This window comes from Aulonocara stuartgranti, assembly GCF_965226115.1.
Source record: "Aulonocara stuartgranti genome assembly, chromosome: 7".
In the NCBI taxonomy this organism is placed as follows: domain Eukaryota; kingdom Metazoa; phylum Chordata; class Actinopteri; order Cichliformes; family Cichlidae; genus Aulonocara; species Aulonocara stuartgranti.
In genome coordinates this window covers 60,027,467-60,152,581 of record NC_138945.1, presented here as the reverse complement: position 1 = coordinate 60,152,581, position 125,115 = coordinate 60,027,467, and the positions used below count along the sequence as shown (strand labels likewise).

General features: G+C 40.1%; 6 protein-coding genes and 2 long non-coding RNA genes across 27 annotated transcripts; 6 read left to right on the top strand and 2 right to left on the bottom strand.

Moving 5' to 3' along the window:
- The first annotated feature begins 4,320 nt into the window (after positions 1-4,320).
- On the top strand, positions 4,321-28,479 carry LOC309710727 (ankyrin repeat and protein kinase domain-containing protein 1-like). 8 transcript variants are annotated; one of them, XM_082540447.1, is made up of 14 exons: positions 4,321-4,431; positions 19,353-19,532; positions 19,623-19,947; positions 20,028-20,176; positions 20,275-20,324; positions 20,583-20,738; positions 20,877-20,959; positions 21,069-21,135; positions 21,229-21,275; positions 21,586-21,652; positions 21,825-21,865; positions 22,222-22,270; positions 22,360-22,605; positions 28,147-28,479. In XM_082540447.1, exons 2-14 carry the CDS (start codon positions 19,378-19,380, stop codon positions 28,152-28,154), a joined length of 1,443 nt encoding a protein of 480 aa, XP_082396573.1. In that variant the 5' UTR covers positions 4,321-4,431; positions 19,353-19,377; the 3' UTR covers positions 28,155-28,479. The 8 variants fall into 8 exon arrangements, with proteins under 8 accessions (XP_082396573.1, XP_082396578.1, XP_082396579.1 ...); XM_082540453.1 differs by lacking the exon at positions 28,147-28,479 and adding an exon at positions 22,687-24,205 and having other exon boundaries at positions 4,322-4,431; positions 19,629-19,947; positions 22,225-22,270; positions 22,363-22,605; XM_082540450.1 differs by lacking the exon at positions 28,147-28,479 and adding an exon at positions 22,687-24,205 and having other exon boundaries at positions 4,322-4,431; positions 19,629-19,947.
- Positions 16,583-18,485, top strand: LOC309710960. The gene is made up of 3 exons (XR_014277835.1): positions 16,583-16,930; positions 17,026-17,095; positions 17,704-18,485. It is a non-coding gene; the product is annotated as an uncharacterized lncRNA (long non-coding RNA).
- A 945-nt stretch (positions 28,480-29,424) lies between the features above and the next one.
- On the top strand, positions 29,425-36,140 carry LOC309710726 (inosine-5'-monophosphate dehydrogenase 1a-like). Of its 2 annotated transcripts, XM_082540444.1 has the most exons (17): positions 29,425-29,641; positions 29,778-30,268; positions 30,938-31,036; positions 32,050-32,098; positions 32,739-32,840; positions 32,956-33,030; positions 33,166-33,372; positions 33,554-33,641; positions 33,731-33,930; positions 34,131-34,221; positions 34,319-34,414; positions 34,513-34,656; positions 34,754-34,895; positions 34,972-35,115; positions 35,201-35,284; positions 35,525-35,541; positions 35,653-36,140. In XM_082540444.1, the coding sequence occupies exons 2-17, from the start codon at positions 30,033-30,035 to the stop codon at positions 35,754-35,756; spliced, it is 1,878 nt and encodes a 625-aa protein (XP_082396570.1). In that variant the 5' UTR covers positions 29,425-29,641; positions 29,778-30,032; the 3' UTR covers positions 35,757-36,140. The 2 variants fall into 2 exon arrangements, with proteins under 2 accessions (XP_082396570.1, XP_082396571.1); XM_082540445.1 differs by lacking the exons at positions 29,425-29,641; positions 29,778-30,268 and adding an exon at positions 32,509-32,576 and having other exon boundaries at positions 30,984-31,036.
- Positions 36,141-36,587: 447 nt separating this feature from the next.
- On the bottom strand, positions 36,588-42,879 carry prrt4a (proline rich transmembrane protein 4a; the record flags this gene model as incomplete). Of its 2 annotated transcripts, XM_082540443.1 has the most annotated exons (3): positions 36,588-39,892; positions 41,590-41,748; positions 42,778-42,879. In XM_082540443.1, 2 exons carry the CDS (start codon positions 41,603-41,605, stop codon positions 37,818-37,820), a joined length of 2,091 nt encoding a protein of 696 aa, XP_082396569.1. In that variant the 3' UTR covers positions 36,588-37,817. The 2 variants fall into 2 exon arrangements, with proteins under 2 accessions (XP_082396569.1, XP_082396568.1); XM_082540442.1 differs by lacking the exon at positions 42,778-42,879 and having other exon boundaries at positions 41,590-42,352.
- A 2,632-nt stretch (positions 42,880-45,511) lies between these two features.
- Positions 45,512-53,295, top strand: LOC309710728 (transmembrane protein 53). Of its 5 annotated transcripts, XM_082540458.1 has the most exons (5): positions 45,512-45,752; positions 46,665-46,732; positions 46,810-49,642; positions 50,551-50,797; positions 50,884-52,407. In XM_082540458.1, the coding sequence occupies exons 3-5, from the start codon at positions 49,406-49,408 to the stop codon at positions 51,243-51,245; spliced, it is 846 nt and encodes a 281-aa protein (XP_082396584.1). In that variant the 5' UTR covers positions 45,512-45,752; positions 46,665-46,732; positions 46,810-49,405; the 3' UTR covers positions 51,246-52,407. The 5 variants fall into 5 exon arrangements, with proteins under 5 accessions (XP_082396584.1, XP_082396581.1, XP_082396582.1 ...); XM_082540455.1 differs by lacking the exon at positions 46,665-46,732 and having other exon boundaries at positions 49,346-49,642; XM_082540456.1 differs by having other exon boundaries at positions 46,665-49,642.
- Positions 53,296-56,178: 2,883 nt separating this feature from the next.
- Positions 56,179-68,725, top strand: rbm28 (RNA binding motif protein 28). The gene is made up of 20 exons (XM_082542148.1): positions 56,179-56,512; positions 56,651-56,803; positions 56,885-56,985; positions 57,070-57,145; positions 57,258-57,350; positions 57,462-57,533; positions 57,623-57,716; positions 57,813-58,036; positions 58,122-58,188; positions 58,305-58,414; positions 58,515-58,588; positions 59,042-59,177; positions 61,510-61,574; positions 61,707-61,865; positions 62,006-62,155; positions 62,341-62,415; positions 62,526-62,655; positions 62,875-63,013; positions 63,191-63,308; positions 68,275-68,725. The coding sequence occupies exons 1-20, from the start codon at positions 56,395-56,397 to the stop codon at positions 68,407-68,409; spliced, it is 2,289 nt and encodes a 762-aa protein (XP_082398274.1). The 5' UTR covers positions 56,179-56,394; the 3' UTR covers positions 68,410-68,725.
- A 303-nt stretch (positions 68,726-69,028) lies between these two features.
- On the bottom strand, positions 69,029-70,867 carry lepa (leptin a). Its single transcript, XM_082542839.1, has 3 exons — positions 70,841-70,867; positions 70,070-70,270; positions 69,029-69,977 (listed from the first exon to the last, which is right to left on the bottom strand). The coding sequence occupies exons 2-3, from the start codon at positions 70,217-70,219 to the stop codon at positions 69,642-69,644; spliced, it is 486 nt and encodes a 161-aa protein (XP_082398965.1). The 5' UTR covers positions 70,220-70,270; positions 70,841-70,867; the 3' UTR covers positions 69,029-69,641.
- A 13,617-nt stretch (positions 70,868-84,484) lies between these two features.
- LOC309710865 lies at positions 84,485-115,697 on the top strand. Of its 7 annotated transcripts, none has more exons than XR_014277818.1 (5): positions 84,485-84,644; positions 85,261-85,341; positions 85,510-85,625; positions 114,917-115,001; positions 115,181-115,697. It is a non-coding gene; the product is annotated as an uncharacterized lncRNA (long non-coding RNA). The 7 variants fall into 7 exon arrangements; XR_014277819.1 differs by having other exon boundaries at positions 114,864-114,997; XR_014277820.1 differs by having other exon boundaries at positions 114,864-115,001.
- The last annotated feature ends 9,418 nt before the right edge of the window (positions 115,698-125,115 follow it).

Here is a 125,115-nt window from a genome sequence, read left to right as displayed (position 1 = left end):
TTTCATTCTACTCTAAAACTAATGCTCATTAGAAGCAAGCACTGTCTATGCACATACATGCATCTAGTAAAAGATATCCCAGAGTTTAGTTCTATATTTATAAAACAAACCAAGAAGATGAAGCCCTGCACATTTCTCCTCCTAGCCATAACATTTTATAGATTTAATTCAGTCAATCTATTGGATCTGTCTGACTTTGCCGTTTCTGATGTGACTTGTTTGTTGTGCTGTCTGTGGAAATAATTTACAGCATTGCCAGTAATTACTGCAGCAGATAATCACCTAACCACCTAAAATATTAATACACAGAGAGCCAGGAAGCATGATCAATATTAATATTTCGGCTCACGCCACACAAGAGCATGCAGACACACACATAGCTGCTAAACTCCCATTAATAAATAAGATGGGTTCACAGCATGAATGCAAATGTCACAGATTTTGTGAACTGAGCTCTGAAATGAGATATAGGAAAATTTCAAATATCAGAGTTAAGACACGTTAGTCCATATGTTTGATCAGCTTTACAGTCATCAATAAATATTTTTCAAAGAAAATGCCAAAAGAGCAAGTGGTATACATGTCAAGGTGAGCTTATTTTGGTAAGCTTGTGGGGAGTAGATCTAAAAGGTGAGAAGACTGTGGATGTAGGACATCAAGGACAAATGTGAGAGAGGCTGTGAAACTGGGATGGCAGCAAAGCTTTTTGTGCCTGTCATTTATGACAGCAGGAACACTTATAATGGAACACCTTCTATGCTAATGCATACTTGCAGCAAAATAGCGTAAAATGTGGAGTCAAAGGACACAAATTCTCTGCTTCAGATCTGATGATGCCTGAAGTTATGTCCCCAAAGCCCCAAATCCCATTTTGATGGAAACCATCATCAGGGTAATTATATTTCTTGCAGTATATCGCCATGATGATGCTAAAAGCTTACTTTGACTTTTCCATGGCTAATTTGTTTCATCTTCTTTTCAAATCCTCATGTTTTGCCCCTTCCATCCTTTGCCTGTCCATCATATTTTGCACTTTCCTCCTGCCCTCGTCCTTTTTTACGACCACCTCTCTTTCAAGTGGACTGCATGGCCTATTGCCATAGTAACAGACAGCCATGACAGGTGGAGATAGCAGGTAGTGCAGCGATGCATGACTCCCCCTGGGACTGCAGAATGCCAACACTATAGAATGAAAATGAGCAGAACAGACTCTTTTATAAGAAGTCACCCTCCATACAGATTTTACGGTCATTCATTGGTGGTTATCATAGGATGAACACATGCAGCAAAGCTGCAGCGCCATTGTTTCACAGTTAGGCTGGACAGAGGACCAAATGGAGTTTACTGGATTTTTAGCTTATGTTATGTATTTCTATTGCATCACTCTCTATGGCCAGATCTGAACCACGTGAACCAAGCCAGTCTGTTTCATGCCAATAAAAGACTGGGTTCAACACTAACAAGATCCTAGAAATCCCATGGGTTGCAGCAAAACTGTTCGCTCTATAATATGAAATTGATTTGATTCAGTGTTGTATACTGGCAGTGTTCACATGCTGACCTTGCACAAAACAGAAAACACTTCAGTTTAGCAACTTATCTGCTTGCACTGAAGGCATAAACCTTAGGTCGTTGCTCGCGGGCTTAATCATAGGACACATATATATACTAAATTAAACTGTCTCCAACATCCAGAGGCACCACAATCAACACCGCACCCTCACATCTGCAGTGTGTGAGCCATTTCTCCCACACTTGACCAGTGCAGTAGTGGAACACGTGGAGGACAAAAGCGAGAGTTTTCTCACTTGGGTGGAAAATACACACATTTCTTTAGTGAGCTATGCCTCTCACAAGGAAGTTATCAAATGATAAAAGGACCGTAGATGGTAGTAAAGGGGAGGGGCAAACAAGCAGCGTCCTTTTTAATGAGATGGCAGTGGCAGCATGGGCACGCGCCATGAGGAGAATGGTGAGAGAAAGCATGCCAGTGAAAGAAAGAGAAAACAGCAAAAGGAATAAAGAATAGACAGTGGTGTCAGTCCCGTACTCCTCTGAGACTCACCATAAGCAAACACACGGCTGATTCAGGGATGAGTTGGACAGCCATATTTGGATCCTCCTATAGATTTGTGCGCAAAGGGAATGCCTCCAATTTCCTAAAGGGACCTGCTTCGATGTCCTCTTAATCTGAGTCTTCACTCACAAAGTAAGCTCACACTGTCCAAATGAAGATCTGAAGACCTTTGATTGGTTCCCTCACTTTGTGTCCTTATAACCACCCCCCCTGTGCTGCAGACAGTCTCTTCAATTGCAATTCTGTGGTCTCTGGAGACTGGAGTCTCTCCAGTCTCTCTCTCTCTCTCTCTCGCTCTGACTCTTCAGTCTGTGCGGTCCTCCTTCTTCCAGTTCTTTGATCTGAGAGCAGAGTAGAGCAGACCCCAACTCCTCCTTTCACATTTAAAACACTCCCCGTGAATCCCACACCCACCTCCCCCAAAACCGTTATTTGGAGGTTTGCGTCTTGCTAAATACTACTCTCCCCTCTGTTGCTGCCCTCTTCCTACCTTTTTCAGTGTACTATCTATCAACACAAAGCACATCCAGCCATGCACGTGGGGCTTCAGTGCAGCTGTTTTCTCCCGAGGCTGTCCCGTTGCTGCTCCAGGGGATGTAACCTGCTGGCATAAGTGATGCTCCCCAGTCTATAGCACTCTTCCACTGTGATGGAAAAACAGACGTTCACTTCAGCTCTCGGATCCAGCGCAGAGGGCTGCCCTTTACATTAATCCCCAGCCTCATATGTCATCAGCATGAGACAAGGGCAAAGAAGGATGCAAAAGAAGGAGGATGTTATAGACAGTCTCTACAAGGGTAGAGAATGAAGGAAAATGCAGATAGGAGGAGAGATGTAGCGTAGAGAGCAGCCCCTGGTGAGAGAGGTCCTCACTGAGATGAGTGTAAATGAAGGTGGGTGGGGAAGAGGGAGGGGAGTGAGGGATGGAAATGCAGAGAGCAGGAACAGACCGCGCCTATCGACGCCGGCTGAAACAGCAAGGCAGCATGGGATGCGAGTGAATACTCCTCAGCTCTCTTAAAAAAACGGGGGAGTGTACACGACTGAATATGCAAACCAGACATAGAGCCGTAGTGTCATGTTCACAAGCACCATTGCTCCAGATGCAGAACAATGGTTTGTTTTGCACCTTTACAGGACTGTGTTTGACATTAATAATAGCCATGAATAAAACATCTTCATCTGGCTTTGGCTTTGTCTGCAGAGAAGATGAAAAAGAGAGGCAGAGAGAGCTTATTAGAAGAAGGTCATAAATCATGTAATCATTCAACTGATGAGCTCAAGATTTAGCTTCAGCACAGCTTCAGATATTATGATTCTGATTATGTCTCCATTGTGAGTTGCTTGTTTTACTGGGTGTTTTGCAGATGGATGCATCTATTTTTAATTGCTAATTAATTAACTGTTAATTTATATAAATAACATCATGATTAAATTTTTGAACTAAGAACTTTTTTTTTTTAACAATAGTAATCCCAAATCTTTACGAATAGTTAACTTTATTATAATAGTAGATACTTAATACCATTTAATTATTTAAACTTACTAAAATGACCTGGATTTTTACACAACATTTTAACTTGTGTAAAAATGTTGCACAATAGCAACATGTATTTGTTATTCTTGAATGAATTGTAGAAAAAGTCCTTGTAAATGGTCAGGGAGAAGACCTAATGTCCTAAGAAGTCTGAAAGCTCTTCAAGTCTGGCTCCTTGGAAGCAAAATATAAAGAAATATAAAGGCTTTTGCACAGTATTGTATCTCACTAAACTTTACTTACTTCTTCATATCGTATAGAAAGCACCATAAACGCACCTCAAATACTCGGTCAGAGGACTGATCGATTCTTGCCATATTTGGAATCTCTGATACTCTGCATTTTCACACTGGGAAAAAAGAGGGTATCTTTGGACTACTTCTTTGCAGGAAACTGAGGTATGCAACACTTAAAATAGGAACTGAAAGCTTAAGCAGTTCCCGTTTGTATTCAATGCCAGAAAAGGAAAGTTTGTAATGATGGAAACTTTAATCTAATACTTAATACTTAAACACTTTTTATTTCGGTGGTTTGAAGCCTTAAAGGTCATGATTTCTTTACGTGTAAAGACGTGCATGCGTTTTTGTTTTGTTTTTGGCGAAAGAAAGCATTTTTTCAGCAAAATATTGTCTCTCAAAAAAGTTATAAGCAACTGTTCATACCAGTAATACTGTCAATGCTCGCTCATTATGTTTCGTGTAAGCCCCGCCCCTTCACTACAGTTCGGGGCGTGCCAGGATATGAAAATGAAAGTTTGTTTTTTTCGTTTTTACCAGGGCTTTGGCTTTTCTTAGATCTGCGTGTGGAGCAGCTTGAGGTGAGTAGCAGCCAGCGTTTTACTTTTCATCCTCTTTCCTCACAGATGCTTTAACTCCAAATCAAACGATAGCTCCAGTTTGCAATGAAAAGTTTTTCAGAACATTTTTTTTTAACTTGTTCACAACAGGAAGAGCATTTCTCATTGCTCATTAATATTGGTGTCATTTCATTCCAAGCATTTTTTTTTTCAAACGTACGTTTGAAAAAAAAGTACGTTTGAGAAAAAAAAAAGGCCATTTTGGAAAACGACTGCCTACAGTTTAGAAGTTGGAACAAGTTTTAGTTGCGTTTGTTTTTGTGGTCTTTTTGCTAACATGATTTCACTGTCGTCATTTGCGGAATAGACACACTAATTATCAACGATGTAAATGGGTACTGTAAAAGATAAAGCGGAAGGGAATTAAAACAATTTGTGGAGGGGACAGCGGTCTGTCAGAGAAGTAGGAAGAGGAACACACAGAAGATTGCCGAGGGTAGAAGCAGCCCCCCCCCCCTCCCGCTTCTTCTTCCTAGTGCCTAGTGATTATCACCGTTATAGTCTGTAGAGTACATCTTTTTTTGTACTCACAGTCTATTTACATACTTTAGTTTTGTGCTTTTCTGTGTAATTGTTATTTTCTTTTACATTTACGGTGTGCTTTAAATGCTACAGTAGACATTTAAAGTAAGTGACAAGATGCAGAAAACTTGAAGAGATGAGGATTATACTTCTAGATACCTCTCGTATCTTGATAAAACATTTAAACATTGTTATCAATTTGGTTTACACAATTAACACAATTAATTTTGTCTTTTTTGGAGTATTTACGAAAAAAAGTCATTTTGACAAATGAATGAAAGGTTTGGAAGAACTGAGTGTACACTGTTAGCCTTTGCAGTAATTTCCATAGCGTAGTACTGCAAAATCAACAGTAAAAACTCTAAAGGATGTTAGCAGTTTAGTACTGTAATTTGCATGTCATTGTGAGAAAATTCAATGAGATTACATTATTTTTATAGTACTCACTGTACTCATGGAAACAGCTGTAAAATACAGCAAATGTAACAATTGGTGATGTTACTGAAATTATACTATTACACCATCTGGATTTCTGTTCTTTTCTACTGTAGATCTAAGAGTCATTACTTAAAACCTCATTCAGAGTGTATAAAATGCAATTCATTGTGAGAGTATATAAACTACAATATACAGCATTATTTTTAACTTAAGGAGTAAGTTGCAGCTACACTAAAATGGAATTTCTTGAATTGAACCTCATATTATAATAAATGTATTTGTTTATTCAAACAATGTGAAATGTTATTACATTCCACTTGTATCAAACAACCAGTCTCACTCTTACAAAAAAGAATATTCAAGTATATTATAAGTATATTTTAAAAACTAGAAAACAAGCAAGTATACCTTTCGTTTACTTTGTATGTATTTTCTTGATTTTTTTAGACCAAATTACATTTAAGCATACTTTAAGTACAGTTAGAAGTATACAGAAAAGTATAAGTACACTTATTCTATACCTGTAGTATAGTATTGCTAGTAGTATACTATGTAGTATGTAGTTTACCTGAAGTATACCTGAAGTACAAATAAATACCCAGCATGCATTGCAGTGCTTTAACTGTGAAATTAAAACTATGAAACAAATGATTGATGTTTTAAAACAAGAATCTGTCAAAGATTGTTGTGTAATGTCTTTTACCTTTTGAACAGAGTAAGTGGGGTAAAAAATGAAATTGTTCAAACCGTGAGTGAAAAGTGTCAATAGCGAATAAACCTCAACTCTCCAATCATTTTCTTACCTGTTTACAATATAGTTCCGGTACTTGAGCTATGAGTGTAGTTCTCTGCAGAGGAAGCCTTCTGATAGTTGGAGCTGTTATCTGACTGTTTGAGGAATGAAGGGCTTTATTACATGTGAAAAAAATAAGTTTCAACTGCCTTTTAGTTACTGTTTCAATCAGAAGTATCTCAAATATAAACTAAAAAGTAAATTAATAGTATACTTGTAACGTAAGTATTGTGCTAGAATAGAGTATATTTTAAGTATACTCTTATAGACTGGAAAGGACATTATAGTACATTTATGGTGAACAAAAAGTACATCTAAAAGTTAATTTCAAGTATACTTTTATGTACTAAAACGGGGGCCAATATAGTCCCAAGAAGCATTAGTAGTATACGTACTAGGTAACGTATACTTGGGAAATATACTTGAAGTATACTTCATGATATGAACTTAAAGTATACTTATTTTTTGTATGGCTAGAAACAAAGACTAATTGTTACATTTAGAGTAATGTTTAAAAATGACTTCATGTATCAGGGTGTTGCTTTTTTCTCTTCTTATTCTTTCTCATACTGGAACTTCGTTTGTTTTGTATAAGGTGGTACTTTTTAAGACACCTCTAGTGAACTAACCAAAAGTCTCTGAATATGCTCTGGTGGTCATTTTACACAAGTTCAGGTGTCACATCCATGAAACCTAGACCACTAACCAGCATCAGTCCTACAACTTCACTCTCAAAATTGATAAATTCTGGGACAAGCAGAAACTGTATTTTTAGCGGTGCATTTTATGGCAGGCCAGATTGCTATTAAATGCACTCTCCTAAAGAAATAATTCCTTTGTAGCACCACTTGGTTCAAAAGAGATGTCCTGGATATACATGATAATGTAACACGGGTGTTTATGTTTGTTCATGTTTAGCGCGTTGGGTTGTGTTTTTAAAGCGATTGTTACGTTTTTAAAGCGTTTTTATGCGACAGGTGTGTGTAGCACTTGTTACACATCTCAATGGGAGAGTGATAGCCAACACCACACCTTCACCTGACGTACAATGTGACGCATTAGAAGTAGTCAGAGGTAATTGGATGGAGTTCAGTCAGGTTAAATGCACCGTTGATTGGAATTATAACTGAAGATAGTATGCTATTTGTGACAACTCTGCTAGACTCCAAATTTCTCGTCCATGCGGGAGTATCGCAAAAGTAAATGAAACATCTAAACTTAACACTTTTTCCCTAAAACTGACTGACATGGGACACATTAAAGTTGGATTGACACCAGCTAATCAGTCTGAAGGTAAGTGTTTTTTTCACTTATTCGAGAGAAGTCAGAAATGCGTTCTTATTACTGTTTGTTTTGACTTTTAAGCTACCCTGCCAGGATATTTTCATTCAAGTGCTAAAACAAAATGTCAATAGTTATGACTGTGAAGACTCAAAAGACTAGTTAGTTAATAGTTGTCGATGGATTTATGAGACTTGATAAAAACTACAGAGGTTGCGCCCAAATGCTTAAAGCTGATAGCTGGTCGGTGTTTTCAGGTGTGCTTGTACTACCTGTACGGTGCGGGGTGCTGACTTAGTCAGGCTAAACCAGTTTAAGCGTCAAGATAATTGGTCTTTGAACTTTTTACAACTATGTGTATTTGTAAATTTTGTGGCTTCCGTGCACACAAATTTATATTGTTCAGTTTGCATGTTAAAAGCCACAAACATGTAGGTAACTATAGGTTTTCTTGTGTAGCTGAGAACTGTCCTGCCACTTTCAGAACATTTTCTGCCTTTCATTCACATATGCCTAGGAATCACAGAACAAGAAGGGAGACCACTGAGGAGAACTTCTGTAAGTTCACTGGTTACCTCAGCTGTCAAGTTCCTGGATGTCGGTATTCTGCAGGGTTCATCTTTTAGTGAGGACATATTTGTTGAAATAGCCATATAAAGTAGCTTTTCCAATGATCTCTCTTTTTTCAGATGGCAACAGACCTTAAACGTGCATCTTGTGAAAGGTTGCTAAGATCATTGTGGACATTATTCACTACTAAGAAGCATCAAATCTAGAGTTGAACATGTTAATCGAGATAATACAACACATAGACTTCGTCAAACAAAGAGAACCAGGAATGAGGAAGACTGCAGTCCCAACAGTAATGCAACCTCACCTAAAAAAGTTAGATGCCTTGTGGATAGCTATGGCTGTATTCATTGGCAGCCAGTTGAACTTCCTGAGGGGGAAACGTCAGCTTTTTAGAGGAAAAGAAAGACATCGTGTTAACAATTTTTAATTCACAAGTACCTGGAGCTGTGGAGAGACCTGATGTGGATGACTTCATGTGCCTCACATATATTTCTCTTTTTTTTTTTTTTTTTTTTTTTTTCTTTTAAATGACATCAGAAACAGCAGTATGCGACATTACGTGATGGCAGAGCTTCAGTTCATCCTTTGTCATTTTTTTTTTTTTTTTTTTTTTTTAATAAATAGGACAGGGGGAATGAATGAGAGAGAGAGGGGGAGAGAAAGAAAGAAAACCCAAGGGGAGAAGAGACGGTGAGAAGGGGGGGGAAGAGAGACAAAAAAAAAAAAAAAACTCCTGGGTCACCTGTATGGAGAAAAAACAAACAAACAAACAAACAAACAAACAAACAGAGGAGACAGCAAACAACAAAGAGCAACATAATAATAGAGAAAACAAAGCACCATCACAATAAACTAGCTAGTCATAGATATCAGTATTTACTAAGTAATAAACGATATTGTGCAGCACGCAAGATAGACAGCGCACAGTGTGCTTTGAGGCAGCAGCCAAGAAAGCTTTAGTCCGCGTCTGTGAATACCCATGTGTGCATACCTGTGTGGATCAGCATGCTTGCATTCCAAAGGTTTCTCCATGTAATGATCTGCTAGGGAGTGTGGGGGGGCCACAGCCCCATCCTCCAGGGTGTGAAGCGGGTATGGAGGAGATCAAAACTCCAGACATCCAGAGGCCCCCAGAACACAAGAGACCATGGAAGACCAACAGAGGGGCAGCCGCGCCACTGTTCCAGTAAGAGCTGAGGAGAGTCCCAGATGAGGGCTCACTCAGCAGCCGCGGAGCAGAAGCCAGGGGGGGTTGCAGTGACGCGCCCGTGAGCTCCGCCGGCCCCCAGCTGCGCCTGAGTGACCGAGCCCTAGGCCGAGAGGCCGGGGGCACCCCACCTCCAAAGGGGCCCGAGCGAGCCCCAGGCCCCAGGCCCCGACAAGCGGCCGCCAAGGAGTGAGCCGGTGTGTACCCGGACGCCCACCCCCAGACACAAAGAACCACCAACACACCGACACCTGAGGGAGTCCGCCACCGGCAGGGGAAGTGGTGGTGGGTGGAGATAGGCCTCCAAACCTTGGAGGGCCTGAGGTGTCCCCAGAGAGGTGGCGTCTGATACCCAACCTGACATATAGACACAGACATACAGGCACACACAGACACAAACATCCATTCCCACCCTCATGCTCTCATATGCACTCACTCCACACTCAACCAACGTGGAGACAGACATAAAGAGACGCTGTACACACAATCACACTCCCCAAGCGTACTCTACAAACCGGGTCTAGGTACCCTTGCCCCTGGAGGGGGGAATTGCACCCAGACCCAGGTGGTGTTACCCTTTTCCCTGCGGTGGGGAGAGGCAGACCACCCCGACTCCGCAGCAGCAGGGAGGCCCCACACCCCAGACCGCAGTCGGACGGCCAACTCCTCCTACTAGCCCCCCCGCTCCAGCAGGCCGCAGAGAATGGGGGTGGGAGAAGACTCCAAACCTCCCTCCACCCGCTCATTGTAGTGTTGATGCATATGTGTTCTAAGGTGCAATTAAAACCCAGGAGGGCATGGAGCTACCTGCCAAGGAGCAGCAGGTAAGCGCATGGTCCCTCCTGCTAGCCCTCAATGACTAAGTGTATTTAAAATTGAGAGGTGGGCAACGACGTCAGGGGTGAGGTATACACCCTGATGGTGATTTGGACTCCGTGATTGTGCCCACCCCCAAGATCCTATATGTATGTGTAATGAGAGTGTGAATAATGTGAATGTCTAAGTTGTGGGATAAAATTGAGGCAGAGGCAGCCAGAAGGGGACAGGGGGGGGGGTAGCCTCCTCTGCACCCTGGTGACATACCCCCACTCCAAGGCCCTGCATGTGTGGGTGGTTGTGGAGGAGCGGGAAGAGGGAGGCAGCTGGAGATGGGGAGGGAAGGAAGGGAGGGGCAGGTAACCCCTCCCTGGGGCCAGCTCCCCCGCTGACCCCAGTAGGCACTCCCACCCTCCGCGACCCGCCAGGGAAGGGGGGCCCAGGCCCATCAGACCGGGGCCCAGTGCAGTAGCGCCCCCCGACTCCACAGAGCCCTGGACAGTCCACCCAACCCCACCACAGAGAAAACTGCACCCACCCCACCAACCACACATCTTCCAGACTACATAAGACGGTAAACGCCCAGGCTGAGATCTTCCTCCACCTCTCCTGTATCTCCCCCTCCTGCAGAGAGTTCCTGAGAGAAGAAAGCTCCTGCCAGATGTGACCATCCCCCCCACCAGTTGAAGAGCCCCCCAGGCGGCTCGATGCACCGGCGGCACCCTGCTCCAGGGCCGGGCCCCCATGCACCCACCCGCCCACAACCCCGGCAACACACCAACCAGGACCCGAGCCCCCGAGGCCCGGCCCGGGCCCCCGCCCAGAGACGGAGCACCCCCAGAACCTCACGCCCATCCCGGACCCACCCAGGGGCAGCCAGGTTGCCAGGTCAGTAACCCACGTCCGTCAGCACAGACCCTCCCCTAGCCCCGCTGCACGCAGCCGCGAGGAAACAGTCACCTGAGAGCCAACAGAGCCCTCAACCGGACGTGACCGCTACCCCGGGTTGAGCCCCCCAAGGAAGATGCCTCCGGGGAACCCCCCGACGCCCTAAGCCTGTCCCTACCCCCTCACCAATCACAACAGTGAAGGCGGGACCAAACTATGACCCCCCACCCCCACTAGGTGATGGAGCTGATAAAAGGGGCCCAGAGCAATTGATCTGATGTGGTGGCAGAGGCTGTGTCAAGACTAATGTAATCTAATAGATAATTTCTATATTGGTTAGAATTAAGATTATTTTTATTTTTCCAGTTCATGAGGACTGTTTTCTTGGCTATGCATAGGGCAGTGAAGATCATATGGGCTATATTCTTTTCTGAAGTGACATTATCTAAGCTGCCCAACAAACACACTAAGGGGGAAGTTGGAATGTTACATTTCAGACATTTTGATAAGTCTTCACATATCTCGCGCCAAAACTTTTGCACTGGTGGACAGAACCAAAGAGCGTGGATGTAATTGTCTGGTGTATTGCCTTGACAGTGTGAGCAGTTGTTGGAAGATGTAAAGCCCATCTTAAACATCCGATGACCTGTATAGTGCACTCTATGAAGTATTTTGTATTGTATTAATTGCAGACTGGGATTTTTAATTAATTTAAAAGTTTTTAAGCAAATCTGAGACCAGAAGTTTTGGTCTAGGTTGACTGATAAATCTGCTTCCCACTTTGCAGTAGGAAGGGATATTGATTCATCTAATTTAGAAAGTGTTCTGTATATTTTAGATAATAATTTGGGGGATTTAAGAGTAAGAAAATGTGCCGCACTTAGTGGTGTTTGTAATTCAACTTGACTGAGGTTAAATTTCTTTTTTACTATGGATTTAATTTGTTGATATTCTAAAAACCTTGTCTTGTTGATCCCATATTGTTCAACTAGTCTGTCAAATGGAATAAATTCTGTTCCCTCTAATATATGTTCTAAGTATTTAATTCCTTTACAACTCCATTCTGGGAAATTAATCATATTATTGTTTTGTAATATGTCAGGGTTATTCCAGATAGGTGTACGTTTGCATGGGATTAATGAAGACTCCGTTATTTTTAGAAACTCCCACCATGCTGTTAGAGAAAAGCTGATGTTGATACTTTTAAAGCATTCATGTCTTTTGATGTTTGAGCTAATAAATGGTAGGTCTGAAATCTCTAGATCCTTGCATAGTGCCTGTTCAACATCTAGCCAGGGCTCAACTAAGAAGGTATGTTTTAACCATTCTGAGATGAACTGAAGCCTGTTGGCTAAGAAGTATTGGTGAAAATTAGGCAGATCTAATCCTCCTCTATCCTTGGTTCTTTGTAGCGTTTTTAAGCTAATACGCGGGGGTTTATCTTTCCAAAGGAATTTGGAAATATATGAATCCAGAGATCTGAACCAATCTTGTGATGGTTTGTTAGGGATCATCAAAAATAAGTAATTTATTTTTGGCAAGATCATCATTTTTATAGTGGCGACCCTTCCCATGAGTGATATGGGTAAAGATTTCCATCTAGTCAGATCGCCTTCTACTTTCTTTAGAAGTGGGATGTGGTTTAGTTTAGTTAAGTCTGAAAGCTTAGGAGAGACATTAATACCTAAATATTTAATATTTCCGGATTGCAGTGGGGCAGAGGAAGAATTATGGAAGGAGCAGTTAATGGGGAGAACTGTAGATTTTGGCCAGTTAATTGAATAATCTGAAACTCTTGAAAACCAGTTTATTAAAGTAATTACCTCAGAGAGGTTGGTTTGTGTGTTTTGCAGAAAAAGCAACACATCATCCGCATAGAGACTGATTTTATGTTCTATGTTCTTACATTTTATGCCCTTAATTGTTGTAGCCTGTCTAAATGCTGCTGCTAGAGGTTCGATAAAAATTGCAAAAAGTGAGGGGGAGAGTGGGCATCCCTGTCTGGTGCCCCTCAGGAGATAGAAGCTGGAGGATGTCTGGTCATTTGTTCTGATACGAGCCGTTGGGGAATTGTATAATATTCTTATCCAGTTTATGAAAGAGTTTCCAAAACCAAATTTGTGTAAAGTTGCGAATAAAAATTTCCAATTAACTCTGTCAAATGCTTTTTCTGCATCTAGAGATAATATTATGGCTTCGATGTTTTTATCGTATGAGTAGTCTATTAAATTAAGTAATCTACGAGTGTTTGTTGAGGAGTGCCGACCCTTTATGAAACCAGTTTGGTCAGGATGAATTAAGAGGGGGGTCATTTTCTCTAATCTCTTTGAGAGAGCTTTGCAGATTATTTTAAGGTCTACATTTAAAAGAGAAATTGGACGATAGCTTGAGGGAAATAAAGGGTCTTTGCCTGGTTTTAGCAGGAGACTAATGTTGGCAGAATTCATATTTGGTGGTAGTCTGCCATTTTCCTCGATTTCCTGCAACATGCTGTGGAATACTGGTGCCAAAATTGTCCAGAATTCTTTGTAGAATTCTGCAGGGAAGCCGTCTGGACCTGGAGCCTTATTATTGGGCATACTTATCAGGGCTTCCTGGAGTTCACTTGGCGTCAGTGGCGAATCCAATTCCATTGCTTGACTGTCTAGTAATTTTGGAAGAGTTACGTTGTCAAGAAACAGATCAATTTCATTTTTAGATGGGTTTATTTGTGGTGAGTATAAAGTTTCATAGAAATCCCTAAAAATGTTGTTTATTCTTCCAGGATCATATATTGTGTTCCCCGATAAATCTTTAGCAGCACATATAGTTGTTTTTTCTTTATTTATTTTTAGCTGGTTAGCTAGAAATCGACCTGATTTGTTACTGTGTTCAAAATTCTGCAAGCGAAGTCTTTGTATAAGGAATTGTGTTTTTTTATTAATAATTTCATTTAATTCTAGTTTTGTTTTGCATATTTTGTTCAATGTTTCCTGATCTTGGTCGCACGCGTAGGCTTCTTCTAGTGATTTGATGTTTTTTTCTAATTCCTGAATATTTTTGTTTTCTTCTTTCTTTTTGTGTGATGAGAAAGAAATTATTTTACCTCTCATCACAGCTTTCCCTGCTTCCCATAGAACAGAAGCAGATATTCCGGGAGTGTCATTAAAGTCTAAATATGAAGTCCATTCCTTTTTAAAGTATTTAATAAAGTCTTCATCTTTAAGTAGTGATATATTAAATCTCCAGTTTTTACTTGGCGTAGTATTATTCTTGTGCATTAGTGTTAAAGATACAGGAGCATGATCGCTGACAGCTATAGGATGAATCTCAGTGTCTGAAATGTCACACAGCAGTGAGCTGCTGACCAAAAAATAATCCAGACGAGAGTAAGAGTGATGAACATGCGAGAAAAAAGTATATTCCTTACTGGTGGGGTGAAGAGAGCGCCATGCATCGCAAAGACCAAAGTCGTTCATATACTGTTTGATTATATTTGTGGACTGCCAATTACGCTGAGTTCCTGTTGTGTTGAGCCTATCCATTTCTTCATTTAGTCCAAGGTTGAGGTCACCGCCAAGAATGAGTGTGCAATCAAGGTGTTCAGAGAGTGCACTAAAAAAACCGTGGAAGAATGAGGGTTCATCAACATTTGGACCATATATACTAACAATACATAGTTTTTTGTTCAATATTGATAGTTTAATAATTAGAAATCTACCCTCTGGATCTATAACTGTATCGAGTACTGTAAAATTAACATTTTTATGTATTAAAATTGCTACTCCCCGTTGTCTAGAATTATAACCGGCTGCAAACGCGTTAGGAAACTCAGGTGTTTTAAGTTCGTTTAAACCTGTGACAGGTTTGTGAGTTTCTTGTAATAAAACAACATCTGCCTGTAGTTTTTTAAGCTGGTTAAATATTTTTAACCTCTTTCCTCTGGTGCCAGCTCCATTTACATTCCATGTGACAAACCTCAGCATGCCCTTAATTGTGCGTGTATGTTTAATGATGTATGCTGGGTGTTTCGTTTAGACAAGTGGAGAGAATATGGAAACATCCCTTGTTTGTAAATAGAAAGAGAAAAAGAAGTGTGGTGAGAGACTCCATAAGTCTGACTATGTGTGTGAATATTCACTAATATGAACAAGCGTGGCTTGCTTATGTGTCCTGCAAGTCTGTGCGTGCTGTGAGGCTGTTGTGAATGTGCTGCCGTTGAGCTGATGTGTTTGCGTGATCGTGTTGTGAAAATATGGAGAAATAGAGGGTGTTGTTTGTAGGTGAGTGGGGAAGTAGGTGATCACAGCAGTGAAAGACAAGAGAAAGAAAGAAACCACATGAACTGTGAGCGACAACAAAAAAAAGGAAACGAAACGGAAACATTCCAATTAAAGCAATGACGGAGGGTGACGGTATTATATCTGCTATGACATCCTACTGATATTACTAGGTTAAACACATTTTAAAGGAGAAAGTGTGAATGAATAAGAAAAGAGTGTAGCGGGTTCTTATCTGGAGTGCAGTCAGTATAACCACGGTGTGGTGCCGGGGTCGCGGTACAGCTGTCCGTCCACGTAGAGCCGGTCCACAGCGATGACAGCACGGGAGCCTTTCTGGATAAAGCTACGTCGAACTGGGAACAGGACCTTGCGTCGTTCCAGGATCTCTTTGGGGAACTGGTCGTTCACGCTGAAGTCCGTTCCTTTCAGCTCTCTGCCGCGACTCTTCACCTGTTCCTTTTGTTTGAATTGGCTGAATTTGGCCACAATAGGCCGTGGTCTCCCGGTCCGCGACCTCACGCCCCCCAAGCGATGTACTCTATCGAAGTCGATGTTCTTTACGGTGTCCTCCGGCAGCTTCAGGTGGATTTTAATGAAGCTTTTCACCGTTGCCTCTGCGTCCTCTCCGGCAGTTTCTGGAATACCAGAAAACACAAGATTATCTCTCATGCTACGGGCTTGTAAATCGATAACGGACTCTTTTATTTTTTTATTTTCAATGTTTAGCTGGGTCACGTTATCGGTGAGAGATTTAACCGACTCCCGTAGCGTGGCATTTTCAGCGGCAAGCGTTTCCACCTGCCGCTGGCTGAATTCCAGGGATTCTCTCAGAGATTTAAATTCCCGGTGTAAGATCTCCACCAGGGACAGCCTCGCATCGAAACTGGACAATCGCTTGTCGATGGACTCCAGGATTTCTGCGATGTCTTTGCCGGCAGGCGATGTTGTACCGGGGGAGTCTGCCTGGCGACTTCTCTTCGATGACGGCGTCTCGATTTTGGCCGGGGAAGATGCACTCTGGGCCTTATGCATTACTAAATCTTGAAAACAGCGGTCGATGTAATCTTGGAGAGCGTCTAAACTCTCCCCGTTGTCCTCCAGGGTGTTAGAGATGATAAAACAGATGTTGTTAGTTATATGACAATTGATTAGTATATTTGGAAAATATTTGGAAATACTGAAGCTTGGAAAACCTTTGTTAAACTCTATGCTACCATTTGCTTTTTCTCCGCCAAAATCTCCGGCGTCTGACGTCACCTACAACATCACTTCCGTCACTTACCTCTCCTTCCGTCACTTACCCTCTCCTTCCGTAGCCAAATCAGGCTCACATATATTTCTCAGCGGCAGCTTATCAACAGTTGTCCCTCACTTTCAGTAGCTGAAATCCAGGAGCAGTGGCCATTCTTGTTTACTCAGAAAGGTCTTTCGAACCACTTTCACAAACTCACAGGTATTGATATCAGTGAGCGCTTAAGTCAGGCCCTCATAACCAAAGGCAGAAGGATTGTTAACTATTTCTCCACCCAGAAGCTCAGATTGAACCTTGGAATAAGGACACTCATCCAGCAGATAGAAAGTGAGGAAGTTTTGACCAACAACAAGGTTGGCACAGCAGCCATACTTGTCATGATGAAGTATTAAAAGGAAAATGAAGACTCCCTCTTTGTCTTAGCAGATGTAAGCTTTTTTCATACAGCTCTAGGTTTAATGCTGTTGCTTGCTGTCCTGTTTTTTTTCCGTTACATAAAATGTCTTGGTCTTTTATCTGGCAGGAAACATCTACCAGTATGTCCCTTGTAGCAGAGAGCAACCTGCCAGGCACTCCAAGGCTGATTATGCTTGGTAAGAAGTCATTTATGAAATAGAGCTGATTAGACCATATTACAATTTCTGTTTGGCACAGGAGCTTTTCGTGGACACAGGTATCCAGTCTCTGTTTATTTAGCTCACATTTATGTAATTTCCTTTATAAACCAAGGTTGTTGGACATGCGTCTCGGTGAATCCAGCAAAGTAACAATATCAAATTTCACATTACATATTACTGATCAACATGGTAGTCTAGCTACACTAACAGCAGAAATACTGAAGTCAATATTGTAAAGTTTAACAGCAGCACAAACTATAAACTCCAAAATAACCATACAGTTGATGGAACTCCAGTAATTTAATTGGGCTGACTCTTTGTTAGGTGTGTTTAATGTGCAGAATAATTCCCAATTATGTACAATTATAATATGGTAAAACGGACTAGGCCATCAGACTGCTGAACACGTCATAGACACCTCACCTTCACTTACCAGAACTTCAACATTCAACAGTCACAACTTTCCTCCAGCGGCTTACTGAATTTGAGTGGAAAACTTCAAATTAGGTAACTGTTGTTGCCATTTATAGTTAATTTCTTGTATAATTTAAGTGAACAATGTGTTGCTACCTGTGTCTCCACAGACGATCCATGGCCCATGCTTTCTGGAAATCTACACGAGGCGAACAACAATGAAGACAAGCTCTTTCGTCATCTTGCAACAGTTTTGATTTTTTTTTTCCTTCTTTTACCCATTTGTTAAAATTTATTTCAGCTACTTACACTTTTATTGTCACACGTATTGGCTCACCCTACAAATCAATGACCTCAGTCCACAAAGCAAGGTCAGGGTTCAGTGCAGGTCAGTCAAGTTCCCTCACATCACACATGCTCATCCATGTCCTTGTGGACCCTGCTTTGTACATTGATTTGGTGGTGTGAGCCAGTATTTTGGACAAAGTGTATATAGAGGCAGAAGTGTGGGGCTTGATGTTCTATTCATTTCAATTTAGTTTATTTGTATGGTGGCAACAAAATGATTGCCAAGGCACTTCACAGTGTAGGTTTAAGACCCTACAAAATATAACTAAGAAAACTCATCACTTGAGCATATGTCGTCTGTTATGAAATGGATATGACATAATATCGTTATTGTTTGTACAACCATCTGAGAAAATACATGGGTTAGATGGTTTAGTAAAAACAAGTGCTTCCTCAATCAAAATATGTTTTCAGTTCTTTTCAGTTTTTGATTTTGGAAATGTGTATTTCTGCAGAGGAAAATCAGACCTGAAATAAAAAGTGATGTAAAGCACATGAATTATATTTTGTCTGTGTGTGTGTGTGTGTGTGTGTGTGTCTGTGTGTGTGTGTGTGTGTGTGTGTGTGTATGACACAAATATATTAATTGGCAGCCAGTTGAGGGGGAAATGCCAGCTTCCTATATCTATATATCTATATCTATATCTATGTATATATATATATATATATATATATATATATATATATATATATATATATACATATGCATTTTTTATTTTTTTTAAACAGTCTCTTACAATATGTTACTGTTTCCTGAAATTACGGTAAATTACGACCTGTTAAACAGTAAATGACTGCCTGTAGGAACACGGTATCCTCTAGATGTATATTTTTGGTACTGATGTGATGATGCGTGATAACGGTAAGTTACTGGTAAATATATTGCAGTTTATTACCTTGCAGCGTGCTTACAGTGACATACCGGGAATAAACAGTATGTCACTGTACCGTTTATACCAATACACCAATACCAATTTCTGTGATAAGAAATACCAATTTCTTATCACAGTATGATGTTACTTTGTTGACATAATTTACGACATAACGGTATCTCACTGGCATCACTGTCGCCAGTGAGATACCGTAAAAAAGGCTACAGTGCGTTACCATAATTTGTCCAAGAGTATTATACCACAACAGCAAAAAACGGTATCATCCTGCAGAACGGTAACCTACCGTAACACGGCGTCATGGTATGACGCTGGCAACAGTGACGCCAGTATGTTGCCTTAAAGTGGAGATGAAAAGTCTAACAGTGTAGTCTAGTTTTTTTTTCTTTCTAGCTTCTGCAAATTCAGAATACACAATTTCAAAAATGTTGTGAGAAGTGCACCAGTATTATTAGAAAGTGGAAAATGTGTGTCAGTGTCTTGCTTCCAGCTGCTTTCATGTTAGTGCAACAACAAAGACTTCTAAGGTGTTGTAAAAATACTCATAAAAGTTTCTCTGTGTCATTTTATTATGTTTTAAGGTTTTGTACCTGAGTTCAGCAGGTGATGGAACTGCAGAGACCTGACATTGAATCAGTTGGAAACGAAAGCTTGGAGAACTGGCAGTTAATTGACTCTGGTGGATTTGGTCAAGTCTTCAAGGCTAGACACAAGAAGTGGAGGTGTGACGTGGCCATTAAGCTACTTCAACATGCTGCTGGGTAAAATTAGAACAGAACTATTTCTTAATTTTTATACTTCCAAGTACATGAACTAGTCCTTTCCTAAAGCCTTTTGCATTTTCCTTCCAGCACTAGGGACATAGAACTGTGTGAGGAGGCAAATCATATGGCCAAAGTCTCCTTACACAGTTCTGTGCTGAGGCTTTATGGAATATATAGGGGATGTCCACCAAATGGAGGGCAGAACATTCAGTTGGGAATTGTTATGGAGCTCATGGATAGAGGATCTGTTCAGACCCTGCTGGAGACTTTGTCAGGTCCACCACCATGGCCTCTGGCCTTCCGCTTGGCCTACGAAATCGCTCAAGGAATGAACTTCCTCCATGAGAAGAACATTTTGCACCATGACCTAAAGCCAAGCAATGTACTGCTGGATGGTGACCTTCATGCCAAGGTAAAGTGCTATCCACTCAACTCATTAGTTTATACTGATGTAATTGTGTTATTTTATTTTTTTCCTTGATTATTTTGCAGCTGGCAGATTTTGGTCTGTCCAGGGTTTCCACCAGTGCTCTGATGAGCTCTGAAGAAATGTCCACAGTGAAAGGAGGCACATGTCAGTACATGCCTCCAGAGTCTTTTGATCCATCATATAAGCCTGTTCGTAAATTCGACATATACAGGTAAACATTAAAAGAATAGTTGTGGGGATTTATGTATGATTATAGATTTTACCTTAAACACATTGTGTTAATTCCTTCTCTTTCTTTATCTTGTAAAGCTATGGTATTCTTCTGTGGTCTATTATTTGCGGGAAAAAGCCTTTTCCAGGTACAATGAATGGATTTCAGTTACTTATCATTTTCCATATATTTGTCTTTGTTTGTATGTTTGTTTTTCCTTATAAGTTTCCAGTTTATTGGTCAAATATTTGCCCTTCTTTTAAAAAAAAAAAAAAAAATTTCATTTATATTTTATGTTTTACATTTAATATAACTATTATCAATACAATGTGAGGCACTTCCATAAAAACATTCTCTCGTTTGTGCTCATGTTTTTTAATGAAAGTCTTTATTGTATTTCACACAGATGCTACTCTAGCTCTTTTGGCACTGAAGATCCCAAAGGGGGACAGACCTCCCTGTAAAGAAATAGACCAGACAAAGGCAGAAGGGCTGAGAGAGCTGGTTGGCCTCATGAAGAGGTGCTGGGATGGAGATCCATCCCAGAGGCCAGACTTTGGAGGTATGTGTTCACTACCTGTATTAAACACTCTGTATTAAACAGACCATTTTTATATGTGCACGAAACCACTAACAATTAATGAACTCTCTACTTTTCGTACATTATGCCTTTTAAACATGGACCATGGTTTTGTTTCAGAGTGTGATGACATCACTAAGGATGTGTTCTCAAAGCACAGGGCGGGGATTCACCAGGCAGTCGGACAAGTCATGAAAAAATTGGTGCAACTCAACTTATAATTTCAGAAATGAACTAATAAAGTAGTCAACAATTTCAATTTTGGAGGGAGCACTTTTATCAGACTTCTTTGGGTACTGTTTACTTTCCTAGGATTCACAACATGGTAATCAATATCCTGACACATGTGGTCCACTCGGTGTTAATCATGAGATGCCAGGTAGATTCTTCAGTACGGTTTGTCACTTTATTCTCAGACTTATTCCTTTCTTATTAACAATGAACATCATACAGATATTTCTCTTTTTTTCAGGACAGTCAGAGTCAAATGATAAAGTTGATGGAAGAACTGAAATGCAGGTATTTAATATGCACTCACAAATCTACCTCTCACAAAGTGAAAAGAAATGTTATCAAGTCTTTCTCAAGTGTTTCTTGATCATTTTAATTACACTTTGCATCATTAGACAGAATGAATGATCTTATTAGTTGATTTTCACATTATGCCACATGTCACTTGGACACAAGTAGGAAGGATTCACAATCACAATGTACTGTAAAAATAGATATTAGTGTAAAGCTTTAGTTCAAGAGTAAAACTTGATAATAGCAATTAATGGTGAAGACTTTTATCAGACTTCTCTGCGTTCTGTTTATCTCTCTGGTCTAGAATATGCAACTTGGTCATCAAGATTCCAACATGTCACGTCCATCTGGTTTCACTGCTGAGATGCCAGGTTTGTCACTTATGTTTATTCTAGGGTTTAACGCAGATTAGGGTTAGGGTTAATGCGTTAATGCGGATAAATCCCTTTTTAACGCGTTAACGCTGACAGCCCTAGTTTATTCTCATACACATTTCTTTCTTATTAACAAGAAACATCAGACATATATATTTTTCTTTTTCAGGACCGCCAGCATCAAATGATACTGTGGACATCCCATTGCAGGTATTTTTTATTTGGACTTTGTCCTTTGCCTCTCAGTTCTCAGGGTGACTTCATTTAATCAAGTCTCATTTTGATCAGAAGATACTTGAGAACAACAAAACCAACTTAAACATTTGTACGTAAATATTGTTATGTATAAATACATGTAATAAATTTTGTGCTAAAGAGGATGGATGTTTCCAATTTTTACCTCCCTCAGAAACAAAGTAGGCAAACCAAAAGCTGTGTCAAATTAAAAAGATAAAACATAAAAAAAATCATCCTAAACAATCAAAAGGATTCACAGTCAAATCAGATGTTTGTGTGCTGATATGGTTAAAAAAAGAGACTACATAAATTTTCTTTTCTTTTGGCAGCAGAATAATGTGAGCAGTTCTGCTAGAAACCTGACTGAAAATGAAAAAGGTGTGTATTATATATTATTTCACAGTCAAATTCACAATTTTTATTTCATGATTTTTAAATACATGCTTTCTTTTTTCTTCATTTATAAGCAGCAGACTTTGTTGATAAAAACAGGGCAACGTTAATCCAAGAAGTTTCTGAAGTGCTGGCGATAGCAGAAGAGCTTGGAAACCTGGTCCATCCTGAAGCCTATTCAAATATTCAAGCTAAACTGACAAGTCAAGCTAAAATGAGGGAGCTCTTTCAAAGAACACTGCGTTCAGGAGGGTGGAGGGTCAAAGCAGCCTTCTTTGATGCCCTTAAAAAAAATCATCCAGAACTAGTGGAGAGGCTTGGTATGATTTGCTCTTATTAAAAAGGTCAAATATGGTTTAACATGTATAACAAGTTAATAGTTTCTCCTTTATTTTCTGTAGGTGGCTAGTTCAAAGGAAGAGAAAGAGGAAAGAAGGAAGAAAAAGAAGAGACAATGGTGTCAATCCTATAATCATCCCATTTATTAGGGATGAGTTGGACAGCCTTATCAGGATCCTTTGTACAGATTTGTATACAAAGTGAATGACACCGGTTTCCTAGACAGACTGTCTTTGTTGTCCTGTTACTAAGAATCTTCACTCTAAAAGAAAGAGGGATGTGAGAGACAAATAAAAATCCAGCAAGCAAAAACACGCCACACCTATTAACACCAGCTGAAACAGCAAGCTATCATGGGATATGAGTGAATACTCCTCAGTTTACTTAAAGAAAGGGGTTTGCTTAATGCGTGACACAGATCATTGTCCTATTGTGCTTTGCAAGCACTAGTTCTTTGTGCTTTCAAAGGATTGTGTTGGACGTTAATAGTCTGCATTAAAAAAACATTTTAATTGGGCTTTTTAATATTTTACTGTTAAACCTTCTTACAAGGACCTGTATTTTATCAACATGTTTAGACATAAAAACTAAAATTGATATGTATTTGCCTACTCAGTGGAATTGCTTATTTTGTACTCTATACACAGATGTTCTGCTGATTTTACTTTAAATGATCATCTGTCTCTCTGTTAATGATAATAAACTCGTGCTACCCATCAACCTCCTAGTAGATGTACATGTTCCAGGTCCGATTCACAAGATTTTGGAAAATTTGACCTCTGACCTTGACATCACATTCAAAGTTACTTAGATTTGAACTTTTGGTTGGTGAAATTATAGTATGAATGAGAAAACTTGACCTCTGACCTTGACATCGAGGTCACTGAAATTAGAACTCTTCCAAGATTTTTAGTAGCTGCAACTATAGTTTGAATTTCAAAATATTATGCCACCTCATTTTTGAGTTATTGCATTCAGAAAACTTGGGTCACCACGCCATCCGCCAGGGGAGTATTGACAATACCCATCACAGGAGTGTGTGAGGGTGCAGCTCAAGCGTGAAGGAGTCTTTACATCAACTACATGAACATTTCTGACTCGCACTGGAATAAATTGGCCGTGGATAAATCAATGAAATGTTTAAAACCAGTTGCATGGATCATAGTGTTAAAAGGGCAAAAGGGCTCTGCGTCAACCAGCAGAGCACTGAAAATCCCTTATTAGTCATTAAATCTTTGGAGCAGCATATGATTTATGTGACAGTGCAATGATCTTGTTTTTACTAGAAACAAACAAGCTGTGAAGAAGTTATAAACTTGACTCTCTTAGTCAAAAGCATAAAACTCCAAAGTAAAGTCCTGAAGTAAAACAGTTTTTTATTACATGGAAATGATTGGCCAGCTGAAAAATGTTGAAAATTCAATCAACTAGTGGGAATTTTTAAATTAATGGCTCCAGTAGGATAGACATGCAAATCCTGGCACTTATATCCACTTTGGAAAGATTGTTTCAGTTTTCTGATCCACTACAGTGCTTCACGTTGTTACACCAAAACTACCAAAAATAAATGTATCTATATAAGTGACTGCCTATGACTGTTTTTCTGTCTTTCTTTTATTTTTTCTTTATTAGCAAGTGTATTTTTGCATTCATAATCTCTGTTTCGTAAGCCTGAAACTCCTTGCAGTACAGAACTGCTGGTCCAACATACAGTTAAATTATAAGATTGTAAGATAAATGATTGCTTAGAATAACTTTCATTGCCACTAAGTTAGAGCTCAGTTAGTGTCATGTCATTTTGAAAGGGAAGTGTAATTAGGGGCAATAAATTTCATGGTATTACTCGAGCTGGATAATTCTGATGTATTGTGACTTACGACTTAACCCATTTGCATAGACTGGGTTGCAATTTTTTTACTTTGCACATATTGTCGGTCACTGAAACATGTTTGAATAACCATTCCTTTGTTAAATCAAAGCTTAAGGCACTGGCTCAGAATGGGTGTCCTTTTCATTTTTGCAGTTAATTGTAACAAAAAGTAATTAGCCATTAATGACACTCTGGATGCCCCTGTAGTTATCAGTAGGGTTCCAGTAAAAAAAAAAAAAGATTTTAAAAAAATCTGTAATTTCTAAATTTATAATATTTATAATTCTTTTCAGGTAGAGACATCAGTAAGTTTAGAAATGAACACCACACAATGCCAAGTGTATTTCACCAGTGATAATTACTGTGAATCATTGTATGTATGAGCAGTGAAATTAAGAAATTTACTGTGTTTTAAGAATGTAGCTTTCATTAAATCCACAAAAACAATAGATTCCACACTTTCTGACTGTACTTTGAACTGATGCATAATTAATATTATTACAAAAGGCCAGAAGTTGCCTATATTTTTTAAAGGTCTTGATGCATGCTCGATCATCCAGGTAAGGAAATTTTTCATTTTAAGATCTAGCAACCCTGTGCCTCACTCAGAATCACACAACTCAGTCATGACAAATGTGTAGCCGGGATTGCCAGAGGTACAATCTTTGTGAGAACACTTTTGACAGACAACACATAGAAGCCATACATTTTTGAGTCAGCTATTGGTGTATGTCGAAACAAATCATTTTGCAACAAGCAAACACATTTATATTACCTTCAGTTTTTAATAAGCATCTATTTATTTAACTCACTAACATTGTGTGAGCTTTCAATACAAAAACACCCCACCACCACCAACATGAAAATTTACTCTGACTCACAAAACCTACAAAATACTTCCTCTATTTAAAGGCTTGTGTGTTTTCCACAAACTGACCATTGCAAAATGGGAAGCTTGCCAGGTTAAATGGTGAACTGTTAACAGAATCCCACAGTGCTGTGTAATGTGCCAGACAATCCCGGTCTGCAAAAGCTTTTTTCTGTTTAATTTTCGTTTGAAAGAAATAAGTTCACAGTTTCCTTTTTCTCCATTGTTTTTATTTCCTTTCTTTTTCCACATGGTGGCACTAAGTCATCTATACAGAATTAATTAACGGTGCTGTAAAGTTAGAGCGGACTATACCATTATGCTTCTTTTGTAAGGAGTGACAGTGGTATCGAGAGGCTTCTCTCTTTTTTGGAAATTAAGGTTCAGTCAGGAAGTTTAGTTATCACTTTAATTACTGCAGACAAAAACACATTTTCCTTCCAAGCTGCCAACCTCGCCCCGCCCCATCCTCCCTCTTGCTCAGTAAGTAAAGATGGGAAAGTGAAAGCTAGAAAGTCCATAGCTTTGCCACAGCTTTGGTTTGAACTTTCAAATCTGGAAGTGGAACATCTTGACAAAAAGGTGAGTAGCCGCAAGCATTTTAATACATTTTTCGTTTTTTAAAACATAAGCCATTTTCCCTTTAAAAACCCCCGCACGTAGGAACATGACAAAGAAAATGACGCATGATTGTCTACAACTTGAGGAAGTTTGGGTTGCATTTGTATTTGTGGTCTCAGAAGAGCGAGTATGAGTAATCTAAAAGATATTTAGAGACCGTGATCTCTGAAATCGGAAAAGATTTCAAACTGTTTGTGAACATGGAGGACCCTGCACAGAACCGCGGTTGCACAGACGTTCATGTTAAAATGCAGACAAGACAAGAATATATAACTTATGAATAATCTATGCAAAAGTTGTGAACATGGAGGAGTCTGCACGATAAACACGAGGGCAACGTTAAAAAAGGGTGCAAGAGTGACGTTAGGTCAACGTCACACTTCAACGTTGATTCAATGACATCGCCTGATATTGACTCAACATTGTTTCAATGTTTCCTTGCTATCTGGGCAGCCTGCCAGTGAAAGAGGAAGCAGTAGATGTAGCTTGCTCTGGTTCGTTCCCTGCTAAAAAAAAAACGCATGGAAGAAAATGCCCAGGGATTTGCATCAGTTTGTTAGTGTACTGATAGTCTAGTTAGTTTGCTCATCTTTGATAATCTGTGCTTGTAACTGAGCCCTTACGGTTCCCTTTGATACATAATAACAGTTTTATCAGACGTCCTGCGCACTTTATACCTCTCTGTTCTGGGATTCCAACACGTTCTCACTCCCAAAGCGTAACATTTTACGCTAGGTGACAAATCGTCACCATATTACGTTTTCGGCTACCCACCACGTTCCTAAATGACGACCTCGGAAAAAAGAGGAAATATGAGAACCGCCTGGACTCCATCTACACATGTTCACTACGCATTAGCAGTCAGTGTACTGTTTGTTTGTCACTCGTGTTTTATTCTGTATTCTTTGCTTAATGGTCGTTGGATTAATATTTCTAAACAGCCAAATATTTGTGCATGTCTTTCTACTCTTTTTTAAAAACGTATCATGGTACTGCTGTAGTTATTGAGTATAAACTAAAAGTATGTCTGTGAAGGTTCTCAGTCATCCAGGTCATCTAGTCAAAGGAGTTTGCAAAGAAAAGCGTCTGGACTTCTTTAAGTTGCTTGAAGACGTTTCACCTCTCATCCGAGAAGCTTTTCAGTTCTAAGGTCAAATGGTGGAGAGTCCCAGATATAAACCTAGTGGGAGTATCCCCCCACAGAGGGACAAAAGGACCCCCTGATGATCCTCTAATCGCCTGAGCCAAGGTGTGAAACTGGGTGTGGGTCCCAATCAGCCAGCGTTTCGGGTGAGTTCATTGTGAAACCTGAGGTGGCCACACCTTATGCTGTGGCCCCACCTTATTTGCATAAGGTGGTGGTGGGGGGGGGCACCTTATGCGAATAAGGTGGGGCCGCGGGGCCGCTATTCGCAGGTTTTCACAATGAACTCACCCGAAACTCTGGCTGATTGGGACCCACACCCAGTTTCACACCTTGGCTCAGGCGATTAGAGGATCATCAGGGGGTCCTTTTGTCCCTCTGTGGGGGGTCACTCCCACTAGGTTTATATCTGGGACTCTCCACCATTTGACCTTAGAACTGAAGAAGCTTCTCGGATGAGAGGTGAAACGTCTTCAAGCAACTTAAAGAAGTCCAGACGCTTTTCTTTGCAAGCTCCTTTGACAACTAAAAGTATGTTTTATTTCCCTTTGCCAACAGAATTATATCAGCAGTTTTGCTACAAAAATGAATGAACATGAAAAAGGTGTGTATTATTTATTATTTCACAGTCACGTTCACAATTTTTATTCTATGATTTTTAAATACATGCTTTCATTTTCTTCATTTACAAGCAGCAGACTTTGTTGATAGAAACAGGGCACAGTTAATCCAAGAAGTTTCTGAAGTGCTGGCGATAGCAGAAGAGCTTGGAGACCTGGTCCATCCTGAAGCCTATTCAAATATTCGAGCTAAACCGGCAAGTCAAGATAAAATGAGGGAGCTCTTTGAAAGAACACTGCGTTCAGGAGGGGTGAAGGTCAAAGCAGCCTTCTTTGATGCCCTTGAAAAACATCATCCAGAACTAGTGGAGAAGCTTGGTATGATTTGCTCTTATTAAAAAGGTCAAATATGGTTTAACATGTATAACAAGTTAATAGTTTCTCTTTTATTTTCTATAGATGGCTAGTTCCAAAGCAGCTTTTGCATTCCTGCATCTTTTGGACAGAAGCGTCAAAGACCTTTCCTGCCCTTTTAAAACCAAACTTGAATCTTTTGTGAAAAATATGTACTGGTATTATATTTGATACATGAATTTTTTTGAGTTTTTGAAACCTCATTAGTGTGTTTTTTTCCCCCTAAAGACCTAAATAGACTGCACCCAAAATTTCTAAACTAACTGCTAAAAAAATGACAGAATTAGCAAATATGATACAATTTAAAATCAAATGTGCCAATTTCTTCTTATTGTTTTATAATTTGTCAATAAACAGTCCCGTTTTTTTTAAAAACCAGTATTCTCTGGGAGTTATTTCATGGTTCAGGCTTTGGATAGTTAATATAGAAATATCTTATATGCATATGTTTTGGTCCATATATCATTTATTGACATTTTGTTAAACCATACTAATTTAAGAACAAGTCATGAATATGAGGCTTAATAAAAATCTCTGTGCAAAATAAGTTTTGCTTCTTAGCTTTTCAACATTTCTGTTGCATTCATTATACATTGGAGGGTTTGTTTTTTCCTTTATCTGGTGGGAGAATGGGAGCAACTGCGAGATAATGAGAGACTTGCAGTAGATAGATAGATAGAGAGAGAGAGAGAGAGATTCTAAGAGGCTTTTCTAGTTCAATCCCCCTGTAACTGTCACAAGCAGTCAGTCAGTCAGTCACCTGTAGATGATGTTACTGAAAGCACTGTAGGTAGCAAAGTTCCTACTGTTTCTCAATGAACAGTCCAAACAGTTTAACGATTTAAGATTAAAAAGCTCCCACAGCAGCCAGAACAGACATTTCAAAGATGTTGATCTGCTAAATTTTATTAATTAAAACGTCATAATATAAGAAAGTATTTATAGAACTCTGTTGTTATACTGCCATGATAAATAATAGTGCCACGGTATACAAGCCACTCCTAAATTTAAGTGTGACAAACTAATTAGACAGCATTACGTCTTTAAAAGTTATTCTCTGTCTCATTTCTCAAAGACAGGAAGTTTGTACGTATCCTGGGGTTCGACCTTGTCTCATTCACAGCTCTGTCTACACACACACACACGAACACAGACCGTCACAACATGGTAATCTCCTGTGAGGAAAGTGTTTTCAAGTGTCATCTTGACCCATCCTTCTCTTCCTCGGTACTACTACCTACACTCCACCCAACACCCATCTCACCCCACCCCATTCTGCATTAATGCTCCCAATCCTCTTTGTGGGAGAGTGACGTCTGCTGTCAGAAACAGAGTTAAGCTCAGCAGGCATCAGGAGAATAGAGTAGAGAGAAGCTCCCAGCCGTAGGGATAACCAAGCAAGTTTGGACCTCCAGGGGGATGAATCTCTGCTGCCTACGCAAGGCTTGACTCTCCTCCCCGGGGGCTGCTTGTTCCTTTTGCTGGGGAGAATACAGGAGATCTAAATTTGCTGTGCCACGATAGCGACCTTCATCAACAGGTGGGCAAAAAAAGACTATCCACTGTCTGAGGGCCTTAATGGCCTCCATGGATAAGTGATAACTAACCGGAATACAAACTCAGCCTTGGACAATTTATTTAGGATCTTTTGTTGCTGTTTCTTCTATTTCCTACAGGTTTGTCATCTGCAAGTCTCGAGCGGCACGATAGCTTACTCCCATATCAGGTGTGTCTGAAAGGTGTTTGTGTGAACATGCACTCAAAGCATTGACTGCGTTAGAGTGTGTCTCCCGGGGTTTGCTGAGGCCACTGTTTACTTGCAGCGTGAAGGTGTGATTGTATTTGTGTGTATGAAACAAGTCACAAGTGCTTAAAGAGTGCGTGATAGGTGGTCGGGCACCGTGGAGGTCAGAGCCCTGGATTTCATAGAGATGGAAGGTCATGCTTATGACCGCTTTGGAGATGGAGAAAGGGACAGCTACCTCATTGACTACCGAAGGATTGTTGGAGACATGGAACCAGCACGGCCACGGCCCTCAAACAGAGATGGGGAGCAACCTCACCCGTATGGGGGATATGCCCACCCTGTGCTACATGGACATGGATATGAGACAGCAGCCCAGCGATACAGCGCTACGCGTATTCAAGCTGGGTATGAACCAGAGAGGTCAGTGTCACACTCTCTTAGCAATCTTCGCACGCTGCAACATCACAAGCTTCTATGTGCAGATGTGATATATGAAGCCGTATAACTTGTAAACATTACACTTCCAGTAGCAACTGAGCTGTTTTCACTTTCTAGTTGCATTGGCTGTGCTCATTACAAGCTCATTTATCAGCTACCTGGGCAGCCTACCAAATCCTCTTACCTACTGTACTGCCGTCATAGGTGTATAGAAGGAGTTTCCATTGACAAGGACGGATTCTCTATTGCTTGCGTTTCCTGTCTTCTCTCCAACATTTGTAATAGGATCTAGTTACAGTATGTTTGTAAGTAACAGAGACAGATGAGCCACATGCTTTTTGAAATGGATTCAGAATTTAACTGCTGACTAACCAACCATACCTTTATTTTTAGTAAAAATACACTTTCTCCTAATTTAGGTGCACCTTTTTCAATCAGCTAAAGTGATGGACAGAATAATAAAATATTCACTTAAGTGTATAAAATCTGCAACAAGAACAAATTATTGTAAATTTAAAGCTATATATATGTCTATAATGCTGTTGTCTTTTCATTGGGATACACCAGTATTTCGCTCAGTATTTAGATGTGGTGGTGGCTAACTCATATTCTCAGCTCCACGATGAGTGTGTGTGTGTTTTTAAATTTCAGCATGGCTGACTACTTGATCAGCGGGGGTACGGGTTACGTTCCTGAGGATGGACTCACAGCACAACAACTTTTTGCTATCGGTGACGGACTTACGTACAAGTAAGAAATGCTAAATTTAAAATGAAAAAAACAAAACCCCCAAAACAACCCTCACACACACAAACACATTCATGGCATTGCTTACATGCTGACACAGATCCACATGCACCTAAAGAAACACACATATACACTGTTATGTCATATCTTCCATTAAATCTTTATTAATATCAGCAATGACACATCTGCTCAGGTTTTATTTGGGGGATTATTACGCATAATACTACTTTCAAGGATGAGTCTTGAGTGGTGCTACAGACATTAAAAGCAGTGTCTGTCAGAGAGTGTGTGTGTGTGTGTGTGTGTGTGTGTGTGTGTGTGTGTGTGTGTGTGTGTGTCCTGCACATATCAGTGCTTTAATGGCTGTCAGGGTAGTTTCCTTAATGGGGCTATGTGTAGGGTTTATCAGTGTGCAGAGGATAAATGCAGAACGTTTCAGTGTGCTGCTGACAGATTATTTCTGCTTACTGTCAGCTAATAAAATAAAATAAAATGTTGCCGTGTAGGAGTGACTGCAAAACATATAGTTCACATACACAACTATAAGAGGTAGCTTTACAAGTGTTTTGCTGGTCAGTCAATGTCACTATTAACATTAAATGCTGCTTACCAGTCGCCACAGTGAGGCTGGTTTTGTTTTTTCAGTTAAGTCTTTGTGTGTTTCCTCATGGCAAAAAGTGGTCCTGGCGACACCTGCAATAGCAGGAAGCACTAAAAAGGTGGTGTTGAGTTTGTCAGCACGGTAGCATCGCAACAGTGGAAGATGCACACACAAAACTTTACAGGTGAGTAGCTGAGATCAAAATGAGCGCCGAGTTTGAAGATAGGTGGCATCCAACCCATGAGTGCTAACAACTCATGTGATGATGTAGTGATCAGTGAGAGCTGAGATCAAATCGACGCGCTGACCAGTGCAATGACTGATGTGACCCCACTGAAAAGTGATTTCTAATTTAGTTTGTGCAGTACTTCATAGTCGTCATGATCTTATCTCTCTGTCACCTCTCCCCTTTCAGTGACTTCTTGATCCTCCCCGGTTTCATAGATTTCACTTCTGATGAGGTGGTAAGTGTCATCATACTGTCTAATATATTAAACATAGCCTACTGCTCAAACTTTCTCAGTGTACTGCTCATGTGATGTGATGTAGTTGGGATTAGGGTTCTTCAACATGGGTTATGTCACAACACTAGTTGCTATAATCCCTGTGAGGTTGCTGCTTTGGTGAATGGCAACACAGGAATAGTTTCCTTTGAAAACTGCCACGAGCAAAGTGAGCTAAGTGTGCTTCAAACACAGTGTCCTTTAACTCATTATATTTTATATTGCTGTTATTAAGGTGCTGCTGTAATCAGTCCCTAACTCTTTGTTGTGTTGCTTAGTTAAAGGTGCATGAGCACGGGGTTGTTTATTTGACTTGCACTGTGTTCATCTTTTTGAACTCTGCTGGAACATTAAATTAATTTCATGACTAGATCACATGGGTTATTGCTGGAGAGCAGGTGTTCGAGGAAGCCACCTGGGTCCTTTAAACACTCACCCGGTTAGTACAGCAACTCCACTTCTGATGCGTCCAAACTGGCTCACTGCAGGGCAAATGAGCCAGTTAAGAAATACTTATTTAATTTGCTAAAACGCTTGTTGTAGACCTCAGTGTTGCAGTATAAGGTGATAAATTTGTTTCCAAATGCATTGAACTTTTAAGGATCTAACTTCAGCCCTGACACGAAAGATTACCCTGAAGACGCCTCTCATTTCATCTCCTATGGATACAGTCACGGAGTCATCCATGGCCATCGCCATGGCAGTGAGTACAAACACTGCAGAGTGTTATATACATCACACTTAGTAGCTGAGTAGGTACTGCTCAAATGATGCTTTTCTTCACTTACTTACTCCTGTCTCTAAATGGTTGGTTTCAGCTGATGGGAGGGATTGGAATAATTCATCATAACTCCACTGCTGAGTTCCAGGCCAATGAGGTGCGCAAAGTGAAGGTGAGACAGAAAAAGTCACTGCACACATGTGCTCTAATTAGATTGATGAAATCATTTTTGATCTATGAAGCCCCTAACAGCCATCTGATATGGAAATTAAATCCCACTCGACATTCGTGTTTCTGTTTTTGCTAGAAATTTGAGCAGGGCTTTATTACAGATCCAGTGGTAATGAGTCCCCGTCACACAGTAGGCGATGTGTTCGAGGCCAAGTTACGCCATGGTTTCTCTGGGATCCCGATTACAGAGACTGGCAAGATGGGCAGCAAGCTGGTCGGCATAGTTACCTCCAGGGATATCGATTTTCTTTCTGAGAAGGACCATGACCAACCGCTTGAAGAAGTGAGTGTATTAATGTTGTGGACGATTCTGCAAGAATTTGTATATTTTTGAGAACATAATCTGGTAAACGGTAAATGGACTGATTCTTATATAACACTTTTCTACTCTCCCGGAGTACTCAAAGTAAGAATTATAATATCAAACGAGTGTGTGTGTGGTCACAGTTTATTTTCTGATGCAGGCAATGACAAAAAGAGAAGATCTAGTTGTTGCACCAGCTGGAGTCACACTAAAAGAAGCTAACGATATACTGCAACGTAGCAAAAAAGGTAAAACTTTAAAGAGTAACTCTGCCGTATAGGTAGCAATCATAATTGTGACTGTAGCATATTTGGCCTTTCCTTTCTCATTCTCCCAGGTAAGCTCCCCATAGTTAATGACAACGATGAGCTCGTCGCCATTATCGCTAGGACTGACTTGAAGAAGAACAGGGATTATCCTCTGGCTTCCAAGGACTCTCGTAAACAGCTGCTGTGTGGAGCCGCCATCGGTACCAGGGAGGACGACAAATACAGACTGGACCTCCTCGTGCAGGCTGGAGTCGATGTTGTTGTCCTGGTAAGTTTTGATTGTATTGTAATTAAACTTTTGTTTGATCTGTTATTTGATTCTAATTTTTTATTGGATCACATATAGTCAGCTAAGTCATTGGTCTCATAATAATCACCGGATGAATGAAACTACAGAGTTGGTATGAGTGTTTGACCGATCTTAAGTCATTTTCCCATAATTTTGTTTTATTATTATTATTGTTACAGGACTCTTCTCAAGGAAACTCAGTCTATCAGATTAACACGATAAACTACATCAAGCATAAATATCCCGAACTACAAGTGGTTGGAGGAAATGGTGAGCACCATTTCTTTACTCGGGACTGTCTTCTTGAATTCATCTTCTACATTTGTGCCTTTCTTTGTCACTTTTCTGTGCCTCTGTCTCTCTCTAGTGGTGACAGCTGCTCAGGCCAAAAACCTCATAGATGCCGGTGTGGATGCCCTGAGGGTGGGAATGGGGTGCGGCTCTATCTGTATCACACAGGAAGGTACGATCATACTTAATCATGGGACATAAAAATGTATGAATTTCACTGTATTGAGGATACTTTGCTCCCAACCATCACATTGTGGTCTTGTTTCTCAGTAATGGCCTGTGGACGGCCCCAGGGCACATCAGTGTACAAGGTCGCGGAGTATGCCAGACGTTTTGGAGTGCCGGTAATCGCTGATGGAGGCATTCAAACTGTTGGACATGTGGTAAAAGCTCTTGCCCTGGGAGCATCTACGGGTAAAAGAAAGAAATTTTCTCTCATTTTCTGGAGGCATTAAATTTGTGTGTATACTTGGATTAGTCACTGAACAATTCAGTCTTTTTCCTTCCTCAGTAATGATGGGATCATTGCTGGCGGCAACTACTGAAGCTCCAGGAGAATATTTCTTTTCCGACGGTGTGCGCCTGAAAAAGTACAGAGGAATGGGCTCCTTAGATGCCATGGAGAAAAATAACAGCCAGAAACGCTACTTTAGGTGAGATTTTTACTGGAAAACACTTAATCTGGAAAACTTACCTTGTTAATCATGTGAATTATGTTTGTGTGCCCAGTGAGGGAGATAAGGTAAAGGTAGCTCAAGGTGTTTCGGGGTCAGTACAAGACAAAGGCTCCATTCATAAGTTTGTTCCTTACCTCATTGCTGGCATCCAACATGGCTGTCAGGACATAGGAGCCAAAAGTTTGTCCATTTTACGGTAAGTGTCAAACTGTGCGTCTGTTTAGTGTGAGATTTGTTACGTGAAGGCTTTCGCCAAGTATCCTCCTGTGATCTGTCTCCAGGTCAATGATGTATTCTGGAGAACTGAAGTTTGAGAAGAGGACCATGTCGGCTCAGATGGAAGGTGGCGTCCACGGGCTTCACTCGTAAGTCTGACGTTTGACTGTTTGTTTAAGGTGACCTTTACCCCTCCGCTGCAACCCCTTCTTTCTCCATGTATGTCTTTTTCTTTTCCTGTTTCTGTTGTCTAAACATTTTAATACCAGTGACAGTATGTGAACATGCTGTTGTTAGATATACTTCATTGTTAAGTGTCCATTAATTTACCTTCAACAGTATAAAACTCTCTTATCTTTTTCTCTTTATTACTCATGCTATCATATTAGATATTCTTTTGTGCCATGTAAGTAATCATTACCTCCATCTTCTCCTTTCTTAAAAAAAACCCATCTTCATTTATTTTTCTAACTGTAAAGTTTATGCTTTCCCTCTTTTTTTTCTATTCCACATGTAGTCATGAGAAGCGGTTTTACTGAAACAGGTGGAAGAGGAAACACCCGATCGGGACCCAACGTCCCGACCCCAGCAGCTATGAGCAGATGCACCGGGCGCATGTGATCAGAATGCAACGCATGAAGCTCCTGTGACTTCTACACTCTAAAGTTTAAACAAAACTATTCTGTGACCTTCTGTTCATTGGTGTCCCAGCTCTGACCCCAAAACAACTCTCTTAAAGTTCAAAGAGCCTAAAAGGATCGAGCCAAAGAACAGAGTTTTAGAGGATGGTCACAAACTCTTAATCTGTTGTTCTCCCTCTCAGGTCAAGGTGTAGAGGGAATCCTGTTATTACCTATTCTGTTGTTCCCTTTCAACAAACTTGTCATGATATATCTGCCGAGCTTGATAGAGAGGAGTACAGCCATATATTTCCTTGCTCATTTACTACTTTTACTACCCCTCCCCCCCCTTTTTTTTGTGGGAAATCAAGTAAATAACAGCACACAGAGCTTTAATCACATACTTTTAGTTCTCTTTCTCTCATATATATAACAATAACAAGTGAAGTGTGCTAATAAACACAGAAGAGTAAAATTCTCATAATGTTTTTAGTGCACAGCTTTGTCACTCAAGTCATTTCTTTGATGCGTGTCGGTGAGCTCTGTGCTGCTCTGTCATAGAAGGGACAAGAAAAGCATCAGCCTTAATTTATAAACGAGCACTCCAAATAGGGAGTGCCTTCAAAAAGCAATTTACACTCTCACCTGGAACTTTACTCTTATTTTAATGTTATTGCTTGATTTAAAGGAGAGTATTCACTGTTTTCTTTCATCATTCTCATTTTTATTGTCACTATGCAACCAAAGCTCCACTTAGCTTTATAGTACATGCTGTATTCTCCAAAAATGCTATTTTGCAAAAGGTTATCATTAATAACACAGCAGGATATAGAATGGTTGGTTATTTGTCTTTATTTCCCAGACTCAGTATTAAAAAAAATAATAATAAAGCACAAAAAAAGGTAGATGGATTATCTAGTGTTGCAGTAGAACAAAACCAATATTCCAGTTTTGATTTATTTATTTCTAACGATCTTTACAAATATCACTTTTAAATGAATTTAATTTTTCCTTTTTTCTGTGAGGTACTCAGTATATTTGGTTAGAGACGTATTACATGTATCACTCAGTTTTTAAAAAAATCAACAATTAATTTTTAATTTTGCCAACAATTTGTCACCAGTTAATTAAACTTCTTACTAGTTGACACATCTTAATTATAAACAATGCCATAAATAACATCTTTTTTTGGTCAACCTAGGAATCAAACTTTCATTTAATGTAACTTGTGTCATATACTGGATGTATATGTATTTGAATAAAGAAAAATTTTCAAACAACAGTTTGATACTATTTAAAAACTGTTTTGCTACCACTTTAAATTCATGCAATGTAATGATGTTGTTTTCATTCTTCAAAGATATTCCACTGTTAAAAGAAAACACCCAGAAACAACTCAAGGAAACAAACAAACGAAAAACAAAAAAACACCAGCTTGTCCCTATTAATGCTTTTACACTCAAAATTCAAAGAAACCTCAGAAGGTTTATATATTTAGACTGTAATTCTTTTAGCACACTATCGGGAAAGGGGAGCGGAGAAAGTTAAGCCCTTTCAAGTATGTCTCACAAACCACAGAACGCATCAGCAACGCAAACTTTAACTTTTGTGACTTTTGCTTGTCCTATGGCTGCTAGATTTCCTCGACACAATCCTGGATTTTCACTAAAACAAAATAAAGCAAAAAAAAAAAAATTGAACTCCTTTTTGGCTAACTTCTTTGCCACAAATATTACCTTTTTTAGAAACAAATGTTTGATTTTACATATGATTTCAATGGACACATTCTAAAATTATAATGTTGCTCAAATAAAGCAATACTGCAAGGAAGAAATAGGTTGCTGAAAACAGCATAATGAAGACAGTCTTATAAACTTTTTTTTGTTTGAATATACAATATCAACAGTACAGTATTTACAAAAAATATTGGCTCATATTTTAGGTCTATATAACGTTTTTGACATATAGACTACGGTTTAATTCCCCCATTTAACCTGAATAGACTTAAATCTACACAATTTGTATTCCAGTTACACCCAGTTTTATTTTGTTTTTTAGCTTTCTACAATTCAATGGTGTCACTGCAAACACTCAGTGCATCAATTTGTTTGCACACACTGACAAACTCTGCTTGTACAGCCATATCCCATTCCAGCTGTTTGCTTTCACTCAGGTGTTTAGTTCCTGCCAATCGGCCAGACCCCCGACTGTCCTGGGAAGCTAAGCTCAGGGTTCGGTAACGTCTGTGGTATGGCAGGTGGGGGATTGCACGTGGGAGGCTGCTCTGAGTAAAATTTTGCCCTCTGTTGGCCCATGAATGTGATCGCAGCTTTCCTGTTTCTATGGAATGGCTGCAAAGGCCCTGGGTTGAACCAGTAACACTCCCTTTCCAATCACATTGGTCTGGTGATAATGGTTGATTTCTACGAGCTGTCATACAGCCTTGAGGTTGGGAATACCTGGAGTTGGACAAAGTGTTCTCTTGATCTACATCTCCACAAGAAGAAGTTCGGTAAAGGGTATTTCCCACAGAGCTGGGCCCTTGCTTTGATGTACCTTGGCTTGGGGAGCTCAAGGAAAGGCTTGAGGAAACAGGTATGAGTCTTGGGAAACCAAAGATACTATGAGAAAACAGGGATTCGCTGAACAGAGCTTGGTCGATGCTGCGCGACAAGTCTATGGGAGATGGAGGCTGCAGATCCACAGTTGAGTCAGTCTCGAGACTTAAATGATCCAGTGATGACAGGCGAGTCTCAGGTGAGGCTGTAGGTTTATGCGGTGGGTTTGGGGGTGTGGGGAGAGGTAGTACAGTTTTGCTTCGGCTGGGTTTGTGATCACAGTCTGGTATATTTCCAGGAGACTCCACAATTGAGTAAAGAGGAAGAACCTCTGACTGCTCCTTGGCTACAACATCACAGGCCACCAGCTTTTCTTGCTTACCCTGGGAAAGGACGGGGGAATTTGCACCATCCTGAGAGGTTATGGTGAGCATTCGTGAAGGAGAGCCACCGGATAGACGGGACCAAGATCCTGGTCTAGGATGTGCTATGGTCTTGTTAGAGTTGCTACAGAATAGAGGATGTGTGCCAATGACAGACAAACCTAGGCAGACCCCAATCTCACAGAGTCTGCAGCCTACTTGGTAGCCCCACCATGGCCAAGGCTGAAACCCATGGCCATCAACCCCACCCAAACCAAGGGCATGCAGGATCCCATAAAGCTGAAGACCTCCACACCCTAACAAACACAAAGAAGTTCCTACTCCAGCTCCTGCTGCCCTACCCCAGTCCTTCACACTAGCAAAGGGGCAAATTGCAGGTCGCATCACCTCAGGAGATCCTCCACTCTCTCCATTGTCATTTAACCTGTAAATGTTTCTACTGTTGACTTGTGTCAAGCAGTAGAAGATGAGGTATGAGCATGAGAGAAAGGTGGCGAGACATACGAACACACCCTGAGGAAAGAGCAGGATGACAGTCGGGAGGCTGTGAAAGAGCTGAAAAATCCCAAAACATCCCAAAGAGATAATAAAATGTAACAGGGCCAAACATAGCAACAAGCAAGGCTTTGGCAAGGCTGAGAAGGAGGCAGAAATAACAGGTGAAAGTGAAAGATGCTTGCATGAACGAAAGGAAAGAAGGAGGAAGGCCAGGGAAAATGCTGAGATCAAACATGGCAATGGCAGTTCGGAGAGCAGCAGAGAGACAACAGGGGAAAGGCGATCTTGGTAACTGTAAGCATCGTAAAGCAAACAGAAAGCTTGGATCCCCGCAAATGCCAAAATGAACAAGTGCAGCATTGTGAAGTAGGGGCTTCCTGGGGGACACCTCAGGGGCAGCCCTAACAGGCAGACTACAGAGATTAGGCCAAATACAGTGAAGACAGAGCCCAGGCCATAGATATGTGCTTCCCATGCAAATCCCCACGTAGCCAGGGCAGAGTTCCAGTCTGAATACAAAGGGACCAAAAATGAAGGGGTGAGAGCCAGAAAGGGGTGCAGAGGCTTGTTGTGAGTAAAATCCTCTGGGTAGGTAGGTGTCCAGGAATGATTTAATGTTTTGCAGGTTGTGGCAATTGTGTCCATGTTACCATCTAGCCGGCTTGGGCTTCTGGCTTTTGAATCATTCTTGGAGTCATCTGTAAAGAATATAAAAAACACATGAACACCATATTGGTTATGTCAAAAGAAAACCAAAAAGTAGAAAATTTAAGTACAGACTTAATTTAAAGTTTTTCGTTGGCAAACGAGCAAACATGCTAACTTGCATAAATATGATGGTATAGTAATACATAGACAGTGTAAAAGATGGACATCGCTATGGTTTTTTAAAACATAGTATTAAACATGTCTTAGTTTTTAAAATTTTAATATGTCTCTAAATGAGTGACTGAGCCTGTGAACTCAGCAGGGTAGGTCAAGTCAGGAGTCGTTTTTCCCATAGACTTCTATAGGGCCGCCCTCTGGTGGCCATTAATTAGAATGCAGGTTTAATGCTCTGTAAGCTACATCCATGTTTTATACTGTCAATGTCATCAGCACTTTATCCATGTCATCATGAGCATGTTAGAATGCTAGTGTTAGCATTAAGCTCAAAGCATGGCTTTGCTTCACACCTAATACACCTGTGTATTTTTATTATTTTTTTGTGTGGTGGTAATGTGTCATATTATCTTTAATAATGACATTTTTTTCTCGAGAAATGAACATACTGGTGCTGATCTAACCTCTGGATACAGGCCAAATTTATTTTTACGCACAATCTTCATTTTCTAAAAAGAGAGCAGGGTGTAATCTGCTGTGTGTGAAGCTAATCCATAATAAAACAGAACGGGCTTGTAACTGGGAATCTAACTGGGTCACAGACAGAGTGGGAGCATGAGCAGTAGGTTGTGTGCATATGTGTTTGTGTGAAAGTGAGGAAGAGAGATACTGTATGTGTGCTGATTAGCCAGTATTGACCTCATGCCTGCTCTCATTTTGTGTGGCTATAAGTAAATTTGCATTAGTGAAGCGATGTTGTTATCTGTAAGAATGCGAAAGAGGTTTATGACTGATGATAACATTGTAACAAACAAAAAATGTGAGTTTCTTATTCTGTATATGAAATAAGCTGTATAGGGCAATCAGGGAATCAGGGAACCTACTGGTTATAAATGGAATGTGTCCTATTTCTGGTCCTCCATTAGTAGTGAAGCAATCAGTATAGATGCAGCGAACAGAGAGCACTTATAAGTGCGGGGCTTTCGCTCTGCTGTCTATGAAATCTAATAAAAATGAGAGTACATTTAATATGTACTCCATCTTGATGCAGTTATTCAATAAACTTGTTGTTACACTGAAAATGTGTGGTGTTAAATGCATACACAGGAGGAAGCAAATTCCTTATTAATTTCTTTCAAGTCCTCATATGCTTGTGGACACAACATTTACTTTGACAAGTAAATGCTAGTATTTGTGTGTGTGTACAGTAAATAGTGTGCATGCTGCATTATCCAGTAACCTTTGAGTGCGGGCTGACTGCAATGTGAATAAAATGTTTTACTTTAACAGGAGAGTGTAAGATTGAACTGGAGAATCTGTGCTAAAAGGCTTGAATGAGAAAGACAAGGGCAGAGAACTGAGTCAAAGAGAGACATTTGAAGAAAGTGATGCAACCCATTCTGTGAATGTAAAAGAACTGTGTTTGCCAGCAGAATACATATCATAAGCACTGCAGTGACATGTGGATTCTGAGTTTTTGGAGGTTATGCAAGGAAACTGAAATGCACTGTAGGGCATAGTTTCAGCTTTAGATTTAAAGTAGGAATGCTGTAAATAATTAAAGGACTCTTACCTTCTTTTGCCTCCATGCTGGCAGTTTCTCTCTGTAAAATAAGATCTGTAATATCAATGAATCCATCTCTGTTTCCCTTTGTGGTAACAGAAATGCCTGTGGTCCATCCAAGAGTGTCTGGCCCCGGTCCAGTGGGCAGTGATGAAGTTGAGTTCTGGTCTGATGTGTGTGATGGGAGTGAGCCAGGGAGAAGAAAGGGTAAGTGAGTATCAGTCATCTGATTTTGAAAGCCTGGGAATGTTGGCTGATTCTCTCCAGACTCTCTAGGATACAAAACTGATGCGGTGTTGGTCTCAGCTGGCTGATTCTTTAATGTTTGTTCATGGGTAAGCTTGGGTGGTACACTTGCTGATGAGGACTTCATTGTTTGCATTCTCTCTGTGGAGGCAGTATCTACTGTAGCACCCTTTGTGGGTCTGGGTATGGGTCCCTTCTCATTAGGAAAGAAAAGAGATGTCTCAGCGCTCTCCAGTAAATCGCCATATTCACCAATCACACCTTGTCTGTCTGTGTCCTCAGATGATGATAAGGACCAACTTAAAGGGGAACCCAGGAAGTCATCATCCTCGGGTGCAATCATGGGGTCACTTGGTGCTGAACCGGGTACATGAGGTCTACTCGAGAGCTGTTTCAGAAACTGCCCTGCCTTGTCACTGTCTGGCTGTTGTGTTTCTTTCACATTTTCTCCAGTTAACGCTATGGCACGAAGCGAGTGAGGCAAAGAGAGAGGCAAGAGAAAATAAATATTCCACAGAGAGACCATGTTGAGGGTCGGCAAACTTGACCTCAGAGTCACTTGGAGTTGTTGTGCAGTCACATGTTTGAGTAATCCCTAATATCAGGTTTCCAAAGATGTCATTCTTAACACACCTGGAGAAAACAATCACACGTAGGAAAAACAAGTAATGCCAACTGCCTTCAAATATGTCTTGGACATCTCTAACATAGATAAAGTTAAACTGCTGCATGTGGGTCACAGCGAAAATCAAAAATTGTTGGTGAAAATAACGGCAGTGTGATGAATATGAACGCGGTGTGCTGAAACCCTCTGCTAGACTATAAAGTCTTGTGACGTGCACACAGTACAAACATTAAAATGCAAAAACCCACTTAAACAAGAGCATTAAAAAAAGAGACATTAGACCACGCAACTCTGTGTGGCAGCCATTCCTTTTTTAGCTTCCTTACCTCATCTATAGCCCTCTTTGCTGCAGCCTCTTTAAACATATATGCCGCTCTGTGCTGCTGCATGTCTGCAGTCTCTGTCTGCATTGCACGGCGTGTCCTTTCATACTCACTCTGCTATGCCCCTGTTCTATCCATCGGGCTGCTGACACACGGGACAGACCCCACCTCCTCTACACAACCCCCGCTATGCCCACACGCTGCTTCTGCACTCATCTGACAGTGAGGCTGTTTGCTGCCTTCGATTCTCCTAAATCTGAGGCTGCATCATTATGAGTATCACCTTTATTTTAGTTACGTGAGAACCTCGGAGAAGAGAAGAATAAATGTAAAAGCAAAATATATCAGAGCAGATCAATACATGGATTTGTGTGTAATTTACAACTGGTGGCAAAAGTAAACAGCTCAGCTAGAAACATTTGAACTAAAGTATATACTGAAAAGCAGATTCTTTTTTGACAGCATACATCTATAACGCATGATCATAGTTACTTGCTTGTATACGAACACAGAACACCTGAGAATCTCGTACATGCACTGTTTGACCAAGGATTTTTACCACCACTTATTGCGGCGAGAAACTGTGATGGTGTTATCTTATTCACATTCCTTTATTTTCCTCCTTTTATTGTTCACGTGAGCTGTTTTTACCCAATGGGGGAAATCCAGTAACCTCATGGCCTAATTCAATTCCCATGGATGCTTCTAAAATAGACACTGATCCACATACCTTTGGACATATTTGGGGACAGTAAGCTTGAGGCACAGACACACATTATATGCTCTCTTTGCCTAGATGTTGCAGCCGTCTCAAAACTTCTGTTTTATAAACTTCTCACTGACCATTACTATTGAATGGGAATTCTGCCAAATGCATAATGATTGGTCGCTGGGATGCAAACCTAACTTCATTTCATAAACAAATATGCCAAACATATCGTTAGGACAAAACACAAAGGCATAAATAATGGTTCTACGTGCCAAGACACACACACTGGCTGTGACTAGCAACACCAAAGATAATAATAAAGCGTTTACACTTGGATAAGTACAGCCAGAATGACAGCGAAGGCTATGCCACATCATTTAGACAGTCAAAGATGGGAGATAGGAACTTCCCCAGGGGTGTGATTAACCCAGTGTCTGATGAGGACACAGGAAAGCATCAACCCGGCCGTGACTAAAGGGGCTGGAAAGGAACAATGACAGGCCAAACATATGAGCTCAGAAAGGGTAATGGCCAAATGATTGCCGCCTCACACTCGCTATCTGAATTCACTGAGCAACTGGTTTCTGTTTAGACAACTCATCCTCCAACAAGACAAAGTCAGCAGGGGCTGGGGTCCTGCAGGGAATGAGGACTGTCATGTCAAGACTCATAAACAAAGCTGCACAAGCAAAGAGGAGGATAAAAGCAAGCAATTCCCTTACTTTAAAAAAAGATGAAGATGGGACAAAATGTACAGTACAATATTATACAGTGATGCCCTCTTAACATGTGTATACAAACATGACCTTTACACTTCACCTCAGTTGTCTGTTATTGGACCAACAAAGGAGGTCAAAGTAATGAGGGCAATGCCACAATCACATGCATCCCTTTGTGGAAACTCAAGTGAATTCTTAGAACATAAATCTAAAAGCATGTTCATTGAGGACAGGCATCACAAGTGTCTTTGAAAGAAGAACTGAGTGAAATGTTTATTCAGCATTCGTTTTTGTAATTGTAATAACTCCAACATTCATTAAACATACATTAAAATGAGTACAAATCTTAAAATAATTCTGAACGTGAAACAGTGGAACAAATTTGATTAAGATGTGTAAAATGTCAGAGGTCCCTTGGAAATACTATGATATACTAAATGATATACTAAATACTATGATTTATATTTAAATAATTGAATTCCGGTGTTCCAGTCAACAACTAGAGCCAAAATCCAAAATCCCTGTCTGCCCTCACAGATGTGTTTCTGGAAGAATGGTCATAAAGTCCCATAAACACACTCTTAAACCTTGTGGGAAAAGGGTGTGCCAAAATCATATTAAACTCCATGGATTAAGAACGGGATGTCACTCAAGTTCATAGGGAAGCACAGATTTTTTTTCATGAAAAGCTGGAATCATAAAGGGAATTTATTAATAAGTTCCCTTTGTAATTATAAAGTCTCTCTGATTCTGATGTGTATAAAAGTAAAAAAATTATATATATATATATATATATATATATATATATATATATATATATATATATATATATATATATATATATATATATAGGCTGGTTTTTAATTAGAGTGAAACTCGCTCATTGATTATGTCAAGGAAGACAGAAGAAGCCGAAATGGAAGCAGCTATAAAAATATAAAAATCAGCCAAATACAGGAAGCCCACTAATCAGTGATATCCACGGGTTCCAGGATAAGTATTTTCCTGGTATTATTCACAAAAGGGGAAAACTTGGAACTTGGTGGTGGACTTACCAAAAATACTGCATAAATGCTTGAACAGGTCGCAGTTCGCAGGAGGTCGCAAAAGAACCACTCAAATTAAATCTGTAAATTTGCAGTTCAGTTACTATAGGGTTGTTATATTGGAAATACATTGCTCAGACAGGCAGAGGCGAATGATTTACAGTGGGTGACAGTCCAGATATTTTCAGACTGCACAGTAGGTGGCGGAAAATATGCAGTTACAGAAAATCACGAAGAAGAAGGAGGAGGAGTTAAGAGGAGGACTTAGATACCCACACTGGGATCAATTCCGTCCTCACGTCAGACTCACTTGGGAGATGTCCATATAGCTTAATATTAACTTTTTTTTAATTCTTTTTTATCTTTTGTTGCAAACTAGGTGTTTGGGAACATCCTATTCTTACCTACTACATATTACTACAATATAATTGGATGCACTTTTGTAACTCTGCCACAGAAAATAGCTACTAGGTTTAACTAGCTAAAGCTTTCCATGCTTTGACGGTAAGTTCATTTTGGTCTTAAATTAGCATTGCATTTGTTTGTTTGTTGTTTGTTTCAGCTGGCTGTGAAAGAAAGGCTAACCCCATATGTTTAAGGGGATTTAAAAAAACAAACAAAAAAAACCTAGACAATTGTACGCCAAATGAGTGGGTGGGTTTTGGTGGTGGTTGGGGACATTTGGGCTCTATACAGTTAGCTTTGTTTGCTTAGCTCAAATTTAACGGCTCTTGTAGCAGCAGTGAGCGGAGAAATCTTTTTTCTGAGAAAAATAAAAAGGAAAATTACAAGGAGAAATAGCTTAAACTGGTAAAATGTATGAGCTGCCAGTAAGTTTGTTTTGCAGCTGAAGAACAGGGGCCCGTTCTTCGTACGTCGCTCACTACATCCAAGACCAAACCATCGCGCTAACCGTGAGCTCGCTAATCCGGTTCCCCGAACACACCTGTTGTTGACGATTAGTACAGCTGGACGCAGTAATGTGACATCACTGGGTGTCGTAAAAGGGGCTACGCATCGATAGTAGAAACATTGATCGGCAACCCGCTGATTGGTCGGCGAAAATGTCGAAGGGGCGCGCTCGGTATTTTCCGGCAGCAGAGCAAGAACTCTTGATTGAGGGATTTCAGGAGTTTCAGAGTTTAATTAAAACGCAAGGGAACACTGCAAAGGCTGCAAAAGCAAGGCGAGAGGGCTGGCAGGAAGTTGCTGACAAATTAAACTCGTAAGTAATTCAATAATAACAATAATAATGGAGTGGGTTTATATAGCGCTTTTCAAGGCACCCAAAGCGCATGACAATACCACTATTCAGTCACTTTATTATTTATTCATAGATTTATTATATTACACTATATTATCCAATATTATATTACATTATATTATATTGTTATATTATATCCCCTTTCACATTAGAGCCACAACAGGACCCACTAGAACATGGGAACAAGTAAAAGTGGAATATAAGAATATTCTACAGAATGGTAATATTTATCACTTATATTGCTTTTCGTCTCTTGGAAAGAGACCCTGAAATAATCTATTTGTTTGTTCATAACAGCAACCAAGAAAAGGGCAGAGCAAAAAAAAGACAGGTGGTGGTCCTGCACCCCCTCGTCAACAAGTTGGTTAAGTAAATAATATCCTCACGGGAATATCGATATCTCTCAATGAGCACACTGTCGCGCTGAGCTAAAGGATCCTGTCTGTCCCGCAATATACGCTGGATTCTGAGGACTCTCCTTATCAATCTTGCACCTTCCGCAATGGGTTTCTCGCGTAAACGGACAGGACATGGCTGCGACAGACTTCCCAAATCCACCTTCGCTTTTATAGCCGTGGTCTCTCATCTTGATTACACGAAGTGATTTGCAATTACTACTCTGAAATATGAATTACATCTGTAATAATCACATACATGTAATAGAATGTTAATAGTACATTTCCCTTTTTTAGGAAATGACCTGTATGTATCTGTGTGACATCAATAAAAGGATCAAGTGCTGCATTATCTTTAGTTACATTGATGTTATTTATTTATGGTGAAACAGTGGTGGAATATCGCTGTTGCTTTCGTATAAATGAAGCGGACATACCTGCGTGGCCGCGATCTAATCCTGTTTACATAAAGTAAACCTGCTCCCGAGCAGGTTTACGCTTACGGCTCTGTTGCTATGACAGCAAGTCCCGGATGAGTTTCGGGGAACCGAACGATCCAAGATCACGCGAAATCGTCAACAATCTAATCCAGCTAACTTACTTAGCGAGGTACGAAGAACAGGCCCCAGCACAAAGCAAGCATCCATGTATATGTTTGTTTTCCTGCGACTTTGAGCAGAATAATCAGTAGCCATCGCTAACCACAAGTTAATGCATGAGGAATAAAACAGCTACAATTAATGATAGGAAAATTGTAACAAAATCTTTATTTTGTTGTAGGGCAGTTGTTTTGCATTTAGTATGTATGTGCATGCATGATTAGAGGCATGCCCCCTCAGCTTGGTGGTTCCTACAGAAATAATCGTACAAAAGTACATTTTACTAACCCCATGTTTGCCTACTGGTGGTGGTCAGAGGGCCCGGTGGCGCCAGTGTCCGGCAGCCTCGCCTCTGTCAGTGCGCACCAGGGCAGTTGTGGCTACAATGTAGCTTGCCATCGCCAGTGTGTGAATGTGTGTGTGAATGACTGAATGTAGTGTGAAGCGCTTTGGGGTCCTTAGGGACTAGAAAAGAGCTATACAAATGCAGGCCATTTACCATTACATTGTGAAATAGGACTCCTGTCTCCGCCATTTCCCTTGCTTCGTCTTGCTATAGGCTAAAACAGTCCTAGATAACATCCCTGACTTGTGTGCAACTTTTGCATGATTCAGTGAAAGAAATAATCAAGCTAAACAACAGGGAAACAGCTTTCATAAGTTATGGAGAGTTGTACAATTTGTGCCAACATGTTCAATATGATTTATAACATTATAAGTAACATTATTACATGTTGATAAAATATAAGTGATCCTTTAAAGTCTGATATGGAGTTATACTTATTCTATATAATGCAGAAAAATAAAATTCCTATACTGTTTTTTTCTGCATAGAAGCATCATTGGTGATATATCAAGAAATTGATGACATATGTATAGATTTAATATAAATGTAATATAATATATAATATAGATATAAAGTTAACATATTCATATTTTCAAATTTTGCCTAAACATGTACAGGTACTCCAAGTACTCCAATTTTGGCAAATAAAAAAACCTGTCAGCTAATGGTGTGTGGCTGTGTGCATATGCTCTTGCAGAGAGGTTGTGACCTTCCTATAGACATACTTTGCAAAAATATGTTGTGACATAAATATGTTTTTGCTTGAAGACGTTTCAACTCTCATCCGAGAAGCTTCTTCAGTTCTAAGGTCAAATGGTGGAGAGTCCCAGACTTAAGCCCAATGGGAGATTCCCCCAGGGGGACATTGACCCCTAATGATCTAATCACACGAGCCAAGATGTAAAAAACGGGTGTTGGTCACAATCAGCCAAGGTTTCGGGTGAACTCATTGTGAAAACTAGCCCCACATTATCATGTGATTTCCTGAGGTCAACAGGCCCAGGATGTGAGTGGGCGTTAAGGCGTCTGGGCAAGGATCTCAAAACTGGATTATAGATGGCAGACAGTTGGTGTCATAAACCACCGCCTCTGTTCAAAGATGATCGTTCACAGTGGACATGGCTTCTTTCAGTCCTCTTTCAAACCATCTGTCTTCTTGACCTCACTAAATCACATCACAGGTTGGGGCTGGGTTTCACAGTGAATTCACCTGAAACCTTGGCTGACTGTGACCTACACACCTTGGCTCGTTTGATTAGATAGAGGATCATTAAGGGGTCCATGCCCCCCTGGAGGGACACTTCCATAGGCAAAACATAGGACCAGAATTGGTTATAAATGATTGCTTTGATTTCTGTCATTCTTAGTTATTCTTGATCTTTGTATTTCTTTGTTTTTCCCTATTTTGTGGTTTCTGTGTCTACCTTCCTGGTTCTCTGTTTTTTATTATTCCAAATTCATGCATGTGTCATGTGTCTTTCTCTTTTATCCAGGTAGCCTTGCGTTTTTGAATACTCCTCTCTCTCTTAAATGAAAGCCCTACAATTGCTGACATGTTTGCAAGTGTAGCTCTTAGCAGAGGCATTACTGCCCACCGCATAAGTAAGAATGCCACGTTCTTCATGAATGAAGCAACATTTGCAGTCCCTGGATGCCAGAACCGGACCTCAGAACGGCACAAACCTCTATTGCTGATGTTACCGTGGTTGGGTTCACGTCCTCAAGCGCTGGTTAAGTACTGTGACATCTACTTCAACACAGGATTTGACGTGCTAGTATTTGAGAGCGAGGTAAGAATTCAGGGACTGAGAAATTGGAGCATATGTTAAACTTAATCGGTTTCTCACACTAACTGTATAGCTGCTCTTCTGAGTCAGCTAAAACAGTATGACCGTGTGTTTTATTCTTGTATTTATCGCTAAAATGCATCACAGGGCAGTTAATGAATAATAGTCTTTCTAGAAGTATGTGCTCTGAGTGCAAGCTTGTGCTTCCCAGAATTACTAAAAGTACAATAGAAGGCAGAGCCTTACATTATCGAGCCTCTGTGCGGTTGAGGTTGAGAGAGACAACCTGTACTTTGAAGATTAGGCTTAAAAGTTTATAGTTGGGGTGGATCAGATGACCCCGAATCATCCATAAATCATGCTGCTGTAGGCTCAGCTGTTGGGGACTTCCCATGATATAATACCCACTTTTCTGTTCACGATGCATTTATATGAAACTGTTGTACATCATTTCCTTTTCCCTACTCTCTCCCCTTGTCCCCCCTTTTTGTGATCAGATTACTCCCCCCACCCTCTGTTGGAAGTTGTTTAAACTTGTTAAAAGGAAGTTCTTCGTCCACAACTGTTGCCATAATATCACCGTTCAGATTGTCAAATTAAAGGCTCCTTTTCTTTAAACTGTAAAGTGTTTTAAGGTCTATATCTGTGAAGTGGCACTATAAGAATGAAACTGCATTAGATAAATGTGAAGAAAGTTTGTATTAAACTAAGATTGCAATGGAAACCTAACTCATAAAAAGGCAACAGTAGAGGGGACCCCACCAGGACATTGTGGGAGCACTGTAATGTCGCGCATTGATCTTACTTTGAAAAATGAATTCACTCAGTTTTATATTCAAAGTTTAGTGTGTGTGTGTATGTTTTTAAATGATTTTCGGAAAGGCTGATTGAATTTCTCCTTTTTTTTAAAGGTGCAAGGGTTCCTTTGGCCCCGCTGGGGTCTGGAACATGGAAAGACATTACTGGAGTTGCTGGAGAGCGAGCGCTTCGTGTCCCGCCCCTTGCTTGTTCATGCATTTTCAATCGGTGGATATACCTTCTCTCAGCTCCTTGTGCATGTGTCGAAGGATACAAATAAATATCAGGCATTCACAAAAAGGATCACAGGACAGATTTATGATAGCATGGTGGCAGGATCCCTTGAGCACATGGCTATAGGTGAGTTACCATTAACTCACACTTTATCTAATTCTTGTTTTCCTTTTCTTGCAAAATTGATAATTATTTTCCTTCTTTCTTCTCAGGTTTGGGAAAAACTGTATTTCCAAAATGTGAGTGGTTGGTAAAGCAAACAGCCATGTTTTACTTTGACAAGTTTAAAAGCCACACCGTGGACTACTTTGACATAAGCTTGGATGTGTTTTGGAATACGCCCGTCACCGCTCCTGTGCTGATGTTCTACTGTAACAACGATCCACTGTGTGACCCACGAAATTTGGCGGACTTGGCCGGTTACTGGCGAAGGCGTGGAATGGATGTCACAGAAAAGAAGTGGGACAATTCCATTCACGCGGGCCACCTTAAGAAACACCCAGAAGAATATCTGTCCACACTTTGCATATTCCTCAGTTCCCTTGGTTTTACCCCGTTAAAGGCAAAGTTATGAGGTAAAATCCCAACAATGTAATGCAAGAGGAACTTCACTGTGCATTAACCTCAAATGGTTTAAGCTGTAAAAGTACATCTTGAATTTTTACACTAATTGGCATGTGTAATGAAGGTACAGTAACAGTTCAGTTTTATTCAGAATGAAGATCGAGTGTACTCAGGGTTTAGTTCATACAGTTTCATAAACACTAAAGCAAAGCATATAAAGAATAAAATGCACTTTGGATCACAATGTTCATGTACGCCAAAGTAATAATAATAATGGATTGGATTTATATAGCGCTTTTCAAGACACCCAAAGCGCTTTACAATTCCACTATTAATTCACTCTCACATTCACACACTGGTGGAGGCAGCTACAGTTGTAGCCACAGCTGCCCTGGGGCAGACTGACAGAAGCAAGGCTGCCATATCGTGGCATCAGCCCCTCTGGCCAACACCAGTAGACGGTAAAGTGTCTTGCCCAAGGACACAACGACCAGGACAGAGAGAGCTGGGGATCAAACCGGTGACCTACCGGTTACAGATACGCTTCCCAACCCCCCTGAGCCACGGTCGCCCCTTAAAAGTTAACAAACAAATATAAAGTCTGACATTTTTCTTTTAGGCAAGCAACTGTCTACTAACTTTAACTAAATCATGGAAGGGAAGACAAGTGCAGGACATATTCTCATTTGAAATGGTGGAACCAGCATAATTTTACTACAACATAATGGTTTGTCAGAACTGTTAATGTACTGGTGCCTACAGACATTTTCAGTTAACTATATATCTTTAAAAATGATTACATCATTACATTTTGCACAACATCTCAACGCCTTTGGAAATGGAGGGTTATACATTGAAGTTCCTAACTGTTCTTTGCCGCTCAAAAATACAATTTCCAAATCAAATGTGAACTTTGCTTTTTGCTTCTTTTTTTTAAAAATATTTGAGACAAAATGTAAACAGTCCAAAGAATGATGTGAACATCGATGACCACAAGCATGCAAGCTCCAAGTGCTTCCATTTATGAAACACGACAGGTCAAGATGTGTGCTTGAGGTTTTACTGTCTAATGTTTGGAGTCATGTGTTTTGGTGCTTGCATTAACGAGTTCAGCTTAAATACAATCACTTGTTGCATATCTACCCTCAGCCGACAGTTCTACTCTGGCTGAGGATCTAAATCTCTTTTATGCCCGTTTTGACAGGGAGAACACCGACCCTGTCCTGTCCCCTCTCCCCTCAACCGACCCTGCTCCGGTCCTGAGCACTCATGAGCTGAGGCGTGTGTTCCGGAGCATTAACACCAGGAAGGCGGCCGGGCCGGATGGAGTGCTGGGCCGGGTGCTAAAAGACTGTGCTGCGGACCTGGCGGACGTCTTCACCTCTATATATAACACCTCGCTGTCCTGTTCACTGGTACCATCCTGTTTCAAAGCAGCAACCATCGTTCCCATCCCAAAACAGTCAAATGTCACATGTCTGAACGATTTCAGACCTGTGGCACTCACCCCCATTCCCGCCAAATGCCTGGAGAGACTGGTCATTAAACACATCAGAGCTGCTTTTCCACCATCCCTGGACTCGCACCAGTTTGCATACAGGGAGAACCGGTCAACCGAGGATGCGATCGCCACAGTGCTGCACACATTACTGAAGCACTTGGAACACAGGAACACCTATGCACGGCTCCTCTTTGTAGACTACAGCTCGGCTTTTAATACCATCCGGCCATACAAACTCCGTCCCAAACTCCACCAACTGGGACTTAACTCCTCTCTGTGCAACTGGATTGTGGACTTCCTCACTAACCGTAGACAGTGTCAGAGTGGGTAAGAACACCTCTTCCACCCTTGTGGTCAACACCGGTGCCCCTCAGGGGTGTGTTCTGAGCCCTCTGCTATACACTCTCTTCACCCATGACTGTATTTCCTCCTGCGCGTCCAATCTCATTGTTAAGTTTGCAGATGACACTACAGTGCTCGGACTTATATCCAACAATGATGAGACAAACTATAGGACAGAGGTGCAACAACTAGAGTCATGGTGCCACGACAATAACTTGGTCTTAAACACCAAAAAGACCAAGGAGATCATTGTAGATTTCCGGAAGAGGGGTCATAACAACCATCTGCCTCTCTTCATTGGCAGTGAGGCGGTGGAGAGGGTGAGCAGTTTTAAATTCTTGGGGGTAACTGTGACCGAGGACCTGTCCTGGGGCAACCATATCACCTCAGTTGTACGGAAGGCCCAACAGCGCCTCTACTACCTGAGGAGACTGCGGAGCGCACACATTCCCAGATCTCTGATGTTGAACTTCTACAACTGTGCCATCAGCAGCGTTCTGACGTATGGATTTCTAGTGTGGTTCCCCAGCTGCACCAAGGCCGATCAGCAAGCACTCCAGCGGGTGGTGAAAGAAGCTGGCAGAATTATTGGAACAAGTCTGCCAGAGATCAGTAATATCTTCCCCACTCGCTGTCTGAGGAGGGTGCACAGTATCCTGCGGGACCAACATCACCCTGCGCGCCACCTTTTCCATCTGCTGCCCTCAGGGAGAAGGTACAGGTCTATACAGGCCAGAACATCCAGACTGGCCAACAGCCTGTATCCACAGGCTGTGAGGCTCCTGAACTCTCTGCCCCCCTCTCACGGACAATAACCATATCCAACTTCTTAATAGCAATGAACTGGTCTGCATTGGTGCATCATATCTTTATTCTCTTCCCCCTCCTGCCCCCCCCCCCCCCCCCCCCTCTTTCTTAAATAGATAACTATCATATCTGATATCATATCTCACAGTACAATAATATTGAATGGGTTGCATTGTTGTATTTTGTCATGTTTCTCAGGTCTTTGTCTGAATTTCTACGAACATTATTGCTAAGGATTGTCTTATTGCATTGGAGTCACACTGGGTTAAATATGTACACTTGGGTTTTAAGGGGTATTTATTATTTTCTTCTTTTTTTTTGGGTTGTATGGAAGCCCCAAACGCAATTTCATTGTTCTTGACAATGACAATAAATAAATAAATAAATAAATACTAAATAAAATTTCAGATTTTGAGCTACTGGAGAGAGGGTGGTGGAAATTTTCTCATGTTAAAGACAAAAGGCTAATCATTAGAGTGATAAAGAGATTAATCATTGTTACACAAAATATTTTAGTAGTTAATTTGGTGGACAGCGCTGAACACACGGAACAAACAAAAGAGGGGAAATCAGCATAGTTTTAGATGAAACTTAATTTAACTTTAAATTAAAACTGGACATTTACTTTTCCTGCAGTAATTTACAAGTAAAGAAACTTGTTCCTTGCTTTAAAAAAACAGTTGATTCATGTGAATGAGCTTCAGGGTTAAACTGCTGGTCCGATTTTCAATTTCCTGCTGATGAGTACAGCATGCTGTGTGCACTCAGAAGAAAATGCAATACTACTTGACACTGCTGCTGCTGAAGTTTTGCTTTTTACACATTTTTACACAAAGCCTTGAAAGTGCCTTAAAAAGCACCTCACTTGTTACTACCACCAAGTCTAGCAAGAACTAAGGTGATCACAACAACACATTTTCATGAAAGTATATATTTGATTAATTTAGGTCAGTGTCTATGTGTGTGTGTTAAACTACTCTAAGGTGTTTGTATTCTCAATATTCTTGAAGGATGTGACCTACTAAAATTGGGAAAAGAAATCTTATTCAGTCATTTCTGTTAACACTTTTCATGTGAATGACTTGTAAGTTGAAGATGTTTAAGCATAACATGTTATACTTCTAACTCTGTGCAATAAAGATTTGTTTATCTTAACTTGAACCTGTGCAAGTATTTTTTAACTTTTCCTTTTTTGTCCAAGTTGATTACGAAGGGTTAGGAGTTAAAGCACCAATGTGGTGAAATGCAATATTATTCTTGTTGTAAAGCACTGTACTCTTGCCTACAAAAATTGTTCTTTATAACTATGTGTACAACATAGTTTCTAACTAACTGGGGGTAAATGAAAAGTATGTATTTATATTAGGAGGTAATTATGCTTGACATTTAACCACCTAACCTCAGAACTGATTAGCACATTTAGACTTCAACCTATTCTACTATTGAGACAGGTGATAAGCAGGTAAAGAAATGAACCTTTGACCAATGCAATTAGTACATCCAGTCATTGTGATGTTTTTCCAGATATGGTTTGATGCAGTCGGTTTCTGTAGGGTAGGTACTGTACTTCTCCAACAATGTCATAGCCCAATGTGATTTTAAAACTGTAACACTAAAGAAGGGAATATCTTTTGGAAGAATGGTATTCAATCCTTTTAGTAGAGTTATGGGTTTTGAGAACTGAAGTGGCCCAATGCCTTAAAACCACACACTGTTTTCTTTACTGTAAATTTTTAGTTTGTACTGCACCTAGAAAGTGATTTGAGCTACTGAAGACACCACCTGGTGGCAGAAGCCATGTAGCTCACTCCCAGTATTATCATTACAGTTATGCTTTACTATCAGCACAAGACCCTAGAAATGATTAATCCAGTGTAATATAAGTATGACATAAAAACAAAACAGTACTGAAATTTACAGAAGGATATAGGTAAATTATTGGTAAATTATATCTGTTAACCACAAGGGCCTCTTGTGGTAAGGAAATAAAGAAAATCAACAACATATCAGTTGTTTTGGATTTGTGCTGTCATGGTTGGTAACCGCAATCCTCATATGCTCCCTTTAGGCTTTCTGCAGGAAGCACCACCTCAATAAAACAGCTATTGTGGGAAGTTAAAGTAAATAGTAAGCATATGCAGGAAACTCAGTAATGGTGGAAACAAACATCAGACAGAAATGGTACTTCACAAAAAGAAGCTGAATTTTACTTTTATATCAGCTTATTTAAATTTAGATATTATTCCTACATTGAAACCTCCTGGACGATAGGTGGCGCACGTGACGAATGCCCTTCTGTTCTTTTTCAAAGATGGCTGCTTCCACATGTAAACATGCGACTTAGTCCCGTGGCTAACGACGTCCAAGTTAAACAGTTCTGTGGCGTGTATTCATGCCTCTGATAAACGTGTTATCGAGAACTTAGACATTAGCTTCCTGTAGTGGATTTGTATTAAACTGCATTTCACTTTTTGAGTTGGTGCACACGCCGTAAAGTTAGCAGTTAGCCATGGCGGCGCACACCATATTTGTTGGTTCTCTACCAGATTCAGCTTCTAATGAGCGACTCGAAGAAATATTCTCAGAAATTGGTCCGGTAAAGAAATGCTTCGTGGTCAGAGATAAAGGTACTGTCGTGTATTCGAAAGAACCATACAATAATAATGGAAAAAGTCGTACGAAAGTAGAATTAAATTAAAACTGCAAACATAAACATATTTATGTACATAACAGATATTGGTGGTGTCTATTTATTTTTCAACCAGAGACAGAAAAATGTCGAGGGTTTGGTTTTGTCACATATTCCATGGAGGAAGATGCACAACGAGCCTTAAAAGAAATTAAAGAATACGACGGGCAGAAGCTGTCACTGACAGTCGCCAAGAGTAAAATCAAAGACAAAGACAAAAACAAGAAAGGTTCGTATGAAGACATGTTCCAAAACGGGCAATTAGGAGAGTCCTGTGTCTCCATGGTAACCTTGCACTTATGTCATTTAGCACCTACAGAGGCAGTCACTGCTCCAAAGGAGAATCAGCAGAAAGGCTCCAAGAAAAAGCTACTGAAAGCAAGACTTATTATAAGGAATCTCAGCTTTAAGGTACAGTATGTTTCATGATTACTAAATGTAACAGCTCAGAGCACACTGACAGAAACCTTTGCTAACACACACCATGTGTTACAGTGCACAGAGGATCATTTGAAAGAAGTATTTGCAAAGTTTGGGACGGTTATTGAGGTCAAAATCCCCCTCAAACCTGGTAAATACATATGTTTCTTAGCAGATGTATACATAAGTGAGCATGTTGAAGTATTGCCAGACTTTGGAGTGGATTGATTCGTTATGAGGTTGATTTTTATGCTTTTTCATAGATGGAAAGATGCGTGGATTTGCATTTGTCCTGTTTAAAAAAGTGCCAGAGGCATCAAAAGCACTTAATGCTATGAACTTGAAGGAGATAAAAGGTAAATGAGTGAGACCGTTGAGTTGTGTGCTTAAAAAAAGCTCATTATGACTTGTTACATTGTTACTTTGACATTTCTTTTTTTTTTTAAATGTTGGCATTTAATCTCCAGGCCGACCTGTAGCAATTGACTGGGCTGTACCAAAGGACAAGTTTGTTACTACACAGCAGTCCTCAAATTCAGGTAGTTAAATGACAAAAATACTTTATGTGCTCTAGTTCCAGAAGATATAAAGCTTGTTGTCATTAACACAATTTTTTTTTGCTTCATAGCCAATACAAATCCAGAAGAAGCAAATGCTAACACTGACAGTGACACGGATGATGAGGATGAAGAAAAGAAGAAAGCTCCACCTGAGAAGAAAAAGTATGAACCTCAAACATGCATTCCTCTGTTTATATGCCATGAGTGTTAAAAGGTGATTGACTATACTGGTTATTTTTGCTCCACATCTGTCCACAGTGTCAGTTCAGAATCAGCTGTGAAGCATACAGAGGAATTCGAATCAGGTGATGAAGATGGGAGTGAACAAAGCAGTGAAGTGAGTGATTCTGATGATGAAAACGATGAGGAGGAAGAGGATGATGATGATGGGGAAGAGGAGGGTGATGATGAGGATGGAGAAAGCCTTGATTCAGATCATGATGATGGCAGTATGGATGAAGAGGATGAAGAAGATAAATTAGGTATGGATAGTATAAATAACATATTTAATATTTCCTTTCCTTTGAAGTTGTTTTCATACATTCTGTATTTGGCTTTTATCCGTAGCTGAGAAAAAGACCTCGAAAAAACAGCTTCCTTCAGATGTGAAAGAGGGCAGAACGGTTTTCATCAGGTCAGTGATTTTTCCTCCTACTCAGTCCTGAGCCAGGTTTGGTTTATTTTTCAGTTTATTTTACTGAGACCCGTTTCTTTTGTTTTTTTTAAACACCTACATTTAAACCAATTTAGGAACCTGTCATTTGACACGGAGGAAGAAGACTTAGAGGAAGTTCTCCTTCAGTTTGGAGAACTTAACTACATAAAGATTGTTCTCCACCCAGATACAGAACATTCAAAAGGTCAGTTGACAGTCCTCGAAAGTCCTTAAGTGAAACACTTGTGTCTATTAGCTGTTTGGAGAGAACCAGTTCACTTACTCTTCTGTGTTATTGTTGGCAGGTTGTGCCTTTGCTCAGTTTAAGACTAAAGAGGCTGCAGATAAATGCATAGCTGCATCACAGGAGGAGGCAGAGGTAATATATAATCAAGTGTAATGTACATGATGTTTGACTTATTGTGCAATCACACGCTGTTTAGATGGAGCCACTTCTTGGGAATTTGGCCTTTTAATGTTGATGTTTTTAAATTGGACTGTGGAAACAGCATGGGCAGAATTGGCACAACACATTGATAGCTCTGAGTGGCCAATGTATATCTATGTATTTTTATTCAACATATTAACTGATAGTAACTACTAATAAATAATTTTTCTAATAATTTTTTGTCAAGCTACATGGAGGGTAATTTAAAGGTTATTAGTTTGAAGCAAAATATTTTTACTAATCTGTCACTTGTCCAATTGATGTTTGAACACTGTTATTACAAATTTCTTGTGTATTCACCCTTTTATAGCGTCACTCGAGTCTCTTTTGTGTAATAACCCTTGTTGTAGACAAGCCTTGCAAACATTTGTATGTTTGATGCAGGATGGTGGTATCCGTATACATGGCAGAAAGCTGATGATTGTTGCAGCAGTGAGCAGAGAAGATGCCGTGAAGCTGAAGATCGATAAAAAGAAGGTCGAAACGGGCACGAGGAACCTGTACCTGGCCAGAGAGGGATGTGAGTAATCATTTATCTTATGTGCAGCTATATGCTATGTGGCCACTTCATTAGTTAGACTTTGCTAGTACCAGGTTGGACCTCCTTTTGCCTTTGGAACTGCTTTAATTCTTCATGGCACAGATTCAACAAAGTGCTGGAAACATTTCTCAGAAATTTTGTTTCATATTGACATGATAGCATCACGCCGTTATGCAGATTTGTCAGTTTCACATCCATGATGGGAATCTCCTGTTCCACCACATCCCAAAGGTGCTAGAGCAGCAGTTTGTGAAACATACAGACTAGCCCATCTGGCTCTAACAACCATGCCTCATTCAAATCACTGAAACCACATTTCTGATGCACCTGAAGTGTAGGTTTTAGCAGCAGGTTTGAATTTTGGTCCAGGTTGTTTTTGGTGCCTAGTGCAGCACGGTGGTTAGCATTGTTGTCTCACAGCAAGACGGACCTGGATTCAAAATCAGCGCCTGGCCGGGGCCAAAGACACGCACTGAATGGTGGTGAGGTTAACTGGTCATTGAGTGTGAATGCTTCTGTCTTGCTGTGTCAAAGTGCCCATAAACCCTTCGCAGTGGTCGCTTTACTTACTGCCGCGGTGTCATCACCTAGATGCAGTCATTTATACCTGCAGTTAAGGTGCAAGAAGCTGCTGCAGTGTTCTCCTAAACGATGGGTGTTGCCACTCAGTTATAAGTCAAAACAGGAAATCAAGGGTTCTTTCCACAAACTCAAATCAAATCACTTTTTATTGTCACATCACATGTGCAGGTACAAACTCTGAAGTTTTCAAACAGTTGCAGCATCTCCCTCTGTGTGTCAGTATGTCTCTGAGCTTGTGTGCAGGATCATTAAAGTGGAGGTAAAAATTGGCACAATTGTACAGTCATGTCTTCAACCCAGCTGCGACAATTGTGGTGCAGCACACAAAGTTACAAAAAAACAAGAGGTCTGGCGACCTGTACCATGCACCCCGCCTCTCGCCTTATGGTAGCTGGGAGGCCCCACCCCTGGAATAGAATAGAATAGAGAATAGAATGCCTTTATTGTCACTATACAGTTGTACAGTGAGATACAGAGCATCTTCTACTCAGTGTAAACATGCTGGGGGGGGGGGTGTACAGTTCTGCAGCGCTATGTACATATGGACAGTATTAACATAGGGAAAAATATATATATATATATATATATATATATATATATATATATATATATATATATATATATATATATATATATATATATATAATGTACAATATACAAGCCGTAAGTAATATGTAATAAATAGTGTTATGTATATACAGTTGAGTTGTTGCACATAGAATTGGTATTGCACAGTGGTGGTCCATAGAGGAAGTGGGAAGTGGGGGGCTGTGTTATCTGTGCATGTGTGAGTTCAGGGTGGTTATCGCTTTGGGGAAGAAACTGTTTTTGAGTCTGTGGGTTTTTGTGTTGATGCACCTGTAGCGCTTCCCTGAGGGAAGCAGGCTGAACATGTTGAAGCCAGGGTGGGAGCTGTCCTTGATAATGTTTGCTGCTCTGGTGAGGCAGCGGGAGGAATAAATGTCCATCAGGGAGGGGAGAGGGCAGCCGATGATCTTTTGTGCTGTCTTGACCACACCCTGAAGCCTCACTCTATCTGCTTTGGTGCAGCTGCCGTACCATACTGTGATGCAGTAGGTTAGCAGGCTCTCAATGGACGAGCGGTAGAAGGTCAGCAGCAGGTTGGAGTTCAGCTTGTACTTCCTGAGGACTCTCAGGAAGTGCAGCCGCTGTTGGGCCTTCTTGATGACTGCTGAGATGTTTCCTGTCCAGGAGATGTCAGCAGAGATGAGGACACCAAGGAACCGGAAAGTGTGGACCCTCTCCACACACTCCCCATTGATGTAGAGGAGGGCCAAGTCGGTGCTGTGTCTCCTGAAGTCAACAATGAGCTCTTTGGTTTTCTTAGTGTTCAGTGCCAGGTTGTTTTCTGAACACCATGCTGCCAGCTTCAGGACTTCCTCTCTGTACTCTGCCTCGTCTCCCTTCGAGATGAGTCCGACTACCGTGGTGTCATCAGCAAACTTGATGATGAGAGTGTTGTTGTGGGTCGAACTGCTGGATAAGCAAAAAGAGAATGGATAGATGGATATTCTTGATTGATGAACTGTGTTGTCGAACTATTGTTTTGAAGCTACAGCGAAAGACATCATCACAGTGTTTTCTTCAGCTTGTTATCTTTCCTGTGGGACAGCCCAAAGGAGGCTTTAGAGGGCATGAAAGGAATTTGCACTGGCTCCATGTAGCTAAATTGCTTTTGAATGTTATTGTCTTTCACCTCAACTTTCAGTGATTCGTCCAGGAACCAAAGCTGCTGAGGGTGTACCTGAGACAGACATGGTCAAAAGAACCAGAGTAAGTACATTTTTGATAAACAGTTCCACTCGCAGGATGATTTCTGTTGTATAATAATGAATCTTTCACTTGCTCTTTCTAATTGCTTCCATTTTGAGTCATTATTTGCTGTTGCCTTTTTTTGTTTCTTAGTTTGAAGAAATAAAGAGGACCAAGCTTCGGGACATAAACGTGTTTGTGTCAAAGACTCGCCTGTGTGTGCACAACCTGCCGAAGTCAGTGGACAGCAAAAAACTCAAATCACTCTGCCTTCAAGCTGTGAAAGGAGTAAAGGGAGTTCGCATCACAGAGGTGAGACTACACCATTGGGCTTGACGTAGATTGTTATTTTGTCACAGTTTTGTAAGGAAAAAAAATTTTGTGCCCAGCAGGGGGTGTTGTGGTAATTTCTTTTCTCATGCGTGTGTGAAACCAACTGTTTCTCTTTTTAGTGCCGGGTCATCTATGACAAGAAGCCCGAGAAGGGTCAAGTGATGGGACAATCGTTAGGCTATGGCTTTGTTCAGTTCCAGGATCACGAACATGCTCTCGCCACGCTTCGCTACCTTAACAACAACCCTTACATCTTTGGCTCACAAAAGGTACAGAAGTGCCAAAATCAGTGGCAGAGGGTTTGAGAAGCGGCACTATTTTAGCCTATTTTCCTCTTTGCATTGTGGTTAATTTTTTCATTTTATGCACCAAATTCTGTTTTCATATTTCTTTTCCTGGCCCACAAGCAGTCTCAGATTAGTCAGGCATAAGTGTTTTTTGTGTCATTTTGCAGAGACCCATTGTTGAGTTCTCCCTGGAGGATTTAAGAAAACTCAAAATAAAAGAAATGCGGCAACAGAAAAGCAAGGTACGTTTGTACTGATCTGCGTGTTAGTTGCAGCTTAAAGTATCTTTGGAAATTCTAAAAACAAGAAGAGAGCTTTTTAATAGGAAGTAAGCGTGTGTTTATTTTTGCAGGAGTTTTTAAAATATCAGGCTAACAAAGGAGGAGTGAAACCCAAGTCCCAAACAGCCGGAGATGGAAAAGGACCAGGGAAAGGTGGGAATAAAGCACAATCCTCACTGAAGAAAACGGCAGAGGAAAAAAGTAAGAAAAGATTATTTTTGTTATCATTTAGTATATTTGATCACTGGATATGACGGTTTATTAGAGGGGCGTGTCACGAGTATCACAGCTTTTGGTGCGTGATTGAAAACAGCTGCTCTGATACATAAATGTGCTTTCTTATATTTAATACTGTCAAGTTTACTTTTTATTTTTTTCTTCTTTAAATACTCCATCTGTGCATTTTTCTATATTTATCAGGTGTCCCTGAAGGCCAGAAACAAGACCAACACTTTTCAGGCTTCCAGACCACACCTGAGGTTGAACACGTAGATTTGCAGAATGGGAAGAAACGAAAGAAAGTGCTGCCTTTGCCTTCCCATCAGGGACCAAAGATCAGGTGTTGTTTTTTACTACTTTAAGTAGTTGCCTGTCTTTTCCTCACCGGTCACTTTGTACTTCTGAAAACAAAGGCTATAACACAAATATTTTAGGTGTATGTGCCCAATTTCACAAATTAAAAACTAGAAGGACATACTGACCGTCACTCCACAATGGGAACTTTCATCCTTTGCAGATCACGTGACAAGAGAAAGCAGCAGAAAGCCCCCCCGCCTAAGAAAGCCAAGCCTGGATCAACCAGGAAGGAGCGACCGAAGCGACAGATTGAGAAGCCCACACAGCCCAGAAACCAGGTTTGCAAATTTGGTGTTACATTTGTTTATTTGTAATCTTGAGTAATAGTCACAAAACATTGTAGAGTAAATAGCACCTACGGATTGATGGCAGAATACTTAAAGTAGTCATTCTTAATTTTAAAACACCAAAGCCGTAGGTATTTAGGCCATTTTACTGCACTTTTTACACTTAAAAAGTTCTTAAACCTGAAGAAATTTGAAGGTAGAGAAGACGCTTAACTCAAAATGTGTTTCTTGCAGTGTATTTAGTAGAGCTGATGCGAGTGAAAATTTGTAAACAAAAAAAAGAAATTCTACAGTTTAAGGACAGTGGGGACATTATAGCAATGTGTCCGAAAGCCACATGACGTCACGTGTATACGACACAAACAACACAACAAAGGAATGTTGTCGAGGGGATGATATACTTGCTGCTCCGTCTATGCCCTTTTGTCAGACTCGGGCTAATGGTGTTGGTTTTGTGTAGGTCTTTCTCTTGTTGCTGGGTTTGAAAAATTACAGTTTTGATGTTTGTGAAGGAGTCGCTCTAATTAGTCATCAAGTAGTGGTGCAACGGATCACAGTTGATCCGTAATTCGAACCGATCCCACTCCAAGGTTCTGCGTGCGTGAGTATGTGTATGGTGCGCGTGGTGGGTCTGTCAAGAGATAGTTATGGCCAGCGCTAGCGGTCCAAGCTAAAGCTATTACAAAAGCTATTGGGGTGTTTAGCTGCAGACTGGAGGCCGTATTCCTTTGTGCAAAACAAGGGGTGATGAATGTGCTTGAGCCACGCTATGATATCCCGTTGCGCGTCCACTTTAGTGGCAAGATCGTTCCAAGCCAAAGTTATGGCTGAACTGTCCCAGGCATCTTCTGTTGCCCTAACTACTACAAATGGATGGACCTCCAGGGCAACGGAAAGCTACGTGACAGCTCATTATATCACAGCGGAGTGCGAGATAATGAGCGGTATGTATTATTGTAGGGTCTACCTTACAATATAAAGCGCCTTGAGGCAATTGTTTTTGTGATTTGGCGCTTTATAAATAAAATTGAATTGAATTGAGTGGTAGATACAAAGCCCTATACTGCCATATAGTGAACCATAATTTTTTTTTAATAATTGCGTGGAATGAGTCTTGAGTTGAATGTTTTTAATAGGCAAAAAATACTTCAGTGAGTAAATAAGCAAATGTTAAATTTGTCTTTTTTCTTTTTTTGCTGATCCGAAAATTGATCCGATCCGTGACGTAAAACCGTGATCCGAACTGTGAGATTTTTGATCCGTTGCACCACTATCATCAAGTGATGCCATTGACTGGCCAATCGGTGGCATGTGGTCTGTTGAGGTCAGATTTTCAGATGGACTCAGCTTTGAACACAAGCGAGCAGGTACCAAAAAAGTACCTGGCACCAGGTACTGCTACCATAAAAACTGAGTTGAACAGAATGGAGTAGGTACTAGTGGAAAAGGGCTAATGGAGAGTGGAAAGAGGTGTATGAAGTTGCAATGCTCAGTGCATTATGGGAAGCACCCCAACAGCCTTGGCTGGTTGGACTGTAAGGGAGGATTCAGGGTCACCTGATTCTGCCCTAACTATATGCTTTATCAAAAAGGAAAGTTTTAAGCCTAATTTAAGAGTAGAGAGCGCGTCTGTCTCCTGAATCCAAACCGGGAGCTGCTTTCCATTTTACTTTGAAATACTCTTGGAACCTCCAGTAAGCAAAGTGCCCTATTGAGATGGTGCAGCACTATAAGGTCCTTATTATTCAAGACCTTGTATGTGAGAAGAAGGACTTTAAATGTGATTGATTCAGTGAATTTAACAGAGAGCCAATGAAGAGAAGCCAGTATGGGAGAAGTACAGTGGGGCAAAAAAGTATTTAGTCAGCCACCGATTGTGCAAGTTCCCCCGCTTAAAATGATGACAGAGGTCAGTAATTTGCACCAGAGGTACACTTCAACTGTGAGAGACAGAATGTGAAAAAAAAAATCCATGAATCCACATGGTAGGATTTGTAAAGAATTTATTCGTAAATCAGGGTGGAAAATAAGTATTTGGTCAATAACAAAAATACAACTCAATACTTTGTAACATAACCTTTGTTGGCAATAACAGAGGTCAAACATTTACTATAGGTCTTTACCAGGTTTGCACACACAGTAGCTGGTATTTTGGCCCATTCCTCCATGCAGATCTTCTCGAGAGCAGTGATGTTTTGGGGCTGTCGCCGAGCAACACGGACTTTCAACTCCCACCACAGATTTTCTATGGGGTTGAGGTCTGGAGACTGGCTAGGCCACTCCAGGACTTTCAAATGCTTCTTACGGAGCCACTCCTTTGTTGCCCGGGCGGTGTGTTTTGGATCATTGTCATGTTGGAAGACCCAGCCTCGTTTCATCTTCAAAGTTCTCACAGATGGAAGGAGGTTTTGGCTCAAAATCTCACAATACATGGCCCCATTCATTCTGTCCTTAACACGGATCAGTCGTCCTGTCCCCTTGGCAGAAAAACAGCCCCATAGCATGATGTTTCCACCCCCATGCTTCACAGTAGGTATGGTGTTCTTGGGATGCAACTCAGTATTCTTCTTCCTCCAAACACGACGAGTTGAGTTTATACCAAAAAGTTCTACTTTGGTTTCATCTGACCACATGACATTCTCCCAATCCTCTGCTGTATCATCCATGTGCTCTCTGGCAAACTTCAGACGGGCCTGGACATGCACTGGCTTCAGCAGCGGAACACGTCTGGCACTGGGGGATTTGATTCCCTGCCGTTGTAGTGTGTTACTGATGGTGACCTTTGTTACTTTGGTCCCAGCTCTCTGCAGGTCTTTCACCAGGTCCCCCCGTGTGGTTCTGGGATCTTTGCTCACCGTTCTCATGATCATTTTGACCCCACGGGATGAGATCTTGCGTGGAGCCCCAGATCGAGGGAGATTATCAGTGGTCTTGTATGTCTTCCATTTTCTGATGATTGCTCCCACAGTTGATTTTTTTCACACCAAGCTGCTTGCCTATTGTAGATTCACTCTTCCCAGTCTGGTGCAGGTCTACAATACTTTTCCTGGTGTCCTTCGAAAGCTCTTTGGTCTTGGCCATGGCGGAGTTTGGAGTCTGACTGTTTGAGGCTGTGGACAGGTGTCTTTTATACAGATGATGAGTTCAAACAGGTGCCATTCATACAGGTAACGAGTGGGGGACAGAAAAGCTTCTTACAGAAGACGTTACAGGTCTGTGAGAGCCAGAGATTTTCCTTGTTTGAGGTGACCAAATACTTATTTTCCACCCTAATTTACGAATAAATTCTTTACAAATCCTACCATGTGGATTCATGGATTTTTTTCTTTCACATTCTGTCTCTCACAGTTGAAGTGTACCTCTGGTGCAAATTACTGACCTCTGTCATCATTTTAAGTGGGGGAACTTGCACAATCGGTGGCTGACTAAATACTTTTTTGCCCCACTGTATGCTCTCTTTTTCTTGTTCCTGTCCAAATGCAGCATTGATCGACTGAAGGCATATCTGGGACATTTTTAGGACATTCTGATAAGGAATTACAGTAGTCCTGCCACGTTTTTCATTTCACTCTGAGACAGGATGTTTCTAATTTTAGAGATATTGCACAAAAATTGCAATAAACCTGAAATGCACTACATAAATGTTATAAATTGATTTGCATGTCATTGTGTGCAACTCGCATTAACTCAGCCAGATTACAATGAGTCAGTCAATTACATTCTCCTCATCTCAACTATGTGTACAAAGCAACTGGTAACGCACATAATGTCTAGAAATCTTGCAGTGCACACAACATCCCCTTGCTCAACATCCCCTTGCTCATGTACTGGTCCGTCTTACGTTTTTCAGTGATATAAAATGATTCAGAGAAGTCTTGGGAGTGAGTGCTGTGGCCAGATGTCAGTCTAATAGAAAATGTGTGGAGGGAATTTTAAGTTTCGATTTGAAAAGCGGCAGCCAGGAAATCTGAAGGGTTTAGAGAGTTTCTGTAAAGAGGTGTGGGCTAAGATGCCTCCAAAAATGTGTAGAAACTTAGAGACCAACAAGAAATGTCTTATGGCTTTCATTACGAACAAGGATTTCTCTACCAAGTACTTATTCATGTTTTGCTTGGAGATCTAATACTTGATTCACTTGATTCATAGTCTTTTTTTGGTGGATTTTTGGTTGATATTCTGTCTCTCTCTCTCTGCATTACTGCAAATTGTGCAAACACATGAATGTCAGGGAGCTAATATCACTGTCAGTTAAAAGAAAGATTAAAACATCAAAATTTAAAATGATGTAAGTGACAAAGTGTTAACGATCGGTATTTGCAAGAAATCAAACTTTTCCTCTACCTTCGTCTTTGTGTTGGTTAATGTTGATAGAAGCTTATTGTTTCATGTATTCATTTTTGTCAGTACAGTCTCTGATAACAGCTTGCATTGCAGTATTTTTATATTTATTTTTATATAATATTATTTTGGAAAATTAGAGAAAAGGTCCTGACAGCTGAATACCCAGTTTTCTGTGATTATAAAGCAGAAAGATTCTGTTCATTTGTACAGTGTATGTGTAAAATAAATTTCTGTTGTACATAATTGAAAAAAACAAACAAATTTTCTTTGGTGTATATGAATGGCTGTGGTGGAGGTCTTAATCAGTAGGATAATAATACAGTTAAAGATCCAAAAATTTATGTCCTCCTTCACATTTTCTAAAGACGTCTAGTGGGGCAGATTGGAGTCTTTGCTTGGCTGATTACGGCCCCGTGTTATGTTTGATATCCCTGACTTGGAGTAGTCACACTATATAAGTGTTACTAACTGTTAGTTAGTACACTGCAGTTACATTACTCATGCGGTCTGTCAGCAGTACTCCTAAACTGTTTTTTTTTTGTTGTTTATAAAATAATAAGCTGCTTGTTTTATTGTCCTGTAACACCACATGACATGTTGTTTTGTGTCTTTTCAGAAGGTTAAAACGGATAAGAAGCATTTCAAGCAAAAGCACGGAGACCGCTTTGAGAGCCTGGTGGAGCAGTACAAGAAGAAACTGATGGGCAACAGTGGCGCCAGCATCAAAAGAAGTAAATGGTTCGATAGTTAACTGTGCGTTTTTGTGTACATGTGAGAATGTGTGTGTGTCTGTGTGTGTGTGTATGTCAGGTTAAGTTCCGAAAAACAGGAACTCTATATTTGGCATTCTGTGTGAGGTTTGAGAGTACAACAGATTTTCCTAGAAGTTGGTTTTGTGTCAAACTGAAAGTAAACTGTACAGCTTGATGCCCACATGCCGAACCTCATTCATTCTGTCTGTTTGTTTACTCTTTTAACCAGCGAAGTAAACCTATGTAAGGATACATTTTTGTACATGTACCTGGATTTTAAGGAGAAAATAAAGCGTTGTATTTTGTTGCGACTCACATTTGTCTTGTTGAAAGATTTATTAGTGTCTTACGATGGTTTTCCTTACGCTCGCTTTTCTCGTGTTAGTTTTTATCAGCAGTTAATCATAAGCCGATAGCTCTGGGAAAACACTTCCCACTCATGTCCCCTGACTGTACAAGTGTAGCAAGAGATGAACACCCACGATGAAATTATACATTAACCTGCTGTACGTGCCTTTTTCACTTCATCCTGATTATTCTGATTTCATCTTAAATCCACTAGACAAAAGTGAGAGAACTTCACACAACACCAAAAATCAGTTTGTTAAAAAATGTATTGATATTTTATTGCAACAAAAATAGTGCCAGCTGCACAGCAAAATAACGTGTCATCCGTGGATATAAATAGACATTTTTGGAAGATGTGATATTGCACTGAAGTAAAGTTTCTCCTCCCCAATTCTTCCAGCTCTCATGCAAACATCATGCGGCTTTCTTGGCAAGTTTCAGGATGGTTGTCAGGAATTTCCAAGGATGACATATCCTCCAGTTTTAATGCTACACTGCTGAGTCAGCTTGATGACTGGCTTAATGGGAAACACATTCTTCACTCAGAGCTCTTTGTTGACACAACAGCAGTGTCATAGTACAAACCTTGTAAACAGCTGATTTACTTTTGTGTCATTTAAAATTTCTCCTGAAACATTTGTGTTGCTGTGGTAAAAAAAACCATTATTTTACAAAATACATATCTTCTAATTACCATATATAAATAAATACACAGTGTATATAAATAAGTGCCTGTTCAATAATAATTTCAGTTCAAAACATTATCAAGTTTTCAACGTGGACAACTCAGAATGTTAAGTCAGGCATCGCTGATGGAGACTTTACAAATGTTGTCCAACAATCAGGGCGATAGCTTGGAAATACTGGTCCTGATGTACATCCTTCAGCAAGTCTCCAGCTGATCCAGGTTCTTCAGCAGCCGATTTAGAAACTCCTTTACTCTCATGAGCGCCTCGATGCCCACGGTGTGAATGAATTCTTTGTGGCTCTGTAGCTCTTGCAGTGGCCCTGGTACTTCAGGCTTTGGTCGCTGTTGGCTGCAGTGCCTCTGCCTCCACGGATCAATGTAGCCTGTCAGTGAAGAGATGTCGTACTTGATCTGGGAGACCCCGTTAAAGGTGTCCGAGATCAGGCTGTTGTAACCATTCAAGACCGTCACTATGGAGGAAGTTCCATCCAAATCATCAGTAGGTGGGTTGAGAGTCCAGTTAACTGGGACCTTTAATTGGGAGGCGAACGCATTAGGGTTAATAACACATCGACTCTTTCAAACACTAAAAATTCTGTCTTTGTACACAGAACTATAGCTACCTGTATGTCTTTGTCCAGCCTAACCAGCAGCTGTTCAGCCATCCACTTCACTTTTGATTTCATTGTCACTACTTCCACTGGCAAAGGAGCTGCTGTGCCCATGCTTAAAGCTTGAAACAGAGAAAACAGGAGCACCAGACCGTAGTCCATAGCGTTGTGTATTTCCACTGTTGTAAAGAACAAAGAAAGAAGATGGTGTTCCTAGGAGAGGAATGGAAAATTAAACGATTAGAGATAAAGAATCCTTTTCTTTCTTTCAATTTCACTATATCATCTCACTAAAAACAAAACTGGATGAGTTCCTATCTATATCTAATCACATTACAGATGTTTGTACACATGCTTCCTGCCAGTAATTTACTCAGCCACTTTGGTGCAAATATTTGTGATAGAGACACCTGTGAATTTCTGTCTGTATAACAGGTACAAAGATCACTGATTTTGGCTCCCACAATTAGTCTCTCCAGTTTTCCAAAATGTTACCAAAATTCCCTGAGAACAGTAAAAGAAAGTACAAGTTTCCTTTACACAACTTCAAACTTTAACTTCAGTTAAAACACATGTAACTAATAAGCAAGAATTTCTCTATAAAAACTTTTGTCGCTGACATCCTTCACTACACATTTTAAATTGAATATAATCAGAAAGCTGCACTCATGAATGGAGAAACCACAAGTCTGATAGTTGACACAGACTTAGAAACAAAGACATTCGCCCCTGTGAGATTAAGGTGAATGAGCCGTGCAAAGAGGAGCAGAGAGTTGACCTTACCTCGGTTTGGTGTCTGCGAGTATGCCACTGTCAGGCTCCATCAGGACATCTTATATTGCAGAGCTGTTGACTCATCTCTTACTCACCTCTCTCTCCGACCCCCCATTCCCCCCGCATCCGCCCCCTCAGTTACCTCTCCTTATCATGCCCCCAAATCTGCTGGTGGTACTGCATCAGACAGGGAGAAGTTGATGATGACACATTCATCATTTAGAGAAAAGTCTATGAGTTGCTTTGAGTGATAATGAAGTAATTTTATTACTTTCTTACCTCTTGGAGACATTCGTCATTTTTTTGTCGAACATGTGTATATCCTTACATATATGCAGACTTTAAGGTATCGCAGCGTCCAAGGTGCAAAGAAACTTTTTACTGCTTGACTCACTGCATATGTCATATCCTGCACTGACACAGTGTAATTTTATGACATTGCATCATATGAGAAATTCCACTTTTGAATTTACCAATAAGCAAGAATATAACTGAAAATAATAAAATCACACGTTTTAAATGGAAAAGTGAGGCAACAGAGTGGATTTTCCTTGTGAACTTGTTTGATAACTTCAGAAATGACTTAGAATGTAACCAGATCACTGTGTGATTAAGCAGTAAGATCCAAAATAATAAATAAAACCAAACACTGCAACTTGAATAAGCTGTTCAATGCACCTTGGTTCATGTTTATGTGAACATTATAATCTTTAAAGCCACTAAAGCAGTGTGGCGATCGCAGAATATTCGAGGTAGCAATTATGCTGGAATGTATTTAGTGTGACTGACAGTCTGTAGCAGCTTTCAGCAATTACACTTTCATCCGGCCCCGGCCCCGGATAAAGCGGATGAAGATGGATGGATGGATGGAAATTACAATTTACAGTTACATTATTTTTGGTGCCAGATTTCCACAAAAGTTTCTGTTTAATGTGAAATATACGAGTTCATGTGGGCGGCAACTTAATTATCAGCATCTCCTTTTCTCAGCACTTTAGATGTCGCGCTCAAACACAGTTATGTCCATGTTTCTCAAAGTCAGTGCTCTTCTTGGAAAAATGTTTTAAAGGCCCCTTTCCCCTAAAAAGAGTTATTTTTAGAAACAGATGTTAAGGAGGGGAGATGGTGTGCAGAGCATGTTTCGTTTCTCTGAAACAAAAATGAAAAGAGAAAAAGGGTCAGAGAGTCCAAGAACCATCGTGTGTTTGATCCATAGGGAAAAACACAGGGGCATGATGGTAATTGTGCTTTTCTCTAAAGGTAACTTACAGTAAAACCATCTTATGCTCATGAGGTCTCATAAAGAGATTAAAATCAATGCCAAATTTGGGGTCAAATAAACAGATACGTAAAAGAATGTGAAAATTGATGGAAAAAAGGGGGGGGGGAAAGGACGTATTTCTGGGAAAGACAACAAATGTGTGACATTGTCCTGCTTTTTCAACGGGAACAGCGTATTATGAAAGACTAGAAGGAATGATATGAACTATCTAACTGCCAAGTGGTAACAGTTACCGAGCAGGTTTCTGCTTGGTAAGTAAAAAAAAAGTTTCTCTAACATCTGTTGTGAATTAAAGCTTTTAAATTATGAGTTTTGTCTGCCAGTATGTGAACTCTCTGTATACAGGAAACAAAATAAATTGCAAGTTTGGAAACAAATGCGTCTGTCGCACTGTTATCTTTATATCAATCTTGTTACTCAGAGTGGTTATGGTTTTTCTCAATTGCAAACAAATTCTCCTAAAAAGGATGACTCAAAGAAATTGTTTATTTAGTCCACAGTTTGTGCATTTATTATTTCCAAATAGCAAAGATGCATATTTGAGCTTTTGTGACTGTATTAACCCCCCCCCCCCAAAAAAAATAAATAAATAAATAAATGAAAAATAGATGCAGTTGTGTGTCTGTCGTCGGGACAAGAGTTGCCTCCTGAGCTATGACAGAGGGACGCCGCAGGCCTTCATTAATAATTCATGATGCCTCTGTATCGCATCACTTATGGGAGAATATGAGTCACAGTCTTCAGAGAAAGTGAGCGCCCGCCTTTTACACATGTACACGTGTAGTAATACTGCAGGTAGCATATACATTTAAGGTTAGGGAAAGCAAAACTACTGACCTGTCCTAGTAGCTCTGCCTCAGCACAGTGTCAAATTACTTTTCCAGATGCTAGATGAAAACCAGGAATTCCTCTCAGCAGGAAATTGCCTGGATGACTCATAGGAATGACGGGAATTCAAATTCATTGATCCTGCATGTGCTGCCATTCAGAACAATGGGCTGTTTTTACCCCCAAGTGTTTGAGGGATGCTCAGACCATCAAACTTGTTTGAAAAGATCTGAATCAGCATTTATTTTGTTGTGTAACTTCAGAGCATTACAGATTTCTGCAGAAAAAGAGGCAAAGCGAGCAAGATCTTCAAGAGAATAACAAGTTTGGGAAGGATAGCACCAAGTGCTGTTTTACACTACTTCCAGCACTGCAAATAAAATTAGAAGTGACCTATTGTAAAGCGAATTCAGGCAGACTATAAGTGGTGACAGGTTATGCAATGCCCAAAAAGATTTTAGGGTTTGTCGGTAACTGATGCTCTTTCCCATCAGCCTATTATCAAGAGGCTTTATATTTTTGTGCTTGTTAAATAAAACATGTGTAGTGTAGTGTGTGCAGTGTTAAGGTTTCAGTCAAGTTACTGCAACCGAGTTTTACTCCTGTTTTGTCCTGTTTTCTGTAGAGTACAAATGTATTTATCATTACACACTCAAAGTTGAATTAATCTAGTTGCTTTGTGATCTGATTGTTTACTCAAATCTATTTCTAAAGGAAAATCTAAAGGAATGCTAAATGTGTCACATTATTTTGTAGCATCCTCTTGTGCCATGGGATACTTTGCTACAAATAATTCATGCTCATATACAGGTCTAAAAGTCTTACACCTACAATCAGGCTGTGCTGCACACCACAGACACACACACTAAGGTCTTAGTTAATAAGTTTGTATAAAAACATGAAACTCTGATTACTGATGTTTTGAGTACTCACACATTGATCCAGACTACAGTGTTGTTCGATTCACAATTAAAACCACATGTTGTGGTATTGCTCAAGCCTTCCTGTCCAAAGAGAAAAAAAGCAGCTGCTTGAACCTCTCTACTGGAAATGCAAGTTGATTAAAACTAAAATATACACAATCTAAGAAAAAAGGTTTATTTTGTTTCCATAGCTGCAACGCCTGCAATTATGGAATTACAAGTTTATAGGCAACATGCTCCATCCAGCCATGTGTGTGTTCATCCACTGCCACATTATTGGCCTCATCTTAGACAACTTGTCTTACAGTGTGAATTTCACAACGGGCAAAAGTTAAAAGAACACACGTCCTCTTTTTATTTACAGTTCAAACTGTATAAACAAAAGGTAGAATAAAGTAGAATGTGGTGTTTACACTGCATGATCTTTGAGAGCTGATTATTCAGTAAATTTTAAGGATATTACTTGATTCAAAATCACTAAAAGTGAAACACTTGCCATTTATGTAATTTGTTTAATTTTTTATGAAGCTTATTTATAACAAACATTTCAAAACAACAAATACTGACAAAAGTGCTGAACAGCTGTTAGAAAAACACGAGAAAGTTACAGATAACTATATTGTGGAGTCTGTCATTTCATTTTTTAACACTGAAATCATGTTAAGAATGGATCTCTTGTTGGCCAGTACTGGTAGGAAGTATCATGTGCATGTTTTTAATGACTTTATGTGATGTGGAGCTATACATCAAGAAGTGTCTCCCATTTCAAATGTTTCTCTGATAGAGTGATTGGAACAGATGCTTCATTGTCACAAAAAACATTCATGAAGTTTGGTTCTTTAATGACTTTATTATGGGTTAACAGAAAAAAGTGATCACATCTGATGATCAAAGTGATGAAACAGTGCCATGCACTTTATACTTACAAACAATTGTTTGCACTGTTGCTCACTGTTGCTCTTGGGACATGCAGCTGCTTTGAAATGGCCCCAAGTGACTTTCCTGACTTGTTCAAGTCAATAATTCGCTTTTTCAGATCCACGCTGAGCTCCTTTGACTTTCCCATTGTAGCATTTGTGGGCGTTTGGATCCAATGAGCCCTATTTAACTGGCCTAAGAGAAGTCACCAGCTGTTGTCACTCATAATCACTCACAAGCAGTTAAGAGGCCATGCTATGAAGCTCAGTTCACTGACAACTTTCTAAGTCACCAAAATTGCTAATTCATGTTGCCGTATGATTATTTTTGACCCAGAAAATGTGATCACCTTTTTCTGTTAACCCATAATAAAGTCATTAAAGAACCAAACTTCATGAATGTTTTTTGTGACAAAGAAGTATTTGTTTGAATCACTCTATCAGAGAAAAATCTGAGTTTTAGGAATAACGGGACGCTCGGTAGAGCCATTATATTATATTCTTTACAAGCGTATGTAAACTTTTGACCACAACTGTAAGTCCTAAAAATGAATGATTCAATGTTTGCTGAGTTAAAAAAAAATCAAAATCAACAAAGGCAAACAATACATTTTTGACACTTTTCTTTTACACATACATGGTTGAAAAGGAAAAACCTAAGCAGGGATTTGGGCGCAGTCTCATGTTGTTTAGGGTTCATTAAAAAATAAATAAAGAAAAGAATCCTGCAATCGCTCTGAGAGTTTTTCTTGTGGATATTCCTGTCACAAAACTGTTCATCCATCGCCAGAATTTGGTCTTCTCCACAGACAAATGAGATACAGATGACCGCTATTCAGATGGTCACAACATGAGGATTCAAAACAAGGGAAAATGGTGTGTTCTTTTTAACATGACTTATCTACAGCTCAGACTTCAGTTTCTCAAGAAGCAGCTGCCAGATTTCTCCCGGAATATTAAAAACACAACCACATCACACAGTTGCCGTAGATTTGTTTGGCTGCACGTCTATGATGAGAATCTTCCTCTCCACCACATCTAGTGCTCTATTGGATCGCGATCTGGTAACTTTAGAGGCCATTTGGATGCAGTGAACTCACTGTCATGTTTAAGAAACCAGTCTGAGATGGTTTTAGCTTTGTGACATGGTGTGTCATGCTGCAGGAAACAAATGGACAGGGTCAGCAACAATACACAGGTAGGCTGTGACATTTAAATGATCCTCAAATGGTACTAAGGGCACAAAGTGTGGCAATAAAATATCCCCCCACACTGTTACACCTCCACCACCAACCTGAACTGATGATGCAAGGCAGGATGGATCCATCCTTTCAGTGTATTTACAACAAATTTGGGTCTTATTGTGTAGCAGCAGAACTAGAAACTCATCAGAACCTTTTTCTGTTGTTGAATTTTAATAACCTTGTGTGACAACCTTGTATCCTCACTTTCATTTTTTAGCTAAAGGAAGTGGCATCAGGTGTGGTCGTCTGCTGCTGTGACATATCTACTTCAAGGTTTGATGTATTATACTTTCCGAAATGTTCTTCTGCGGACTTTGGTTGTAGCAAGTGGCCATTTGACTTACTGCTGCCTTCCTATAAGCTCAAAGCAATCTAGTGAATTGTCCTTTGACTTCTGGCATCAACATTTATATATTCTATGTTCCATATATTGCACATTTTCCCTTAATCAGACCGTTCTCAGTAAAGAGATAGTTGTATAGGAAAATCCTAGTAGATCAACAGTTTCTGAAATACTCCAGCCCACCAGGTACCAACAACCATACCATGCCTTTTTGCCCCCATTCTGATGCTTGGCTTGACATCCTGGAGGTTTTCTTGACTGTGTCTGGATGAAAAAAAAATGCTTTGAATTCCTGCCAGGTGATTGGTTGATTAGATATTTTCAGTACAACTAGTTTAATAGGTGTTCCTAATGAAGTGGCAGATGGAAATGGAAATTTCTGGTTTCTGCCGCCGACATTAACAGATTGAGTTTAGCCAATTTTATTTTATTTTATTTTATTTATTTATTTTTTTTGCCTGTCCCTTTTGGTTCTTTAGCCGTCAGAATTGTTGTCTGAAGACCAACAAGGACACCCAATGGATTTATTTTGCCAAATGGATCATCGTGGCATTGCCGTATTGGTCCATTTGATCGACCTTTGTTTTTATTATTTATTTTATTTTATTTTCAGTTGTTACAGATGGGACAGACATGAGTGAGGGATAGGAAAGGGAGAAAGGAAGAGGAAGGAAAAGAAAAACAGAAGGGGAGAGGGACAGTGAGAAAGGGGGGAAAGAAAGAAGAAGAAGAAAAAAAAAATCTCCTGGATCACCTGTTGAGAGAGAAAGAATAGAAAACAAGCAAAAAAAAACCCCAAAGCAACATACTAAACACAACACCATCGCATTAATCTAGCTAAGTGTAAACAGCAGTAAATACTAAATATTCAATGTTGTTGTGCAGCACGCAGGACAGACAGCGCACAATGTGCTTTGAAGTAGCAGCCAAGAAAGGTGTAATTTAAGTCTACGAGCAGTGAACACCCGTGTGCATACCTGTGTGGATCAGCGAGCTTGTATTCAAATGGTTTCCACATGTAATGGTCTGCAAGAGGATGTAGAGAGCCATAGCCCCGTCCCCCAGGGCATGAAGCAGGCATCCAGAGGCCTCAGAGTGCGAGAGCCCAAGGAGGACCACCGGAGGGGCATCCGTGTCACCCTCATGGGAAGGGCTGAGGATCCCCAGACAAGGCAAAGCCAATTTTATTTTCAAATAATGAGGCCTGGTTTGATGCTGACCCTGAGAACGCTGCAGTAAAACTGTGTTCACCTTTTGTTGGTTCAAGTCTTTCAGAGATGTTTTAAGACATGTAAAAATACTACTACTTGGGACAAAAGTTCCATTATCTGTTCTGTAAAGTTCAGTTTATTTCTAAATGTCTCTTACTTCACAGAAATGTTTATTCTCATTGTTTTGGAGCTGGAATTTTCCAAACTGCATCTCATTTCACGGCATGTGTGCCTTAAACCCCATTTTCTCCAATCTTCTTGAAATGCTTCCATGCACTTATTTGGTAATTCTTTTGTGGACTTATCTACATTGACTGTAATTTCATCATATCGGGACATAAAACAAACAAGCAGTTGTGGCCAGAAGTTCAGATACAGTCACCAATAGCTTGAACGTCAAGGTAATTATGAGCTTTTAATGATTCATTGAACTGTTTTCCCCCCACAGTGGAACGGTTGCACTCCATACATCTTTAATAACTTAAATTTATTGTGGATTTTTCTCAACAAACTATCAAAAGTATACACACAGGCTTAAGTATATACATACACTCACTTAAATCTTTTAATATGTGGTGCTGAAGGTTCTGCAATGTCTGTCGACGTCTTGTTAACTTCTCATTAGTGATCATGACTGACCACAGCTGATAGTTTCTGTTTGCCAGCATAAAAAGGCTGCCTTTGACAGCATTCATTGAACTGACAACCACTTGGAACAATGGAAAACCTGATTAACTCAGTGAAAACTGCAGGTTTACTCTTGTTGGGAATGTCTGTTATTCTATATTCTGTCATTTCTAAACACGTGCAGATTCCATTACATTGTATCTAAGTTATTCAGATTGGTCACCTTCACCTGAGAGAAAAATTTTTAGGATGTTCAGGGGCAACTCAGGAACCACTAAGGCCAAAGACTGCCATAAACTGGAAACTGCTGGAACACATATGTCCCTGCCTACAGTGAAACCAGTTTTACATTGCCCTGGCCTTCTGGACAAAGGTTTTAGGGTTAGATGAGACAAAAATGGAGCTATTTGCCCACAATGACAGGAGGTATGTTTGAATTAAAGGTGAGTGTGATTTTTAATGGATAAAGCAGGCTAACATTAAGCTTCTGGAATGACCACCCCAAAGCTCCAACCCCAACCATATAGAAAATCTTTGGACTATGCTTAAAAGCCAGGAACCAACCTATTTAAATGTAAAACTCTATCAATTCTGACAAAAAGAGTGGTCAAATATCCAGATTGAATTATGCCATGAGCTTGTCAATGGCTGCCAAATGTGCGAGACTGAGGTGCAGCTAAGGTTACCTGTATTTATATCTTTAACCCTGTGTGAATTAGAGAAAATCCAAAATAAAGTTCTTGTGTTTTAAAAAGTTATTAAAAATGTATGATGCACAATCATTCCACCCTGGAACAACAACAATTCAAACAAATCATTAAAAAAACCCCAATTACAATGATGTGACGAGTGTATGGCAATTTCTTACCACATCTGTACCACTAAGAAAACCATGGTGGAAAAAAAAGTACATCATCACTTAATTTTCTAACCTGTTGTTGTGATATAAGAACGAGATGTTTAAAAGATTGATGCTACTGGTTTTGGTTTTTAAGAGAGTCTGTGAATAAATCAAACATTTTATAGAAATCAAACATTCTATCAAAGAAACTATAAAGCAAGATTTTTCAGCACACAAGGAATTGTTTGTGTTTCTTTACTTCACTAGAAGGAAAACTCCATCACTGTTCCACTGAACTAATAAAACATCTGGTTCAACACCTGTTTTTTAGTTGAGCCTTTATCCTGTTTTGCACCAAACAACAGACTGATTATTGGGGCAGAAATGAGTAATATATAGGAAGTGACAAATTTCAGCATAAGTGTTTTATTAACGTAGGAGGTTAAGGAGTATATTATTCACTTTCTACACTGACGCAAATTGTAGAATAAACAAAACAGTATTACGAGATACAGCAGTGTCTCACTTTCTGGTGAGTGTAAAGTGAGTGTAAAGCACAGTACAGTCCTACCAAACCAATGTTCGAGTACATAAATGTTACAAGTAGCTCACAGTGTAGTTATAGCTGTTGACTGATATAGTGGCTCGCTATTTTTATTAAAAGAAGTTACATTTAAAGGATTGCATTAACGAACACCTCTGTATGGCGTTTAGTAAGATTTCTAATCTAAATGCCTGAGCAATGCTGCCACCTTCTGGAGAAAGTATAAAATGCAACAGACAAATTTAAAGCTGTAGTAACGCCTCTGTCCGGGACATAGAAAGCTTTTGTTCTCAATCACTCTAAATAATTTGGGAGTAAATTATATTTTAAAGTTTAATTTGGCAATTCCATTCATAGAAAAAGCAGTCCTACTGTGGTTTAATGAAGACCAATATGTGAACCACTAGATTCATGCTCAGCGTTTTTTATTTCTTTTACAATTAACACGGTTTAAATTATGCACCATAATTACTTTATTGCTAAATGACTACTTAAACATGCACTACAAGTGAAACATTGTTTTAACAGTTGTATACACTTACATTACAAACTGAGTAATTGTCAAATGAGACTTGTGTGCAAATTGTCTTTGATGTAAGGATCCCTTGCAGATGCTTTTTGGGGTAAGGGCTTCCTGGATAGACACATGACAGCAAGCCCAGACCGCAAAAAGACCTGAAAAGAACAACAGCGCTCAGCTGCAATCATGGTCACCGTCATACACAGTTGGTCCAGTATCTGAAACACACAGTTACAAATAAGTGGGACTGAATGCAAATTACTGATAAAACAAAACATACACAAAATCATTATTTGTTTAGAGTTTACGTTTTGTTCCTCCTTCAAGTCTTTCATTGAATCACAAATTTCTCAAAGAGATTATTAACTTTATACTTTATTGTACGGCTTCAATCAAGAATAGTGATGAGTACCAAATTGTTTTTCTGCCTTTGCTAATCTAGTTTGTATAAATAAACATTAACTAAAGCTTTAAATGAAATATGCAAGGGCATTAACCTTCAGTGTGAACTGAATTCCCTCTTGATGGTACATGTATATTTTCACATTTCTTTTTGCAGGACCGTAGATATGGAGAAAAACAAAAAAGGGACTATTAAAATATAGAGGACTATTTTATTATTTATTTTTTTTTTTTACAGTTCACAAGACTAAAAATCTCTTCTTAAAGTCATTGCTTAATATTATCAAATCAGCAGCAGGTTCCACACTCTGACGTCATGCAAATTTTTCCACTATAAGTGCTCATTATTCTGTTTCCTTTCTTTTGCATTTGCTTATAAACTGATTTTAATGTCCTTAAAATAGCAAGATGGAACAAGATGATATTGTTGTCGGTCTCTAGTAGACGCATAACACATGAAAAAAAAATCAGTTTTGTGCTTTGAGTTGAGTTATTGGCTGATTTTGAGTTTGAAAAGCATAACGTCAAATATACAAGACTAGAGAGAGATGTTAATGTACATAAAATGGAACTGGTGTAGATATACACTCTATGAGCATAGATTGTAAAGGACAATATTCCACACCCAAACATTTAAACATTGAAAATGTATCATATTGTCAAGCCTTTCAGCAAACAAATGCTATTCCTTTTAAAATGTCCACCAGTGCATGAAAAGATATTTAGTTGCAAGACTTATGGAACACTCATTTCTGCACAACCTACTTGATCCCTTGTTGTGGTTTACATTCACCACACTTTACATTTACACAGAGCCAGTGGCTGGCAGTCTGTTGCATTATCAACTGGCAAAATGTCAATTAAGAGAGCATTTGAAATTAACACATTTTCCTGTGAAAAGAGTCAATTCAGTAAAACTAGTGCACATGTGAATAACACTGAAAAGTCCCAGTGCGCGTGAAAGCCATTCATGATTTTCTACGAGAAGTACAGGATGACGCACTGTTTGTGGATTCAAAAATGGAAGAAAAAAGAGAAAAAGATGAGAATATGGGTACATTTTTTAATGAAATGTGCATTAATTTATATTGAGGCACAAGGCCAGAGAAGAATCTGGATTTCAAGTGAAGTGACGTTAAAACGTGTACACACACTTGCTGCAGAAAACAAGCAGGCATAAAGGTGAAACGGTACATGATCACAAATATGTATATGTGTGACGCTAATAAACATTTTCAATAAGTTTCCCACTACACCTCAAAGCATTTGGCACAGGTGCCAATTTAGCAAATCTCCAGAGGAAAGAAAATATTACATATGATCATGTGTAGGGCCTGTGGGTTAAATATATTTATTACAATGATAACACACTTTCAACAATGAAAAGCAAAGTCATCTGGTGTGTATTTATGAGGCTCTATTGGAAGTGATGCTGCAGGCAGTGCGGACAGAAGAAGGTAGACCACACTGGATGAGCTTCACGTGAGCTGTCCATGGTTCTGAAAGCCTCACACCAGCCCTGCCGGTAAACGCCCTAACCTACCCCACCCCCACCTCTCCTCCACTCACGACATTGTGCATGTGTGCAAGTCAAATGTGTATGTGCGTGTGCCTGTCTTTCTAAAAGTGTGTGTGTCTGTTTAAGCAACCATCTTACTGCTGCATGCAACATCAATCTCTTGGGCTTTTTATTGTAGCAAGGGGTTGCACTGTAAATTCATCCTGCCTACACACACGTCACCTGTCCAGAAGCCTATCCACTGAAAAATTACCCTCGTCTAATAATGTGTTGTCGATCTTTGAGAGGGAAACACACACACACACACACACACACACACACACACACACACACACACACACACACACACACACACACACACACACACACAGAGAGAGAGAGAGAGAGAGAGAGCGAACCTACACTATGCATGCTTTAAACTTTCACTACAAATGATGATCCACAGGCGAACTCAAAGTTTTGGAAAAGACGAAATCACCACTCATCACCAACGTTTGGCTGCGCGCGCTTCGGCAGGTCGCCGAGCTGCAAGCAACCATGACGCGCACAATCTTGAGCCACAATAGCTGATATTCATTTTACCGCCATGCAAATCGCGACCAACAATTTCGATATAGATGCGGTACACGAACAAAATCAAATGAAAGCCAAGAGCAAAAAGACAAATAACTGTGTTATTTAATGAGATGGAGAAGGTGCTCGTTACCTCAGTGCGTCTAGATGCGAGCGCTTGGAATAGGTCGGGATTGTGTAGCTAAAGCCCTTGGGAGAACATTAAAAACAAAAAACGTAACAGGAAAATGCTAATACAACACAGTCGAATTTACATGTAGCTGCAATTATGGCAGAGCGAGAGAAAGCACATAGCGTTACGCAGGGAAAAACAACACAATACGTACACATACATACAAGGATCATACGAAAAACAAACAGCCGGCAATGTGCACATCAAACACACAGAAATGTTCTCAGAAATGTTATTCCTCAACGCTAGTCTCTGGCAGGTACCATCCCACAGATGCACTGTGGATGAGGAGGAAAAAAAGCATCCATATATACACACCTCCCTTACTATCGCTGATGCTCGAAGGGTTGGGGCGACGTGATGCCACTGTGATCATTTTCACTTCTGTATTTTGATTCACCTCTATTTTCGATGCATTTTTGGAGGAAATATACTTCCATTTTCTACTCGTTTCCATCCTTTCTGTAGGAAATACTGCAAAAGCCCCAAATGGAAGCCACTCAATTCCTCCAGTCTGCGATTGACCCGCATTGACGTCATTGCGTCATTAGGTCTCCCCTGGAAACACGGGGCTCCCAAAAATAGCAACACATTAATTCAGCCTGCGCTGGGGTTGGCTTGGCGGGGGTGACTATTTGTATCAATCCATAACCCCTCCTCTGATTCTAAGCAATAATACAGTCCTCTCTCTCTCTCTCTCTCTCTCAAGGACGAGCTGATCACGACTCACGGCTATTTTTGGAAAGAGAGAGAGAGAGAGAGAGAGAGAGAGAGAGAGAGAGAGAGAGAGAGAGAGAAGTGGGTGTGATGAGAGACGCCCGCACCTCTGCTCTCCTCTCTGCTGGCTGGCTGGGAAACAGAAACAGCACCACGGGGATAAAAATAGCAAAAGAGCGGTCAGCCAACAGTGGGGTGTGGGAGGGGAGGCAAGACCCTAAACCTAGTTAACGACCACCAAAAAGGCCCGGAAGTCGGCCACAGTGGACCGGTGTGTCACTCTGAGGTGGCATCTATAGCCGTTCATTCATTCTGGAATAGAAAAAAAAGCCCTGGCGTTTCATTCATTCGTCCATTCATTTATTCATTGTAATGAAGTAAGAACATTTACAGAATGAAATAATAATTTCCTTCCGATGCCATTTTAGCAGTGTCCATCTCGGTCTCGGTGAGCTAGAAGTATGCCAGCTGGCTACTAGAGCATAATTTTATTGTTTGTCCCTTTAAGCCTCGTTGATAGAGCAGAGGTTAAATACGACACAAAACTACATTAGAGAGAGATTTCTGCAGTTTCTTTGTTACAATTTTATATGAAAAGTGTCTTTAATGACATATCTGTCTGTTCTGGAACAGCTGCTGCAGGCGGACCAGATCTTTTCCCTCACTGTTTTTACTTTTCACGTTAGCAGTTTTAGGTGAAGTAGGCCGCTCATAGTATTTCCTCCTCGCTTCCTAAGGGACAAGCAAGCATACGCCTGCTACAGCGATCAGCTTTCATTTATAGATATTAATGCTGACATTCTAATCAACCGACTGAATATTTGCGCCACTGGATCAGTGTTTTTGCTAAAAAAGAAAAGCATAATTTGGAGTAGTCGTGCAGAATTGACCGGCTACACTGAGCCCACAAGTGTTAATCTTAAACTACTGATGCCATCTACTGGTTATTTAACAGACCTGCATTAAATAGAAACCATGGTTGCATCATCCTAGAAGCACAGGTAGAGATACTGTAGAGGGCCTTCTCACTTGTAAACCTGCTGGTGTAGTTTGGTACTACACTAGGATTTCGTGTGCTGGAAATGGTGGGGTGGAGACACGATCGTGCTTGATTACTTTCCAGCTCGTCCAGTGGAAGAAAAATTAAATAGTGAGTAAATTTTTGGATGAAATTACAATTGTAAAATCCATTTACACATGTCATATATATCCTTTTCTATAGAGAAAATGAATGATGTGTATAGTTTTGCAAGCAACGATCTGTAGACAATGGAAACAGTGCAAAGATAACTGAACGGTTTGAAAGTGATATTTAAGAAGCTGCAATTGGCTCAATAAACAGCAGATGGCAGAAGGGATCACTATCTGAAGGCCAACCTGTTGCAGAACGTCTATATGGTATGGTATAATTTGGCTTATGTAAGCCTTTCACATGATGAACTGCCAAATGCAAGAACCCCTGCAAGTTGTAAATAACTTTTCATGAATATGCATGATCACTGCGGCTCTGAAATTCATCAGCTTTTCAGATTATCATATCGGGATGGCAGAAAGCTGCAGCACCAACACTAAATATAGACCTTTTTTTTTAATATGTTTGCAACCGCTCACAGTAATATTTGCGTGTGAAGACAGTGAAACACGGAGGGACGTTTTTTTTCCTAGTCACTTTTCACATAGATGCTCACACTGATTTACCCCAACACACTAATTACAACTTTGATCATTAACGAAACCCATTTTTCCCCACTCTTTAAATTTTCCAGCTCATCTCTCGCTAATGCTCGTCTCTTCTTATCCTGGCTCTAGGGACTCATCGTGACATCCACAGAAAGGGGAAACAATAGGTATGTTTTAAAAAAAAAAAAATATATATATATATATATTAATATTTACATATATATTTCTGTGCTTATTGAAACCAAAACTTTACTATCTTAGCGATCAATTTCAGAGGTTTTCTGCACATTTTTAATTGCACCATTTTGCTCCCATATGTCTTAAATATAACACAGTAGGGTACCTTGGGAGACATCAGTGAAATCGCCCTGGGAGAAAATAACAGCAGCAATATCTATCCCCAGCCAGAGAAATTAAGAGCAGACGCTGGCATCCATTACAGCTCCTGACGGTAAGCAGTTTAGCTCAGCTTGCTGTAAATCACTGCCACCGGAGACACACGCTCTGCACTGGCTTTATATGTGGTTTTTATCTCCACATATTCTTGATTTATCAGCTGTTCCCTCTTGGCAAGAAATAATGGTACCACAGCTTCACCTGGTGGAGTGCCTCTGCTCTAAAGAATTTATTGATTTATTCACCAAGAGCAAGCTATTTCTTGCATACAGTCGAAGCCATCTGATGTTTGTCCTGCATCGGAAAGGGTGTGTGTCTCTTTAACATCTTATAAAAGCGCTGCAGGGAGGCATAGACTTGTTCATTTTCAATTAGCCAGAGACTCACATTAACTGAAGATATTAAAGAGGAGAGTAATACTGTTGAACAAGCCAATAGTCTGTGAAGGCTGGAATCTGCTGAGCCTGCATTGTGTACACGCAATAGACAGACACAAATACACACCGAGCCACATAGGAGCGTATCTGGTTTGAAATTCAAAGGTACATTCCCAGATGTATGTTCGCTTAGGGACAGCCGTGCATAAGTGGCTTTACATTTGCCTTTGGTGGTACCTGTTTGGCTCACTGTGTTGCTCCCTACAGGACAGCAGGCAGCACGCTGAGGATTCATAGGGGAACACTGTCAAACACCCTGCCGCATATATAGAAGAGCTTCCAGAAGACTTACACATAAGATACTCCAACATATGCATAAATTCAGCACACAGCTCTGCAGAGCCCTATGATCCTACAATATTGATTAAAGGAGAGGAAGCTGGGTTGGTGGATAGATTAACAAGAGTGCAGCCAGAAACTGCAGGAGAAGAAGGAAAATTTGGAAGACTAATTTAACCACCTTGCTGACACGTGTTTCATTTGGTCAGCTATCAACTGGCATGGTGAGCATAACTGTCTGGCTTAAACTGCTACAAGCTACCAAGGGGAGCGAAAAATTTATATACACATTTTACTGCACATACCTCGCATGCACAATATTTAATTCACTTGGCTTGATGCATAGCTACTGCATTTTAAATATCTCTGTGACTGTTAATAGATATGTGAGTGAACCTATTTCAGGGTTGATCCAAATTATTGTTGTCCCTCTATATCTTCCTGGAAGGGAATATCAGCAGATCCTATAACTATTAACTACTGAGACAATGATGCCCTTATACTCCTTGTTATTCATAGTCAGGCCAATAAACAGCAAATAAGCTGCTGTAATACTCAAACTGCCCCGTTAATGTCAACAGAAAAGCTGGGCATGAGGATGTATGTCTTTGTAGCCCCACTAACAATACGGGCCAGTGGATTTCTATGACGACGAGTGTGGTTAAAATACTTTTACAACTCAGAATTGCATTAGCTGCATATGCTGGTTATCTCTTGACCTTGCTCTGTAGCACCTTGAGGAGGTTTAAAGTGCTATCTAGTGAAATATCTGGACATCTAGTAAACTGATTAAACTTACCTATTGATCATTCACCTTGACCACAGTCAAAATTCTTCAGTTTTCGTTGGATCCAGCTTAGCATGCTAAAATGATAAATACTGTCAGTCTAAAAGGGTTATTCAGTATATTTGGCTGAAAAATGTCCTTTGTTTGCCTCTTCTATTTCTGTGTGTGTTGCTTCAGTGCTAATGTGCAGATGTCAGCGGTGCACCAAGGACAGAGGGGGTTCAAAGAGTCCTGTACTGAAGAGCACCACAAAGAGCTAATGAGTAATGCGCAGCACAACACCTTTATGTTTCTTCTTTAATGTGACTCTGGCTTAACAGCAGAATATTTGCAACATCACCGTCTTTGCACAATTAGGATTTTAGCTTAAACATCAACTAATTGTAAGTACGGTTGCATAGAGCATACAGCTAATACGGCTACCATCTGTTAGTCTTAGCCTTTTACCAATTCTGAATATGATAAGGAAAATCAACAGCTCAATTACTCTTTCTTTAGGCACTTATAGGCTAGATTGACAAAGTAGCTGCGAACAGATCGGCTCAGTAGAATCCAGATCAGCTCCAAGTCCAATTAATAAAAGCAAGAGTAGTCTAAATGAGCTGCATGTTCAGTGAATGAATTAGTAGAAAAGCTATTCAGTGGTGTAGAATGTGGACATCCAGCACGATCACTCCACTAATTACTAGAGACAAAGTATACGAGAGAAAGACCCAGTCAGGGTTTGTCTTTAGCATCAGGGTGCTGTCTGAAGTATCTGCATTGCTTACCTACTGAGCAGGGGAGAAAAACAGGACCCACCGAGGAAGCATAATTCACTTCTCAGCAATATTATAGAAATATCATAGATCACCGCTTTTATAAGCACTCAGCGTCCCACTGTTTGGTAAATATTGATAAAGTTGCATCATTCAGAGGCAAAAGAATGAAGCTCTTTGTCACACAGTCGATGGAATGATTTTATATCCTGCCTTGTAGCATGATGGATGATGAAATGATGAAATGCTGGCCTAAAAAACAAAAGTGAACAAACAAAACAGCAAACTCGGCTAGAATACCCAAAGGACAGTCACTGGAGAAGGAAAAAGGAGATTGATATTCTATCAACACTGTTTGTTTGTTTTGCTGTAAATCTACTGAGAATATGCCTGCACATATTAATAGAAGGAAAGCTCTATATGACTGTCAGCAGTATTGCTCCCCAGAAACTATATGTGGAGATCAAATATTTGTACTGATTTTGTCCATGCTTTGGTATTTGTAGCAATACTATGTTTGGTGGAGTGCATAATTTATTTCCCTGCTGTTAAACTCTCGAAATTGAAATTTGATCAATATCTCAACAAATAGACTGTGGCGTTTCCTGTAACATAATTTGAAGAACTATTTTATTGTTGTATAGACAGCACTTCAAATATATTTTTTTACGTATATGTTCCCCGTTGCTTGTATGGTTTTTGTCATGAATTCACTCAGTGCTGCAGTTATTAATTATAGGCAGCGGGTCATTATCTTGCAGCACTATTACAGTGTAACTTTGACAAAAAAACAAAACAAACCCAAAACAAAAACAGCCTTCAAGCATAATGGATTCGACTCAAGAAAGCTTCAGCTGTTGTTCATACTGTATGAAATAAATGGAAAACAAAGAACGCCTGGAGCGGTAGAAAAGAGCCCAATCCATTTTTATAAAGTCATACTATTGTTTACAAAGCAATAAGATGTGTAATGTTCAAGTAGATGTTTAAGGTCAAAAACAGGATCCAAACAAGAAGAACGAAAGACGGCCAGGCAAACAAGAAATAACGACAAGAAAACTACACTTACTTTCCAGCCCAGCATTATGGCAAAGCGTGTAATAGATCCGTGGGTTGGACTCTATGGGCAGTATTTATTTTTAAGGGAATATTATTTTGTATATACATATATACATTTTGTCATCTTTGTTCTTCTTTAAAGAGGTTTGTAGTGCAGTAAAACCAGATAAGGAAAGCGTGACAGATCTTGAGTGATGGATAATAGGTATTTATTTGTAAATAACTGGACATGAATAACTTGAGCATCCATCCATCCATTCGCTTCCGCTTATCCTTTTCAGGGTCGCGGGGGGCGCTGGAGCCTATCCCAGCTGTCATAGGGCGAAAGGCGGGGTACACCCTGGACAGGTCGCCAGTCTGTCGCAGACTTGAGCATATTAGATAATATTATAATACAGTATATTTCTAACTAAGTAGGCCTTTCATTCTCTTTCTGTTGACAAGACTTTCGTTAGCACATCAACTTATGTAAGGCAGATGTGAAATGTAAAAGTCAGAGATCAGATGTAGCATGACATTTATTTCTTAAATGATGCCAATATAAACAAAGGTAGTACAATTTTAAGCATAGTTTTAGAGATACAAGTCATTTTATGAAAGTTAGACCTTATTTGACCTTGAAGAAGAGGTCAAAGGTCAAAAATAATGCGATATTTAGAATCACCATGTATTATTCTTTATATGCCTATATGGTTTACATACAAGCAATTGCAATAAAAATTTAGTTTTAAGTAGCCATATATAGGACTAATCAATGTATTGGCCTTGAAGGAGAGGTCAGAGGTCAAATGTGACATGATATTTTAAACCTTTATACTGTACTTTCTACTTCTTGACAATACACACCACATTTGTAAGAATCATAGTTTTAATTTTTTCGGTCAAATTTCAACCAATAAATTATTAAGTTGTTCTTGAAGACATTGATGGATAATGAACAGTTAACACACATCTACACGTCTGCAAAGTTTTATTAGAATTCATTAGACACTTTTCGAGCAATCAGGTTTACAGACAGAATGAAATGCACGCAAACGCTACCAAAAACAAAAAATAAAAATCTGTAATTTGTGTGCTGAGATATGGAATAGATCATGTCACTGGGGATCGTCAGGAACCAACAAAGAGCTCCTGGTGCACAGGGAGGAAAATACTGGAGGTGAATCCGCTACTTTGAAAAGGCAAGACATAAAGGATTTGTGGTAAATGGGTGTGTAATCCAGCAGGATTACACTATGATAGGTCTGAATTCATCTTAGCTGCATTGTTTACCAGCTATGTAAGTACACTATAATGATCTAAGATCAGCTTTTTTGGGCAGGTCATTTTCTGTGAAGATTTATGCCTTATCTCAAGATTTCTTTTTGCTCAAGCTTCCTTCTATAACTAGTCAAAAAGACCAGCTGCCTTGAACTATTTCATTTTTCCTGCTAAGAAATAGGGCTTCTCCAGCAGTTCAGCATGTTGAACGACTCTACTCACTATATTATTTACACCAGAAGTTTTCATATCTTTTAGGATCTCAGATCTTTTTCTGGTACAGAACATATTAAAGGACACTCTCACCTTCCTAACGGTAATTTACCTGGTTTGGGTTTAAGGTGAGCTCACACACTAAATGAAACATTTCTCAAATATTTCTGATCATGTAGTTATTAGTGGCTTATAAGCCAAGCTACACAGTAGAACAGTTCGTTGCACCCAGAGAAGAGTGGGTGATTTCATGACAGACTGATGTGATGTGTCATAATGTGTGTCATAGCAGAGTTGGCCCAAAGAGCATGTAGGAGCAATTAATGGGCACAACATGCATGTTTTATTGATCCAATCTGCATTAATGTGCTTATAATCATAGCACAAATTTATAATTTATAGTAAATTATCTTCCGGATGCCTTTGATCATGCACTGAATTGGAAGTGCCACTGAGCTACAGCATGGACCTTAGCAGATATTGCACTGGCATAATGGTCAGTCAGAGTAGTTTATTCACAGCACTTCATCACGGCAATGGGGATTTCTTTAATAGCATTGCTAAATTGATTAAAAAAGGATTCAGAATGCCAAAATGTTTCTGCACAGCTGGTGAATATGAATTTAGCTGGCTCCAATGCAAACTCACCTGATCTCACTAACCCTTAGTTCTATGGGAAGTAGAATTAAAGGCCTTATGATAACTTACCATAGTACTTCTTTAGATGTTGATTTATGTTTTTTTCTGGTATCATATTATCATTTATCAGTGGTTAATGATTTATTCCAGCTGAGTTGAGTGTATGATGTAAGAGTTATGCTTTTAAGTTTAAGTACTTAACATTGCCGTCCCAGCTGTCATTTTTTTTACTTACCCCCTTTTCTATCCATATGCGCATTACAGCAGTGACCTGACTGGGACTGCCTGGAGAGAAAATGTCAGTGATATCCACTCATTCTCCACCTTCTCAGCAGGGAATCAAAGGGACGTGTGAGTGTGTGTGTGCGTGCGTGTGTGTATGCATGGGCACTTCTGTGTGTTTATGGGACACATAAGTGAAGACACAGCTGGAGCCCTAGCACTGTTATCAGCTTTCCTGAGGGACGTGAGAAGGACACTGGAGAACTGCTTGTGCAAAATTTACTCCACGTTTTAGATGTGGTGGATGACGTGAAACTGCAGCCTGCAGTTGCATCCTTTGTCCTGTGTGAGGCAGCAGAGATACAGCCCTCCATTCTTTCATGATGCATGGCATGTGCTGGCACTGCCGCAGAACTGGCACACATGAAAGCTTGCACACACACCCCCACACACACATATGTCCACAGACGCTCAGTGAGGCCAGCATGCTGGACGCAGATTTAGACTGGACACAACAGATCAGTGGCGAGTCAACTCTCTTCATTTCAGACTGACACAGATGGTGATGGTGCATAAAGTATGTGGATGGGGAGGAGGAGTTGGTGCTGACGGACTGTGAATTGTTATAAATCTTTGTCTTGTACGGAACAAAGAGATTCCATCCCACACTAACAGGCAAAAGCTTTTTGTGACACCTTTCTAAGATAGTGGGGACAGATGTGTGTGCGGTTGATTGATGGTAATGTTTTGCTTGAAAAATTGGAAACGGGGTTAGGAATGCATTGAGGCAGGACAGAGTAGGCATGAAGAACACTGTTTCTTGAAACTATGCTTAAAGGATAAATATGATTTTGCCCTTGAAAAGGGAAACGGGAAAAAAACCCTGGAAAAGGTATTGTCTTCATGTAATGGGGTGAATAGAGGCTGTTCAGTAAAATCATTCACATACTGAGTAATTCTTCAAGCGTTTATCATGGAATGACTGACTGTCAGGACATTTCCATTTCCCATCCATTCTCATCAGCCAAATGGCCCAGTGATGAGTGACAGGCCACACATTGCTACCTCTTGCCCCAACAGGTGGTGCATAATGATGTATTTTGACCACACATGCACACACTGAAATGCATATGCACCAACCGAGCCCATGTAATCCAAAAACACCTGCAGCCCTGACAGTTGACATTTAAATGATAAATATTAAATGATAATTATGCAGCATGTTAATTAGCTAAAGCTGAAGAGGTGACTGTTTCAAGAGTGAAACTCATTGCGTTTCTGGTTTAACATTGTCATAAATAGATTCATGAGGCAACATTAAATGGCCTGCTGAGGTGCAGCTCAAATTCACTGAATGGCAAATCAAATGGAAAATAATTGTCAGGTTTAGTGACGATTAACGGGCACATAAAGTGTACGTATAACTTTCTCTTTTTTGTTTTTCTTTTTTACTTCCTTCTGTGTCTCTACCCCTACAGATACTGCTGCTTCACCATTGTCTTTTTATGATAACTGTGTGCATGGTTGGCTTGAATACCCATGTGTACACATTTACATCTGAGTGTGTAAATGTCCCAGTGCAGTTCAATAATAAGCTGTTGATTAATGACTTCAGCATTCTGAGGGCATCTCATTGTCCTGTGGCTTACTACAGGGGCTTGACCAACCGCGACATACATACATTTACTCGCACACATTGTCTAGTATGTTTTCTCATTACCACCTATGACTATTAACCTTGGCTGATTTACCTTACATCCTAGAGGCTTTATTGCGGGAGAAACATTACCTCGTAGCTTCCCGGTGACCCATGATAGGGTGATAACGAACCAGCAGATACTATGACCCTCAAAGTGAAAAAAAAAGGAATTTAACTATTATTAATCTGTCCCTAATGTGTGATACAAATACACTGAACTCAGATATTATACTTTATACTTGTGATTATGAAACTATCTTTTCTGTCTTCTGCAACCCTCAAATGAAGTAACTTATAACTATACTGACAGCTGTTAAGTAGGCTTCATTACTACAAACAGTTACTTGTAGAAAACCTTTTGTAACCTCTGCAACAGTTCAGAAACTCTAAAAAGAAAAACAAAAGCATCCTGCTGGTTTGCAGGATGCAGAAGTCACACAACCGTGCAATTACATGGTTTGTGGCAGTTTGCCAGATGGTTTGTATTTGTTTGTGTGTGTATGTGTGTGCGTGTGTTTCTCTCGAGTTTGTGTATAGCACTTTTAAACTAAAATCTGTGACACAACACTTCACAGAAGCTCAGCAATCAGCTCTTGGAAATCTAAATGGTGAGCAATTGGCAGCCCTCCTCATGTTCAGACTTGTGGGATGTAAGTGGCTTACCAGCTTCCCCCTTAAAATCCCATGAAAACCCAGTCTCTGTCATCAGCAGTCTAACTTGTGCTTAGAGCCTTGGGATTCAAGATGGCACCCCTTTATAGAAGACAGTAAGAGTCTTATCTGTGAAGGATTACCGAGAACACTCCAAAGGGATAGCATCTTCATCAAATATAATTAACATGATTCCTACTTTTGACAAGCTGGAGATAAGAGCTGTGATTAAAGAAGGATGTGTCAAATGTCAAATGCAGAATGGATGTCCAAGTTCTTAAAATAAATTATTAATTCACCCAGGCATTTTAATTTCCACTGCAAATGCAATTTGGGACACACATGTAGTTTGACATTTGCTGTCATGATCTATGTGTGGAGATTAGGCTGTCACTTGAAGTTTTTGTCTGTAAGAAACATTCACACTACTCAGTAAAGGTAAGTAGTGTACCTTTACACTACTTAGTAAAGGTAGGATTTGACAAAGCAGCGATTGCTTTGTCAAATCTAAAAAATAGGCATAAATTAAAAGTACCAAAGTAAAGAGATTTCTCACTTTTTACCTCAGACAGTACTCACCTGTTTGGATCCATCCTTTAATTACTACCATTATTGCTGAATGCTCTGTTTGTTTCATAGGAAACTAGCGGTTTCTATTTTATGGGCATGTCCATCTCCTGTAAACAGTGAAATCACTTGGTTAATGATTAGAATATCCATAGAATATCTTTAATCCCCACGTGTGAATATTGGCAGTCAATCATGTCACACACTGCTCAAGCTTTTTAATTCAGCTGATTTTTTCATTGATGTACTTAAAATACCTTTTTTCAGAGATACTCACAGGTGCTCACAGGATAGCCATTACAGACATATGATTTATAGGCTATTATGCTGGACATTAAATAGATGTAGCTCAGCCTTAAACATATGCAGTAATAATGTTAATCAAATAAATGCTGATGGTGAACATCTTTTGCACAGAATAATTAGTTTTAATTTTGAGACTATATGAAAAATTATCCAATAATAAAACTTGATGTATACTGAGTTCTTTTCATAGTGTTTTATAGTTTCTTTTCCTAAAGGAATTGAACAACTCCTCCACCGCTTGTTACTGTCAGCTAATAGTAAATAATTGGTGGCAATATAGTGGCTATTTATTTAACTATAGCAGTAATAATATTTTAAAATTCTTCAGCGCCACGAAGGAGTGCAGGTAGCATAAAGATGTTTTCGTCTGTGTGTGTGTGATTGTGGTGGGTACAATTATTTGCTTTTCCTGCTATTACCTTGATATATATATATATATATATATATATATATATATATATATATATATATATATATATATATATATATATATATATATTAAGGCTGACTTTGTAGCAAGCATTCTTTTCTTTGGATAATGTGAAACAGCTGTTGTGTTTTTCTAGTTTAAAATTTATGATGGAAGTGCCCATTCCAAAAAGTACCAACAGGGGTTTAAAGCTTGTTTAAAGAAAAGGGAAATGACAATTATCTCTATTGTTGCCTAGCTGAAAAGTCAGCCTTATTCTTATGAGCTTTTTAGACTAAAATGAGAAAAAAGCCAGGCTTGTTTTCAATAATACATATAAAGTTTACCTTGCACACTTTGAAAAACTGTATATGGCAGTATTAGGCAGTATATGGCTAAAGCTATCCTTCCAGACATCTGAACTTGCAATATTGTGATTCTTTCTCTCTCGGTCAGTTTTCTGTGCATAGCGAATGCATACTGAGTGCTCCCAGACCACAGTGATTGAGGCAAGTGGTCTGGCTTTGCGAGACTAATAAAATGTATCTTATGTCATAAAAAGTATAGCTAAGGATGACTTCTTTATGGATGGATGATTGATTTCAAGGTTAAAAAAATGGAACATAGTGCCTGCTTCAGCCCTTGCCTCACTAAAACTATGGGGAGGATGTATACAGCCGCTGACTTTAACATTTTACTTCAAAGGCAAGCAACAAAACAAAGTAGAACATATTTACAAGAAAAGTAAAAAAGTCTGGTGAGAGGCTGGGATCTTAAGGGTGAGAAGCGAATGGATAATTTATTTACAGAGTGATTCAAAAGTCATTCAAGGATCTATCCCTGAAATATTTATGTATATATTAAACTACGATGCATCTAACGCAATAATTCTGTGTGCTTTGGGGGTGGGATTGGGGCTGTTGACAGATACAGAATTAGATTTTCTGGATGGCAGGTTGAGATAAGTGGTGGTTGTGCTTGTACAACAAGAGGTAAGAGAGGTCAAAAGGAGCATTATATCAGTGACTTTAAACATTGGTGCAATCCATCATTCACTCAGGTTTGGATGGGTGCATTTGATTTGTCTGTGATGTGCTTTTGTATTTATGGGATAATGATGGAGGGAATTCATCCAAGAATACACATGCATAGCAAGCAAAATGCAAGTGTGCACGCACACACGTGCACAAACGTGCACACACTGATGTGCACTGTCACAGACAAGTGATCAAAAGAAAATTGCAGTGTGCTTTGGGAACCCTGATGGGAATGGGATGAAATTAAAGAAGGTGCTTAATTCAATGCGACACATCCATTTACACTAAGTAAATGGCTAATATTCAAGTGTACATTGGCTTAAAGCTCAACACAACTTATACCAAGTGCTTGCTGGGTCAGGGTAGAACAGAATATGGACATGCCATGTGTAGCATGTAGTACAGGTTACAATTTATTCAATCCCAGTGTTGTCAAGCAGAGCAAAGGAAGAAGTCTCACTTGATTAAATTCAATCCCCCGTCTGGCTTTGAAGCATGCTTTCATAAAAATTGCACATACATATTCAGTTACCCTGCACATATAAAACTCTCTCTGAGGATGCTTTCCTATTTCACTGTCTACTAATGTGTTGTGATCCCTCAAATTTTCCAATGCAAATATGAATCAAGAGCAATAAGCTCCTGAGAAGGGGAAGCTGAATTTTCTGTCTTTGCCCATAAGGCTCCGGATATAGAGTGAAATAGACTAAACACACCCATTACACAATAAGTCTGCTCTTTTGCCTGTCAAAAGATGAAACCAGAGGAACAATATGTAAGAAAATGCAAAATAAGTGCAAGATGTGTGTGGAGTTACAAAGACGAAGTTTCAGTAATACTGGCATTGTTGGGAAGCTGCTATTTTAGTTCTGATTTACATTCACTCTGTGTTCTGGTTTCCCATAAATGGCCTCTGGCTCTTGAGCATCCCATGCCCCTGGGGGGCCAGAACATCTGTCAGTGTGGACAGTCATATGAAACATGCATCATTTCCCAGGGAATGGCTAATTCTTCTTTGATAGACAAGGAGAGAGGAAAAATACCCACAGTAATGATAACTGATAAAACTGTTTATCCAATTATTTGTGTTAAAAAATATTCAGCACTGGTAAAGATGTTTTTCTTTAGATTAAGTACCACTGTCTATCCATTAACTTTCTACCACTTATCTGGAGTCAGCCATGGTGGCAGCAGGCAAACCAAATTAATGTCTCTATTCCCAGCAATGTTTTCTATTTCCTCCTAGGAACCCCAAGGCATTCCCAAGCCAGGTGAAATATGTCATCTCTAGTCATTTCGAAGTTCACCTGGATGCCCGGAAGTGCTCAAACTAGAGGAAGTCACCCAATCTGTATTCTGATGAGGTGACTGAACCACCTCATATGGCTACATTTAATGTGAAGGATCCCAGCTTTTACTTATGAAGGAATATAATCTCAGCTGTTTGGCTGACTATATGTTGGTCAGGTCCAGCAGTTCCTCATTTCCAGATGATATTCTTCATTCAGGTCAGCAGACCTCCTCCTTGCTTGCTCCTCCTTTTCCTTTTTGACTTATCTGATGGTTTGCCATAACTTTGTTGAGCCAACCAATCTTTATCCATAGCCTTTCTAAACTGCTCCGACACCTGGGTCCATGACCACCACAGCTGCAGCTGCAGCGCTTTGGTCTGTCTGCTGGCAGTCAGGCGTTCCAGTTTATCGTCACTACACTTTTGGGTTTACCACATATCCTGGCCATCTGATCAGACTCATCAGCAGATGGAGAACAGTTCACATCTCTGCGTTTCTTGCCCTTGAGTATTGAACAACCCTATTCTTGAACATGGTGTTTGTTATAGCTAATCCATTGCCATAACAGTATTACAGCACTACTCTGGTTCAGATCAATCTGCACATCCCTTCCTCATAGTCGATGTCAGTTCAGAAATCTCCCAAGAGACGTGTAAATTTTCATAGGTGTCCAGAAACCCTTAAGTCCAGCTGCTCTGGTAGACTCAGCAGTCAGAACCTTCCTGTCACGGTCGAATAGAGGTGACTTGCTCATTCTCTGGGGAGAACTCCAAAAGGTTGCTCTCTGCCATAGACTCACAACTATGGATTGATATATACCCACCAAAGCAATCTCTTTAGGTCCTAGTACTATAATGGTCAAAGAAATTCAAGATAGTTATTGATGTAGAGATAGCAGGTATCTACAGTGTAAAACATCAGGTAACGTACAGCTATCACCAGAGAAAACACTATTACTGTCAAAGCCTTTGTGATACCCCAAATCAAATACATAAATAAATGAACACAATTACTTTCACTAAGCTTGTACGTTGAGGCTTCAGAGTGAATGCCTGTTACAGAGCAGCAAAACATACAGCAAATGAGCCCCCATCAAAACAGTTTCTATTCTTTTAAATGCTTTCCTGATGTGTGTAATAGGTCAGAGTAATCAGCATTTTATTTCTGCTCAATTAAAACAAATTGTTTTTTCTAAAGGCTTGACAGAAATAATAGGAATAACACATGCACAGAGATACACACACACACACACGAGCTCATCATCTCTTCTAGGCTGTCTTTCTACTTTCTAATTCACTCTATTTCCCTGCACTAATCCCCTGTTCAGTGTGAGGTGTTTTATTCTGTGCCTGTCAGCAGTTTGAAACAGCAGGCTCATATCCATTCATGGCATTGTGTTGTACAATTACACTGACAAATGCTTGAGTGATTTTCTTGGCGGTGTTTCATTAAAAAAAAAAAGTCAGTACAAGGGGGTAAAAGAAATAGCTAGAGAATAAAACTGTGTTTTTCCACTATGAGGCTTCTCTCATAAATATTATAATTGTCCAGTAATAGAAAGAGAGAAAGCACCCACAGATATTTCCAGTTTTCTGGTTAGCACGGGAAGCCTTAACTTGTCTGCAAGCTGAACTTGGAAGATAATAAAGGAAATCTAAATGGTATCTTCATCATTATGCTGTCCCATAAAGGGATGACAGCACAATGTAATACTTGCAGATTTTGCAGACAGAGGCACACGAGGGGAATGATAATTCTTTAGTGGTTTGTGCCAAGCTTTCTGTGATAAACATAATCTACAGTAAAGTCAAAAATGTGTGTGGACATTTGTGTTTGACATTTGGAAAACGGTGACAGCGGACAGCTGTTCACACGGGGAGATGCTTTTTGTCACTTGCAATCATGAGTTAAAACATTTTCCGTCAGTATTCCAGTTGCAACAAAGCTAGCCTTTGAATGTAAATGGCTGCATCTTACTGTGCGACTGTCCTCATATGTAAATGTGCTACTGGGTCTAATTATTATCTTGGAGATGTAGGACAGCCCTAACGATAACACAGCCAGCCCAAAGGTTTCTCATAAACTTTTAATAATTTTTAAAACAATTGTTGCCCATGATAAGGTGGGCATGAGTCCACAGACTCAAGTTTGTACTAGCAAGAAAACAACTGACATTTAATGTCACACAGAGCAGAAGCAATTATAGTTATCTTAACATTTCCTTGTTTTTGTAACGCAGAATGTCAAGATGCAAGACAACATCCCACCAATGTGATGTGATTAATTGAGATGCCACTCGGAAGGTTATTGTGGTTTGAGCTGATTAGCGGGGTCAGACGCTTCAGGCACACCTGCTCTACTGAACTAGACACTGTGAGCAAAGCAGTCGAACAGCATGATGCAGACTGCAGACACACACCCACACAAATGCACCACCACAATTGTAAACAGAGACAGACAAATAGAGACAAGAACACGCACACGGAAAAAGGTGTGGACAGACAGGCTGACAGATGCATAAATATAACGCGAGAGTGGCAGAAACATTACTTTTCATGGTAATTAGCTGTCTGATCAAGTGACAGAGACAAATATAGGTGGCCAAATACTGGTAGCTCTTCGGCAGTGAATCATAATACACACTGTAGAGAGAATAATACTGCTTTAAACTAATGAGGTTTGTGTTCCAGAGAAATGCTGATCCTTTTTAAAAAAAAAACAAAAAACAAAACAAAAAAACCTCTGTATAGTTTAAAGTACTTTGAACAACAAAGTCAAAGTCAGACAACAAGAGAATTTCTATTCTATTCTATTGACAACACTGCATATATTTCACTCCAAGACTCCATAAGATTTCATTAGGGATTTTTTTTTTTACCATTTTTTGTGCAATGATCAAACCAAAAGATGCAATCAATTACATAATCAATTTGAAAATACACTCCAAATGTCCTTTCAATATTTTGATCTACCCTAGATAATATACCCCTTTGTGGTTAGGTAAAATCAGTACCCATATACTGTAATGTCACTGAACTTTCATTCACAATTATTGCCATTATGATCTTAAAAAAGGGTGGCAGTGTGATAGTCCATATTTTTTCAGTATCCTCAAAAAACAGAAAAGTAATTTAAGAGCGGTGAGAAAATGAGTACCAGTCAGATGATAGAAGTATATGTGGAGAGATGAGCCACTGCTTTTTGATATCAAGTGATGAGATTGGAAATAAGAGCTTGACAGTTGATCAGGTAGGGAGAACAGTTATGGAGCTGAGAAAAGGGCCAAATAGTGATGGTAAAAGGTACAATAAATCCAAGATTTAGACCAAATACTTACACTGTGGCTAGAGCCTTGGATTAAACACATTAAGTATAATTTATTAAGGACCTTCATAGGAGCTAGGAGATGGCTGCTTTTGACAGTGAACAGAATCATGCATGGTTAAATGCTGTTTAACTTTGTTTCCAATCCCTATGCAAGGTTAATTGTTGATTCCTGTTCCCTACACAGACACCCGAGTAGACTCAACCTTTTCAGCCCATTCACAGAAAGAGTGCAGTTAACCGGACCTGATCTGTGTGTTATGTCAAATGCAGAAATATTATACAGCATATAATCTTGAATGTGTCTTGTCGTCTTCTGGAAAAAAACTAAAAAACCCCCCCAAAAACCCTCTACCAAACCACTGTTAACGGAAACTGCAACCAGGACAATAAAACCCGACTTCAGTGTCTTCACACAGTGTTTGCATTTCGGCTCAGTGTTTAGTGGCACATACAGTACGTTCCCATCGGTGTTACAGAACAAATGACCTGGTGCAGTATTACTTTGATCCTCTGAGGGTACATGGTCTAACTCACATCAAGTGTGTGTTGATGTTCCCATTTTTTAAATTGCTCACTTGTTCTTTCTCTCTTACCCTCTATTCCTGGCTCCTCAGCCATTTTTGGTCCCTAGGGGGGTGGGGGTGACAGAGTTGGGGGGGCTAGCGAGGGAGGGTGGTGGTGAGAGGGACGGGGTGGAATCTAGGACACATGAAATATTGAAATCCTTCCTGGGGAGTCCTCATCATCAGCATATGTTGCTCTCATCTCTGGTTCACTGTCTCTTTTTCTGCCTCGGCAGCTCCTCTTACTATTCCTCCCACTCATGGTGTCAAAGTTCCTTCCATACTCATTCAGACTCCGTATCATTCATTCATTTATTCACTCATTCATTTATTCTGAAGACCGAAAAAAAATAAAAATAAAAATAGTACCTTAACTCAAACAGCTCTGTGCCTCTTACTCGAACAAATTGTTTTGTTCACATGAGTGGCAGCATACCCCTGAGATCTCTTTTGCACCATTAAGCTTTTAGCCTATTCAGCGATACCGCCCCTTCTATAGCATACACAGTCTATGCCTGCATGAATTCTAAAATGTTCTACTGATTGTTTTCCATGCAAGATGCATAGTGTTTTATGTACTTATAATTGATTGTGCTTTATTTTTTAAAATCCTGAAAATCCTAAAGCAAATAAACTCATTAGAGTCTGGGTGATATTATTAGCAGCAGAATCAAACAAACATGAGTTTTTATTCATCTCTCATCATTTCTTACCACCGTCTCTTCTTGTTCCCACACTTTTGGTCTTCTTCTTATTTGGGCCTTATTCACACTGGGTTATTATTTTCAGGTGGTTTCAAGAGTGAAAATTGTCACAGTGCTCACAGTCCTGAATCACCCACTTGGGAAATGAAGAAGAGATGAGAGAGAAAGAGAGATGGGAGTGAGAGATAGCCCATAAATGTAAACTGGGCAAATGTCCAGACATTTAAAGCCTTCCTTTATAGGGAAATAGCTTCATCAAATAAACAGGTGTGCTGATCTAGAAACCCAGGAAGCAACATATCAGTCCTGAGGGATTTATATAGAGAGGCCACTCACTCAAAGTGTTGCGTGACCTTCAGGAGCAATCTGACACTCTGTTAAGCCTGGCCCACTTAGTTTCATTTGGCTGTAATTGGCTTAATAGCCCACAGATACAGAGGGCAGGAAAACTTTCCTCCTAAAATTAGACTTTTTCATGCTGGACCTGCTGCTCTACCAAGACGGAATCTTGACATTATAGAGTGAGGATGGAAAGTGTGGAGCTGTTTGTTTGTTTGTTTGTGACAAAAGGGGAAAAAGTGATTTTCTCTCCTGGGGCAGAGCAGTTTCCTAAACACATTTGGAATGTTTTCCTCAAGTGGCTTAGCAGCAATATGTGTGTGTGCGTGCCACAGCTCCATTTTGTTGATGATGCTGTCACTGCTGCTGGCATCTTGGATACGTACCAGAATCTCTCCAGGCAAAAGAAGGGGACCATATATCTCTTCTTGTGTCAGACACACACAAACTCACTCCTCCTCTAGCCTCTTCCATCCTCTTTTCTCCCATGTGTGGCCTTGGTGGGCTGTGTGGCCTGTAGGAACAGAGAGTGTGTAACTAAGCACATCCTGTCATACAGTCATGCTATCTTCCCCTGGTCCAGACCTCGCCTTTCCTTCATGCTCCGTTTGCCAGTTATTCTCAGGAGACTACTACTCTGAATAAGAGGTCCTGCAGTATGAAGGCAGGCTGTATTAGATTACAGTTACAAACATCTAACTACAGTATTAAAAAAAAATAAAGGAAAACTTAAATGACACGCTGAATAGTCAAAATATTCAGGTTGAAAATCTGTACTATTTACATTGTGTATTTCAGTGAGAACAAGTGGATGTAACAATGGTCAGTGGAAATCATAACCAACTATTTGAAGGCTGGATTCAAAATCAAACACAAAAAAGTTAAACATTTACTTAGAGGTTGATCAAACTTGCATTACAGTGAAGCTGAATCGCCCTCCAGATTCAAGATCAGTGCATCAGTGGACAGTATGCTGCACTTTTTGACTGCATTAGATGCACCCATACATAAGGTTCTCAATCGGATTCAGGTCTGGGGAAAGTGAGGGCCTGCCAATGCCACTGATTCTTTCATTATCCAGGAACTGCCTACACACTCTTGCCACATGAGGCCTGACACTGGGTCTAAGGATTTCATCACCTTGCCTAACAGCAGACAGGGTTCTGGAGGCCTTTAAGGACGTGCCTCCCCAGACCATCAGCTGCTAGCTTGGTAATGCTGGATGATGTTGCAGGCATCTTGAAGTTTGCAACGTTTTTCCAAACTTTTTCAGGCCTGTCACATGTGCGCAGTATGAACCTCATGTGTGAAAACACTAAAGGATTATTGGCCGTCATATCACCCTCAAGGAGTTCGTTTGTGACAGTTTGGTCAAGAAACATGTGCATGAGTCGCCAGCTGGAGGGCATTTTGTAGAGCTTTGGCAGTATCCCTCCTTTCCTCCTGGCAAAAAGGAGTTGATAGTGTTCCTGCTGTTGGGTTGATGCCCTTCTCCGACTCTGTCCAGCTCTCCTCATATGGTCTTCTGGTTATCTCCTCCACACTCTTGAGACTGTGCTGGGAGACACAGCAAACCTTTTTGCGACAGCGTGTATGGATGCGCCACCAAAGAGGAGCTGGACTACCTGTGCAATTTTAAATAGTCTGCAGGTAGTGACAAGGACACTGGAAAAAACACAACCTAGAGAAAAAATAAAATCAGTGTGAAAGGATAAGGAGTGAGCAGTGGCTTCTGGTATGAACTTTGATGTAATATCCAAAGAAAAGTGCATCAATCTGTCAACCATCAGGTGGAAACCAATGCTCTGCATCAGTACATCTACTCCAAATTACTGGCGAGATTCTCGTGAAAAGCAATGCTGTTAATCTTGTCACCTACTCCTTGTATATACCCTCCTTTAATTTCCTGGACATGCATCAAATATTACAGTATTGCTTAGGTTACCACTGCCTAAGACACCTGTCCCCCATGACAACCGTGTCTTGGAAAAATAGTAAATTCAGCTTTCCTTCAACCTTCCCTCTAAAAAAAAAAAAAAAAGATGAAATGGAGTTTGTAAGCATATAAGACAGGGACAGCTTACAGTGAAAGCCTGCTTTCTGTAAGCACCCTGAGAGCGGCACCCTTAAAGCTGGTGGAGATCTGCTGTCTTGCTCAAGAACATAACCCTGGATATCACAGGCAGCTGGAGCCTTCAGAGATGGTTGAACGAGATCATGTCAATCAAGCAAATTAACCCGCCATAAGAATTGGCTCTGATACTATACATTTCTCTTTCATATTTGCTGCAGAACTGTGTCACAGTGTTAATGCATTCCCATCATCAGCTATGCCAGCTGTTACATAACAGTGATAACAAGTGGGAGTGCAAAGAAGAAAACAAGAATAAGCAGACAGAAAAGTAAAAATAAATCTTTGGTTGAATCACAAGTAAGAAGACAAAAATAATAATTTTCTTATTTAATGAATTCTCTTAATATACCTAACCATCCGCTGAACTAAAGTTAAATAATAAGAAACCATTTGCAAGAAGAAGGCTATCACTCACTGACTGAGTTTGAGTAACTAAGTATAGTACAGAGTTTGACTAGTATTATGGCAATTATTGTGAAGTAGGTTAGGACCCTGAAGTCTAGGCTGCTGCTGGTGGCAGACCAGAGTTAGCAGACGGCTGGTGAAGATTTTGAATGCGACTCCCTGAACATCCAGGATGAGGGTGGACATGGGGATGATGAGGGCTGCACAAAAGACAGTCTGAAAGGAAGAATGACAAAACAACAAAAGCGCTTCAACAATGGGGATCAGAGACTGATTGGCTGACAGAAGACGGCCAAGAAGATCAGTGTTGGTTTGTGGAAGTGATGAAAAGGATATAGCAGCAGGAATAGTTTAACACCAAGGAAGGCAGCAGATGTGAACTCATGCAATCTTCATTTTCCAAGGCATTCAGTCAGTCTTTAACAGAGAAAGAAATCCTTAACTGTGGATTATTCTAAGGCCATAATTTTGAGTTATTTGCTTCTGTTTGTTATTGTTCATTTAATCAATATCCATGAGTTGACAACAGTCTGCAGAATGAAACTGAGCTGATTTTGCTAATGGGAACCATATATTATGCATGTATACACAGACCCTTCATCTAGTAACAGCTGAGGTCCCTTTACCTCTCAGTTGCTCAGTTTGCATTCAACACGTCACTCTTACACACATTAACTTAACTGTATCTGCACATTTCACTCATCATTAGCAGAATTACTCATTACCCAAGGGTATAAGGGCCACAGTACTTGATGTAACAGAGGTTTCAGTGTCACAATGAATAAATGTGACTAATGATGACAGTGTCACAGTACACGAGCAGAGACATATTTGCATTCGTCTCTCTATAAGGAAACGAGCGTCCAGGGACAATTCATTCACTAGCAGATACAACATGTTTTTTAACATCCCTGTAATTAAGAACATGTGCTTTAATGAATACATAATAATGCAGCACATACTAACACAGGCTAAATCCTTTGCTGTCTTAAACATCAAGTAATTTTTTATTCATGACTTTTATTTGGCTTTTTGGAGTCTATTTGGGTTGCAGAGATTATGAGACTACATCTCAAAATGCCATGGTTGACATCTACAAGAAGCCAAAATAAGTTTAATTCATATTGTGTCTCTTTCGAAAGAAACTGTGCTTAAGATGCTCTTCTTTTGCATCAAAAGCAGTTTCTTAAATTTTGATCAACATCCAATCTGCCTCTTTTTTTGTACTATTCTGGGCACACACAGTTAAGAGAAAACCCTGGGCAGACAGAGCATGCTAGGCGGCTTACATTTCCCATCTGTCCTGAATAGCTTGGGATTTCCTCAAAAGAGCTGGAAGATGTGTCAGTTTTTTTTCTCTCCTTGCCATTGCTACCCAAATACATGTAGGCAGCAAAATGTAGAAGGCTGCTTTGGGTATGTGGGTGATCTGTCTCTCTCTGGCATTTTAGAGGTGGTTGGATGACTGCTCGGAAAGTACAAACTGAGTGGCAATTCACATTAAAGAAACTCTTCCTTCTGCCCCCACATATCTTCACATACGCAGAACCCATGTAGAGATGGAGAAATGATGTAATATTGCAGGAGAGCAGAGTTAGAAAGCAAACTGAATTTTAGGAAGAACTGTGACACATTTTGGGTATTATTGGTCTCATATTTAAGAGATATAAATTGCATACCGTTAAGAATATTTTGCTCTCTACTCTTTTTGGTGTTATGCTACAACAAAAAAACATGTTGTTCTCTTCATTTTAATCACCATAAGTCTGTACAGTGAGAGAGAAAGAAACAGACAGTGACTAATGCTAAAAATATTCTGAGATAATAATAATGAGAAAGGAAGAATCACAGCAGGTTAATAACTGCATTGCTCAGGAAGTACCTTTGTACATGCTGGAGTATGCTGGTCCTTATCTCACTCTTTTACAGTCTGCTTGTCCAGAGTCGTCTGCCGGCGTTGAGGCAAACAAGCCTCAATCATGCAGCAAAGTGAAAGTCAATATATTCGTGAATGAATTTGAAGGAGATGCCTAAGGCCTATAAAAATAATGGAGTGTGTAACATTATCCTCAGCACCCCAAATAGAAACAGCCTTAAGGGGAAAGTATCTAGCATAAGACAGCTTCACTCATCTATGCACAGCAGGGAACACGGAAGAAACAGAGGGCAATGTGGGCTCTTACCTTTCTGGGGAGATGCACAGCCAAATATAGGATATTACAAAGCTTTGCCTAATTGCAATTCTCATCTCAAATATAAGCCTCCCACGTGTAGTGTGAATCTAAGTGCATTTTTGTGCATGTTTGTTTGTGTGTGTAATAAAATATAGTTTTTCCTTCTCTCCCGATGAACCCATGCTCACAAGGCTCTCAGTATTTGCATGCATTAGAATTGCTCAAACAAAGGAGCTTCAGTGCTTATCTCCTAAGATAGAACAGAGAAATACTGTGTGCGGTGTTTGAAGTGCTGCTTTAAAACTGAATGTGATTGCCTACTTTTTATATGTATGAGTTCTGCGCAGCCTGTGGAACACTTGCCTTTTCCAGACAGTGTGTTCAAGCCGAAATAGATGAAACGACAAATATGTAAAAAACATAAAATCACAGCACTATCACATATGCTCTTTTTAGAGACAGACCTGACTTCTCTATGCAACACAGCATGCTATCCAGCCGAGTCTCTCGAGTTAGACTGTCTTTTAGAGTCAGTGTCAGGCAGGCCAGGGATGACAGAGTTGTCACGAAAAGAAATTCGGTCACACCCTGTCAGAGGCAAAAGGACACACTTTGTCTTCATCTGACTTGTTTAAACTTAAAGTTTACTTTCTTTTCCTCCTTGTTTTTGTTTATGTGTGTTTCTCATTTAGCTTTCATGAACTTCTCATTCAAGTCAACTGACTTGCACTAGGATTTAAGTTATTTCTGGATTTGATGTTATTATGACTGTTCCTCACCAATTCATTTCATTTCGAGTTTTTCTTTGCCAACAAATAACATCTGTATAACATGCATCCCATCTAGCAATGTGCAATGCATAATCAGGACAATAGTTTCATGTAAACATAATCAGTTCCTCAGCCGCTTGCTTGTTTTTTGTTTTGTTTGTCATCCATTTTCCCTCCTTTTCTTCCCCTTATCTGTCACTCTTTTCTAACTAGGTCATCCTATTTTCACCTCACTCCAGTATACAAAAGCCATATCATCTATTTCCATATTCTCATTTCTGTTCAGTTTCATAGGAACAGCTTGTTATTTCACGATTCAGACTTGATTAGGATGTTTTACGTGTTTCCTACCCTCAGACTGGATGGTTTACATGAGAGTAAATCAGCAGTAGTGAATGACTGTGCAAAGGAGCTCCAAGAAATGTAGTTGTTTACCAGCATACTAATCACCCACCATCTCTTCTTCTCTACAGAATCTGCTCCGCCCTCATTCCTAATTTGTCAGTATATTTTTTTCCTCCTCATCCAAGTTATAATGCCCTTGTACAATTTCTGTCTCAGAATATCATTTTTCATTCTGCATTTCTGTCACACTTCTCTTCTGTCTCGTCCCCCCCCCCGACATATGGATCAATATGGTTAATAGTAGAGATACAACGTCTTTCCCTCTCACTAACCTCTTTTCACCCTTTGTCTTCTCTTTTACTTTGATGTCTCATGCCATGTGTCAAATGACAGCATAACACATTTTTCTGAAAAGAATATAGCAAGTCTCTGAGAGACAGAGAGAAGGCAGGAGAAGAGAAGAAAGTATATCAACCCCCCACAGGGCAGCAGTGAGAGATGGGCTCCCCCTCTGAGTTTGGTTCTGGGGGTTGCCTGTCACTGCACCCAATCTGGTGCCAGCACACTCATTCTCCCACTCCATAAAATGAAAAACTGCCAGTGCCCTGTCTGCTTTAGTGTCTCTAGCAGAATTCCAACTATGCTTTGTTTGAATTACCACTAAAAAATCCAGTTGGTTTCCAAATGTATTCATTAATAAAAATCTGAACCATTAGGCATCAGTCATAAAAGCTCATTGCCATGCATAAAAATAATTATTACATCGCATGAGCAAGGCAATGATGGCATTATTTGGTGCTATTGTGTATAATATGAATATGTAGAATCTGCAGGAACTCACAATTTTGGTACATGGGAAGGACACGGACGGGTTATATTTGCTGTGTCAGTAGTTACTTGCAAGCCATACATGTGCAACATTGTGCACTGTGCATATGTAAATGTAACAATGAGAGTTGTCTCATACCTTTTATTTTGTGAACAAACATACTGACTCATCAAAATGAATCTGTTGATATCTGTAAGGTCAATTTGGATTATCAAGCTAACAGAAATGTTAATGCTAAGTGGTGGATTTACTGAGTACAGTCAGTCTGTGCCATCAGGTACTTTTCTGAAACCATTAAAACGTCTGTAGGCAGTGTGGTGGTGCTGAATATGATGTTAATTATAATTATAAGCACCACCACCAATAATAATATGTATTATATTGCATGAGCACTAATCAGACCTATTAAGTATACCCTGAAAAACCACTCTCCTCAGATACAGTCTAAGAGAGAAAGTCAACTTAATGAATAGTTCAGTTCAGGTAAAAAGGCATCTGATAAGTTAGAGATTGAGTTGTAAGTGAAACACACAAAACAAAATTATGACAAAGATGTTAATTCTTTATAAATTGTACATGCAACTGATGAATTAATTCATGTAATAACAGAACCTGTAGAGCAAATATGCAACATATGAATGAGTGTGAATAAGATGTAGCCACCACCTCAAAAGCATCTGATAAATGCAGAGCGCAGAGTTGCATCTAACAAAAAAAGTCAAAGTTTTGAAAACTGCATTACAGAGAAGAGGGTTAGTTGCACCTTGTGTGTCTAAGCTGGGTGCTGAGCATCTTAAAGGAGGCAACACTGGGAACCTTCTAGATGCCATTGCACAAATGAAATTGATGCGTAACTTAAGATAGTTGTGTTTTCTAGACAATGTTTTTGGAGGCAAATTCAAAGATGCTTCTCACCAATTACAAATGCCTTCATCATTCAGTGGAGGTGTTAGTGTTGACTGTCATACCCGCCATCAAAGGATCAGAAGCTCTTCATAAAAAGGAAGAGCTTAATGCAACTGTAAAATAAGTTAAACTGGATTTTCACGTAGCATAAAACTTTAGTTTTAAAAGAAAACATACCTCTCGTGGTTAATCAGAGCAAGGGCAAGGGTGAGATAGTGCTGAACCTTTTTTCTAATGTATGGAGAATGTCTTACATTAAGAAGTCTTGATGTGATAGCTCCTTACACTGCAACTATCAAAGCTCATCTTGTAGAATGCAACTCTGATACATTTTTGATTAAAAAGACACAGACCAGTATCAAGGTTACCATTTACAAGTACATTAATTGGAAAATTATCTTTAAGCAACTAAGTCATGTTTGAACTTTTAAAGGGTACTTTGACTTTAAGTCTAGAACTCGAACAATGAAACAAATCTCTACACTTTCTTTCTTTTACCATGAAATATTGTCAAAATTAGGAACGCTCTGTCTTCAAATAGTACAGAGAAAGTAGTCTACCAATTTCTAACTTCATGCTCGAACTACTGCTAATGCTTACTATCAGGATGCTCCAATATTGTGGTGAGAATACCGGCAGGAACTAGGACGAGAGCTCATATTTCTCCTATATCAGTTTACTTTCACTGCCGGCCATTAAACCTAGAATCAAATTTAAAATCCTATCCATCATATATTAAAGATCTTATTTTACCATATTATTCAATTCAATTCAATTTTATTTATATAGCGCCAAATCACAACAAAAGTTGCCTCAAGGCGCTTCATAGATACAGAGAAAACCCAACAATCATATGACTCCTTATGAGCAAGCACTTTGGCGACAGTGGGAAGGAAAAACTCCCTTTTAACAGGAAGGAACCAGGCTCAGGGAGGGGCGGCCATCTGCTGCGACCGGTTGGGGTGAGAGAAGTAAAACATCATAAAGACATGCTGTGGAAGAGAGACAGTGATTAATAAAAGATATGATTCAATGCAGAGAGGTCTGTTAACACATAGTGAGTGAGAAAGGTGACTGGAAAGGAAAAACTCAATGCATCATGGGAATCCCCGGCAGCCTACATCTATTGCAGCATAACTAAGGGAGGATTCAGGGTCACCTGGTCCAGCCCTAACTATATGCTTTAGCAAAAAGGAAAGTTTTAAGCCTAATCTTAAAAGTAGAGATAGTGTCTGTCTCCCGAATCCAAACTGGAAGCTGGTTCCACAGAAGAGGGGCCTGACACAGTCTCTATGGAGATGGGGGTTTTTTTTTTTGGGGGGGGGGGGGGGGGGGGGGGTAGCAGGAGGAGAGAAGCTGCAGAGAGGCGTGTAAGACTGCAACTCTGCTTCCTGGTCTCTTAGTACCATTGATGTTAAGTTAGACTCTTTTTCTCCAATTGATCTTTCTTAATAAATTTGTCCATATTTCTAGAAATGAGAGCTGCTCCATCCAAAGTGGGATGGATGCCATCTCTCCTAACAAGACCAGGTTTCCTCCAGAAGGTTTGCCAATTATCTATGAAGCCCACATCGTTTCTGGGACACCACTCAGACAGCCAGCAATTTAATGAGAACATGCGGCTAAACATGTCACTCCTGGTCTGATTGGGGAGGGGACCAGAGAAAACTACAGAGTCCGACATTATTTTGGCAAAGTTGCCAATAAGTTTGATGTGTCACATGGCCCTCTTCCTATTGAAAAAACAAAAGTTGTATCCAAGATGGCTGACTTCTAAATGGCCACCATGGTCACCACCCATCTTGAGGAGTTTGCCCCCTTGCATATACTAATGTGCCACAAACAGGACTTTAATATCACCAACCATTCCCATTTTATTATGGTGTATCCATATAAATGGCCCACCCTGTACTATATGTTGTAGACTAGCTTGCTGTTTTTCCCAATTGGGATCTTTGTTTTTTAACCCCCCTACCTGTGCTTGGGCTTCACTATTGCATAGATTTAAACCTCCTGTAGTCACCCAGATGTCATAAGTACGCTTTATTATATTATTTACCTTACTTACCTTACCTTACTCATCCACAAACAGGACAGGTGTATAACAGCTGATGCATCAGCTGACCCAGGAACACAGAAGTAGGGCTGCTCGATTATGGCAAAAATGATAATCACGATTATTTTCACTGAAATTGAGATCACGATTATTTGACGATATTTATTTAACCCTTTAAGACCTACTATAGAACCAAGTCCACCAGAGCTTATATTATTTTTTTTACATGCTGTAGTGCCATTTGTGGGAGCATTTCAAGTTGCTATACATCAATACAACTGTTATAGCCCATATTTTAATAATATGTATGCATTAAGTGCATAGTAATTACATAAATTGCAAAAAAGTGCAATAAACTACAAAAAAAATTGAAAATCGCTTTTGTTTTGTTTACATATATTTCTACTTGGAGAAATTTAAGAGGTTTATCCCTCAAAACTTTAAATACAATAAAGTTGCAAAAAATAGTTTCCCACCACAGGAAATTTATTTTGAGTGTCTTCATAGTTTTATTTTGGAGATACAGCAATTTTTATATACTGCAGGAAAAACAAAAAACAATCCTATGATGCAAATTTGCAAAGAAAACAGCATGTGCATCATTTCACTGTGGGAAGTGTTACGAACAGCTGATAGGAACGGCAAAGCGTGTTTCTGGAATATTATGTTTTTGTTCCTGCAAGCGCTTTTTATGCAATTTTTGCAAAGCTATATGTGGAACGAAACCGTGACCGAGGACAAGCTGATGGCATAAGATGTAAGTACAACTCCTCCGGTTTCATATGCAAAACAAATTATTGCGCTAGCTTACACGGTTCAGGTTCTACAGGGATTTAAAAATAGTTACACAAAACTGAGCGTGCTGCTCTGACCGGCTTTAAAGGGTTAACAATGACTTTAAAAAATAATATAAAATGGTGTGCAACACCACTGAAGTTTTTTTTTTTAAACTCTCTTTTCAACCAACGGCAGTCACTCTCCAAATAACTTCTGCTTAGCTTTCCGAGCTTCCCTCGGGTCCTCTTAATCAGCGGTCTCCAACCTTTTTTGCGCCACGGACCGGTTTATGCCCGACAATATTTTCACGGACCGGCTTTTAAGGTGTCGCGGATAAATGAGGGAGGGGCTAATAATCGGCTCAGTCATTTTTAATGATCGTTGAAAGCCCAGATCGTAATCGTGATTAAAATTCGATTAATTGAGCAGCCCTACACAGAAGGTATGTAGGTGTGATGTAAGGGGACCCAGGAAGTGATTCTGAAACAGAAGGATGGTGGTTGACTGAGAAGGTAACTTGAAATTTCCTGACCCAGGAGCTGGGAAGATGCTGCCTTGGGGAGTTGGGAAGCATTGATGAATGATGATAAGGCATGGTGTTGCGGAAGCCACAATTTTTTCTGAAGGACTTACCAGGAGTTGGCTTCTGGGGATGTTAGGGGCAACATGAGACAGTAAACAGATCAGTGGTTAGCTGACTCAGAAGAGCCACTGAGCTAGATAAATGGGATTAACGGTGCCCTCAAGGGCCACATGTTCTGGTGCAGCGGTGGGGGTCAGTAGGGCTGGGCATTTTCCCTTTAAAAAGTGCTGCAGGTTTACTAGGTCTAATACTGTACAACAAAGAAAGCGTGACTGGAAAAAAAACAAGTTAAAAAAATTATTGTCCTTATTTGGAACAATTTTGGTCAGCTTGTGTTTTTGTGTTGTAAAGTTAAACAAAACAGAATACATCCTAAGTGCAGTCACTGGGAATTTTAGGAAACAAAAATGTGACTAATAACAAAGTAACTCAACAAAAAGGTAACCCAAAACACAAACTTGTTTAGATATAAAAAAGTAGGCAAGGGAACAACGAGTTTAAGAGCAAAGGAAGAGCTCGGTCCACAGAATGACAAAAAGCACAGATACTCACGTTCATGACATAAACCATACAAATACACTCACCTTGTCCTTGTTTCTTTTATTTAAGTCCAAAGGACTTAAATAAAAGAAACAAGTCCTTTATTTAAGGTGCCACGATGCCACTAAATGGCATCGTGGCACCTTATTTTATTTAGTGAGAAAAGGTCCAATGAGTGTCTACGAGATTATTTAAAACCTCCATATCCTGTGCTATTGTCAGGTGTTTTGTTTGGATTTGTCTATTGTTATCATAACCCCCTCATTTTCCTTTTCGGAATATGCATGAGGTAACTCATTTTGTAGATTCTATTGTGGTTTTCTAATTACTGTTACTTGAATCACTATTCTGGTCTATTGTGCTTGTTGTTTTCCCACATTGTCTGTGTGACCTACTCCTTTTCTATAGTTTAATTAATTTTATTTAAATGGTACGTTACATTTGAGCGCTGATTTCGAGGTACAATTTAACAGTGTTTCTATTTACTCATCTAATGCGCAAACGACAAGTATAAAGGATTTGGTACGATTTGCTCAGAGGGACATCGTCCCATCCCCTCTTATTTTGCCAGCTGAGCAAACTACTCCAGAAATATAGTGCAGTTATTTACTGTATTGCTTATGTCAGCTCACTGATGTCAATTGTAGAGGTTTAGGACAGTGCTACTTTTTAATTAACACTGTTTACATTTGTCTGGCATCCATCTTACATTGATTGCGCAGACAAACAACTACTTACCAAGAAGCACAAGCAATTCCCTGTGCCCTAAAACTAAAAGCACCATATTGCCCTTCAAATCCCTTATCGGCCCACTTCAAGCACCCGTACTAACCCCGACCGTCCTTTTCAGCTCTCAACACACACACAAATACATGCACGCACACCTCCCTCCTGACCTGTTTAATCCTTAATTACCATGTCTAATTAGACCCTGACATCAAGAGGTCAATCAACTAATTACAGAATCAGAAGATGAAAGGAAGAAGAAAAGAGGACCAGTCAGAAACCTCACAGCCATGACTAAAACCAACCATCGCCGTCATCTTTTAAACACACATCTGTTCTGCACATACCAGGGGTAACTGAGTTTCACAATGCATTATTGTATACTTGCAGGCGTGTGCAAGCTTCGGGTGTAAAAGTATCCCCTCTGACATCCATAAATGCATGCATGCTTTCATAGATATGATAAGCGTATGGACAGTAAACACTATTCTCTGTGACAGGAGATTCCCCCATAATGCAGCTCACCTTCAGGCCTCTCACTCACAATTTACAGCCTCGCCTCTCATCGATCTGCAGCTGGGGATCCATGCTGGGTACGGCGCAGGTCAATCTATCGGATGTGTGTCTGTGTGTGGTAGGTGAGGTAATCATGTATGTTACTTTTACAGTTAGTTGTATATTTGAGCATATGGATTTATGCACATGTAAGCATTTGTGTTTGTGTGTGAATTTAATGGTGTGTTGTAAAGTGTACGCATTATTGTATGTGTGAGTGTCTTCTAAATCGATATTTGTTGAACTGTCTTGTATTTTACAGCTGCATCAATACTAGGATCAGCGTCTTAATCAGCAGTGTGTATCTGCCCTGGAAATAGAGTCCCCGGGGAAATGCTATTTGGAACGCCGTAACAGCATTGACGCAGGCTGCCCCACAATCGTTCCACCTCCCGTCATCAACCCTTTCATCAATGCTACGTTCATGTACAGTGAAGTAACTATAGGATGCAGCATTATTTACACTGAAGACAGCTGATTTTTTTTTTCTCCTCAAAAATCCTGCCCACGTCATGTAATTTCACACATATTGGCTCTATTTTTAATGAGCTAATGATTTCAACTTCAGTACTGTGTTTTGCTCCTGACAGCATGTTGGCAGGATTGTCAGTTAGTAAACTTGTCATGAGAACATTAAAGAAGTGCTGAAGATCAAAAGCTGGAAAAAGGAAATGGAGGCTATGTTCTACTGCCATAATAGACTATAATTTATGGATAGTCAGGCAGAGCCACATCACCAACTGTCAGGATTTTATTGACAATAAATCCAGTGAAAACAAGCAACACAGGATATTACATCTATATGTTATCATATTTTCTGACTCCCTTACTATCACATTTGCAGTGCTCATATTATTAAAATGGATCACATGGATGTTGAGGCGTATGATGAGGTACAGATTGTTGTTAGATTTACTGGAGGTCAGGCCACCGAGCCATCCACCACCGAGCCTTGTCTAAACCACTGTGCACCAGAGAATCTTTCCAGATGGTGCAAACAACCTATCAGGATTGGGCTCTCCAGACCCCACGGGTCCTCCTCCAAGCCTCGTTCCAGGATGGGACTCCAGAATCCCTTCCACAGGCAAGGTCACATTGTGGTTCTTCTCTAGGGGTCTTTTGAATTGCTCTTAATCTTCCCACACATTCTCTTGGGATCTCTCAAGCTCAACCAAACTCCTCTACCATTGTAAGATTGGGATTTTCTGAGTAGCTGTGTATTGTTAAAAAAGTTAAGACTGTGAGAATATGAGAGGTTAATCCTGTGACGCGAATCACATTTTCTAATATGATCGATACGTTCTTGGAAAAGACAGTTATTTGCCTCTGACATTTCTTTTGGGTTCTGGCAGATTATCTGTGCGCTGTAGCAGAAACATTTTGTATGGATGAGGTATAATACTCAAAGAATTGTAATCTTGGGAAGATTTGGAAATTTGGAAAAGGTTCATATAATTCTGGTTTTGGTCATCAACCTTTTTGAGAGATTTGTATTTGATCTGACTTGTGAGTTCTCATTGTCCACTGACATTAATTATAATTCAACAGTGCTTAAATATACTCACTGGCCACTTCATTAGAATTAGAATTAGAATTCAACTTTATTGTCATTGCACATGCACAGGTACAGGGCAACGAAATGCAGTTTGCATCCATCCAGAAGTGCTTTAGTGATATAGATATATTACAATATATATTAGCAATAATATAGATATGTAAGTATATTACAGAAATGGGTCTATTATGGTATGTTATAATGTACACGGTATGAAGTATGTTGTGAATATTCTATAACTATAAGTATGTACAGGCTGTAGGCTGTGCTTCATCAGTTACACCTTGCTACTACTGGGATGAACCCTCCTTTTATCTTCAGAAACACTTTAATTCTTCATATAGTTTCAAAAGGCTGCTCACTTGGCAATAAGTAGCCCCCAAAAATAATCATCAAATATTCTTACAGAAACCACCAGCCTGACCACTTATGCAAGGCAGGATGGATCCATTCTTTCATGCTGTTTTTGCCAAATTATGACCCTACCATCTGAGTGACTGAAAAATTAAGACTCATCAGACCAGCCCATACTGTCCAAATTTAGTGAGCCCATACAAATTATAGCCTTAGTTTTCTGTTGTTATCCAACAGGAGTGGCACCCAGTGTGGTGGAAGACGTATGCCAAGTGAAATGGCCATCAGTGATTTGTTGACTTCCTTCCTCTAGAAGGAAGCAAAGACAAATGCTGCTAAATAATTGGAGATAAAGTATCGGAATTTCAGGAGCGGGACCACACCTCCAAACACGTTCCTTCTGGTTCTTATCTATATATGTTCCCCGAGTTCTACAAGCTGTTCATTCTTGTTTACGTGCTCCACCCTCCCTTCCCTTTTCAATTAACTTCTTCACTTCTATTTAGTGCATAGACATATACATAGACTCTATAAGAAAAACATTTAGTCTCTGCTATGATAATTATCTAACAATATAATCTGCCTGTCATCACATATTAAAAGCTCACATGTGAGAGCTTGCTGCTGCTAGCTTATTGGGGGTAGGTGTAGGACAACAGCCATCACTGGCATCGTGGAACTCTCCCATTGACTTGTGATCACGATTCGTGTTTTTAATGTTCTCCCTCTGCTCTCCGTTCCTCACTCCCTGCAGTGGTAAATTGCATTAGAGGAGATTTATAGAAGACATTCAATTTACAAATCATCTCGCTGCACATCTTCCTATTCATCCCCCACCCCACGTTTATTCCTCACCTCCTCTTTTTCTCATTGTTTTTCTCTCCATCATCAGTGTCATCATCAGCTTTTTCACTCTCTTTCTCTTATAAATAGCAGAGTGGTCAGATTGCAGACCAGCCTAAAAGAGCAGACCACTTATCCGGCTCTGAATACTGGAAACTTGCCACAACCGCAGCGAAGCACAATAAGTCTTTCTCTTACAATTACACACTCTGTCGCAGAGGGTGCTATTTAATGTGTGTGTAGGTGTGTGCGGTGGGAGGTATATATATTTTTGAGTTCCTGACACCATTTCAATGCAGGTATAAGAGTGACAACGGGCAACTTGCCCTGCCTACTTTATCTCTGTCGCTCTCACACATGCACGCGCGCGCACACACACACACACACACACACACACACACACACACACACACACACACATATATTGATAGTTCTCGTTCTTCTGCCCATCTTGCCCCCCTCACTCCCCTCTCTCCTACCATCCTCCTGTCCTCCTTTCCTTTCTTCCTTTTTTCGAATCCTTCTCTGCCTCCTGTCCCTGCTTTCCCCGTGCCAGCGTGCTGCTCATATTTGTTGTCTTCGAAACCATCCTCAGCAGGGGTTTCGGTATTGGCTGTAATAAGTTGTATCTCTGTTCTGGGCCACCTGTGTCAGCTGGCACTCTTCTCTTTCCGCCTCATATCACACACTGAGCTCTTAATGCATTTACATCTCAACCGCTGGGAGGCAAGTAGGTGTTTGCTCTGATGTGCGTGTTTACGAGCGTGTGTTGTGCGTATTTGTGTGAAGTGTGTTTGTAGGTATGCTCGCGCGCGCTGGAGCGTTTCATCCGCACATTCAGTCAGTCTCTATGAATTTCAATGCGATGTTATCTGTGGCAGCTGGTGACAGTTCTTGATATGACTCTAGCGCTCCCTAACCTCCAGATGCGCAATCACTTACCTATTTACCTGTTAATCCAGCTCCACATCTCCAGTTTCTTCTGTGCTAGGACATAGATGCACATCTTGTCAATTTACCTATTCATACCAACAAGGTATAAAAAATAACACTTTTATCTGCACTGTTTTAGTTTTGTCACACCTATTCCTTTTAAATAAAAGGCCAAAGAAGGCACTATATAAATTTATATAGCTTAAGAAGATGATGTAAATGGTAGTTTTTTGGTACCTTTGATAGTGGAATAGTTTTCATTGGATTAAAAAATGTCCATAATCCTGGCTGTGTGTTTTAGACTTTGATCCAGCTGTGTTCAGTCGGTGGCCTTCAGTGTAAGTGAGGTTTCTGGGGTTAACACCCAGCAGCAGTATATCTAAAAGGCTGTCTTCATGATGAAAGGACGTGATGAAATGATGTGATATCTCTTCAGCTGATGAACTCATCGCTAAATTATGACCTGACGCAACCAGGCTGTTCCTAACCGAGTGTATGATTGACAGTCAGGACATGCGGTCTCTTATCACTCCTGCACACTGACAGAGAGGGACACTCAAAAGCCATTTCACTGGGGACATACGTCAACAGTTTAGTCTGGAAAATGACACACAAGATGCATTTATCTTTAAAGTTAACAAAATAAATTTCTACATCTTCAGTTGGAGAATAGAGCAGTTTTGTAATTTATAGGGAAACAGCTGTATATGTAGATGATTTCATTGAATAAATCATATCCACTGAAATTTCTACACTTACTTTGGAATGCCAGACAGAAGTGACTTACATCAATAATCTTTAAACAATTGATGTTCTGCCAGGAAACCTTGAGACCTGCAGTTGATTTGAATGTTAGGGTACGCTCACACTAGGTGATACCTAACATGGCTCTACACGTTTAACCTCCGAATTTCAGTTTGTTTGACCAGTGTGATTGTTGAGGGCCATGTGGTCCTTCTTAAAATAGGCCCACACATGGTTTAGCTGGTCTCGTGCGCAATATGCTTGTGGTGTAATGGCTATCTGCACCTGGGCGCAGAACTACAATCACTATTAACAACAGCTGCCTCTGTGAAAATGGCCATGTTAAGTAATCAACAGATCTACCATATCTGTGAGAGGATGTTATGTTATTATGTTACCAGCCTTATTCTCTTCAATATTATACAAGAAAGATACTTCAGATATAGAGATAAACTAATGCAAATTTAGGCTGGCTAAGGGAAGTGTGGGATGGGAGACAATCATGTAGAGACCACACACCTAAACATTGTTGCAGGCCATTCTTGCCTTCCCATGGGGATGACAGAAGGACACAACCTCCCCATAATTGTGAGGATTCATAGGATCCACTGCCAACATCACTGCGCCAGACAGTACTGTAGACCCAAGAGGTCTTGCCCATGCTGTGGCAGGTCAGAGTTGTTTTGGCATCACAAGAAGAGCCTACACAATATTAGTTCAGTACGGCATCTTTTACCCATACTCTGTTCTTCTAAAAATGAAAAAGGGATTTAATATACTTTAAAAAAACAAAGATTTATTTTTTTTGGGGTTTCCATAGTTCATTTCATGGATACCGATGCTTGTCGCTGATGGACAAAAGTTGAGAGAAAGCAAGAAATGAGGTCAGAGAGGGATGAGGAGCTACGTGCTACAAAGGTCCCTGGCTGGAAATGAAATGGGAACTTTTTTTTAGGAACTTACCCTACCAGGGTACCCCAGAAAATCCATTAATAAGTATGTCACTGTTTTAAATCTCCATAAAGTAAATGCTGTTCTTCATACTGTGTTTTCCATTGTGATACTCACAGAAATTATTTTAATTGCTGCCCTTTTGCTGAACTTATGTAAAACCCAAGAAGAGACAGACAGATACAGGCGAATGTGTTGACAGAAGTCAAACTGCACATTGTAGATACAGATGAGACAACAGTGCACATTTTTTTGTAACCTGGTTCACTTATTAGAAAACAGCATATTAGCATGTCTGTGTAATTCTTAACTTTACATGCAAACATGATGGGTTTTCACATTATCTCACGTACAGATGTTAACATTGCACACCTACTTACACTGTCGTAACAAGGCTCTCTACTCTTGTTAGTACGAATATGGATGGTCTACACTTTGTACTTTGTGTCAGTGCCGCTCTAACAGTTTCTCACACTAAGTGAGCAGTGTGAGCAAAAGTGGCCCTGCTTTGTGCCAACTGGAGAACACACAATTAGATCACTGCTGCTAACTTGAACAGGCAAGTTCAATGGAGTGATGCTTCTGTGTGCTGTACTGTGTAATGCGAGGGCAGCATGTAAGGCTGTCACTATGCAAGCAAGTGGAGAAAAGAAGAGTGGAGTAGACAGAGTTGCAGCTAAAAGGGATTTCCTAGAGAGCGGTGGATGATAAATGAAATGGAGCTGAACCAGAGCTATGATGATAGTGTAGAGAATACGAATCGTTTGTGGACTTTTGGAAGAACCATTGGACCAAGTGACAAAGCAGAAATGTTTTTTAGTGTTTTAGTTTTCAGTTTATTAATAACTAAATTGGCTCTGTGTTGAGATAACTCATATAGATAGAAACATGGATGAAGAGGCAGCAAGTTTTCACTCAGCTAGAATATAATTCACAAGCAAAGACCACAACACAAACCATGCAGAAACAATATTTATTGATGGTAAATCAGAATCAGAATCAAAATTAGAATACTTTATTGATCCCTGGGGGAAATTATTTTTTTTGTTACAGTGCTCCATTATAAACCAACATAAACCAACATTAACAAGACAGACAATACGCTAACTAAGAATAGTACAATATATACATATATATATACATAAGTCACTCATTAATAAATAGCTGGAAAAGAAACGTGTAGTTGTAGCAGCAAACAGTGTGTTAAGTGGATGCGTTGTACAGGGAGATGGCCACAGGCAGGAAAGATTTCCTGTGTCATTCAGTGGTGCTTTTCGGTAATCTCAGTCTCTCACTGAACGAGCTCCTGTGACTGACCAACATGTCATGGAGTGGGTGGGAGGTGTTATCCAACATTGTCGTTATCTTGGACAGCATCCGCCTCTCCGACACCACCTTGAGGGAGTCCAGCTCCATCCCCACAACATTACTGGCCTTACGGATTAGTTTATTGAGTCTGTTGGCATCTGCTACCCTCAGCCTGCTCCCCCAGCATGCAACAGCATAGAGGATCGCACTGGCCACAACAGACTCATAGAAAATCCTCAGCATTTTCTGGCAGATGTTGAAGGATCTCAGTCGCCTCAAAAAATAGAGACGACTCTGGCCCTTCCTGTAAAGTGCTGTGGTGTTTTTAGCCCAGTCCAGTTTATTGTCAATGTGTACTCCAAGGTATTTATAGTCCTCCACAATGTCAACACTGACCCCCTGGATTGAAACAGGGGTCAAGTGTTTCCTGGTCTTCCTGAAGTCCACGATCAGTTCCTTGGTCTTTGCCACATTGAGCTGCAGATGATTCTGCTCACACCACGTGACAAAGGAGTCGACCACAGCCCAGTACTCTGTCTCATCATCCCTGCTGATGCATCCAACCACCGCAGAGTCATCAGAAAACTTCTGAAGATTGAGGTCTCTGTGCAGTGGCTGAAGTCTGTGGTGTAGAGGGTGAAGAGGAAGGGGGAGAGGACAGCCCCTGTGGAGCAGGTAGATGATGGCGTCCTCAGTTCCGAGACGAGGCTGATAAGCAAACTGAAGGGGATCCAGATGTGGTCTTACTATGGGTCGCAGCTGGTCCAGGATGAGCCTTTCCAGGGTCTTCATGATGTGGGAGGTCAGTGCCACGGGCCTGTAATCCTGGGGGCCACTGGGACATGGCGTCTTTGGTACAGGGACGAGGCATGATGTCTTCCACATCACTGGGACCCTCTGCAGACTCAGACTCAGCATAAACAGTTTATGAAAGACTCCACACAGCTGGGGGGCACAGGTCTTGAGGACGAGGGGACTCACTCCGTCTGGTCCAGCAGACTTGCCTGAGTGAAGTCTCCTCATTTGCATCTCAACCTGGTATTGAGTGAAGGTGATGGGTGGGGGAGGGGTGTCAGGAATCTCACAGGAGGCAACATCGCCATGTGAAGAGAGAGGCTGGCACAGTGGTGTGGTTCTGGATTCCAGGCTGACTACAGGTGAGGTTGTGGGGGTGTGAGCAGACACTGTGGTGTCGAATCTATTGAAAAACAGATTCAACTCGTTAGCTCTATTCTCACCTCCCTCAGCTCCCCTGCTGTTGGTTGGCCTGAATCCAGTGATGGTCTTCATGCCTCTCCACACCTCTCTCATGCTGTTCTGCTGGAGTTTCCACTCCAGCTTCCTCCTGTAATTGTCCTTAGCCTCTCTGATCTTGTCCTTTAGTAACACCTGGACCTTCCTCACCTCCTCTTTATTGCCCCCTCTGAAAGCAGGAGCGACTGTAACAGGCTGCACGCTGGTTGGCGCATGCGCACTGATATGTTCTCCAAGTTTATTGAGGTTATGTGATGTTTTCTGGGCTCGGCGGATCTTAGAAAACAGTTACAACTAAAGGCCATTACACACCGAGAGGGTTGCGAAAAAGCATCAGGGAATTCCAAATTTTCTGAATCCAAATTTGACGCATTATAGCTTTAATGAAAAATTCATCCTTAATCAATGCAATCAGTATTCAGTATTCGTGGATTCACCGATACACAGATTTTTCTCCAAATCCTCAAAAACTCCAAATTATTTGTGTAAAATTTGCGTACTTGCTGACTTTTTTGTAGATCATATCTAAAAATTTGCTGATTATTTGTATTTTTTTCTTGACTAAATACATTTTTATGATAAAAAAATGATTTACTAATTTTCAAGTATTAATATTAATGTAAACACAGGAAAATCTCAATAATGTTTTTTTCTTCGCCAAGTGATGCACAAATTCCAAACACAAAGCTCCCGAAAAAAGTAAAATAGGCAGTTATTATCATTATTATAAGGGTATTCATGGATTTCAGGTATTCGTGTTTGGTTGTGGTCCCTAACCCCCGCCAGGGTCGGCTGTAATTCATCAACTATCTTCTGCTGATCTTTAACTAAATCCCGATATCTCCCCAGCAAGATTGTGCAGCGTCCCTTCTGTCGCTTGAGGGTCCTCTGTCATTGCCGGTGTGCTCCAGCGTTGGTCTATCCCGAGGTCTCCTACCAGTTATTCGTGTGTGTTTTCTTTTTTTTTATGGCTTTGCTTGTCAAAAATTCTTTTTTGGCTTCAACCTCAGGGGAATCTCAGTGCAGGTTCAACTCAGTGGTTCAGCTCAAGAACAGCCCTCGTGGAGCTGTTCCATGTTCACTCATTCACGCTCATATTTTGATCTCCTGCTTTAATTCAAAGGACAGCAGACGGCAGATACCATCTTTGCCATTGGCAGCACGAAGGCTAATTTGTTATTTAGATTTGCAATTTTCATCTATTGTACATGGTGTTCTTTGGATGCTGGATGACGGCAAAGTTCATTTTTTTCCAACCCTGTTATTCTTCCATTAGTAGTGTGTGTCTGTGCGCTGATAGTGTACGATAGAGCAGCTCTGAGTGATTACCGTGTAGAGCAACAGTACAGGCTCTCTTACCACAACAAATTAAGCCAGAGAGCCAAGCCCACAGGGAGAACTCTTCATCAGAGGACCAAGGAGAAGATAAAAGAGTGCTACAGCTCAATCACTATCCAATCACAGAGTTTAACAGGAGACAAAACTCAGTGTGACACATGCTATGCATCTAATTACTATATACACAGGTGAAGGTGGAAAAAAATGCAACAGAACAGCCTGAAGCTGGAGTTACAGACACAGACACAGTGTTATTCAGCGGTGCATCACATAGAACTGTAAGCTCTGTTTAGAACAACATGACTAATACTCTGTAAACACACAGTATATAGATGAACACATATATTACATATTCACTGGCTATTAACTATAAACACCACGAAAATAGGATAAAACCAGTGCTGCACATACCTACAAAGTCATTCTGGTGTATCAAACAACCATGCCAATAGACACAAGTTCCCAAGGGATATGAAAGGCTAGGACAACCACCACAACAATCTTACGATCTTACACCCAGGACCTAGCTCACATTCATAGTAGGAAGAGCTTAGAGCCCTTAGGACAGAACCACTTCTGAGATGTAAACTCACCAGCAGTGGAGGATAAAAGCCAAGTGGAGAGAATACATGAAATTAATGAAACCAAACTGTTTTTCAGCCCAAAGACATGAATAATAACCGGAATTGCTAAATCTGCTTCCACAGATTTTGTTATGTTGCACATATTATTCTTTGATAAGCTCCTTAATACCATTGTCAAGATGTCATATTTCACTACACAACTGTTGTGGCAAAAGCATGTGACATTAATAATTACAACCCAAATGTATCAGTTAAATTAATCTTTATATTTTCTTTAACGGATTTTTTTTCTCTTATGTTAGCATTTCTATAAGAATACATAGTACATCGATA

Excerpts from the sequence above, each read along its gene's own strand:
- LOC309710726 (XM_082540444.1), top strand. The coding sequence starts at position 30,033 with ATGGAAGGTCATGCTTATGACCGCTTTGGAGATGGAGAAAGGGACAGC. Across the intron at positions 30,269-30,937 it reads GCTGGGTATGAACCAGAGAG|CATGGCTGACTACTTGATCA; the intron begins GTCAGTGTCACA and ends TTTAAATTTCAG. Across the intron at positions 33,373-33,553 it reads ATGACCAACCGCTTGAAGAA|GCAATGACAAAAAGAGAAGA; the intron begins GTGAGTGTATTA and ends TTTCTGATGCAG.
- rbm28 (XM_082542148.1), top strand. The coding sequence starts at position 56,395 with ATGGCGGCGCACACCATATTTGTTGGTTCTCTACCAGATTCAGCTTCT. Across the intron at positions 59,178-61,509 it reads GTACCTGGCCAGAGAGGGAT|TGATTCGTCCAGGAACCAAA; the intron begins GTGAGTAATCAT and ends CTCAACTTTCAG. Across the intron at positions 61,575-61,706 it reads ACATGGTCAAAAGAACCAGA|TTTGAAGAAATAAAGAGGAC; the intron begins GTAAGTACATTT and ends TTTGTTTCTTAG.
- LOC309710728 (XM_082540457.1), top strand. The coding sequence starts at position 49,406 with ATGTTTGCAAGTGTAGCTCTTAGCAGAGGCATTACTGCCCACCGCATA. Across the intron at positions 49,643-50,550 it reads TGCTAGTATTTGAGAGCGAG|GTGCAAGGGTTCCTTTGGCC; the intron begins GTAAGAATTCAG and ends TTTTTTTTAAAG. Across the intron at positions 50,798-50,883 it reads CCTTGAGCACATGGCTATAG|GTTTGGGAAAAACTGTATTT; the intron begins GTGAGTTACCAT and ends CTTTCTTCTCAG.
- LOC309710727 (XM_082540447.1), top strand. The coding sequence starts at position 19,378 with ATGGAACTGCAGAGACCTGACATTGAATCAGTTGGAAACGAAAGCTTG. Across the intron at positions 19,948-20,027 it reads ATGGTGACCTTCATGCCAAG|CTGGCAGATTTTGGTCTGTC; the intron begins GTAAAGTGCTAT and ends ATTATTTTGCAG. Across the intron at positions 21,653-21,824 it reads TTTCACTGCTGAGATGCCAG|GACCGCCAGCATCAAATGAT; the intron begins GTTTGTCACTTA and ends TTTCTTTTTCAG.
- lepa (XM_082542839.1), bottom strand. The coding sequence starts at position 70,219 with ATGGACTACGGTCTGGTGCTCCTGTTTTCTCTGTTTCAAGCTTTAAGC. Across the intron at positions 69,978-70,069 it reads GGCTGGACAAAGACATACAG|GTCCCAGTTAACTGGACTCT; the intron begins GTAGCTATAGTT and ends TCCCAATTAAAG.